Source organism: Prinia subflava, chromosome 1, assembly GCF_021018805.1.
Source record: "Prinia subflava isolate CZ2003 ecotype Zambia chromosome 1, Cam_Psub_1.2, whole genome shotgun sequence".
Classification (NCBI taxonomy): Eukaryota; Metazoa; Chordata; class Aves; order Passeriformes; family Cisticolidae; genus Prinia; species Prinia subflava.
This window is the reverse complement of record NC_086247.1, coordinates 137,312,128-137,431,856: the sequence shown is the minus strand read 5'-3', so window position 1 is coordinate 137,431,856 and position 119,729 is coordinate 137,312,128. Positions and strand designations below refer to the sequence as shown.

The window sequence follows — 119,729 nt, the reverse complement described above, 5'->3', positions numbered from 1 at the left end:
TGCCCGGTGCCGCCCGGCGCTGAGCGGAGTGGAATGGTAGTTCTCTAAGTGTTGGCGGGCGGCCGCGGTGGTCCAGCCTGGTACCTGGAGGGAAAGGTTGGGACTACGGGGAAGTGTCCTCAGTCCTTTAAGATGCAAAGCGAAGGGAAATCCCCCCACCACACCTCTCACTTTTGCCCCGGGGCACCTCCGCACGTGCGAGCAGGGCATTCCTGGGCGGCGGCGGTCCCGGGGTGGGGAATAGAGAGCCCCCGAGCCCCCGCGTCCCATCGGCCCGGCCCACAGCCACCGGCGGGCGCCCCGTCGGGCCGGGCGCAGGTGGAGGGGCCCGCACGGGCCGGGGCCCGCTGCCCCTGCTGCTCCCGGGCTGGCGGGGCCGTCCCGGCTCGTAGGGACGTGCGGGAGGAGCTTTGAGCGACGCCGCGGCTGCCCCCGCGTGTCCCTGGAGCCCCGGGGCGCTCCCGGGCGCTCCCCGCAACATTCCGAGATGGGGACCCCTCTGGAACCGCCATCCTCGCTCCAGCCCCGAGGAGGCAGAGGGCCCGGCGGCCAGACGGGAAGAGCACGAGAAAACTCTTCCCATTCCCTTCCCGACGTCTCTGAAGGCAGCCAAACCAGCCGCGTCTCAGGGGTGCCTTTCCCTGCCGCGGCTGCTTCTCCCCTGGCACAGGAGGGATTTCAAGCGCTGGCCTTGGAGGGAGGCAGCGGGGAGCACACGAGTCAGGATGTGACACTGCCGAGACCGCCGGCCACGCAGGGCCCCCACGCTGCTCGCAGCCAGGCCCTGTGCTCAGCCCGGGGCATCTCTGCTCCCTGCAGGCACCCACAGGGTTGTGAGGAGTGTCCCGCCATGAGACCTCACAGAAATGTCTCAATGCTTTAAAACACTGCCGTGGTGGGAAAGCAGAAGAAAACCAGTCCAGGCATCTCTTTGTGTGAAATTACAGCCTGTTCCAGTTGCTGCATCACACTGGCTTGCATGTAGACAATAACTCCATCTTCCCACGGCCAGAGGCTGCTCAGAGCCCTTCCCTGCCTTGCTCACTCATGTCCCAGCCCAGAGTGTTTTATCGGTTCTGGGTGTAATTCAGACACAACCAACTGTATCACTGCTTTGTACATTTTTATTTACTGTTTTAATAATACATGACAAAGCAACTTTAAAACCGATTTCACAATTTTAACAATTTAGAGCAAATTTTACATTGCAGTACATTTTAATCTGGGGCACAGCCTTGTAACTAGTTACAGATCAGGAAATGATGGTTATCTGTCTCTGGGGAGAAGGCCAAATGCGCGTGGGGAATGGACAAAACCCAGCCCCTGTGGCTGACTGCTGCCGCCCATTGTCACATTTAGGAGAGCTGAGGAACGGAGTAGGATCAGGCCTTTATGCTGGCATCATGAAATTTGCCTTCTCTTGCTTTGCAGCTGGGAACAGGCAATTATGAATCCTGAAAGGAAGCGCTGCAATTATCTGTGTGGTTTCTGTGAAATAAGGTCTTTTGAATAAGGAATCAGGGGGAAATTTGAACACTGTGGCTATTGCTTTTATTTTCATTTAATTTCTAGTGGAACTGATTAAGAATGATCATTACATTTCAGCAGCAATCAACCAGAGAGTGTATTTCTATTCCTTTCTTGGTACCCCAGAGATTAAGATTCCTAAAAATCTAATGCAAATGAGAACAAAGCAAACATGATTTAAAAGTTCATCACTTAGTCACAAAGCTCAGAGGCAGAGGAGAGGGCTGGATATACTTCCCATAAATGGACATCTCCAACATAAAGATTATACACACAATATTGACCTTTAAAACTGGCTACTAGCTTTACAGTAAAGTCAATAATGAAATAAGCTGCCATAGTATGCTATCCAATTAATCATATACGTTAATTTTCATGAGAGGGACACTTGCCACAAACAGGTCATCCCAAAATTTAGGCAATGTAAACTAAAATAAGCAGAAATTCCCCCATGGTGCTCTTGTAAATATATTTTTGCTGTGAAAGAATTTATTAGAAACAATAACTAAGCTTTTCTGAAGGTGCATATGGAAATTTGAAAGCTTAACTAGGGAACTATAAAGTAAATTATTATTTTGATTGGATGAGACTGATGAAATGGAAAAAAAAAGAAATATGCACTGAGGAAAGTAAACTAGATTTAAGCTGTTTAATAATTTTAGGATCTAGCAATGGTACATGAAAGAAAGCTGATTTTTATATTAGGGAAGAAAATGGTATGTGACTGACAGTGTCCCTTTGCAATGGTGTTGGGCTGTAAACCACAGTAATTCATATTCAGATGAACACACACACAAACTTGAAACACTGAAGATTAAAAAAAAAAAAGAAAGGAAACACATGGTATAAAATGATAAAAAAAAATTATGCTAATAAAAGCCAAATGGCAGCAGGAGCAGCAGCAGCAGCTAGAACTGCTGGATAAGGCGCCGGCGCTGTGAGGTCTTCCGCAGCAGTCGTCTGTAGTCATAGGGATTATCTTCAGCTTTGCTCTCTTCCAGGGGTCTTTCTGCAACCCTCGACCTAGGGATTAAGCACAGAAGTGTTTTAGAAATTAAAGTCAAAACATTTACCTTGGCAAACACTCCTAATCGACTGCTTAACCTCCACCCTTGTGCGGGAAAAACAAAAGGAGAGAGGAAAAAAATCAGCTGACTTTGCTAGGCCTCTTCCTGTGCTGCACAAAACAGGCACCTTGGAACAAACACATTATATGCTAGAAGCAGATGAACACAGAAGAACAACATGTTCTTCTATGAAGGGACATTATAAAGGGACATAAAAACGTTGAGAGCATGGGGATGCTTTGCAGTAGCATTTGCCCGATGGTTACTGCAACAGATTTTCAGTTGGCATAAATTTGTTTGCTCTGTATTTAACCTGCCTCTCACTGTAAGCGTCCATCTCATTTCATTTTATTTTCAGATGGCAAGATGCATTTTGGATGCCATGTCTGACAGGCTGAATAGTGATGTGGCATGAGCTGTTACACTGGAGCAAGATTAAAAATAAAAGACAGTTATTTAAAAAGTAAATGACTGAATTAATTACAAAAATTTGTAGTGTTCTACACTTAAGGTGCCCCCACCACTGGTCCTATACCAATGTCAAAGGTAAACTGCTAAATAAAAAGTACTCAATGTTTCACTTCTGTTGATTGAAATGGCTGTATAGTATTTATACCCTGGTGACCTTGTTCAAGAGACACTGAAGCGCAGAAATGTTTATTAATTGCATTCATCTGCCCTCTGAGGTAACTGTAAATTTAGAAGTTACACATATTTCATTTCACTATGGCTATTTAGGCTGCAATCAGAGCAGCAAACAGTAAAGGGTAAGAAATTCCTTTTAGTAAGCTCAGCAGCAAAACTTTCACTCACCTAAACCAGACCTCGGGGTGACAGATTTGGTGTCATAGCATTTGGTGCATTTCACCTTAGAAATGCAACATTTTCTAATGGTTGTGAACTATATGGTAATTCCCTGTTATTATTACTTTTAATTACATGTCTTTACTTTTTTAGATCCTACGTGAAAAAAGGCCAGAAATGAAATATGGAAGGTGCACAAAACATTCTACATTCTAGATGTTCTACGAACATTTTCGCTATTACTACAGATACATTTTCAAATTCAGCAGTCATCCGAGGCTTAGCATTTCCCTTAAGACTTTGACCTAGATAGTTTTCCAAGCTTTTCTTATATTTGGGAACATGCAGGAAGATACAATTATATTAAGACACGTAGATGTGTGTTTGCATGTGCAGTGTGTGTGAGAATATGAGTTTCCTTAGCCTGGCAGTGGTCACCCTCCATGAAATCCATGTGGGAAGAGAGGAGGTTGAGCAAACCCTCCCTTTGGGGTTTTTCTCCTGGCTGTCCACCTTGGCAAGGTGCATGCAGGCTACAGACACCTGTGCTGCTACAGGACAGCAGGAGAAGGAGGCAGTCAAGCTGGAGTCTTACCTGCAGAAAACATGCACACAGTCTGGGGCGTGTCCACCCTATTTAAAACCTAGCTAATCAGAAATACAGTTTTTAGGTTCTGCTTCAGTTTAATTTTATTTTAGATCAGAGATGCAGAATTTCTGCCCACCTGGTCTTCGGGAAACCAAAAACTGGCACTTAGGCTGGACATCAATCACACTGGCATTTATCCCTCTTGCATGGGGAATATTTCAGATATTCCCATTTTGAGATGGGAAATTTTAGCTATATGTTTTGCAAGATAATTTGGTAAAATTTCATATCTAAAACAATAGATTTATGTGTAATTTGAAAGTGCATTTATTTTCTTTTTATTAATATTTTGAATATGTCACCAAAGACAATATTTATTTTTTCCTATTACTACTTTGTACGAATTACCGCTCAGTAGCTCGTAAAATGGAAGTCCTGCGCTCAATTGGGTATCTCCTCCTTCTTGTGGTAGTACTGCTGTCCTTGGGGGTGGAGTCTGGAGATGAAATTTCTTGGTAGTAGATATCTATATCTAGCACTTTGCTCAGACTGTAAGTAAATACGAACACTAAGTTAACATTTTAACTTTTCAATATTATTTTCAACATACAAACCCAAGGCAACCAAACACCATTATTAGTTCTGTTTATGTGTCGAGGATCTAAGGCGAAATATATATTGGCACAAAAAAATCAGTCTCTGAAGTATGACTGCTGTACAATGAAGATATTGAGAATTTTGAAATGCTAAATACTTTTATATATTTATAAAGCAGACACAGATTACTGAAGTTGTTTGGGTTTGCCATTAGGCTCAGCAGAGAGGCATTTTTATGGTATAATTCATCTGGTCTATTTTAGATATCTCTTTGAGCAAGAGATGAATCATTTTGCTAAAGATGACTATTTTTTTTTTCTCTGAGTACAAGAAGAGAGTCTAAAGCAGCTAGTTCAGATATGGGTGTCAATAATGCAAGTATCTCTGATTTTGTTAGGTGAATGCTATCCAGGGTATTATACATACAGAAAAAAAAAATCAATCCCAAGATCCATTTTAGTTGGCTAAAGGAAGAAATAATATCTTAAAAAAGAAACTGAATAGAGAAGTTCAGAATTCAATCCTCACGTTGTTTGAAACCAGAAGTAATTAATTTATTTAACTTATTATGTTCTGTTAATACAGAGTCAGCACATGAAAGAAGATGCAGTCAGGGAACTGGTTAACTAGATTTAAAATGAGTGGAACCTAACTGAGGCCAGTGAGAGAAAACACCAGATTTTGGTGTAAACACTAGATTTTGGTGTGTTAGCTATTTTTTCCTCCTAGACGGGAGTCAACAGGTGTGAAATTTTTCTAGGATCCAAAGGACATGAGAAAAAAAGCTGAAAGAGTCCAAACATGGGGGACGTGGACATAAGGTCAATCCTCTAAGCTGTGGCATAATCAAGTGCAATTTAAATTGTGGCTGAACGAAGTTCAAAGCACATTTTATATAGATGTAATGTCATACAACATCCTCTAAGATACACATTTTAGCCACGGAGTTTGTATTCTGCAACCTCAGCTGAGGATAGTGCAGAGAGCTCGTTCATCTGGCAGCTATGAGCAGGCTGCCATCGCACACGGTGCCACAGCAGCGCCACTGAGGGGGCAGCAGAAAAGCCTCCTATAGAAACACAAATAAAATGAGGCTATGATGTATGTCAGGAGCTGTGAACCAGGTCTGCAGCACACACAAGGATCTAACATAGGGAAGGACAGAATATACCTATTGCTTCCTTCTTTTCTGCAGAGATCCATAGGAATACGTTAGCTACACTGGGAGGAAAACACTTCTGGTTCAAATTTCAACAGCTACTCTTCTTTAGCTGTTATTCATAGATATTGTTTTAATTTTTCATTACCTATTTCCAGACACTCATATATTTTTAGGAGAAAATTTTGACAGTCTTTGTATTTTTGTTGACAAAAAAACCCTGGTTGCCCATTTGCTTGGACTAGAATTTTAAGCACCTTCAATTATTTTCTGTGCCAGAACTATCTTTGATGTGGACCTTATTATAATGCCTGTGTTCCCATGGTAAAGGACCATGTTTTAGGAAAACTGAATGGCTGAAATCTATAATGGATTTTAGTCAATGAAAATTGCATTTTAACTTTGTATACATGTCCCCATGTGAATCACCAAATTACTGTTCTTTTTTCAATTCTTTATTCTCCCAGTTAAGTACAGCTAAAAACTATTCTAGAGTACTGGAATGACAATAGTGAGATAATGAAAAAAATTACCTTTCTTTTCTTGGTTTCCGTTTTTCATCTTGTATTGATTTCTAAGAAAATAAAAAGTAATTAAAAATCCTAAAAGGAAAGCTTATGCAAACGTACAATTCATTAGTGTTAGGTAGAAGAGTATTGCATATTTTTCGGTAAAAGAAATTATAGAACATGAGCAAATGTCCCAGAAAAACCTCTTTTAAGAACCTTTGAGAATGAGAATGAGATTAGCACTGTTGCTCCCAAATTTGTTGCCATACTGTGAAAAAAAAGCCAAAGTAATGATGATCAGAACAGAAAAAGGAGATCTAAAACCTTCAAATAGCTATAGCTGTTTCAATGAAGTTGATAACACTATCTCACTGAGGCAAATTTACTGTGATGCCATGAGAACTTCCATGAACAGAAGCAATGCAGTGGGAAGAAGCATAATCCTATTCTCATTAATGCCTATGTAGTCTTCACACAGGTTTAGCAGAATAAAATGGACAAAGGCTCCATTTAAAAACAGTATAATAGGTGACAAAAGAACCTTTAGGATACAAGATTTCTAAAAATGCAAAGGAGAGAAGATTCACAGGCAATGTGAATAATTTCTTATCTCTAACAGAGTTCTATCCCTACAGCCAAAACAATGCTATGTTGCAGCACCTAATGCATCATACTTCAAAGGCATACTTTTTAGTGCAGATTGTGTTCTTAATTGTGTTTCTTGCAAATGAGTGAAAGCGTATGAGAACTAGGCACTGTAAAGTCACTGAGAATCAGAAATCCTGATGGACTTCTGTATGCAGACAAATGAACATGACATACAATTCCAAAATGATAGGCTGATTTAAAGAAATATGCCCCAAAATAAAATTCTCCTGCCTTATATGAACAATGAGCTATTGTCAGGCTTCATTTATACCTGTATACCCCTTCAGGTCATCTGATATGCAAGGAGATGTGTGAGGATGTAAGATGTCTAAATAATGTCTGTAGCATGATGTGAGAGAAATATCCGATTTTGCTGAAGATAGAGACTTTTTTTTAAAAAATGCACTCATATTGTGTTTCTTCACTTTCATATGATTTGGGCTTGATAATAATCTGTGAATGCCTGAAGGTCACAGAGATTTTTAATAAGGTGGAAAATCCATAATAGCTCAGAAAGTGGACTGCCCTCTAAAGCTGACTACCATCTAAAGTTAGAGCTTAATGACTTACCCAAGGTCTAAGAATTTGACAACTAGTAGGTCTCCTTTCTAACCTTCAGTGTACAGATATTTACATTGAACCTTTCCCTGACCACTGAACTTCATGTCAGGAAGGCAGGCTTCTCTTTTTCACACTTTCTTGAAAATACAACTCATTGAAGGTAATATTGATTAATACACTGAAAAGCTGCTGCTAAAAAATTGATTAAAAATCTCCTGGCACTGCTGCAGTTTTTGTTTGCACTGATGCCATGGCTGTTTTCTGGTACAGAGCTGGCCATGTAACAAATTAGCTCTCAGGAAATACTATGTTCCTGACCCTGTAGTCTTAGTTTCCTAAACAGGCATTTACTTCAGAATTTCCCTTCTCAGAAATTTCTGAATACAGATCCTATGTCATGCCTTTCATTTCAGTTCTTTATCTCCCCAATCTTGCTTTCACAAAACAAATGTTATTCTTACATGCACATTTATTTTTAAGAACGCAATTTCTTTTCAGATTGCCACCGTTCCAAAGAAGTGTTATTTCAAACCCTCAGAATAAAACAGGGCTGTATTTGTCTGTTTTTGGTATGCCAGGCACAGCCGTCCCCACAGGCCCTGGTGACACCTTCTGTTGAAAGGAGAAGCAATTGCTACGGTTAGTTTATTAGCTGGGCTCTCACCGGCTGTTCAAATAGGTCACTAAGATACAGGCACCTCCAGCAAATCAGTTTGATTGCTTTTTTTGTCGGAAGTGCTTTCTGAGCTGCTTTTACATTTTCATTCTTTCTGCTTGCTTTCTTGCCTTTTTTCCTATATTTAAGGGCACTGAAGTCAAGAGGGGAAAGCAGCACTCGGTATCTGAACTTGGACCAAAGGCTATATATAGTGACACTCAAATCCATTAGTCTCCTGAGCTGTTGGTATTTGCCAATGCCTTCATAATCACAATCTGACACATTTGTAAAGGAAGTCACAGTATGCATACTAATACAACTTATTTTAGTATTTGCTCTCTCTGCAAGATCAAGCACTAATTTAGATACTCAAAATAGCTCCAAACAAACCTGTGCCTCTCCTGGTTCTCTCCTGTGACTTACAAAGAAATTACGGAGACGGGGCACTTGATTTGGGTATTGAAAATGCAAATGCTACTTATGCACATAACAAAAGTACATATGTTAATGTACAGAAGTAAATACTGGTCTGACATAGCTCCCCAGTCTGGGTAGCTCTGTACTTTATTTCAAGTTTCGTTTGAAATGTGAAGTTTGTTTCCTGCTTCCTTTCAGCAGGACAAAGGTTTTATGCTGCATTAGAAAAGAGTAATGGGAATTGGGCACATAGAAAGATAGTTTAGGTGGGAATTATCTGACAGCTTTAGCCCAGAAAAGCTTCTTAAACTCACATGTATTAGAGTGTAGTAGGTGGAGTCTTCTGGATTATTTAATGTCTTGGGCTTCCGTGGCCTTCTGGGGGGTCTCTGCATTGGACGAGAGTCTTCTACTTTGGCCACAACTGTAAAAAAGCAAAATACAGCAATGCTTATTTCTTCACAGAACTGGAGGCTTTTGGAAAAAGAAAAGGAGAGAATTTCACCAGAGGGAGAAAAAAAATCCACATAGCCACTTTTACTGCTTGCAGTAACTCAAGTAAGCAACTGGCTTGGACATTTTCATCAGCAGAGAATGGGCTTATCCACTTGAGTCCTGACTGCCCACAGGGACAAATGCCACATAATGAATGCCAGGCTGGAACAGCCCAAAGGTCTGCCTGGCACAGGCCTCTCCTGCTGAAAAGGGCTGGTGCTCCACATTCAGAACAGGGCTCTCAAGGGTAATGGCTACTGCCTCCTAACAGGGTTCTGTGTGGCAGGGGTGATGTTTTATTCAGACTCAAGTCAATCTTTAAGGTGCTGAATGAGGGAACTAGCATTAGGCCTCTGCTTCAGAGGTTGTCCTCTACATTATCACAGTGAAGATTTTCCTCCAGGTGTCCTGCTGAGGCTTTTCATTTCAAGCCAAATCATGTGCCACTGGGCAACACAGCATGACCATGTCCATCACATCCAATGTAGTCTATGTTAGTGTGCTCAGATTCTGGTCTCTATTTCTACAAAAACTTTCTGCAAATGTGAAAAATGCCTTCTCTCTAATAGAAATGAAATCAAGATTTTAACACAAAATGTAACTACTGTCCCCTGGCAGTCTCCCAAATCAGAGTTAGACTCTGACTTGCAGATTATATTGGCTGGCACAAAGAGAACTAGAAAAATATCTTGGGAATTTAAAAATCTATATGCAATTCAATGCTAAGATACAGGGCTGCTTGGGTTCATACGTTATCTGTCACAGAGACAGCAGAGTGCAGGGTTCCTGATGCCTAGGAAGACCACAGAACTGGCCCTGGAGGGACAAGAAACTACAAATGTACAGCTTGGTGAGCCTGGTCTCCTTCCCTTCAGCTACAGAAAAAGTTAATGGTGACATCAGTTCCTTCATGATGAAGGAGAAGGGGTTGCACAGCAGCAGAACACCAATGGCAGAGATGGGTCATAGAGACACAGATGGGGTGGTGAATGAAGTCACAGCACAGTGAACTGAGTGGCTAAGGTATCTTGCATTATCCAGTGAGGTTTGATCTTGCCCTTGTCCCATCATAGATATACTAAGGACAGTCCATGAGAAAAACCATCTCCTTATTCATAAATGAATATAGTAGTGTGAGGTTGGAATGGGGTTCTAGATCCCAGAGAATTACTAAAATGTGTTTTGCTGATATAATCCACTTCCACATGGAGTGACCTTATACCATTTTGTTCCCCTATGACCATCAGAAACCCTTTTATATGATAAAAATAAAAACTCTCCCATGTACAGAGCAGACATCTTTTTTAATTAGGCAGGTAGCACAATATTTTAAAATGAGAAACGATCAGTAATACATCAGTGTTGACTCCTGCAAAATTAGCTGTTTAAGTTTTTTGTTACGTGTGATAAATAAAGGCTTGTAAAGGTCATGGGTATACAGAGGAATCAGAATGAATAATGTTAATTTAAATTGTAGTTGGATAATGATTACATTTACCGTTTTAGTTTCTTATCTGAAATGCAGACTGCTTCTTCTGTAATGAATGAACAAGTATCTTTTTAACATTTTGCACCTAAGAGAACAATGGTTCTCTAAGCCAGGTTACAGATAATTCATGTTAAACAATGAATTTTAGATGCAATAAATTCATTTCAGTAACTTGTATTAAATATAAGTGACATTCCTTGATTTCAATAGGTACAGCAGGCTTGACTCATCTCTTAATGTGGGCTGTTGCTACCGTGCTGCATTTCAACTGGGCCACCTGGAATTATCTGACTTTCCATTTGTTTGAGAGAAGAGGCATACCTTCCCTATTTTATTTTTAAACACAACAGGAGTCCAAAGTGGAAACACTACCTTAAAAAATCCCTTTAAATTCAGTGCTGTTGAATAGAAACACCTAATGCCCTGTCTGTAGGACATTTTCAAAAATTTTGTCACAGATCATGACTGCATGAAAATCTGGAAAAAAAAATGAAGACAGTTTGGGGGGGTCTGGGAAAATCCCAGTGAAAAGGCTCTCATTATGCCTAAAGATCTTTTACTGTCCCCTAAAAATTCATCACTGTATATGCTGTTACATTATTTAATTCATCAGTGTCAAACAAATAAAGCATCATTGTATTCCAGATTACAGTTATTCCAACTGAAATTACTTGTATACCTCTTGTGTGTGTGCTCTGCAAAGATGACTGCTTTATATATGCAAAAAATATCATTTTGACAATGATAAAGATTTCAGTAAAAAAAAAAAAAGCTTTTTGTCTCAGCTTTTGTGTTGTACATATGTGTAAGCTGTGCAAAAGAACTGAGGGGAAAGTAATACCATGTTGGGGAGGCAGCCTTCTAAGCTTGGACCTTCATCACTCCTTTTTAAAACTGAATATAGGGCTGAAATTCCATTTCTGAGTTTTGCCTCCAAATTACACGCTAAGGTTTTGCTTTCTGTGTTTCACCAGAAAGTGAAGCTGTTATTTCCTTTTGCACTTAGATTTGCATGTTCACTGCTACCAAAATTCAGCAGATGGGGTAGATAGTTGTATTGGATAATACAAAGCAAAATTTGTTTTTTATTAATTTCTGATAAATACAGAAATAATTTAGTTAGTAAAATTAAAGGGCGGGGGGGGGAGGAAATTAAATACACAAGTCTGGTGTGTTTGATAAATTTGATAAATGGTGAGTTTGATGTATTTCTTTACCAGATAAGAGACTTATACCTCTCTGCAGCAGGCAATGAAGCAGAAAGGAGAAGTGAAATAATTCACTTATTAACAGGGTAATAATGTTGCTTCTGTATTCCATTACAAAGAAAAGGTTTTTATTGAAGTCCAGTCTCTCCATAGTAAAGTCTCTTGTAGCTTATTTTTATTTAAGACTTCAAGTATCTCTAGCAAGATCTGGCCATGTGCTTTCTATGTAAAAAGAAAACTGATGTTTCCCCTCTAAGAGTCATTTAAATTGATATTTTACAACACTGGTACAAATCCCATTCACACAATAGCTGTTAAAGCACTTTGGAAGTGCCAGGTTGGCACTACCATCCCTATCCCACTCAAAGGGTAAATAAGATGCACAAAGACACATGGAGACTTGCTTCAGGTTACATCCCTGTTAGTCATTAGCAGAGCTGAGGACTGGAGGGCTGTGCAGACTCCCACCTCTGCTGCCAGCCCACACCTTGCTGTTGGATCTGCCTGAGGAGGTGCTCCCAGTGCTGGGACACACCTTAGGAGCAAAGTGTAGGAGAAACTGGAAAGTTTGATGCAACGCAGACATTCCCTAAGGGGTTTACCAGGAGGAAGACAGATTGAATAACAGGTTGAAATGAGGGGATTTTCCTCCTCAGACTTCCCAAGTGTATTCACTCAGTCCTTGGTTAGTTAAAAAAAAAAAAAAGAACAGAGGTTAAACCAGTGATGATAATAAATGTTGAAGTTCTTCTCCATGAGAATAAATGAAATGCAGAGTTAAGGATGAGTTAAGGATGAGTGTGGCTGCCAGATACCATTCAAGAAGGTTTAGTAAATCTAAGAAAAATTCTTTATTCATATCAGTATCTCAGCTGGCTCATTTAGCACTACCACAAAGGTTCCTACCTAAGTTGCATACACACTCAATTCTACAACAAATGAACACTTACATACTCAGCCCTCACTGAAAGAGCCAAATACATTGAAATGTGTATTCAATATGTATGTGCATCCTGAACACCACCACAAACTCCAGGATCTGAGGAGAGCTGTGTGTGCTTGAAACATCCAAGGATGAGCAAGAAATGTTTGAATAAAGATGAGTCAGTATCAACAGCCCTTTAGGTTGAACTGTTTGTACATTCTGGCACACAATGATAAGCTTGGAAGACAGCAATCTCGAGGAATCAACATCCTTGGAGGCTAATGTAAATTAACTATGACTTACAACAGATTTTATACTGAAGACTGGAGAAAGAGTGTGGTTACAGCTGTGATAAATATCTACGGGACCAAAGGTCAATATTTATTAAGCCACCTGGAGAAACAGACAAAGCCATCTTCAGGTCATTTAAGTGAAATGTTACATGCTTGATTTAGAGCTATTCCACATCTTATGGAGACAGAAGTATAAAGCCAGGCTCAGAATTAAACAGGAAGGAAAACAAGAGGAAAAGCAGTAATTGTATAGGTTTTTTAGAGGGAGTTGAAAGGAATCAGTCAAAATGGATATACAGCAACTGGAATTCCAGGACTTGGTAATGAGAAGCTAACAGGTATTACTGCTTACAACATTTATGTGCATACCTTTCTACTGTTCTATTGTACACAACATGAGAATTTTGTAATTTGTAATTTGGACCAAGAAAAGCACTTCTCTTCAACATTCTGGTTAGTAAATTCTAGGTATTTTTAATTCATGGGATGTTTAACACAGCCAGATTTGGAAATAATGGCTGATGGCTGCAAATTCTTAGCAATCTGGAAAAAAATAGAGGGATTACTCTGGCACAGACCTAGAAGTAGAAACTGCAAGAGACTGAGAACTTTCAGATTGTGTACAGCAGAGGTTGACAGTGTTTGATCTCCCATGCTTAAGTTGCACTGCCCCGCTGAGGGAAGTAGTTTCAGTCTCTGGCTGACACTAATAGAGAACCACAGAATAATAAACATTGGAAAAGACCTCTAAGATCATCAAGTCCAGCCTTGACCCCCTTGCCAGGTAGACCATGGCATGAAGTGCCATGTCCAGCTTTTTCTTGAACACCTTCAAGGGTGGTGACTCCACCACTTCCCTGGGAAATCCATTTGAATGCTTAACAATCCTTTCAGTGAAGAAATTCCTCCCCATGTCTAGCTTGAACCTCCCCTGGTGCAGCTTGAGGCCATGTCCTCTTGTCCTATCACTGGTTTCCTGGAGAAGAGGTCAAACCCACACCTGGCTGCACCCTCCTTTCAGGCAGTTGTAGAGAGTGACAAAATCACCCCTGAGCCTCCTTTTCTCCAGGCCAAACACCCCCAGCTCCCTCAGCTGCTCCTCATCAGATTTGTACTCCAGACCCTTTGCCAGCTCCACTGCCCTTCTCTGGACTTGCTCCAGCACCTCTCATTTCTCTGAGTCTGGTGATCTGGGATTACTGCTTTTTAAGAGAGAATATTTAAGAAAAATGGACGTATTCCACTTCCACAACCTTCCAGATCTTGTGCTCTTCCATGGATCTGAGCAACTCCCAACAGATCTTCTATATCCTGGCTGTGGGGTGCCCAAAGGAGCTCTCCTGCAGCCAAGAACCACCAGCCAGCAGTGCCTGCCTACCCTGCTTTTCTCCAGTCCCACACCTCAGTGCTCCCTGGCTGACTGCTCACTTGCAGAGATGGAACTCTGGCTGGTGAATACTGCTCTGCTCACCCTGTTCTACACAAGCTCCTTCTTCCTTGCAAAGCTTGCCCATTAAATTCCTGTAAATAGTGCTTTGACAGCCTACAGCAGGAGGAATCCTGGATGAAAACCCTGATTGCCTCATTTAGTTGAAAATGTCCTCAGCTGCATCGGGGTTCCTCATACCACGTAAATTTCATTCTAAATATAGAAAATTCTCTTCCTGAGATTGTGTACTTGAACTGTCATTTAATAAGTAGAGGGATGAGCACTATGATTCATCTGGAAAAAAAAGAAAAAAATTCCTCCCATAATGATCAAATTCCCCTCACTGCAGGCTTTGATCTCAAATAACTTGACAGTAGCCATTTGTGCATCCATTCTGACACCACAGCAACCCAAGGCTCACCAGCAGTCCAAGGGTGCAGTTCTGGGGTGCAGCTATTACATCTGGCTGAAAGCATGTAAGAAGCAAATGTAATCTACTCAGAGATTCTAGCCACAGGGAATTTTGTTTATTCCAGGAACCTTGTGCAGCTTGCTTTATGCATTTAATAAATATGAAGAAACTCGTTTAAGAACAACTTAATCTTGTGGATTTAAGATTAAATTAACCTTTTGCTTAGATGTTCTTTGAACTGCAAGCTTTGCATTTTATTAAAAACAAACAAACAAATCATCAAAAAATGTGAACTTTTGTCACAGTATGTCATCAGCTGACCCTCAGTTCCTCCCCTTCTGTGGGTAGCAAATGTAATATAATATTTTATCAGAGTAAGTGCTAAGTTGTGTTACTGCACAATGGCCACCTACCCAGAGACAAAGGCAGCCAAGCTCTCCTATCTAGCTATAAAATACACTTCATGTGCCATAGCTGTAAAACAACGTATAAAACTTGTGAAACTGATGAAAAAATGTAAATAAATGTAAATGACTGATGTAATTACATATAGGTAAATACCACATGATTTAAAGAACATCTAAAGCTCAACAATCCCTGCCTTCATAAGAGTAGGACAGGAAAAGCAGCCATAGAGGGGAAGCTGCAGTAAAAGCATATCCTTCTGTAAATAAGTGTGTATAAATCCTACTGTAACACATAATGTAGGCAGGTAGACAGGAAGGTTCCTCCCTGTTAATAAGGCAGTGCATCACCTTGTCTACCTGCTTCACTTTAGCATGACCACCTGCAGGACCATACCTCAAATCCTTGGGGGTCTTGTAGATATTTTACAATATTGCATAGAGGAAGAAAATACAATAATCCAGAATGTTGGTAACTCTGTGTTTTAGACAGTACAAGTTAAATGAACTGAACAGAGGTATATTGTTACTTAAATATTCTTTGCATCTGGTCAGATCATGTTTGATATAATAAACATCTACATAAGACAATGCAGCTTTGTGATAAAGCCAGTTTCCAACTGGCTTAAAGGCAAACTGTGGAATTGCAGTGTATTGTCCTCACTGTTTTGTGCATTGGTCATAGCTGGAAAAGAAACAGTTCTCCTGTCATGTAAATTACATTCAAGTGTAGAAAAATAAGGTTCACATTCCACACCAGGAAAGGTTTTTCAGTGGACAGGTTAGCACACTTTACCACTGGAAAACTTCTGCACTGTGACAACTCAGGGTTTTACAGCAGCACAACATTTTCAGAGAAAGAGAAGTGGGTGACTGGTCACCCCTTTAGGCAGGGTTGGATTCACAGGTGACAAACCCTGGCAAGCTTTTGTCTCCTGTAAAGCTACTTAAATTAATAGCAGCATGAAGAGTAGACTTCGCTGCATTTTGCACATGGCAAGAACATACTGGTACATTTTTACCTGGTTCACTCATGCAAGTGATGAGATCTTTAATTGATAAAACAGGGATTTGTATACTCCCTTTCCCTCTATCTGCCTCTTTTCTCTAGCTTCTGTTGCAAAATGTGTTAGAACCAAGAGTATTTTCCAAAATATGCATTTTTAATTTCTCAGGTTTATCTTGGAATATTTAGCAGAGGACTCAGTACAAGACCATTAGTGACAATCACAAACTTTGCTCTGTCTTTAATGAAAAGTCATGGTGCTTAGTTTTCCATTTCCCATTTCTTTTCTTGTGCAGACTTTGGTCTTGGAAACAGGCTGAACCACACAGATTACTTACCAGCAGCCAGTTTACACTCAGAGGTGTAAACACCAAACCCTCATTTTAGCAGCTTGCCCATTTGAGAGGACTCCAAAGAGGGACTGAAGTACTTTTAAGATCTTTTCAATGCAGTAATGGGGACAGAAAAGTTTCATCACACATGACAACTGAATCCATAATGTTATAATGAAAATAGCAGAACTAGCTCTGGGCAGTGAGAGACAGTCCCAGATCTTATCCCAGCTCTCCCCCAGAGGCAGTGCAGTGAGCTCACACAAGCCCTGCCACACAAAATGGAGACACAGCCTGTTACGTGCCACATCTGCCCTCATCTTCCTCCACCTGCAGCCTTGGACATGAGCTGAGAAAACTCCCTGATACAGCTGTTCCAGCAGAAGAGGTCTGAGCAGCTCTGTCAGTTCTTTGGGGTCCTTTTGGTGGAGCACAGGTCTTCATGATCTGCATGCTCAGAACCCCATGTCCTCTTTATCCTCCCAGTACTCTTCCCCACTGCCACCAAAGCTACTCCAAGCAGGTTTGCATTTTGGGAACCTTCACTGCCCATGTTACCTGGAATATAAATAACTCTGGAGTGTGTATTTCTAGAGATCACTCCCTCTTAAGTGGGTGAGTTACATGGATGCTGAATATTAATAAAACTTTATATGCAATTTTAAGGACAATACCCACAAACATGGGTAGGAGTTACAGGTTTTCAATAACTTCAGCTACATCTGTTGATACCTAAAAATTCATTTAGCATATGTGTCATAAACTTTAGTAAATTGTTTGATGTATCACCTAAAAAACTATTTTGTTTTGAAAGCATAGTCTCATATCCTACCAATAGTACACACCTGAGTGACACCTGAGTTAACAAGAGCCAATATGGAATTTCTACCAAATACAGATATTCCTAAAGATTGTGTGTCTAGGTCTCACAAAGATTTATTCAGCAATCCTAAGCAGCACTGAAACAAAATACCAAGAAAACCAGTAAATACATAAATCCCAACCAGGTTTGGGTATTTCTCTGGAAACTGTGTTCCAGACACGTACTGATATGGGCCTTAGTACAAGAATATACAGCAAGAGTAATAGGAGCAGCTGGAACTAACTCATCCACTCGTTCCCTGACATGACCAGGAGTAGCTTCGTGTCAGTCCTGTTTACAAATGAAAATCCTGCCAACAGTAAGGTTAAACATTACCTGACTGACAAACATGGGAAGAAAGCCGGCCATTAGCTTGCTTATCTTTGGACATCATCACAGGTCTCAGCTGATGGGACAGTATCATTTCATTCAGTTTTTGCTGCAATGCTAAGTAATCTTCAGATAATTTTGATATCTGAAAAATATATTTTTACATTATTATAGAAGTAAGTACACATGTTCCAAGGTAATCAAAGGTAAAAAAGTGGACTGGAGAATTAATTTAAAAGGTATTGCTCCACCGACTGCAGTGCACACCCTACCATTTTTACCTCCTCATGTCTTGAAAAAAAATGAAAGAAATAAAATGAAATGTCTTGAAAAAAAAACACGTATGAAATTCAACACTGCAGTCCAGTCCTACAGCTACTTCTTACGGGTTCACACATGTGGGCAGATGGTGCATTGCTGATGCAAGATTGCTTCAAGAGCTGTAGGCATACTTCCCTGCACATGTGCAAGTCCCTGACATTGGCACTGCAACTTTAGTTTCATTTACAGGGACACTTCACTTCAGTACACACTAAGTGTACTGAATTAGGGACCTCGATGGGTAAACAAACATTTGAAAGATAAAGCTTCTGCATTTAACTTAAATCAGATTAACATTATTTTTGCTAGTACTCTTTGACTTTTCCTCCTTCCAGAAAAGGCTGTTTTCTCTTGCAAACCAAAATATACATTTTTATAGAACACACATTACAAAATCTCTGTTGTAGTTTAGAGAGCAAAACCTTGGTGCCATAGAAGTCAGTAAAATAACTTTGCCATTTTGTCACTGCTCAGAGTATTATGCTCCACATACATTGCTTACAAGCTTCTTACCTGTCGTGAAAAGGCTGCCAAATCACAAGCCTCTTTCTCTGCATCTCCCTTCAGTATCTTAGGGTCTTCAGCCTCTGTACTGGTGCTTTCCCTACCTTTTGTTGTTTGGGGATTATTATTTTGAACGTGTGTTGCTTCTGTTGGCTCCTTTATTGTTTTCTCTTGACTTTTGCAAGGTAGTTTCCCTTCTTTTCTGAGTTGACCCCTCCTTCTGTAACCCCGGTAATTGCTCTGTATTACCACAGCTGCCTTCTCTTTGTCTTCTGAACCTTGTTTTTCTGCCTCAGCTTGCTTCCATGAGCCTCTTCTTAGTGACTCTTTTCTTGTGATTCCTTTACCTCCTGTAGGCATCACTGCTTCATGCTTTATGTGGTTTCTTTCCACATGCCTGTCAGTCCTGGGCTGCACCACAGCAGATTCTTGATTTTGCCAGTCTGCACTGAGTGTGTCTTGATTATCTTGCTCTTGCTGGGGTCTAGGTTCAGTTGGGATTTTGACAGAAGATTTGCTGGGTAACTCTTCCAAAGAGTCCTGTTCTTCACCTTCACTAACCTCTTCTACTGCCAGGTTCTGCTTCACAGAAGCGGCCTCTCCTTCAGTAGATGTTTGCTGCTGCTCCTCTACATCCCCTGTGTCACTGTACCCAGAGCACTTGCTGTCAGTGACAGCAGCAGGTTCATCTGGAGTCTCCTCACTTGCCACTTCTTCCAGTGTGTCATTTTGAGCTGGCTGCAGTTGTGCTTCAAGGAATTCCACAGCAGATAACTCATCCTCTGCTATGGCAGCTGCTTCTTCTGTTCTAGGGAGGGCACTCTGCCCTTCAGTTGGACTTTCCTCAGGATCTTGAAGTTCTTCATCATTTTCCTTCTTGCTAATGGTTGCTGCATTTTCAATTTCTTGCTTTCTCAGTGACTCCCTGAATGGAATAGAATTTTGGGCATAAATTACAGCTGAAGGGGACGAAGAATAGAAACAACCTTACAACTACCTTTGGTGGTCTTTGTGTACTAACTGGCAATTTGATACATTGCAACATGGGAAAGATTTAGTGCATATAGCTGGAATTAAAGACCGTAATTTCTGTTGTTGTTATTATTATTATTATTTTCCCTTAAAGTGAAAAGAGATTATATTATTATCATCAACATCACCATCTCTTAAGTTAAAGGGGGCATCCCTATTAAACTTCACAGAAAATTACCAGGAAGTCAATCTAGGTTGCATGAGAGCTGATAAAACAGTAAGAAATTAATTTAAATGTTAACAAAAACATAAGGCATAAACCTTTTAGTGTCTCAAGAATGTATAAATACACACAATCCTAAAGGTATTCTGTGTTTCCTCTGTCATCACCTTTGCTTATCTCAGTGACTTAAAATGAGAACAGTTCCTTGCAGATATCTATCTCACTCTAGTCTGAACATTTTTTATTATGAGCTAATTTCAAAAAGAGACTCATCTATAGATTACATTAACATTGCAGGTAGGTACAGGTTGATCCTTCTCCTAAATGTGCCTTTATTCCTTGGGCATGAAAAGATGAGAAGATTTGCTACTGCCATTTAAAACCTTCACATAAATATTCATTACTTCTGCACACATATCTTGAATAATCCTAATTTGAGTCGCTCTTTTCTTATAATGTTGTTATTCAGTGCTGTAATTACGGGAAAGGGACACATTTGAGTGACATAAGAGAAAATAACACTACCTCCTGCTTTTGAAGACCTTCCTCTCCTTATATCCCCTGTAGTGAGACTGAATTGTTATTGCTGCTTTGTTTCTTGTTTCATTTAGTTCTTTTCTCTTCTTCCTGAGTAAGTATCCTCTGGCAACTGATACAAATTGTAATACAAAACAACCTTAGGCAACAAGCAATGGGTGTCACACATATTTCAGAAGTCAAATGCTAACAGCATTAAACAAAAGCTAATAAGGAAATACAGACCAGGGTGCCTATTATGATTATGTTTCATCTGAAATGATTCCCATAAAACCTTTTTGAGATTTCAGAAAGCTGTACCTATTCTACATGAGGATACATACAAGCTTCATATATTGTTGGAATAAAGAAAATATAGGAAGATGCAGAATAGAACAGAAGCACAGAGCTACAGAAGTGCCTCTAGAATACAGCGCTCTGAGTTTAATGGACCTGCTTTGCCTGATTCTGGCAATTGTTTTGACTCAGTCTTTCATTTCCATGGGAAATGTCTGATTATCAGCCCATAGAGATTACCAGGCTGTCAACTGGCACAGCCTTGGAATTAGCTGAACATTCAGTAGATCAGAGAGAAACTGAGAATTTTATAGCTCAGCAGTTACAGAAGACTTAGCTCATGCTCCTTCTGCAAAGACTCATTATTCAAACTGAAAAGGCTCAGCATGAAAGATGAGTAAGCTCCACAGTAACCAGGTGCACTGTGACAGAGAAACTCCCTACTTGTGCTTTGTGGGAGGCACAAGGTTAATTTTCTGGTCTGAACCAGAAACAAGGACTCAAACATGGGCCTTCCCTGAGCCATGTATGTGCTGATGGGTCACTGGGGCCTTGATGCAGTTGCCAGCACATTGGTATCTGGTGCCATCTGAAGTGCTCCAGGATAGCAAGGCATCCACATGGAGCTGGCGGAAAGAACAGGACAGATGGGACTTTCTGGACAAGAAAAGTTGGATATACCAGGTAAAAGAAAGCTGGAGGCCAGACAAGACAATTAGGGCACCTCGAATGTCACTAGATACCAGATGAGGGCAAATGAGCTGAGCATTTCTGATTTTGAATAAACTATTCAGACCCTGGGCTCTACTGACTGGAACAGCAGTTTAGACACCTAGATCACATTTAGACATCTACACTGAAGTGTCCTGGTCAGAAACTGAATTACATTCAGAATGTTGCTTCCAAAATTTTTGAACTTGCAAATAATTTCATAATGGGAACTGGCACAGTATCCACAATGTCGTGATTTGGACAAATCTGCAGTTCTAGGGATTCAGCACAAATGTGCTAATCCCTGGCAAAATAAAAAGAACATAGTGTTCTGTCAAAATATTTCTGTTAAACTCTAATTCCAAATGCAATACCAAGAGTATGGGGATAGTGGATTCAGGTGATTTAAATACCCTGTGGACATGGTAGATATGGGACTCTGTCTTCAGCTCTGCTGAGAATGTTTTGCATCACAGTGAAAACGTCAAGCTCATTTGAAAATAAGAAGGGAGTATAAGCAGTCTGTTCCAACACATTCATACAACTTTGAGCAAAGTTTTACGTGCTTTAGCATTCCCCACTCATAACTCAAACCAGCTTGGGCTCCACTAGGTGCAGTCAATCAATGTAAGAAGCACCATATAAAATGGGCATAAATTACACCTTGATAACTGGATAAAGGCTAAAGAAATAGAAATACTTATTTGAAGTAGCACAATTAGATTTTATATTCAGTTTGACAGGGTCTTAGAAAAGTGAAAATTGTAAAGCACTCGGAATACATCTTGTGTCTTTTGGATTTCTGAGCCAATTCTCTTTCCATTTTCATACAAAAGCAACTCAACAGGAGTTAGTTATTTTGAAACAAATCAAGTTATCAATGGACATGCCAATATAAGCTGAGTCTGGTCTTTTTAGACTGTTCGGGTTCACTTCTGAGGTTTTCTGAGAAGTTTGTTCTGAGATAGTTGCTTGTTGCAGCATGCTTTGGGGTAACACTTTAGTTGCTGTCTAAGCTTTGTTTTCAGACTGGAAGAGGAGATGTGCATTGCTTTAGAAACAAATGGGGAAAAATGGAGTGAGCTAAGTAAAAATGGACTTCATTTTAGTTTTGGTTTGTTTTGTATTGAAAAAGTTGAAACTGCAGACATGACAGAGAAGGTGGACAAAAAGAAATATTCAGGACATCAACAGAGTGAAGAGTGAAGAGTAAATTTATCCTTTTGCATTTGCTAAATATCCTAATATAATTGTAAAAGTTCAGATGTGTAATAATTTTTGGCACATTACTGAATTTTATGCTGGTTTTAGATTGTTTTCTACACTGAGGAAGTTCTACCAACTGCAGTGAAGTGATCTTCAGTGATCACATTGGCCCAGGGCAATTAACAGACATGTCTGACAATGATTAAAACCACCACTGGTGGTGGTATATACTCATGAAGGTGTATCTGAGGTTCTTTAAATCTAGACAACCTGGGTACTGGCAACAATAGCTTATATTTGGGTTGCCACCTTCATAATTACTGAAAATGCTGTGCAGATTTGTGCCAGCTGTTTTTACAGAATCATAAAATCATAGAATGGTTTGGGTTGGAAGTGATCCCAAAGATTATCTAATTCCAACCCTGCTGCTCTGGGCAGGGGCACCTTCCACTAGACCAGGTTACTCAGAGCCCCATCCAGCCTGGCCTTCAGTCTTGTGTCTCTCCAGCTGTCCTGCTCCTGATTTCAGAGCTGCCTAGACTGTGTCTAGCTTGGGGATGTCTCTGCAGAGACAAGGGAGACCAAAGCACAGGGAGCAAAAAGAGATGTCCCATAGCAACACCTGGGCCCAGGGTCATTGTGGCTGCAAAAGAAAAACAAAGCAATGGTGAAAAAGAAAGAGATGTGAGTAAATTTAAAGCTTGCAGTCTTCCTGAATAGAACCATTACTGATACATAAGAGACCCTGTTCCTAATGGAGCAGCACCCATACACACATGGCATGCAGACAGTGTTGTGTGGGTTTCAACAATACCCATGGCTGGGCAGCTGTGTACTTCAATATCTCAGACTAGCAGTGACAAGGTTTGCTGTGGTATTTGAGCATCCCACTTCACAGCAGTCAAAAATGCCTGAACCACTCTGAGGTTCAGGTAACAGAATACATTGACCCATTTCAACCACTGTATATAGACATATAGTAGATAAGTTATACCTCAGAACATGCAAATGAGCATAGTCAATCACTGCAGCGAGAATCATACACAACATTTTGTGTATGGACAACACATTAAAAGCCAAGAAAGCAAACAATTCTTACTTGCTTGAAATTTGGTAATATATTCTTCCACTTTTTTATTATGCTTTGCATTTTTGTATTCTTTACGAGCAACAAACCCCCTGTAAGCTGAAAAGAGATGTTAAAAACTAGGTAATTCATTAGGCACAAGAAAGAATAAAAACATTCTGGGATTACAGATCTCTATTAAAATATTCATAAATATTTTGCAGGATTTATCGATCAAAAAACATGGCAAACAAGCACAAATAGTAAATCTACACAAAAAATACATTTTCTGGTGAGTAAAGTTATTATGAAATAAATGAATATAAAACAAGATAATCAGAATGTAAAATAAGATTGTGTTTGAAAGTATTAAAAAGCAGTTGATGCTGCCATCAACAGGGTAATTGGCCTTATTATCTAGGACAGTTAATATATTTTATTTTATTATTACATTATACAACCTTGTCAGTGCATGCCAGAATATTATTAATAAGAGTATCATCTGTGCAATCACACCCTTCCATTCTTAAAATTGCCTTTTAAATGTAACACTGATAAATGTAATTTCAGTAAAGAAATTTTTTCTTCATAAGAACAGATATGACCATGTATAACATATTTTGTCAAACGTAGCAGCAGGAAAAGAGCAAAATCCACATCCAGCATGCACATTCATTTATCAACTGTACACATGCACTAGGCTTTCAGCAAAATGTTAGGTGTTTTAAAGCTATTACCTGACTGTATTTTAATAGCACTTTGTTCCCTTTGTTCCTTTATCTTTTTGTATCTCCTCGAACCCAGCCATCCTCTGACATAAGCTTGAATCAAAATAATCATATCAACTGTCTCTTTCCTCATTAAATTCAGCTGCTCCACATGATAGTATTTGAGGAATACCTTAAAACAGAAACAAACAGAAGTTTTAGTTACCTTCCCAGGCCTTTCTTCACTTGATCCATTTAACATCAACAAGAGTTACAACTTGGTTTCAAATGATGAACAGGCCCTTTAGCTGTAGTACCTAAAGGACCATTCTTAGAGAGAGCAAATTCATTGCTGGGGATATGAGTTTACCTTACTCTGTTCTTCAGCATCTTTAATCAGTCCCTGCTTATTAATTTTTTTAGGGCCAGACTTTTTAAAGTTCCAGTGCAAACCTTCAGTCTGTAACTATAAATCTGTTTTCAAAACAACAAGGCTGGCAGTTTTGTTACAAATCTAATGTACGCTACATAAACGTGATCCAAATGTGAAACCTTCCTTTTCTCCTTTCTTCCTTTTCTTCCTTTCCCAATTTTAAACCTAAAGCATTGTTTGTTCACCAAATTGCTTTTATCAAGCATGAAACTCACGTAAATCCTGAAAAATGAGTCTAGCCAACACATGCCTGGTGTATATTAAGGACTTTGCTTTTTAAAAAGAGTAGAGACCAAGAGCTACTCCAACCAAATGGGTGAGAAAACAAATTGTTAATATGCTAACAATGGCATACTGGAATAATGAAGATGCAGTATATTAAAAAATTACTTTAGTTTTTCCAAGAACCCAGTTGTCAAGGTGGGCTTTTTCCAAGATGGCAGCACAGGTCTCCGGGCTGACTGGAGGATCATCATTTGTTTTGTAACAGATGAGGTAATACCTAAAGACAAATGCATGATTCTTTATTTGATTAATGGAGGGTAATACATTTAAACCACTCTTTTGGGTAATAAAAACAATTGCATGAAAGAAAACATAGCCCTGAAAAAACCAAAACAGCATATGAAATAAAGTGCAGTTATTTATACACAGTACTAAGAAACTCAATCAAAAGTGGATGAGTGACATATTGCACACCCTGGAGGGTTTTTTAATTCTATATCAGCACCAGAAGGTTTTTAAAAAGAATTCAACCCAAGCAGAGTAGTGCACCATTTCTTTCCTGCTCAGTATATTCTGTGAAAGTGATTTCAGTGGCAATATAAAAATAAAATAAAACTATTTTAAAAGCTTTTCTTCCTAAATGATATTATTTCGTATTTAGAAATGTCACAAAATTTCCTATCTTATCTCATGTGCTAGACCATCTACCTTTGAGATACTTAATATGATCAGAGATGCATCCCAGCTCTCATTAGCTCCTTGGAATCAGTTTTGTAGATCCTTTTGGAACATGGAAGGGCCATTGTGACACATCATCTGTAAGCTTTTAATCTGGCAAACTCATTACTCAGAATTAATTCTGGCTAGGAAAATAGGTCATGATGCTCACTCATAAAAATTACCTGTGATACACCAGCTCAGCTGCTGGATAGAAAGTACTTGTTTGTTCCAGCACTTTCCAAAATGCTCTGTAACAAGATGAACCACATCTATCTTGGGTTTTTTAATTTACGAAAATTACAGGAATTATATGTGCTTCCTGACAGTACATTCTGCTTTTTTTCCTGTTATTCAGCCTTTAAACACAAAGCCTGGGTTTACCAGCTTTAAATGATGGTAACAGTTTGCTTGTGGAATAATAAGAAAAGAGACAACGTCAATTTCTTACTAATCACCTACAGTTCCTTTTTTTCTTTCTTTCTTTTTGTAAAACACAATGAATTGGCTTATTTTATTATAACCAAATAATGGTGCCATTATCTCAGGTCTACTTGTAACTCTCAACTACTAAAATAACTCAAAACCAAAAGAAGATATACATTTAATAAAAATCCTTTTTCCTTTGAGGGCCACATTCTCAGTGCCAGAGATCTGCACAGCCTCACTGTAATCAGGGCACGCTCTCTAGAGAGCTACCCCATTATGTTTACTGCTTTTATCTATTTTACCTGAACAGTTAAGTTTGAGTTTGTTTGTTTTTTTATTAAAAGCTGTCACCAAAAGCTACAGCACATCTTGTAATGATAACTATCTTTTCCCATGCTGCACTCTTCCAAACGCTGCATTCTTCCAAAACAGCAACAGTTCCAGGATTATTTTTTCAAGAAACAGGGCTACAAAAACATCCCTTTGCTGTTCCCCTCTCCTCTCATGCACCTGCAGCACTCTGCTGGTAGCTCTCTGTTTCTAGTGCACTATTTTTTTTAAGTGCCTCTGTCTGAATACATGATGCTTGCTTCTTCCCAATTTTGATCTCCAGTCCACACATCTCTGTTCTGCTTGAGAAAAATACTCAGGGTCTTTATTTGTGAGAGAGAAGTACAGATTTTTGGGGTGGAGGAAGAAGGTATTTGAAGGAATAATAAAACCACACCAAGTTAATTACTCTGCTTCTTAACAAGTGACTAATACTTGGGAATTATATTTTAAACAACACTATGCACTCAAAGAACTTTTCAGCCCTAGACTAGGAATCCCAAATTATCATCTACTCTGCACAAGCAGATGCTGCAGAGTACTGAAGGTTGGGAGCTAGAGGAACTGTGGTGTTCCTTGGATATGGTGGCTGCAAATTCTTGGCTTTAATTTGAAGTAATACATTTCTAAAACTCAAGTCCTTGAAGAAACTGGCAGAGTAAAAGCAAGTAAATTTTTACCCAAATGCTCAGAGAGCCTGAAAAATCATTCTGAGATTCATCATCTTTCCCTACCCATTGAAAACAGGTCACTAATCTTGTTCCTGAACTACTCTTAGTCATCCAGTCTATAGCCTCCTTTGTCACAGGAAATGTCTTTGTATTTTTTTTCAAAGACCATGCCAAGAACACTGCTGGTGCTTAACAAGCACTGGACAGAAATTTTAGGGGAGCAAAGAGCCTCTTCCCGTCGGTGTTACCGTTTTATGAAGTTAGCGAAGAGTATGCGGTGGGAATAGCCCTGTCTCCGAATCCGTGCTGTCTCCAGAATTCCCGTGTAGCGCAGCTGAACCAGCACCTTCTCTTTGTCAAACTTGTTTGCCTGCCGGTCGTTGTTTGGCTTGATGCATCTCACAAAATGAGGCTGGCCAACAACCATTTTGGATAACAAATCCATCAGAGAATACTGCAAAAAAAGAGATCAGAATCACGTCCAAACCCATTTACGTTTCATTAAGCTGATACTTTAAGAGTGGATTAAGTAAATGACCCAAAAACATTTCTATCTTTTCTAAGCTACTAGTATGTACTACTTGAGAGAAACACTGCATCCAAATAAATGTACCAAATTTCATCCAGGACATTCTCACAGATTTCCATGATGTCCAGCATATGACAGAACACTTACACTCACATTTATTTGCATACCGTGGAGCTTTGTTAGGTAATTACAGCCATTTTTCTTTTTATTGTTGTCACCTATTTGAAGTCTCTTGTTCACCCAGAGAGTAAATCATCCATTTATGGACAGGAAGTGGAACAACAGCAAGCCAGTAAATATTTCAATTCCTTCCTTAGACTGGAGGAAGCTAAGGCTGTCCCAGAGGAAGGGCTGGTTGAAATGCTCTGGTCTTGGCCTGTTCTGTTCATTGTATAGGCTGATGGTGATATGACAGCTGCCCTGCCAAGAGGAAACTTCCGAGGAGGGCAAAGCTAGAAGATCACAATTCCAAAGTTGCATTTTTCCCACCTCACCAGAGTACCAGGCTAGCAGAGGGGATACAGCCTGTAGCTCCCCACACCAGCTGAGGGGAATCTGACTGTAAACAACCTTGACTGGTGTTTTGCAAAATTGCTTCATGGGAAGATATTATTAAAACACAAATGAAGAGGTTCATTCCTCAAGATTCAACCTGACTCAACAGAAAGAGGCAGCCAGGAGGTAATGCAGCTCAGCAGTAGGTTGGTTACATGAAACCAGTGCAGGACGTCAAGAGCCATATGTTTACTATTAAAATGTGCAATTCCATTCTGGACAGAAGCTGCACCATGCAGCAAAGTGCTTAATTAGCTCCATCACCAGTGTGCCAACTGAACACAAACAAGTAGGACAGACACACTAATGGATATCTTTTTTTCATGCAGTCTGAGGTGGCATATGCTTTTCCCAGTCACCCATAGATTTCTGTGTATGAGTTAAGCAGTGGGGCTGAAGGTGAATTTTCATTTAAGAGCATTAGCTATTATGAGCTGACCAAGGATTTCCACTACAGAAAATAGTATTAGAAAAGTGTAAATATAATTAACTCATTTGCTGCTTCTGCTGCTGGAAGTGTTGAATGCAGTGAATCACAGACATTAATTTGAATGAGATTTAATATTTTTTTCCATCTACAAATTCAAACAGTATATAGCTTTGGACCACCTTGATACCTAAACTGAAATTATTCTTCACAGTCCACAAAACTGTGCAACTGTATTTAAAAAAGAGATCTGGCTCCTCATTGTTCTAACATAGATGTAAACGAACTCCTATGGGTTATAAAATCATAGGATATATTGACTCAGAAGGAACTCATCAGGATAATCAAGTCCAACTCCTGGCCCTGCACAGGACACCCCAAGAATCACACCATGTGCCTGAGATTGTTGTTTAAATGCTCCTGGAACTCTGTCAGGCAGAGTGCTGTGACCATTTCCTTGGACAGCCAGTCCCAGGGCCCAGCCACCCTCTGGGTGAACAAACTTTTCCTGATATCCAGCATAAATCTCCCCTGATTCAGCTTTGTGCCTTTCCCTCATGTCCTGCCACTGATCACAAGAGTGAGGAGATCAGTGCCTGACCCTCTGCTTCCCCTCGTGAAGATGTTGAAGGTCACAATGAGGTCTCCCCTCAGTCTCCTCCAGGCTGAACAGACCAATGATTTCAGTTGCTTCTCATATGGCTTCTCTCCAGACCCTTCACCATCCTCACGGCCCTCCTTTGGACACTCCAACAGTTTAAGGTCTTTTTGATATTGTGGCACCCAGAACTGCCCCCAGCACTCGAGGTGAGGCTGCCCCAGTGCAGAGCAGAGCAGAACAATCCCCTCCCTTGCCTGGCTGTGCCTGATGTCCCCAGGACAGGGTTGGCCCTCCTGGCTGCCAGGGCACTGCTGGCTCAGGTTCAGCTTGCCATGGACAGGAGCCCCAGGTCCCTTTCTGTGGCACAGCTCTCCAGCCTCTCATTGCCCAGTCTCTACACACAACCAGTGTTGCCCTATCCCAGGTGCAGAATTTGGCCACTATCCTTCTGAAATGTCATATGGTTGGTGATTGCCCAGCCCTCTGATTTGTTGAGGTCTCTCTGCAGGGCCTCTCTGCCCTCAAGGGAGTTGACAGCTCCTCTCAGTTTAGCGTTATCAGCAAACTTACTTGGTGTTCCTTTGAGCTGTGCTGAGCTGATGTCCAATTCATCATGAACATCCCCTCAGCCACTTTATGCTTTGCTAGGAGAGATGACTAAACAAGAGTTGGAAATCCAGAGCAGAACTAACTCTGTGTGCCACTTCAGAGGAGAGCTCTCTTCGCTGCTATTTTCTGTTTTAGGACCAGCAACACAGCCAGTGCTTGGGAAAAGCTCTGCTGAAGGAGCCACAAGGATGAACTCTGGGCAGCCTCTGTGCAGTGACCATCAAGAACTTTCTCTAGAGCTCCTGCTTCCAATTAACTTTGCCCTCTTTCTTAAACTCTTAAAGAAATTCTATACCACTAATGTCCAATCTCTTTTTATCTTCCTTGGTGGAAAAACAAGCAAGTGAAAGATTAATATTGATCATCATACATCATCATGACAGCAATGTGGCTGTGCAATCAAGTACAGTTAAAGATGAAACATCACAATCTCCTCGAGATATTTGCACTGCATAGACTGCTGCACCATGTATGCAGTTCACAGACTCTAAATGGATCACCACTGACTCTAACTCAACAGGTGCATTTCAAAAAGTAAAAGAATAAACATTTGTTGTACTCTAGAAATATTTATTAAAAGATCTAGTATCTTACTCTAAAATAAGAAGCAACTGTCTGTGTTTTCATGCTGGTTGTTTCTCTTGGATGATGCCCAGTATCTCCTGCTTCATTCTAGAAGGATGAAGAAAAAGAATTATACTTTTTATCTCTAGTTGGCCTGTAGTACCCTTTCCAATGCCCCAAGAAAGCACCCCTCAGAGAACATAAATAATTTTAAAAAGTATTCTAAACAGCAAAAGTTACAGCATGTTCACTAGCACAAATCAATTACACCAATATTTTGCTACACAATACACAAACATTCACACACACAAAGGGCACAAGTCGGTAACAGAGCATCTAATGACTGCCACAAATAACCAGACAATGTCTGCGGTCCTCCTGTTATTTCATCATCACTGTTAATTTGATAGTTCTCTAAAGAACATGGCTATACTCCACACCAATATTTTAATTTCTCTTTTTGCTACAATACAGCTGGGAAATAGTATTTTTTTCCCCTGGAAGTTGTTATAAAACTATAGCCAGAAAGAAGGGAAATGTTAGGTTTTTACCTCACGGAAGGAATATGAATTGCACAACACAAAGATATCCAGCTAAACAGAAAAGAAAATAGGAGAGGGAGAAAAACCAGGAAGGGGTTACTTGCTTACTTTCAATACCAAAACAACTACTGCCTATCTAGTTCAAATCAGGCTTCAATGCAGAATCACAAAATCAGTTTTCTTACCTTTGTATGACTGATTGATTTTTGGGAAGTCCACATTTGATAGCTGATTGTAGTTTTGCTTTTGGTGTGTGCCAGGTTACCTATGGGAAGATGAAAGAAAGCAACCTACCAAAGTGCTTACATCTCATCTAAACTAAGAACGATCCCAAACCACCTTATTAATGCCCTCAGAGCAACCATATGATTATAAAGGTTATTGACTTTTTCAGAGCATGTCCTCATTTCCCCTTTAACCCTTGGGATGGAATGAGCTCTGAAGAAGTTGCAGGAACACAGAACATGATTTTTTCTCCTTCAGCTCATACATCATCTACTAGACAACAAAATAAACAATCAGACTGCTGTGGAAGGTAAGATAGTTAAATCTTAGAGCATCCATGTTGCTTTACCCTAAGAATGTTATTGTACTATTCTAGTTCTAATGTTCCATATTAGTTATAAGAAAAATGTGCTAATACCCTTCTCTAGCCCTGAGGAAAAGTGACATGGGATGACTCAAGACTATACACCTAAACTCTACTCTTCACTACTCTTTCAACCCCTTGGTAAATATAAGGTTATATCTTTCCACAGAGCTTGCTGGAAACCATCACTACCCTGTCCTTTCTCTGAAGTGTGGCTGGGTATTCCTGGGAGGCTATCAGCTGACATGGACCAGAACTGACCCAGGGAGGCATTCTAACCATTAATCAGAATGAGCAGCCCTGTGGGAATGTTTCAGCTACTCTTCACTGGCTCTGTTTGGTTTACTAGCACAGACAAAGTCTTAAGGCTCTAACTCTGGAATTCTAAGTCAAGCAATACCTTCATTATGATGACTTTGAAGGACGAGGTGCATTGGCATGCTTTACACAATTTACAAGGAATAATGACAATTCTGCTGAGCTTTCCATCACGTCCCTCTGTGTTGATAAACTCTAGCCATTGCTGCATGCCGCCACTGCATCTGCTAATAACATAACACCTCTGGGATCTCCCTCTCCACTGGGAGAGCCTGTATCTCTCTGTGCTCAGCTACTATCAGGAAGAGGTGGATAAGAGTTGGAATAACAGCTGCAAATATGTGTCATGGTGCTGCATCTGGTATTATGTAATGATATCAAGGCCTAAACCTCCCTGGGGTTCAGCTGAATATCACAGGGTGGGAAGGAAAAGGTTTACCCACTGCTGACTTTAGCTATCTGAAAGTGAGGTGTCCACAGGATCCCTGCTGTATTCAGTGGAGAGAGAAACCTTCAGAGGTGATTTTTCCCATCCCAAGAGAAACACCCGAGATAGGAAAGATGGGCTGGACTTTGGGTAAACATCTACAGTGACTCTGATTCTAGATGAATAACAGGGATCAGAAACCTAATTTTTAGTTGGCTGTAGCTGGATGGTTTGAGTCAGTTTTGAAATGCTACATGCAGCGTTTCACAATATTTAACAGGAGGGCTAAAGCAGCCTTCAGAGTCTGTTTTAGTCCTTCAGTACCTTGCAAAACATTAAGACTTGGGATCAGTCCTTTGAACCACTTGGATGCTTACTTGGACTCTATGGAAATTATAATTTAGTATATTAGCAAATATTAGCAAGTCAAAAAGTTCAGGCAAGGGCATTGAGCTCTGTGCTTTCACAGGAACACTCAAATAAAATTCCAACCAAGACCAAATTTTGCATTCTATTAGCAAAGCTCCCTTTGTAAAGAACAGAAGCCTTGCCAAAAACCTCAGCTTCTGTAAGTTATGATAACATTTTCATTTCCATAGGCTCTTCCAATTTAGTTTTTCTGTTCTGCTAGAAATATGTCTCCCATGTAGTTGTACAAGGAAGTAATGTTGTAAAGTACTTACTGTATGGCATCAATGCCATCACACAGGGAGTACTACAACACAACAACAAACTAGTAAGGAGACTTACCCATCATCCTGCAGTGGAAGGTAGGACACTTTGCAAGGACATAGCTCAAATAAGGTGCAATTTAGGAGTAATTTCTGTAGAGCTTTTTTCCTCCACCTCTACTTATGGATTTCTTGAGGAAGAGCTTACTACAAGGACCACATCAATTACCTATTGTAAAGAACTCTAAGACTGAAAATAGAGGCGTCTTCTCAGTCTGCAGCAGATTTTAGGAGTCCCAACCTTTGTTCTCTACCACTTAGAGATAAATTGCACTGAGGCAATTTATATATGTCCTGTCCAGAATAGGACAGTGACTTACCTCATCCTTCCTGTTCAATCCTCAACTCAAGAGATGCACTCCACTCCTGCCTTGATCCCCTACCCTGAAGACAGGACCCTGAAAGAAGTCTCTGCCACTTCCTTGGCACTTGACCAGACCGGTCCCTCCTCTGCAGCTTGCGATGGCTGCAGCTCCATTCAGTATAGATTCCATGGTTGGAAAGTGAAGCCACAAAATGTATAAAGTCATCAATGAGTCACATTGATGACATGAAACCTGGAAGTGGTCATCATGAAGGCTGGAGAAAACTAAGAAGATCACCCCAAGAGCAATACCTGTTTTTGTGAGAGGGTGAGTTACCAGCTGTCGCGTCAGGTTGTTTTCAGATGACCTCAGTAGCAGCACAATATCAGCTGGAAGAGTATCTCTGTTTTTGGCTAGGAATCCACTTGCATTATACAGAACCTGTTTAAAAAGTGCATTTATACATCTTCTTGGGGTTTGAAAAGTAATTGTAAGTTTAAGCTTTCTGGAATAGGACTTTTACTATATCAAGATACACAATTTTTCAGCCATCAGGCTCACTCTCACTTGTAGTCTTTTTTTTTATCACTGAAAGTTCTATCTTTTTAATACTGAGATATGCTGCAAATCACTAAAAGCAAATCTATCATTCCAAAGTAGCTTGAGACATTTATTTTTCCTAATGCAGGTAGTAGTTTTAACCTGTGTGGATTTATCACCAGGACCAGTGTACTGCAGTCCTCCTTTACAGCTGTACATGTGGTAATGCACAATTAACAATGCACTTGATTTCAACCACATCACACAGGATTACCCACATGATTGTACAATCTTTCTGTGCTATTCATATTATGCTGTACTGGACCCAGGACTCAACACTCTTCTTCCTAGGGATCTTGGTATTAATTGTAGAGGAAGTTCGCAGAATTACAAACTGCATACTGGCAATTGAAATCAACCCAAAAATTCCAAGAATGGTGTAGCTAATTCAGAATGTAAATTCAGGGTTCTATCTCGATGTCTAAGGGATTCACAAGAAAACTTGACTTGTCAAAAAGGATAGAAGATACTGGGGTACATAATTTAGAAAAAGCCATCACAATACAATTCAGCAACAGTCTTAAATGATGAAAAAGACTTGTAAAGGAAGAGGAAATAAATTGTTCTCAATTTCCACAGTAAACTGCACTAGGGGTAATGAATTTACATGGCAACAATGGAGACACAAGTTAAACAGCAGAAGAAACTTCTAGTGAAAGAGTTCTTTGAACACTGATGGGACACTAGTGTAATTCCCCATCTTCAGTGGCTGGTACCAGGAATGGTAGAGGGAGACCTGGCTTTCCACTCCTTGCAGTGAGTTATGCTATGCTGGTGAGGTGCAACTCAGCTGGAGACGAGGTTCAGAGGAGTTACAAGAGGCTCTTTGTAGCTGGCTGTCTTACATAAGGGGTAAGGCATTTTCCATCAGCTGATGGGCAGTATTTGTCCCTTCCCAGGCTGCTCCAGCACTGCACAGACCCAACGTGGATTCCCATGTGAGACATCAGTGCTCACTCTGTACCCTTTAAGAGAGCTGAGAAGGAGGTGGGAGCTCCTGCTTTCCCACAGCAAGGTTCAGGTGACCAGAGTCACCCTGCTGCAGTGTGGCAGCAGCTCGTCCTGTGCTTGCAGGGCACAGTCACCCGGCATGGGAAGGAAGGATGCTGCTCACTGAATGAAGCAGGGCCTGCACTCTCTGTCTGGCTGATGGCAAAGTACAGACCTTAGAAAGGCTGATGGTGTGTAGGAGGTAGTAGAAAGAATGGAGCTGGGTCCTGGTTAGAAATAGTGGGAATGAGCATGGTGCAGGACTTTGAGGAACTAAGGGGAAGAGCACTGAGTTGCATTACATATCAATTATGTTTTGGGTCTTCTATACTACAGTCAGTTCATTTACCTGGTGGCATTTAAGAAAAATACACTCCTGCTATTGCCTTTTTTTTTTTTTTTTAAAGGGATAATAACATTTTAATTTACTTTTTATATGTAAGGCACTGCCAGCATTCCCATGTCTGGACTGAAGAGACAACTGCTGAGAACCAACCCAGGTGACCTCTTCTACCTCCTTCCAGCACTAACATTCCACAATCCCCAGCTAACACCATCAGGTATCTTACCTTTCCTGCATAATGATAAATTCCAAAGGTTAGATCCACTCTTTTGGGTCGCCAAAAATATTTTGATTTCAAATTATCTTCAAATTTTTCTGAAAGTGAACACATAGCTTATCTTACTGGAGTTGCTGTATAATCATTTTCTTCTGAAGCTGTATCCCTCCAAGGATATTTCCTGACTTCTCAGCCAATGCAGAGGCACAAAACAGACACTGATGCTTTCAAGGACAGAGATACCATCATGGTCTTGTAACAAAAGACACTGGAGAGAGAATATGGGAGGTCTTGGACAAGTCACTTACTTTGTTCCAATTTTTTAAAGTGTGACCTCAGAAAATCATGGAATCATAGAATCATTAAGGTGGGAAAAGATGTCTAAGATCTTGAGTCCAACCCTTAACCCAAGACCACTGTTCACCACTAAGCCATGTCCCCAGGTGCCACATCCATATGTGTTTTGAACACTTCCAGGGCTTGTCTTTACAAGATTTTGATCTAAATACATGCAACAATGCAGAAATCTTTCCTAAGGATTCCTTGAGGAGTTGTGAGGAAACATTTACTGATTGATTTAGTGCTTCTGTACTGTAGACTAAAAAGCATGAAGATAAAAGAACAACAAGCTCATATAGCTGCTTTAACATGGGCATTGTTACTGGATGTTATTAGGTTTTCTGATTGGCTAAAACTCTAATCTGACACTTTGCACATTCAAAAATGAGTAAACCCAGGATCCATCTGCACAGAAATACCACTGAAATAATGAAGTCAATGGTAATTGCAGCTATTCAGCACTGAAATATTCAGGATCTGAATCACAATGACTTTAGGTGTTTTAATTTTAATTTGTGAATAGAAAACACTCAGAAAGCATAATTTGCTGAAAGGCACCGAAGCCTGTTTGCAGTCATGACTCTTAAAAAGTATTAAACCTCTTGCTTAGGTACTGCTCATCAAAAATCTCAGAGCTGAACACGACTGAACTATGCAAACAGTGTTTTTGGTCTATGAACCTAAAGTTTTAATTCAGTTTGATCTTTATTTTTCAAGCTCTGCAGCGAAAAAAAAACAAAACAAAAACCTGAAGGTGGGAAAACTTGAAACCTGGATCAGCAGCTTAGGTTCATTTGTACTCTTGACATTTCTCTACGAACTTGAAGGACACAACCATCCCAGCATGGATGTCTCCCTCAAACACACTGTGACACTGAAATGGGGGCTCACTAAAAGCATAACTAGCATGTAGCCTGAACTGCACATGCCAAACAGAAATTGAACAGAAGACAAGCTGTAAAACTGTGAAATGAACCACATACTTACCCACAAGTGTCTGATCTGTTGCCTGTGGGAATCGACTTTCCTCATCCAGCAAAGACAATAAACCCATTGGTTTCTGCAGGAACATATCCAGGAGGGGCCTGTTGTCCTCGTATTCTATAACTCTTGCATCAACACCTTCGTAAAGGTATTCATTCTGCAGCAAGAAACAGAAGGCATGCTTTGTCTGTACACAGAACCACTACAGAAAATAATTCACAAGCTGTCAATTGCAGCAAATTAAAACTACATTGAGAAAGTATGCCTCAGGGCTAAAGACATCAAGGTTTTGCAGAAACAAATGTCAGCTGGGATTTTGGTTTTGAATATGTAAGTTCAATACTCCTATGGAATATTTGTTAAAGTAAGATACTTTACAGGAATAGCAAGAATTAAAGAAACAGAGTTTCTTTAGATAAAGTATGTTGTTTGCATATAGAGACCTCAGGGCCTATTTATTTCCCTGGTCTGAAATGTAGGAAATTTCTTAATCATTTAGAGCTATATTTACATTCCCAATTCATTGCTCAGATCTAAGTGATGGCAAAGATTTACAGCAGTGACTACAGGTTCCAGTGGCTTTACTTGTTTGATCACCCTCCTCAAACACCTGGAAAAATTCTTACGTGGAGAAGAAAGATGCACACACTTTCTAAAAATTAAAGGATTGTGTACTTGCTTCCTAAGAATTAAATGAATTGCCTCAGATTTGCTTCTAACATATTTTCACTCTTTGTAGGGAACTAGGGAAAGGTATTCCCCAAAATTTAAAAACAACAGAAAAGCTGCTGGGATGGACTATTTTTTTTGCTTTTTTGTTTGGTTTGGCCTGGCTGGTTTTCTCCTGAAGACTGCAAATATCTCTGGATTCCTCCCAGACCAAGAAAAAACAAATAACAAATGTTTCCACAGTGTGTTGCGATATTTTTATCTTGAATATAATTTAGATTATAGCTGGAGAACATAAGAATGACCTTCCTTAATCCTTTAGCAAGGCAGAAGACAGCTGCAGATTTACCAAGAGAAGGTTGCTCTAGGGACTGCCACCCCCCATTATTTTTGCTTATTTTTGCTTGCATTAGGCAAAGCAGTAGCAGTTATCTACCACACAATGCTCCTGTTTGTGCCAGGGCTGCCCTCAGCCCTGTGCAGGCTGTACTGTGAAACACAGAGCTTTTGATCTACTTTAAAAATCACCCCTCTGCCACAGGATGGGACTTTGTAACTGTTGTGTTCTTGTATGGTGTTAATATCACAGTTTTGCTGTCCTGAGTTCATTGTGAGAAGAGTGTCACAAAAATGAATGATGGCTAATATTAATGAGTTCAAAGACCTCTAACCTTGGAAGACCTCTCCTTATCTGTCATTCACTTGAGTCTGAATGAGTGAAGAAGGCAACACATGGGGCATTTAAAAAAGAAGTTCACTTTCCTATACAACAGAAAAGCACCTGTTTCATACCTCTTAATCTCAGAGAAACAGCAAAAAGCATAAAATCAGTAAGACTGGTCTAAAAATACAGGCATAAATAAAAATATGCTGATCCATTTGAAAAAGGGCACAAAATATATACCTAAACCCTTCCTGTATCCAGATTGACGTAATTTCCCAGGACACTCTTCACTCTAATGATAGGTTATAATTCAGTTTATACACCATACAAGTGTGTAATCAGTAAGAATCTCGCCTACAGCCCCACAAGGGCTCCTCATTTGAGACACATAACATTAACCTCATTCATGTCTCCCCTGAAGCAGTGGACAGGTGGAGTTTTGCTTTTTATTTTAATCAACGACCTGAGCAGCAGGACAGGACAGGAGAGTAATAAATGTATCACTGATATAGGTGAGAAGTTAATTATATACCTGTAGGAGCTAGTGGCAGGAAGGGAATGTGTCTGTGTTATCTCCCAGAGATAACATGGGTGTAGGGGCAGTTTAACTGAGGGCTACAGCTGCTCTGACACACAGATGTTCCTGGAGCCAGCTGTTACTGCTCAGGATTATCCAGAGTACCCTGATCAAGGGGGCAAGGGGAAGAGGCTGCTCCGGATTGATCTGTCAGAGGAGAGTGTTTCTGTGGCACCCAGACATCCTCAAACAAGCTCTCACAACCAACCTGTCGAATCATAAACATTTTCCAACTTCAACTGCTTGTGAGAGAGGCTGGTTTAGAGAGCTGATGAAAGTGTTCTCCTTGGAAAAGGAAGGAACTCTTAGTAGCTGTACTACTGTGCTATAACAGCCACATGTGGTCCCCTCCCTGCCCAGGCAGCACACAGGCCTGACCTCCAGCCTGCAGTGTATGTGACAACGCAGTTTGTCCCCTTTGTGCCTTGACAGCTGAAGGAGTGTCAGCCCTGACAGTTTTGGCAATGCTGCCATCTGCCCAGCAGGATTTGAAGGAGCTCCCTCCATCACTTCCCAGGGGCTCCTGAAGGACAGCTGATGACCAAGCCAGGCACCAGTGTGACAGATGACTCAGAAATGATTCTGTACTACCTTTCCTGATGCAGTGCTGGTTTCAATCACACCATTAGGATACAAGTAGCAAGTATAAAAGCTTTAACGATGGACATCATAAAACTGTAATGAAACCCTTGCATATTTGAATTAATAAGATGAATCAGCTACGGGATTTTGTAATCTCCTGTGATGTTTTGTGACATCAAAGCTCTGCAAAATAGCTACTTTAGGAAATTCTAAAGCATAATCCATTAGAAGGTATTCCTGTGGATGGGATGTCAAAAGGAATAATTGAGGTACACTATGAATTGGGCTGCCATCTCATCTTAGTATTACATGGTATCTTTCCTGTGATCAAAATGATGCAACATTAGCTTGTACCACCTGGTTTCAATGGTAACAAAAAATATTAAATGCATTAGGAAATGGTCTTCATGTTTAATAAAGTAGTGCCATTTTGCTGAGAATATTTTTATGATGACACTTTGGTTTAAATGAGGACACCAGAGACTTACTCAGAAGGAACCTTTGCAGCTGAAAGGAGAAGATTAAATTGTCATGAGAAGGTAAAATAAACATTGCACACATTTGATGCAAAAAGTATCATCTGTCCAACTGACAGCAAACTTACTACTTTCCAAAATGTTTTAGCTATCTGCCATTATACCTTTTACTTCTTATGGGGGAATGACAAATGAGAAAGGAATGGGAGGGCTGTCTTGCTGGACGATGTGACTTGCAGATCACAGAGCTGACAGAAATTAACTCACATCAGTATCTAATATGTAAGGGGATCACCTCGAAGGACAGGACCGAAGGTCCAAAAGTTCTGCTTTGCTTTATATTAACCAAAAACCCCCCTTCTGCTAGCAAAACTAAAAGCAGTGACTTAGTTGAGAGGCCACATCCCCTCCTCAGTCAGTAGAGAGAGGGATATATCTATTTGTCTCCATTGACTACTGGGAATCTACACTACCTTTGTCTTAAACTGTATATCCACTTCAGTCTCTCTGTTAAATTAGTGAAAGGAGACTGCATTCAGACCTAAAAACCTTCATTCTCAAATGCAAACATTAAGTCACCAATAAAGAATAAACTATCATAATTTTGACCTGAGTTCTCCATATTGACCCACAGACACTCCACTGTAGCTGACACCCTGAGCCTTAGGTTGTGATAGTACCAGTGCTCCTTTTTTCTACCCCTGTCACTACTGTGGCCTACTTTTTTTTTTTTTTTTTTTTTTTTTTTTTTTTTTTTTTTTTGTAGGCCACACTTCCAAGGAAAGCAAAACAGTGAACACTTTTCAGATTCGGATACAGAAAAGAGACCACTGACAAGGGTAAAACAATGTCACCCGCAACACTGAAAGTACAATTCAGCCTTATGAGTGTATTTACTACTTGGCTTCATTGGTCAAGTTGCCAAAACATGATCCCTCTTTTCTGATGACATAATCACTGCTTACTAGGTGAACACGGGTTAATGACAAACTAAACTATAATCAACTGATTTAGGCCTCAACTTTCCACCAGATATGTCAATTTTCATCAAATTGCATGTGATATGATATTGAACAGGGGAAAATAGGGAGAGGAATGAAAAAAACAATGTATCTGTCCATTTTATTTCTCTTGAGGGAAGTGTAAAAGGATTTAAATTCTTCAGTCTTTCTTGTGTAGATCTACAGGGTTCGATGCAGTGTTGTGTTACAGATTTCTGAGGCAGCACAGGGCTACCTGACAGTGTCAGGCACTGCACAGGGCTGTGAAGAGACACTGGCCTGGGTCCCCAGTGACAGCACAGCTCCAGCAGCACAACAGTCAGGCCTAATGGAAAGTCTAAACACAAAGGTCTTGGTGACTTCTGCCATCAGTCTTCTCATAAACATAACTTCTGTCTTTTAGAGCATAAGACACAAACCCTTGCATATGAAGTAATTTGTAAAGTCAGGCAGATACTTCAGCAAAGGGCAGAGGTCATCCTATTGTTTGTTTTTTACGTCACTGATATTTTTCATTTTAATTTACAATTAAAGTACAATACTGATGTCAACACAGGAGAGTTCTTACAGTGAACAGAAAAGATTCTGAAGCCACCTGCTTTCTCAAAGGCTGTTTTTGTGATGCAAAACTGGGACAACCATGTAATAAAGTAAGTGAAAAGTGATGTCTTATAATGACTATGAATCATACCACAAATCATTCTGTGCCGTTGGGTTGTAATGCAGAGTAACACATTTCTCATTTTCCATCTCTGAAAGGGGGAGATTTACACCCACACTTGCACAAACTTAATCTATATAGCTCCTTCTGCACTGCTGTAGTAATATCTTTGTAGACTGCTACTAGGTAATTACAAGGAAGTTTGATATAATCTCATGTAGTGGTTTGATGTAAATTAAGGCAGACAGTCACTTGGTTGGTATTACAGACTGGATGTGAACACTTGTAATAGAAATATTAGGACTGGTATAAATGAAATATGAATGGGAATGTGCACATAACCATAAAAATAGTGTTATAAGAATAGCTATGTGATAGCCTGTGATTTGAATGAAGAACTCTTGTTCCTAACAATAAAATTGATCAAAGAGTTCCTTACATCAAGAACAGAAGGCCTTCACTTACATAAAAACACAGTGCAGAGAGTTACTGAGTGGAACACCCCCTAAACCTGACAGCAGGAGAGTGACTGTGAGGCTTTAGCACATCACACATGATTTTCTTACGAGCCCACCAAGGAAATGGACTGTAGGCATAAAAATGTATATATTCCAGACAAGCCAGATAATGACCTTGCCTAAAGATTATGGACGCTGAAGTAAAAAAGGGTTTGGGGCAAAGAACGATTGCTAAAGGCTGTAAAAGATATGCCCAAAAGCTATTTCAGCAAGAAGAACCTAACAGACATGATAACTTGCCAGCTGGTGTCCATTTTTCCATACATCACTCACAAATTTTCTTGGCCAGACCATTTGCACACACACCCCCACACATGCCATGGTGCATTCTGTGTATCTGTCAGTCAATGAAGTCTATGAGGGAATGAATGAAAATGGGTAAAACTGATGTACTTAGAGACTCTGTAAATAAAGACTACCTTCCCCTTCCACAGAGTCTGTAGTTGTACTAATTTCCTACAGGGAAAAATGGGCAAACTATATATTGTCAAAATAGGAAGTTATTTTTTCTACTCATCTGCTGAGTAGCAGAATAACCACCCTGACCATGGTGCAGCAAGGCACATGCCAGAGAGCAAACTGCTCCCACTACATGGTGACACCACAAATCCCTGCATTAATATAGGTCTTGCCAATAAAGTTCTGTAACAGGATACCTAGAAACAAGTCAAGGCAGATTACACTGAACTTGACTCTAATTAAAAAAGAGAAGGAACATTAAGACAGTATTTGGGTGTACAGGAATAGGGCTAGGAAAGCCAAGGCCAGTCCCTCATCAACAAAAGGCAATTAGGGAGAATGTGGTCCTGCTGCTGAACAAGTTTGTGGATGATGTGGAAAAGGCTGAGATATTCAGCTGCTTCTCTGCATCAGTCCTGACTGGGAATCCCAGGTCCTTGAGACCAGGGGAAAGGTCTGGAGCAAGGAAGACTTAAACTTAGCATGGGAGGATCAAGTTAGGGAACATTTAAGCAAAGTGGACATATGCAAATCCATGGGAACTGGTCAGTGCCTGGGTTTGACAGGAATAAATATTGTTGCTGCAGTCTGTGCTATTTCCATATCCTAGCTGTTAGAAACAGCAATAGCCAAGTGCCCTTCTCTTGAGAACTTGTGTACTTTGGAAAGAAGATGCCTAATTAATTACAGTAGATCTAGTTAAATTTTCTCTGGCTTTTAGATTACATTAAAAACAAGGAAACACTTGTGTCAATAGTCTTGCACATAAATCTATAAAAACAACTACAAGATACAAGACTGCAACACAATATTTCCTGAAATAATCAGGAAGAGGATAAAACATTGAGCCATAAAAAAGAATTTTCATAATACATATAAATATATACACCTCTAGACTGACACATGCATGTATATCCTTGTACACATCTGCATACATGGACACATTCCAAACTGGTGTCTATCCAATCCTTAAAACAAACAGTGATCAACACTGACAAATACTGTTCCTATTAACAATTAAAATTACAATTTAGGGGAATTTTCATCCATGTATTATAAACACCAATAATTTCAGTAAAACAGCAAAAGTATAGTTTCACCTATGGTATGAATTCTGACTGTTCTGCCATAGAGAATTCTGAAATATTTCAAGTTTCAGCAAGATCATTTTTCCCCCTGAACATGTTATTTCTTCAAATAACAATAATGACTAACAATTTAGAGGTGGTTAATTTAATTCTTCTGGAATTATTGACAAAGCTGAGATGATTTTTTGAGGTTTTTCCCTCTCCTCTTCAAATTCATAAACTTTTTTCTCTGCTCTACAATAAATTATTTAAATTAAATCCATCATTATTTAGCTGAGATGATCTAGTTTCTCAAGAAAAACAAAAAAATTGTGACATTTGCAGTTTTCAGTAATGGAATTTCAGTGTTCATTATGCTTATTAGTAAACTATTATGAACACCGCACTTTTAAAATTTTGTTACCACTCATTTACTTTTTTACTAGAGAATCACATGTTATAATATTCATTATTCCTCAAGAAAACAACATTGCATTTGCATCTATCAGATTATCACAGTGTTATGTTGCTTAGTTACTGTAAATTTCAAGTTTAAAGCATTTTATGTCGGCATTTTACTTGCAAATAGCAAGCATTGCTTCATGGAAAACATACTTAGATTTTTTTTTTATAATCTGCTATTTACAAGCTATTATGGAGAAGGAACAATGTAGTTTCTTGAGACAAGGTTTTATATGTTCAGTAATACCAAAGCTTCATCAAAATAACCAACACATACCTGTTCCCAGGCAAAGACATGTTGATTGAAGTAGAACTGAATTTGTTCATTGGCAATGTTGATACACAGTTGTTCAAAGGAATTTTTTTTGAAATTCTCAAAGCCAAAGATGTCAAGAATTCCAATATTCAAGCCATCATCGTTTTCACTGCAAAGATGAAATATACTTTTCAATGTTGTATCTTTATTTTACAGTAACTACCTTCAGTACTATATCACAAAAGGAAATCATGGGCCAAATCTGTACACCAGTTACACAGGATAAGTTTTGCTGAACTAGTTATCTCTTAAAATGACAATAATTGTTAGCTTGAAATACATAAATGCAGATCAATTCAAAGTTTACTGCAATGCAGACCAGATATACTGAATCACACAGCAACCAAGTCAACTGAGAAATGAATAGGGGATTTACAATTTTATTTTTACACTAATATTTGCAAGTAATTATTCTGAAAAGCTGACTACGGTACAGAAAGAACATGCAATTCTTTTTGTTTCTCTTGGTAGTAACACAGGCTTTACTCACCACCATCCTGAAATTAAAGACTGTTGTCATTAAGTATTATTTCTTCATATTATTTACTCATAACAATTGAATTGCTTAGTTTAACATTAAAGTAAAAAAGAATTACTAGCTAGACCTTTTATGCAGCTAAATAACTGCTTTATGCACTGGGGTGTGGTATGAATTTAAATTACCAATTAAATTCCAGAGAAGCACTGGAAAAACTTTGACTTGATATTTTAAGTAGGGCATACTGAAGATACGTGATCACTTCTGCAGCTGGACAAAAGCTCTAATATTTATTTGCTGAAGCAAAAAATTATGAGGATATAATTTTATAACAAAGTGAGGCTGACATTGCGTCTTTTCTAGGCAAGTAAAATATAAATCACATTCTCTCTATAAAACCTCTTTGAGGGGCTATCCAACACCGTTTTTGTTTTAGGAAATTTAGGAAATCAAAATTAAGAATCAGCCTCAACACATTCATGAATAGTACTTAAACCTCTTAGTGAAGTCCATCTCAGAAAAGGAAGCATTTTACTGCAGAGGGATCTGAATTTGGTGACTATTTCATCTGTCTCAAAATTACATTTTTGATGAATACACTGCTAAAATTTATCTGCCCCATTCCTTTTTCAGAGTCAATTATATAAAACCAGAAAATGCAAATTATGTTACTACCACAAAATCAAGCAAAAGTTGTGTGGGGTTTTTTCACAGTGAGCACTTCAGGTTGAATTTTCTCCCTTCTCACCAGCATAATAAGTAAGTATTCAGTTTTTAAAGGGCTCTGTAACAGACAAGTGAGAGAGCACACAGGCTGCCCCATCTATCATGGATTTTATCCTATCACTTACTGATTAAAGTTCTGTTTATCATTGCTCTGCTGTAACAAAATACTTAAAAGTTTAGAAAATTTTAGGATTGCAACCTTGGCTCTCCTCTGATGTTTAAGAAGAAAATATCCAGGAAATTCAAATCTGCAAACTAAAGCTACTTGTTACTGACGTGTTGTTTAAAATGTCACCTTGTAAGTGCAAAATGGACAATACCTTCAGTAAATGTGTTTGAAAACTATTCCCACACATATATAAAACCATGCTCATAACAAAAGTGACAAAAGCAACAGCATCAGTGGAAATAAGAGCAGAATTTGACCTATGTAATCAACATGATGAATATCAAAAGTTTACTCAGAAAAAAATACAAAAGAAAACGGTTAAAGTTAAAAGGGTTACAAATACAAAAGAAAAAGACAGGGTTATATTAGTAAAGATCAACAGGAAAACACCAGATGTTTTTGCCAACCATATCTACTGTATTTTCACTATATACTAGGAACAGGACAAAGCATTTTTGAGATGGTGGGATCATAATCAAAAAAGTATCAGAGAAAAAGAACTTCACTAAATGCTCTCATGTAAGACAATATTATTCCCACTGAAAAATATCTCTTTATTCTGCAAAGTCTCCTTTTACCTTAAGTGCTTGTCAGGTTTGAGTAGAGTGTTGATGCGATTGACTATCCAGCTGAAGAGGCGCCCGTACAGGGCTTTGGCCATGGCATCTCTGACATCAGTGGCTTTTTCCACAGTGTTTGGACGAATAATTGTTTCTCCTCGAGTCACTACACAGTGGGAGGTGAGGGCCTCTTGCAGTTCATCTGCCTGAATACACAGCAGGGATGCACCTGGGAAGGAATGTCAGAGGCACAGCTCAGAGACAGTTTGGGAGGTGACTATGTACGAAGTACCCAAGCTGTGAGGTGTGAATACCTCTCTCCGTTATAGCCCACTCATACAAGTCACTGCTGTTCTCCTTTTGCTCCGAAAAAGGGGTGCTTCTTTCCCAGTTACATTTACAGTAATAATTTTCTATGGCAAAACATACAAGAAGATAGCATGGAGACTTCATTATCTCCCCCAGTGTAATTACTGAGAAAGTGTAGCAAATATCTGGAGAATCTTTGCCCCTTTGCCTCCTCTACCTCCCAGCAGCTTATAATGTAAGGCATCCCTTCCAAAGAATTAGTCAGCCGTGTTTCCACAGGCACATGGGAAACAAGTAATGAGCAGCTGAGAAAGAAACTGGGAAAAAACTATTCAATGTGTTAATCAGATTCTCCATCAAATGTTCATATAACCTTGGAAAAATTCCAAAGATTTTTTCAAGCATCTGCAGTATTAGTCATGTTTCCTGTACGCCAGTGAACTTGTTAGTCGAATAAGATGCGTAACATGGAAATATTTTCTTTTTTACATTTGAATTCAGGTGGGCTTAGAATTAATCTACCTTCAGTTTTTAATTATTCTTGCAAAGTTCCCATGTGAATACAGTTTTCATTCATACCTCTCTTACAATAAAATGAGTTTGCTATGAAAACACTAAAGAAAAACAATGTTAAATCAAGAAAAAACCACTCACAGTTCTCAAGGGCTACTGGATTGGAAATGTTGCTCTTGTCAATCATATGTTCAGATACTACTGCAGAAAATTCGATGTTGCCCACATTTAAAATGGCAGCCAGGACACTGTACACACTTCCAAGTTCCTGAAAAGTATATTTTAAAAAAACGCAATACTCAATAGGCAGGTAATCTGCCTTCGTGGTTTGTGTGACGGGTGTGTGTGAGTTTTGCTTCCAGCTGTGCCCACATGTCACTACTTTTAGGAGCCCTGTTCTCAGCCATGATTCCTATTCTGTACTTAGCAAAGTCTCTCAAGAGTAAGGCACTCACAGAGAGCAAGACAAACCAGAGCCCAACCTCTCTTCCCTGCTTGTTGACCAGACAGGATGGACATGAAGTAGGGAAAGCAAAACCAGTGGTGTGCATACCCTCTTACACAGAAGGAGTTCAGAGGTTATTTATATCTACCCTTCACTGTGTCTGCAGGTGCAAACATGTCTACAGATTTAATACCTAGATCAACAAAAGTATAAAAAATCTGCATTGATGTTTCTTGCATTATGGAAACAAAGGTACTCCAAATAATAGGTCTGTATCATCTCTCACCAATGTCATCAGAAAAAGTTTCACTGGGAGAAGAGTGAGGCCTCACATCTCTGATTTGGCAAAGCACTTCACCATTCAAAATGTCAGTTAGTAACTCACCAAAGCATCTTAATATGGACTTTGCTTAAACAAATTTAGATTTCAAATTATTTAGGAGGTTCTGCCATGGTTTAGTTGATAAGGTGGTGTTAGGTTATGGGTTGGACTTGATGATCTCAAAAGTCTTTTCCAACCTAATTAATTAAGTGATTCTGTGAAAAGGGACTCTGTCTTGAAAAAGGCTGTTACTGCTCTGGACAGTGATGTGATATATACAGTAAATTAAGTACCTATGCATGAATACATAAATTTTAAGTAATATTTGGAGTTAGGAAAGTAATGTTGTCATTGCAGGTTGGACTTAGATCTAACTGCAAATTTTCATCTAAATGGTGAATGTTTATCATTATACCTCATGATCTGAGTACTTTTTACTCAGAAAATGCTAGGTGTACCTGTAAAGCATACTAGGAGTCTGTGACACTGTATTTTTTGAGCCATACAGTAATAGTGTGTTTTATAAATAGCAGGTTGAAAACTTTTGTAGTAGTTTCATAAGAAGCAGTTTTTCAAATCTGATTGGTATTTTATAACAATGAACTTTTTATAATTGCACAGCATTTTATCTGTATTATTCAATAGTTTGCTGGTACCATGTCAGGCATCATTTACTCAGATAAAATCTCTAATTGCTCTAGAATACTTGAACTTGTTTTCAACACTTTCAGAAGTTAATCTAGCAGTTAATAAATAGTGATTCCAGTGACAGCAAGACAAACTGGTTAAGCTCACTCTAAAAAATTATGCTGAGGATAATTGGCACACCGTTTACTTAGGATTAAAGACTCATTTTTATTTTAAGCTTAGGGACACAGTTGAAATGCAAAGAAATGGATAGCTTAACTTCTGCCATCGTGCTGTACAATATGTATAGCTGCTGACATTTTTCTGCCCTTTTCCAGTGTGTTTGAAATCTGGCTTGATCTGTCTCATACAGCATAATTATTGTTCCCCTCAGGCAGTCCTTTCTTACTAATTTTGCCGTGCAGCCTGAAATAAAACAGTGTAATTTTAAGACAGGGAGTACTGACAGTAGTTACTTTTAAAGCCTGTCAGTCAGTTAAAAGCAAATTTTAAAGAAATAAAGCTTTGTTTAGGTCTCAATTTTAACTGAAGACTTTTTTCTGTCCATGGCTTTCTGCTAATAAAACACTGAACATACATAAAAATTCCTCTGTGCACAGGGATGAATGTCAAAGCTTAAGGCTGCATTACTAAAAAGTGAACTTAGGAAAGGAATTCAATGTCCCATGGGATTTTTTTTCACTGAAAAATAATTGTCTTTGCACATGTATCCGATATCAGAACCTCAGTGGGGGAAGAGACTCCTCCTTCACTCCTGCAAGCACAGCCTCAGATAGGCAAATTCCCCCTGAGGAGGAGGCAAGGCAGGCTGACCTGGCTGGGGCTCACAAGCAGCCAAGAGGAGATTGCCCGTGGCACTCAGCCTGCTTCTGAAACTGTGGGGCTCTACAGGTACATAATTCTTCACAGATTCAGCTCCTGGTGGCTTGCTGAGTTAATCAAGTGAAGATCCATGATGGAGCTGCACAATGCAGCCAGTGACCTGGTTCTAACTGCATCTTCAATGGGTATGGAAGGCCCCTTTTGGATGATCAGGATTATTGTTTCCACCCGTCCAAGTGAACAAAAGACCTGGAAACAAAAGCAGGCTTGCTGCTTTTCATGCTTTAAATTAGGACTTATCAAGGTCTCTGGTGCTGTGACAAACTGCTATCAGTGCTGAACCATGAATGTCCTTTCATGCTGCTTCTGGAAAGGTGAAAGCACAAGTGAAAGGATGTGATAGTACAGGTGTGATATTACTAAATGCAGTTGTGAATAACATGTAGAGGAGAAAGAGACTGTGAATGCCACTGCTACTACAACCTAATGTAAAGTGACTATGGAGGAACAAAATTGGTGAATAAATCTGTTCTGCTACCTATTTCAAATATTTACATTGAGGGAAGACAGAGTCAACTGAATTGAGCAGTTTTCTCTGAAAAGCTCCTTACCACACACAGTTTTGTCAGAGAAATTAAAACATTCATCCATTCTGCAGGTCTAGTGCTATATTTCACAGATACTGTATGGATCATACCTCTACCATTCATACTGTTTATAAATAAATCAGAGATAACTTACACCTGTGATGCACCACTTCTCCTAAGGTGAAACTAGGTCATAGGATGGATTTCTTTTCTTTATAAATCCACTCCTTTTTTAATTTTAATTCTACCAAAGACAGACTGAGAAGATAGGTTTAACAGCTAGCTGAGCAAGGATATGAGATCATAAAGAAAGAATGGGTTCAGCTAATGTTTTGTGATGAGGTTCATCTCCAAAGGGATTTAAGAACTTCATTCAAATTTGGAGTTGGGAAAATGATTGAGTTTATCAATACTCAGATCAACTCAATGAATTTTTAGAACTATTACCATGGACTTCCTCTTAAAACTGAGATGAGGCTCATATTCACAGGCCTAGAATTATTGGCTAATAAACTGTTACAACATAATTTGCTATGCAGTAAATTTTTAAAAATCTCTCCCCCATCCAATTATTCAGCTGTGCTGTGTTCACTGATTTGAAAGTCTTGTTGACTAACCATTTTATTGGTTTATCAACGCATTGAAACTTTAAAAAATTAAATGTTACTATACAACAGTAAGTTGACCGTGCAAGATCCTAAAACATAAACGCAATACTGCTAAAGGAAGAAAATAACAAGAGAGATTTGAATGCTTTATAATATGTTCTTCCTGAGGTAGTTGGTAAAGTTCACAAAGGAAAAGGGTTATCAGCACTCACCTCCAGTGTAAAACCTATGACTTTGAAGCATTGTTCTATTAATTCAAACTGAGACTTATAAAAGCTATTGTTCATGAAATCTTGCACTATTCTGAAATGATCATTTTGCAGATATCTGAAAGAGTTGATGGATACAGAGTTAGAATGTCAATGAGGCTGAGAATTCAATACTGTGTTTCTTAGTAATCAATTTATGCAAAAATAAACTGCATTACCTGGGAGGTCTATATTCTGGCAGTTTATAGTGTGCCAGTTTTTTCTTTTCTGCGAGACCAGCATAAATATAATAAAAAATATGGAAATTTTTCTCTCCTCTGAAACAACAGAAACAACAAACTGATTTAGTAATATAACCATGCTACACTTACTGATGACACACATTCTATTACTAAATGTTATTTTAATAAGAGGCAAGTCTCACACAAACTGACAGAGGACTCTGAAAAAAGCCTTGTGACAGAACTTCCTGTGAACACTGTTTTCATGCCGTTGTGTGTTTGTCCTGACACTGCCAGGGTGGCTGCTCGGTGCTAAAGCAGCTCAGTGCTGCTCTGCCCCTGATGCAGTTGGTAGATGCTGTGTGAGATCTTGCACATTGCTCAGCCACTCACACTGACTGGGCTGCTTATCTCAGTTATTTTAAAAAATCTTCTGGCTGTGGGAGAGGTATACACTCTCGGTTCACTGAATGCAGTGGGTCTGCTGTGTCCTTTAGCCCTGAACCAAGAAGCAGACACTCAGCAAAAGGTTCTTATGACTTGTCATGCTTTGCCTAGAAGCTAGATGCCCAAACCTAGGACAGGTTTATTACAATTCAGAGTTCCTGTGCTCCTTATGAGAAAGAGCTAAGTGAAAATTTGCAGCCACGACTGAGCCCTGAGACGCCCAAGTCAGTCACCACTGAATGGCAAAAAAGGAACTGTGTTCAAACCCCTGCTGTGTGCATGAGCTTAGGTGTATGTCTCAGGGGCATCACTAGAACCACAGAATGTCTTGGGTTGGGAGGAACCTTAAGGATCATCTATTTATAAGATTTGTTTAAATAACCCAGGGGGCAAAGAAAAAGAAAATCTGAAGTATTTTTCAGCTACCTCGCAGATTTATAAGCTATTCATGTACAACTTTTAAGAAAAAAAATCCAGGTACATTATTCATCTTTGTGTTTTGAACCAAAGTGATTTCCTGCATCATAGGCCCACTTTGTAAACCCGAAATGAGGTAAAATACAGTTTTCATACTTACACTGCCTGGTGGACAACTCTGGATTTTTCAAGGAGGTACTCTGAAATCTGAGCTCCTACTACAGTGCCACCACAAGTGAATTTCATTTCCAAATATTTTCCAAATCTGCTTGAGTTATCATTGATGATGGTGCCTGCATTTCCAAATGCTTCTACAAGGTTGTTCACCTGGAGAATCTTCTCCTGCAAAGTCCTATTATTAGCCTGGATATGAAAAAGATATTGCTTCAGATTATGAGTAATTATTCAAATACATACATTTTTAGGTGTTTCTTTAATCTTCCCATTGGTGTTGTGAAGTGTGACATAATCAGGGCAGTCATTCCCATGGGGATTATATGGAGGGAAAGGCATATATATACATATACATATATATGTATGTGATGAGATCTGACAGAATATAGCAGTGCTCAGAACTAAGGCTGTCCGGAAGAGATAATGATAACAACACTACCAATGAATTTCTGTGGTTTCTGTGGTTTCTGTGGTTCTGAGATGGCCAATCCGCTTTTAGGATCCTTGTTAGCACCTGGTTTCTGCTCCACTGCACCCTACCAAGCCATTAGTTCGCTTTTATCTCTCCTGGGGCATGCAAAAAATTGCATTTTATTTAGACAGCTATGGTGGCCACTTCCCAGAATGACTATGCCCCACTGACAGCAATCTGGTTGTGGAAGGATGAGAAGCTAGAAGAGGATTTTGTTTGGTACTGTTTGGGTGACTTCAAGGCACTCAATTAAACAGGGATCTGACTGAGTCACAGCCCTGACTGCAGTGCGTACTTTTCCTTGTGGAAACCCCAGCATATTTTCAAGTGACCCTAGTTCAGGAGGGAGGAAGGAGCAGATAGATCAGCATCCCATTCCAGTGTTCTTTGGAGAACGTGTAGCAGTCTCACCCCACCACCAAAGCCCTGTCCATAGGTTCAGCCCTTTAGGCCCAGGAGGGCAAAGCCTTCCAGGGAAATCCCCTCTGGCACTCACCTTGCCCAGGACAGTGAGCTGCTGAACCAGCAGGTGGGCACTCTGCGTCTTGCCAGCTCCACTTTCTCCAGAAATAACAATACACTGCAGAGAACAGAGCAAGAGTGAGCTCATCACACACCTCTCACCTGGCAGAGGATGTAAGTAGGCACCCATCTGTACCTGATCAGAGTTGTATGTCACCATGGACTGATAGCCTATGTCAGCAACAGCAAAAATGTGAGGAGGGTTGGCAGTCCGTTTGGCTCCAATGTACAGTTTGGAATGCTAAGTGCAAGAAAAATGAAAACATTGTCACTGTCCTTGAAAAACCTTTTTTTTGTTTGTTTGTTTTTTTTAATTGAAGTTTGGCCTTATGTTTAGATTAGTGTACAGCATGCTGAGGTTTCCAGCAGTGATGTTTTCTGAGGGAGCTGTTACTGCACTCACTATACCAGGAATCTGTATATACTTAGGACTATAAGAACTGCTAAAGAAATGAAGTGCAATTTTCTATAATTTTAGCCCTGATTACACTATGAAACTCAATTTATTAGGAGAAAATTTATTGTTGTCAGACATCACAGTTTCAACTTATTTAAATTTATTTGTGCTTCCCTATTAGTATCTCTGCATGATACTGATGTTAAAACTTGAGATCTTTTCTGTACCTGTAGTATCTGATAATTAATAACCCCAAATTATTGTATGATCTGACTTTAATATCTTTCCCCTTTTGCATAACAGGGAGACAAATTCCCTTTTGTATAATGAGGAGACAGATTCACAGAAGTTAACATTTTACAGGATTGCTTTGCATGATCTACACTGTACACAGACATTAGAAATTAATTCTTTTGGAGTTTCTCATTTCTGTGCTGAAATTCAGCAAGCATTAAGAATGTGTGTCAATATGCACTTGAAAGAATATCTCTACTGGTAATTCTGTTTTTCAGAGTATGCTAAAATGAATCTCAAGAATGGTCTTACTTTATACTTAACACAAATATTTATATTTTAGTAGAAATTGGTGCTAGTTTAAAATAACAAAACCTAAATTTTCACACCTGTGAAGAATAAATATCTATGTTCCGAAATGGGTTGACAGCGATGAGAATGTCCCCAACATATGTGTAGATCTGATCCTTGGCATAACCCTTCTGCAACTGTTCTGTTACTGTATTCTGATGGAGAAGGAACAGGAACAATGAATCACATGGGGGAAAAAAGAATATCAGGAAAATGTATAAAATATTTATATAGTTTCAATGAATGAGGATGGGAAGGGAAGGTATTTATAGTGAGGAGTACAATGGATCATGATCAAAAGTAAGCAATATTTTCAAACACATTGGCATTTCTAATTTTTTGCGTCCAAACTCACGTTGAACAATATATACTTACAGATCCTCAGGTGGCTGTAGAAAAAGGAGTTAGTAAGTACTGCTTTCATTCAGTTCATCAGATGTCTCCATGAGACAGTCTTGTCTACATTTCTACTACTATAGTTTCATGTAACTTATCAAGCAAGAGCCATTTGATTGAGTCCATATCTGCCATTTCACTCCTCTAACATTACTCTCAGTTATGACACAACACAGATGGTTTAACTGTTTGGTTCCCATTAATGTAAACAAAGAGGCATCTTTCCCTGTTAACAAGCACTCTCTGCTGTGATAGTTCTTTGCTGTTGCAGAGCCAATTCTCCCTGAACCAAGAAAAAAGAAAGGCCCATTAGTGGCATTCAAATTTCTTGATGTAATTTCCCTCAGCTTCTTCTGCATACACAGCTGTGTATATAAAGTGCCTGCTTAGGTTTCCAATCAAAACAGGCCACAGAGCTGAATGAAGAAATTCAAACCAGCCTTGAGACTAATCTGAGGTACATGTGAAAATATTTAGGCCCCATACCCACTGGAACAGACCAAGTGGCAGCAGAGGGCTACAGAAGGAATTGCTTTCCTTCCTCATCTATCTATTCACAGTGTTGTACACTGTGTCCTGTTTAATACACTTAAAAGCTGAATTCTCAACAGCTGTAGAAGCTATATTTCCTTCATGATATAAGGAGACATGACATAAGGAGAAAATCTGGGTTTTCCATTGCCTTGATAAACCTTTTGGTTTTAAATGCTTTCTTTCACTTTGGCCATAACCAGATTCACATTACAAAATTATTTTAGAGGAACTTCTGCCCTTCTTGAAATTAATTCTTGCACCAATAGAAGGTCTCTTGTCTTGTTCTGATGATGGGGCTATCTAAACCAGAAGAAAAATTTGAGTGGAAGAAAGAATACAGTTCTGAGAAGCTGCCATTCATATGTGAAAGTGGTTTTAAATTGGATTTAATTTAGTAACACCACACAGTCAAAAATGCATTTAGACAGAGGCTTCCTGAACATTTCTATGAGAATGCTCCACCTCTGAGGAGATGGGATATATTCCACTTTTTCTGGTTTTTTGTTCAATAAAATCTCTTTAGCTTGGATTGTTCACATGTATCGTTGTAAAAGATAACAAAACCCCCACAATACTGAAAAAAAAGCTTAAACCTGAACTTTTTCCAGTAGATGAAGTTGGGTTAGCTCAATGACAATTAGCTAAAAATCAAGCTACTATAACAAAGCTCTTGGGAAGATATTCTGTGAGCTGTCAGCATTATACAATTTACCAGCTCAAGTGCCACAATGAGTCCTCTGGACTGACAAAGATACAATATACCAGAGAAGTTTTACAGATAAGAGAATGTGAATTATAGTCTATGCACAGCCCAGCAGATGAAGAATGACAGTTTGTTTACAGCCACTGATGGCCTCCAAGACCTGCAGATAATGTGCTGCAGAGTCTGATTCTTCTGGTTCTGAAGCTCAAAGCACAAACACAGCAGACTTCCTCCCTCCCTCCCTTATACCATGTTTCCCTGCACCTAGTGGACTAATTTTTGACCTTTGAAAAACCAGTGGTATTTGTATCAGTAATACCAGTAATCAACGGTTCACCAGCAGGCACTGACAGACTGAGTCTCACTGAGAGGCTCAGCTGACATAAATTGATCCTCACACATTTCCACACCAAAGTCAGCAAGAACCCAGTCTAGGAGAATACTGTGAGCTAATTTAAGACAATTATTGGTGTTCAAGAAATAGGGATAGAAGGTCTTGGACCTAGACCAATTTCAGGTTAACATACCATTGCAAACTGGATACTTAGCTGTAATAAAATCCAGTGATATAAATCCTGTTTGGTCAATAGTGTTACAATACTGTTTGTTCTACAGCTGTAACTCCAGAGATTGTTTTAGCTTTGAGTTGGAACCCTTCTGACACGGTAAATCCTATTCAAAACATTTGGCATAAAGTGGTGAAAAGTCATTGTACACTTACAATACTGAAATGTAACAATCCAGTTGAATTTGAAAATCAACAGCACACCATTGCAATTTAACATGTGATTACTCCTCTTCAGGAAAACATGAAAAAAGAGGTTCTTACCTCATCCAGTACCTCCAAAGTAGCTAAATCATCTACCTCTTCTTGGTTTGAAATTAGTGACTTACTGTAGTTGCCTTTCTTTGTGTGAATACGTTCAAATCTAGAAAAGAAAGCGATACAATCTCCTGGCGTAAGGACACACAAAACAGATCTTGCATCTGCAACCATCTTGTAGGCCAAAACATTCCAGCTCTCCATTGTTCTGAATTTAGACACAAAAATGCTTGAATAGCAGGACAGGAGTCAACTTCTTGGCACAGCACACCAGTACCTGACAGTTCAAGAGCTATGATTTGATCCCAGAACATGAAGAACTTCATCACTCTACAGATCCCTGCTTAGATCACACCCCTACATCAGCTGCAAGACTGGAGCTTGACAATACATGTAGAAAAAAAACCCAAAAAAAACCAAAACAAAACAACACCATATTTAAAAAGCATGTAAGAGGTAAGAGTGAAACTCTGGCACCAACATGCAAAAAGATCCTGTTAAAAGTTATGTATAGGACAAAACTAGGACAAAATCAGGGGTGTATGATGAAATAGTGTGGCAGATGATGCAGACAAAGCACTCAGGGTAGAAACATTTCTAGCTTACTAATGACAGTGTTCTACAGTGTGGCTGAGTTGACCACACTATAGAGCAAAGTGCTACAGAACCACTGGGGTAAGTGAAATACATCTTGACCAAATTTTCTTGGACTCTCTAGAAAAAAAAAAGTCATACCTGAGAGGGAAACAAAATTTCAAATATCTTTCTTATCAGAGTTAAACTTCAAGTTTAACTTTAAATTTGTCTTAAAGTTAGATTTCTTTTCCCCTTCAATCAAACCATAAATCAAACTTTATGCAGCCTTATTTTAATTAGCAAGAAAATTCCCAGAGACTTGGATCATTCTTTATCCAAGAGTAAAGGCATTGCTAAATAGAGCAAACACAGCAGAGAATGCAAAGTTTACAATTCATATTAGTTATACTTGTTCTATGAGATGAGGGAAAATAAGGGAAAGGGAAACTGAATAAGTAACAGCAGAGTTCACAACCTAAATCAAGCTCAGATGTGTAATAAGGCACAAGCACAGAAAAACTATTAAGTAAAAATGATATCCTGGAATGACCTCACTCCCTTTGATGCCACTGGTGGAAAGGCACCTCTCAAATAAAAGGAACATTACCTTGGTAAACTGAGACAGCCAGGGAACTGTTGTGTGAGGCACTCACTCTTTACCTTGATGCCAGACAAGACCAGGGATATTCTTTATTTAATTTTGATATTTGGATATATGGCACAGGTAAAAGCAGACAGGTGTTTTCTACACAGATAAGAATTTTGACATACAGTGACCAGATGACAGCACAAAGAGTGCAGTCACACCAAGATGGAAAGTTAGAGTGAGTAAACATCAGAGTGATGAGGAAGGCTGAACACCCACTGATTTACTTATATTTAATATTTAGCATATTTAATGGGCTGTACCTGTTCCATGAATATCCCCCAGCTCATGAGGGCTGCTTCAGGTCATGCTGGCCATGCACTGATGAGGGATGTAGGTGCAGAAACTCAAGCAGGCTTGGTGCAATAACTCACTGCCAGGACTGAAAAGGGACTGGAAGAAATGGGCAAATGATGCCCTCCCAAACTGTAAGTGCAATCACAATCTGGATGATGGACATGCAGACAGGAGTGCACTTCATCTATCACTCCTTTCAATTTCTCTTGTCTCTAACAATCACTCCCTGAGGATGACAGAATGGCCTGGCCTCATCCTGGTGCCAGTTTCTTCCTCCTTTACACAGCTGCCAGCTACCACTAGAGTTTTTAATCGTCCACAATGAAAAGGCGAGAGCTTCACACCCATAGCTGAGTAATTCTGCAACTTTAATATCAAGACATAAACGTGTAAGACTTCCTTGCACAAGCTACCACAGTTTCACAGTTTCTCTGCCAAAATTGCAGCACAGTATCCAGCGAGGAGGCTAAGTGACCAGGAAGTACAATGAACCAAAGGATTGACAGGATCTACATTATCCTAGGTTTGACCTATTCTTTCCTTTCTTTTGGAATTCAGTTTTACCACAAGAGCTGTCCTGATAGTACTGTCCTTACAATAACAGTATGAGACAATTTTTGGTAGCATGTACCCCCAGGTTTTATTAAAGAGGATGTGGTAACATTAAGGTTTAAATGAACTCCTCAGCCTTGCATAATCTGCTGCTGTTTGATTTGCATTTAGAAGCTAAAGGACATTACTGAATCTAAAGTCAGAGGTGCAGACAATATCCTACCCCCTCAACAGAAATCCATCCCCTCTGTAATTCACACTCCTATTTATACCTCTTTTTAAAAGCTTAATTTGAAAATATTTAAATTTGGACAGCTGAAACTATTTCTCCTTTGTACCTGTAAGAAGGTCATTTTGTGTCCAGAGGATGCATCTAATAACAGTGTGTCTTTGAGAGAGAGCTATCAATATGTACACCAGGGAAAGATGTGGAAATTGCAGGACTATGTCAAGCTCTAGGGTTCTATTTTTTCCATTGCTGAAGAAAGACCCCCAAGACAAAGCATCTGTCAAGCTTTTCTCTCCATTTCTGGTGGAACTGTTAAACATTGAACATTTTTTTTATTATGTTAGATCCTTAAATGTCACTGTTCATCAGTGAGAGTGGTATTTTCAAGGATTAGTTTCAATTACCATTTTGTATTTAATGTTGAAAACTAACAATTGCCTTGCCAGAAGGGAGGAGAATGCTCCAGTCATGACCGCTTTTCTTTTTCTTTTTTTTTTTTTAAGGAAACAGATCTCTATGTATGCCAGGGAAGTTTAATTACATAAAATCGATCCTCCTGTAATCCTCTTCATCTGATATTATGAGAACACTAGTGCTTGCTGGACTAGATTATATTCTGCATTCTCCAGAGTACGTAAGAGTGGCAGATTTGCAGAACACAATATTTTTCCACTTTGCTGTCAAAGGGCACAGACCCCTCAAGGGCAGTTATACTCCTTCACTCCAGCCACTTAAAAATACCCACATCAGTGCTGTTGACATCAGTGCTGAAGTTTCATTAAGATCATGCACATAGACATTGTGAACTGAAATAACCACGTATCTCTGTTCTGCTCAAAAATATATTGGAAGCATTGGATTTTACAAGCATGCCCGACAAGCAATTCAGGCAGCTAAAGGCCAGGAACTTCAATGCAGTAAGGACAAGAAAATGAGTCAAGGCAGCATTGTTTCTGTGCATTCTCTTTCACGCCAGTGCTCCCCTCCCCACACTTATCTTTCAAGATTCAGTTAAATCAAAATGAGGCAACCGCAGCTTTTCTTCTTCAAATTGTCAGAATGTATTTAAAAGAATTTCTGCTAGTTCCAAAAATACCATGAAAAGGAAAGTGTGACTCATGATGCCCTGCTGAACTCTCTGCCTAAACTGGTTGGAGAATCATCTACAGACTAAGAAGTGACAGGAAAAGGGCTGCCCTTAGTCCGAGTGTAAAGAAGAAACTAAAAATAATGGGGTTTTTGTAAGGTGAAGGTGGAAATGGCTGTACACCTCCCAGCAGTTACAAACAGCAGTAAATGACAAAGAAACAACAAAGAGAAACCTCTACAGGACCTGTCACTGCTGGTGATTCTGTTTCTCTGGAGGTGATTGCACAGAGCAGTATTAATTCACACTTAAAATCAAAATTTTTTCTTCACAGATATATCATGGGAAATCTGTTTAAATAAAACTACAGTCTGCTATCTATGAAAAATCTGTAACTGACTTTAGAAAATGTAAGACTTCAGTGATAAGCCTCCAGCTGCATCTGCACAATGCTCTGCAGACAAACCTGTGTTCCCCTCTGTATTTAAATGATTGACAGCACTGAGACTACAGGCTGCAGTCTCAGGGAGCTGTGCTGCAGCTTATGCAATGTTTCTGAGAGCACACTGTTGCCCTGCAGAGCTAAGGGGCTTTTGATTCAGAGGTGGCCTGTGCCCAGTTCTGTACAATCTGTTTGACAAAGCTTGTGCTGCTTTTCCTGTAAACAAAGCAGATTGTTATTCCTTCACAATAGCCTCAAGAAACAGCTGTATCCCTGACAAATTTCAGGGGAAAGTATGTGTTCTTAACTGAGCAAATAGAAGATCTCTGAAAGGACTCTTTGGGATTAGTTCCTCCTGAGTCAGGCCCACACACTGTGCTCACAGCCACATTGAGATGATAAAGGAGAAGCTCCATGGGTACAAAATGCCTGCTGAAGTGTCCCACCTTCAGGAGAAATGAGTGCTGAGCAAGTGGACTGGCACAACAATAAAGTACCACTTGCAGAGCATTTCTCCTGAGGAGTTCTGAATGCAGGAGGAACATCTTCCTCCTCTTTTCTTCAGAAGGTAAACTATTCTTCATTCAGGCATTGCTGTTGTCCGTTCTGTTATATAGAAGAACATTGTTCAGATACAGAGATGTGTATTAGCTATGGGACTGGAGATCTGCTTATTCTAATCCATTTTTGTTCCCAGAACTCCCTACTGCTTCTACAGCCTGAGAGAAGTCTGCAGCACAGCCATCCTACGTAGCAGTGTCCTCAATGCAGGAGCACACAGCTCTTGGTAAAACGAAGCCCACACTGAGTTCAGGAGGGGAAGAACTGGCCTAAAGGAATCCAAGATTGATTTGGAACTCCAAAACTTCCCATTTAAGGCACTGCTCCCATCCAGATGTCATCTGGAGACCTTGGCCAAGACAGCACTGGACTCTGTGTGTACTATCTTGTACTTCTCCTCACACTCTCTTTGTCAAGCAGGGTGATCTCCCACCCTGTCCCACTGCCTGCCCTGCAGAGCTGAGCCTGAAGGATTGCTCTCAGCTGCTTTCCACTGGCAGGATGAGTCCGAGAGACAGGGACAGAGTGAACACCCATTCCAGAGAATGGGTGACACGAGTCTGTGCAATCAGGGAAAGTCACAAAAGGAAACTGTATGGTACTCCCTGCTTTTAATAGGGGTCAATAAATTGACAACCCCTTTTTTGCATGTTGTACATGAGCTTCTATGAAATTATCTCCCTGGTCTTTCCAAACTGTTAAATAGAACAACTGTTTTGTGTTGTGTTACTGATTTCAGTGCCAACCCTATATGGCCAATACAGGAGGACAAACTCCTAAGAAAATAACTCAGCTCACCCAAAACTTTGCAGCATTTTGCAGTAGAATAGGTCTCTTTCCCATAATTACTCAGAGAGTATATAAAGATGACTCTTAATCTGGGGACCAGAGTCATCTGCTGAAATCTAGGTGCACTGAATATCCCTCATATGTACAGCTCATTCTGGAATGACTCACAATTCCTGGGAAATACACAATGTACTAATCATTGCACATTTCTACAGAGATTATTGTAAAGGCAGTCAAGAAGAAGACAGCCAAACAATTCAAGATAAAAGTCTTACAAGCCTGACTGTCAGGTGTAGATGCGACAGTTCTGAAGGTTGTTTCAAAGACAGCTATTTCTGTTGCAGAGTAAAATTCTTTACAATGCAGGGATTTTTTCCCTCTTTTGGCCTAGCAAGAAGTGTATTTTTAGAACTGTTTTGGGGTATATGCTGCAGTGCTCATTTTGAATAACTATTTTCATCACTAATTATAAATTTTAACAGCTATACTGCTATACGGAAAGCCTTTGTCAAGCTCAGGGCCTCTGTCCTGAAAATGACTCTGCTCACAAAAAAACACCACAATTAACTGCACTTAGTATGCAACTTTGCCTGCTTCACCTCTTCTCTAACCTGAATTTATCCTATATAGTATATTTCATATAGCATATTTGATATATAGCTCATATATCATTCACAGAAGCAGATTTTAAAGAGTTACAGTCAGGATGCTATGGGAAAATGTTAATGTATCAAGGGATACATTGTCATTTCAGCCTGAGTTCTGAGCTAAGGAAAGGTTAAGTTGCAAATAGGTATTTTTAGCATAAAAAATGATGATTTTAGAGAAAAATGTACTGAGTTTGCTCAAAGTAAAAAAGTGGAGTTTTTAATGAAGCTCATTGCTAGTATTCATGCTTTTTTGAGTCTTGAGTAGCACAAGATATTCTAATACTAGAACACTGCTCAAAGGCCACTGGAAAACCACTATCTTCTTTTATTTGATTAAATCTGGAGCCAGGCTGTGACACATTGCCATTTAAAGTTTTACCAGTGTTAACTGAGATTTTTCTGGTTAGTCAAGTGGTTCGTGGGCTCTCTTCCTCTTGTTGTTTCTCTTGTTTCCATCTCTTGAGAGGACGCAGTATAATGCAGAACCTAAACCTTGGTTCCCCTTCACTAGAACAGCAACACTGGGAAGGTTCTGAGGGCCCTCATGACTCAGTGACTCCTCAGTGTTAGAAAATTAAAACCTCAGGAACAAATGTGCCAATGGAGAGACCTCAGGATGGCTCCACTCTGTGCCTAGAGATTACACATCCTCCTGAGCACACACAGTGCACAAAGGTGGGATCTGAGGGTAAGGCCCTCCACAAAAAACCCCTGAGAATGTGACATAATGTTATGAGCTTTTCTTTTTGAGCTGTATCAACTGCACTTTCAGCAAACAGCAGGATAAGATCACCAGCACATTAAGAGACTACTGCTGGAGAAAGCACTCAGAACCGAATCACGCCTCAGCCCAGTGAGCTAGGAAGGTGACTTGATTTTGAGTGAAAACAGAAATAGTGCACACAATAAAACCCAGTGGCTAGACCTCAGCTATTAATCTTTTTCCTTTGAAATACAAAACTGCAATTAATGAAGTAAAATTTGATGAGGAGAGTAAACGGATACAGCGGAAATAACTGGATTTCTAACTTTCAGCTTTAACTCAACATTACTAAATTTACTGACTTTATATTCCAATGCCCATTTATACAACACAATACAGGTAGCAGGATTTCTTCCCTCAGTGGAAGGAAAAGATCTTTAATCCCTTAAACTACCTGCCTTCCACTGTCACTCTCATTGTCAAGAAGGAGGAGAGGCCTTCAAATTAGGGACTGAGAGAGTGTGAGCTCAAGATCAGGAAGAAGTTTTACAAGGAAAGCTGTCTGCAACTGGTGAAAGTTCAGAAATTTCACAGTAGGACCCTAATACATGAGTGTAAAAACAGTGCCAGAATAGCAGAAAACAGCAGCTCTTCCAGAGGACTTGTCACTATATAGCCTATGTCTTGACTCTAAATCAGATTTACATGGTATTTCTGCACAGACACTGCTTTTAACATCATTTGCTTTGTGCAGATTAAAGGTCAGAAGATACATATGATTAGTAATAAAAGACTTTTGAAAAGCATAACACTGAATTTAAAGATCTTTGTATAATCTCTTATCATTCACAGCAGAAAAAACCACAAATACTGTTCTGTAGTCAGTCTTACAGTGTATTTCACAAAACTACACAATCATGGAATCATTTCGGTTGGAAATACTACTTGTTAGTATTTTAAACTCCTAAACTGAAATATGGGCTCTGCTCAGTTTAACCATGCCATTTAAATTACACTCTGAATTAAATAAGTACAATTTTTGCATGGACTCAGATAAGAAATAATAATAATAATTTTTTAAAGAGAAAATTCTGTTTTCCTTTGGGAAATTTGATGTAAAACTTACACTTGATCAATTATAAAAGCATAGGTAACTTCATCACATAGAAGAAACTTCATTGTGAATATATTTCCTTAAATCCTAGTTCTCATGAAGAGCCATCAGCTTACAAAACACAGTCTAAACAGGACAGAGAAAATACCAGTAGATCATCCTGTTCTTGTGCCACTTGAGTGCTCTATGCACATGCAAACTGGGCCACTTTCTTTATGTTTGTATTGTACAGAAAACAAAAAGAGTTCATGTAGTTTGCTTTATACAGCATTTACATGAAAAAAATAAAGGACTTGGGAAAAAAAAAAATGAAAACAAAAGTGAATTCTCTCAAATGGGTTAAAAAAGTCACAATATCTTATTGACTGGAAGCTTGATTTTCTTCAAAATTATTTATGTTTTAAAAGGACTAATATCACAAGTGTTAACAAGATTTCAATTCACATAACCTAGTGGTTTGGACTTCTTTCATCTCGTATCATTTCCCTGTGTTTTATAAATAAATGCTATTTAAAGTCTGGATTATGTTGCTGGTTAAGTGCTCAGCACTGACATCCGATAAGCTTATTTGAATTCAAGAATCTTTCTGGATTAAGCAAATGTCAAGTCTGCAATATATAGAGCATATAAATCCAGGCTGAAGCTTAAATTTAAGCCAAATACATAGTTTTATACTGAGATGTCATAAAAGGAAAGCGCTACTCCTTCCATATCCAGTTAAAGTTGAAAAAACTTCAATATCATAATTATTTAGAAATATATTTTTACTATTCTCTTCAAACATAAAGTAAATAGAAAATTCTCCAGAACTATAACTGAAGACTGCTGTATATATTATTACTATAAATGTGTGAAAGGAAACATGGCAGATTTTAACAAGTTTTTCCCATATAGATGATAGTGCCAAAATGTCTTCTAAATTTCATGTTCCATCAAAAAAAAAAAAATTAAAAAAAGGAAAAAGCATCATGCTTTTCCTTGAAGCAGGAGCAGTTACATCAGTAGTACTTCAATACTAATTTACAACATTTCACGTTTGATACATGAGTGTACTGTATGGAATTTTTTCAATTGTAAAACTGAGCCAAGACATTTTTAAGTATTTTAAATAAAAGCCATCAGGTGTTAATTGATTTGTTCAGAGTTGATATCACTTAGATACTAGTGGAAGAAAGAAAGTATCTATTCTAGAAAACATAAGATTTGAAGCTTGCAAAGCATGGTCTGCTAGGACTATCACTTATTTCAGTCAGAAACATCCAATTCCTGCAGGAATCTGACTAGCTGTTTTTAGCATACTTGCTCAAACTAAACATTACCTGACCATACAATTGTAAGAAAAGGCCAAACATTAGTTTCACCTCACCTTAGCTTTCTAAATTCACTTGAGGTGAAATTAAGACTATAAGACTATATCTTGAGTCACAGAAGAAAGGGGAGGCACTTCTAAAGATTGTTTCATCCTGCATGTGAATCATGATGCCTCTCCCCTTCAGTGGTTGTACAGGGAACCCTAAATATTAAGCATTCCAATTTTTTTTGCCAGCTAAAGTTATAAGGGTTGAACCTTTCTCTGAGTGCTAGTCATTCTGAAAAGTGGAAGTATCAAGACTGATGAGCTTGTCTACTCTTTAGCTACTTTTACCTTGCCTTTTCAGTGACTCCCATTTGTTGATGAACATCAATAAATTCCATGAGTTGCCTTTGTAGCACGTTTTCTTTTCCTTCAATTTGCTTAATAAAATCATGCTGCAGAAGAGTAGATACTGTTGGACGCTTCTCATAATCTTTAGTCAAGCACCTGTGCTGGCAGAAAGAAAATATGATCATCAAGGGTTCACAGCTGAGTTTTGAAATGCTTGTCTGGAGTTCATTCATGCCTCCATAATAAATACATCCATCTTAATCAAAACAGCTCTGCACTGAAAACTGATACGACTTCACAGAATTGATGAGTCCAAAAAGTTAAATTATTGCATTTTAAAATGAAATATTCTTTAGCTTAAAAATGTCAAGGGTGTTGAAATGTTTTAAATACAAAGCCTCACTTGGAAGTCAAACTGGACTTACAAACTCCCTTCTTTTAAGGAAGAGTATTATTTGCAACAGATTTCTACAAAATATATTTTGCACATGACATTTACACATGTTCCATATTCAGCCGGAGTGGTCTCAGTTGTTACTCACTTGTTAATGAAGTCATTGAATTCAGGTGACCACAGCTCAGGCTGCTGCAGCGTTGGAGGAGGATTCCTGCAAAGGTCAGTGTGGTGATAAGTTAATAAGCTCCTCACTTGACAAAAACAATGTGTGAAAGCAGGCTGAGTAATGAGCTTTAGAAGGCCACTGAAAAAAGATATTGATTTCCACTGGTAAAAGGAGCATGGGTGGATGATGCAATGCCTCATTAGTTCTCCTACTTTACATAACTAATAAGGAGACATAGCATCGAGATGATCTGCCAAGTGTAGCTAAGAATCACTGTGATTTCTTTCAATCAAATCAATAGAAGGAAATTAAACAAACAACCCATTTATCACTATTCTCTTGTAGTGGCAAGTTCCTTTTTTCAAGCCTGAAACAATGTACTTTCTTAGGAGAAATTTTAAAAATAAATCCTATTTTAAGTTTTCTCAGAAGGACTGAATTAATCAACTTTCTGAGTAAAGTGTCCAAAGAAATTGGTTCTTTATTAATTTTTCCTCATTCATCAGAAGATAATCAGAAATGAAGGTCTAAATACAGATCTACTCTAAATGGATATACTGCTTTCTTTTCTATTGTTAGAGCTGTTTACTGTAGGTGTTAATTTAGTTGAAATGGTCTTGACAGTTTCCTTCCATTTAGAGATGCCATTGTCACTGAGTATGGTCATGAAGACAAAAGGGATGACCAGCCAATAGGCAAGGTGACTTGCTGTCTTTTCAATCAACCATAACTGCTTTTCTTGAAGTGCTGCTTAATGTTTACTCTATCACTCTCAGCTTTTATTTAACAGAATGAAAGGGTGCTGATCTTACATTTGCTCCAGGGCAGAAAGGTGCCCAGTACTTGTAAGACCATAAACCAGAAGCTTTTTGAAGTCCTAGCTGTAGTGACTGACCACAATAGTTTGCAATTGCTTTTTCCATAGCAAGCAAAGGTAGGAAGAGCATTCACACTCTGCTTCAGTGCCAAGTCAGCCAAGATTTCTTAAACCTAAAGGTAATTTAAACTATTTTGGGCATCTTGGCTGAAAAGGACTCTAAGCACTTACAAATGCTATGTGTGCTCAGCTGTACTGCTCCTGTTCTTTAGGTAAAATCCACAAACTACCACTGTATGATCATTACCTACAGATTTGGAGATTGATGGTCTTTCAAAAGCTATAAGTGGCACTTTGGGTACTTATATTTTCAGCTTCAAAGCAAAAAAACCACAAAAGAAGCTGCTATTTGCACTGCACAAGGACACCAACACTGGAACTGCCAGAAGCAGAACAAGCTAATAAAAAGCTGAAGCCTAAATGTATGTGAGTGGGGGAACAACCTTTGCTTCAAAGGACAGAAGACAACTCCTGAAGACAAATATGGGACCTGTTCACCACAGTGGCATATTCAGACTCTGTATTCCTATCACATGTCATTCTTTGTAACAGAATATACAAGACTCAAGTAAGTCCTATGTTCATGTGGCAGCAGCTCAGTCAGGAGAAGGCCCTATGACTTTATCTCACATGTAGATACAGTCAGCTCTGAACTCCTCAATGTGCAAACAGGGTTAAAGCAGAGCCTGCAGAAAATACAGGGCAAAGAATTTTTAATCTACCTCCTAGTGTATGTAGGGCTGACATTGGTCTGAATTTAGGCTTCAGGCTCTGACTGTATGTGTGAAAGGTAGGCGAGCAATTTTCTCATGTTAGCCTGAGAAATCTCGAGGAATTCAAACAAACCTTGAGAAGTGGAAAACCATCAGCAGGTGGTGTTTTTTCCAACATGTTTACTGGCAAAAGAAATGTTTACAAAAAGTGTAGATGCTGAATAACCAATCATGTTCTTTGTACTGAACTACTCTATAAAAGTAGAATTTAGAAGAATAAAGTTTGCTCTCATCTTTACCATCATGGAGAGTCATATTGTTATTCCTGTGCCATCCGAAAATCATAACAACAAAGTATAAATAATATAAAGTCCTCAAACTTACATGGTCTAAGTTTGAAGAAAGCAACATTTAAGGAAAAGGTTCAGTCTAACCCGTCAACAAACACACCAGGATATTACCTTGGTATTTTGAAGAGTGCCCTCATGGGGTGCAAATCAGCAAGGGGTGGATCTCCGTCTCCCAGCTCTATTGCAGTAATACCCAGTGACCATGCATCACATCTAGCATCATAGGAGCTATCTAGCTGCTGCTCACAGGCAATCACCTGTTGAAATAAAAGCCTGGAATGCTTAAATGTCCACATTTAAGAGCACACCCACAGTTGGAGGAATCTCTTATAGAATATTCAGTGAAATAAACAGATATGCACACACTCAGAAAGCTAAAGCATCCATCCAATTGCCAAAACCCTCCCAAAGTTTAAACTAGAGAAAGCAGGTGTCCATGAACACTACAGTCTCTGGCCAGATGTTCTCTGATTTGAAGAAAGACTGCAAATCCATGGCTTTTTCAGCTGAAGGTGATAAACTGCATCCCACAACAGAAGAAGCAGAAGAAAACTCAGCAACCCTGTAGAGCTGATATGGATTTATAGGGATATATAGTCTTTATATGGATTATTCTTGCTAAGTAATTTTTGTATCTATACTGCTCTCTCTCTGAAGTGAAACAGTCTGGAAAGCAAAAGCTGAATTCACTGTCTCTTACTGAGTCCAACAAAAACTGGTATTCAACAAAATCAGTCAATTCAGATCAAGTGGATCTGGACAAAGTCCATTAGATCATAGCAAAGTATTCATATTCATATTCATTTCAGCTCATCCATAATGCTAGACGAATCTTGAATTTGTCATCCCATTAGCTGCAGATCTAAACCAACATATATGCCATTAGTTGTATGGCTAGACCTATGTGTATGAACAGTGTCTCTTGATAAAAATAAATATGTATAAACAAAGTAGTTTCATATGCTATAAACAGATGTACTTGCAAGTGTTTGTGCGCACACAAATACTCTAAGTAGATAAGCTTATTTATAAGGAAATATTTTTTCTGTCTCAGCTTAAAATATATCTTTGTATGCTTCAATTTCAGTCTGGAAAAGCCTCCACAGAATCATAGTGCATCTTCTTCATTCATACTAACCTTTTCCATTTCTTGCTGCAGCAAGTATGGATATATAGTATTAAAAACTCTCCAGGTGTAGAAGTCAAAAAATAGAAGCTATAATGTGTCACAGTACCAATCTGGGCTCCTTCCACCCATGGGCAGATATCTATAGTTTCAGAGCTTGAAAGGCTGGACAGTATCAATAGGTGATTTCATATATTCTATACTCTTCAACATTTTAGTAAGCATTTCAGTGTCTTGCTCCCTGTCTCTAATCTTCTAATTTCAAAAATAAACCTTATTTTAACTTAATTCTTGCAAACATGTAAGACAGAAAGTTTTAAAACACTTTTAAAAGGATGTCACTGTTTCGTCTGGTGAAAGGACTAAGAAGAAAAACAAAGAGCAGAAATGCAGGAAAGAGCAGAAATGCAGAATAGAGCAGCTCGAGTACCAGTGACAAAATGTTTTGAAACCAGACCTCTGGAGCCATCCAGAATGGGGTGCCCACGGAGGTGTTCCGACGGAGACGAGTGCTGGTCAGCTGAGCAGACACACCTGGAAGAACGAGAGGGGGCTAGCATCAGAGGCTGTTTCCATCCAAGACAGACCTTCTGAAGGGTGACATCCTCCTCTTGTCGTGCTATAACTCCCTGTGCAGGTGAATCTCAAACACATCTTTCCAGTTCTCTGGAAACAGAGGCCCAGTCCTGAATGGTTCTCCACATCCTTGTTTCCAGTGGCTTCACAGGACAGGGACTTAGTCCCAAATGAGCATTTGATTAGTAATCTGACTCCATATATTTTGACTGGTTAATTAAAGTTTTTCTATATCCCATTTCAAGAGAGCAGTAAAATATCTTAGGGAGGATGGAAAAATACTGTACCTTCCACAGCTTCTAATGCTCAGCACTGACACTAACCCTCTGTTTCATTTTATATATATATATACATATCTATGTATGCACATATATATATATTTCATGTTAGCACTGTAAAAGATACCTATTCTCATCTGTTAACTGCTCTGCCATTGAAAAGAAACAACAAAACAATGAAAGCTCAAAAATTCTTACAAAAGCAGTAGTCTCTCCATGCTCAAAGCACATTCTCAAAGCAACAATCCTGTAAATCAGCTTTGCAATCTGAGCTGTAGTTTACGGAATTAACTATTTCAGGCCAAGTGTTGGAAAGTGAACTCTGAAGATCAAAGATTCCTTGCAGTTTTGAGTTAGAAGACAATGAAATATTTGAAATTTGAGTCGGTTACAGAACAATTCTGAGCAGCCTGCCACCAATTTCCTTCCTTAAAAAACAAGGATGTACCAGTTGGAAATAGCTCTAGTGCATGCATAGGGGACAGTACAACACATGGAAAAAACCAGCCCCTCAGCCAGCATGCCCTAAACTATTATGGATTTATGAGTCACAAATAAGGGTGAAGTCCACACATGGAGAAAAACAGCCCTTCAGCTAGTAAGTCCTAACCTATTATGGATCTGAGTAACAGCTAACACTGAGGTCCACCAGAGGCATATTCTGAACAGCTGATGCCATGGATGGCCAGAAAGGCCCTGTGCTCTACATATACATGCTCCAGCCTTGGTCTGACTGACACTGGAGCTCTCTAATTTTGCCTCCATACATACATCTGCTTTTTCTTTAAAATGTAAAACGACTCCGTTTCACTCTGTGAGCTCCATTTCATTGTTCTGAAACACATGAAGCTCCAGTGAGCACCACTGTCCACTTTCAACTGGACAGACCATGTACTGTCTGGTCGGAAAATTGACCTTTTCTTCCTGAAAAGCCTGCAGACATTTCATAACAAGAGCAATTCACATTAACTATCCAATGGAAATGTTAACTAAACTTCTGTCTGGATAGAGTTTGATTGTTTGGGGTTTCTTTCACTGTAGGTAATAAACCATAGAAAGCTTGATCTGTTTTTTCATTCTAAAGCTACGTGTTCAGGTTTGATTCACTAAATATCTGCATATGGCTCTCACAGAAATCCATGCCACATCTGAAAATCAAGCCTGCAAGGAACACCCTGCCTGTTCCTTTGAGATAAATGAACCACTGTGGCTGCCTCTCTCTAGTCTAAACCAGCCTTGAGAAAGCTCGATCTTTTTCTCTCTTTATGACTGCACAAAGTCCAACACACAGTGTTATGCATCATGGAAAGCAGGACAATGTAAGTCTTAGCACAAAGTCCATCAATCCTACTTCAACTCAGCCAAGCCAGGGCTTTGTTTTTGCCATCTCAAGGAGTTGTCGGAGGTCCAGCTTCCGGCTCACGGAGTCTGAGGCTGTTCTGAGCTCTCAGAAAAACATGACATGTAGTGACCACACATCACCTCAGCTCTGAAACCACTGCAGGGGTGCCAACAGACATTCTTATGTGAGATCCCTGATTTCAGAGGGAGCTGAGGCTACTCTCCCTTCCCCCATGTTGTGGGAGTCCCCTGAGCAAAGCTCTTTTTTTGCAGTCTTGGACAAGGAAATGAGATTCAGATCTGCAGGCAAAGAAAGGCACTGACTATGTTTTTATGATTCCAATGTCAGATTTTATAAATAATCATAACTTTCTGTAGAGATAAGGAACAAAATATAGAAAGTACATTAATGTGTTCAATCTTCTCTGTCTATGCATACTTGGGTTTTTTCCTTCTTCAAACTGTAATTATTAAATGAACTTCAGATTTTTTCCTCCTCACTCTTATTTCAGTAGAAAACTGATTTAATTTGAATTGTTCACCACTTTCTTTAGGCTCTTGGGGGTTTTGTGTGCTTTTTGTTTGGTTGGTTTTTTTTAATCCTTTCGCTCTCAGCATTAAAATGGCATTTTAGATTATGCAGTGTAGGTCTTATGACAAATGATATTTCCTTGGGCTTTTTCTGTCTATAGAGGAAAGATGATGTAATTCCACACTTAGTAACATTTCTTCCAGCATTTCAGTAACCAATCAAGCATATAGCTGGCCACTTTTTTTAACTCACATATTTTCAAACAAAACCATCTTGCTCCTCCCCTCCCCATTTACTACCGCTTTGTTGCAAAATGAGCCAAATATTATCCTGAGAAAATCTAAGATATGTCATAAAATGGTATTTCATTACATATGAATTATTTTCTCTTACGAAAGTTAAGAGCTTTATAAATATGTGCATTAATAGTACCAAAGCGCACCAAAAAGAAAATATTATAGCTACATTTCTTCTTATTTGTCCAGGCATCATTTTACTAATAATAACTGAAAATCAGGACATTTACACTATGAGTATTATTCAATGTTTTCATTGTGAAAACAGGCATATTGAAATTACCTTGCAAGTAAAGCCATCTACTTCTGACCTTAGCTCTCAATAAAAGAAAAACAAGGTAGAAATTAGTTCCCTATTATTAGGAAAGACTTGTCTCATAGTGCCCAGTCTGAGCAGACAACATTCTGACCTAAACTGGGAGGCTGTACAACATCCCTTTAGGATGATGTCCTGTGACAGAAGAATGCCTGTTTTGGTGGCTGATGTTAGCGAGGGAATGGTGAGCCCTAGTAAATTGTACTATTCTCAAGCCTGACACACAGCAGGGAGACTGGAATCATCCATAACAACCTTGACCTTACCCCCAGGGGCTTACACTCCTTCAGCTATTTTTTCCTTCTATATTTGTGCCTTCAGTGTACCCTTCACTACCAAAGCATCCTCATTGTGACTTCTGTAGATTAAAAAAATTTAACTCCATCATTCCTCAAGGTAGTGTCTGGACTGAAAATGGCTCACACTGTTAATCCTGCAGATCTAAACAGGCCAAAACACTTTGAATTATTTACCAATCTTTTTTTAATCTCCTAGGGAAAGAGATATAAAACAGCAACAGTGTTTCACACTGCATTCCCCTTAACCTCTCTGGCAGGTATATTTTGCAATTCTTGTTCCATGCTGTATGATGCAAAAAGTGGCCTCTCCTTCCTCATCTCTTTGCCCAAAGGTGTGAAGTCAGTTTTTTGTAAATTACCCAATTCCACCTTTTTTAGTAGATCTGGAGGCAACAGGTCCTAATGGTCCCAGATTTTCCTTCAGCACCTTAAGCTTCACTGGGAAGAAGCCATTATTCCTGTCAGGATGCAGAAAGGGAAGCAGCTACTTCCCTCACAACAGTGGTGGAGCTATAACTCAATTCCTCTGTAATTGCTGATACCCTTGATACTGATTTCTTTGTTCACTTATTTCAGGTTGTATTGGTGTAATTATACATATCCAGACAGAACATTTCAGACAGCTCAGCTGAAATGCATACAAAATCCTAAGAAAAACCTCAGTCATGCAATTCCTTCATACTACAAAATGACAAAAGACAACAGGGAAAGAACAATATTAAACCAAGGCAATTCTGGTACTCCAAATGGCAAACATCACAACACACCAGATATGTAACTACACGCAACCATGTATAGTGACATCCCCACTAAGACTGTAAAAGGAGATCAAAGAGCTTCTCCCAGGTTTAATTACTTATCATGAATAGAAAGGATAAAGACATGTAATAGAAAATGTTAGTAACAGACCATAAGGACACAAATGGTTGGTTTGATGACTCTACAAGAAATGTTTCAGAACCTTTTTGAAACAATGTCAATATTCAAAATTCCTTATGGATTATAAACGGACCCCAAAAGTAAACTTTTAAATGAAAAGAGCACAGAGGCTATACAGTTTTCTTGCATGAGCTGTTGTGAGAACAGCCTGCTTGAGAAGTTCTGCTCAGTGATAAGGGCCAAAATTAAGTCGAGAACCAAAAATCAGGTTCTGACCTATAAGATGGAAATAAAGAAATAGGAAACAAAGTTGAAATGATGAGTCAAAAAATATTAGCATTTTCAGCAGCATTTTATGTTGAAAGGTGTTACGTTATGAGGAAGCATGACTTGCTTTTCATAAATCCATGCTATCTCCTCCCAGTCACTTTCTTGTCTGCCATATGTTTAGAAATTATTTCCAGGTTTATTGGCTCCATCACCTTCTGTGATGGAGATCATATGTGGGTCTCACCAGACTGTAGTTCTCTGAAACCTCCTTCCTGACTTTCTTGGGAGACTGGAATGCAAATAATTTTCTTCTATGCTTCAGGAATCTTCTCCAAGATGTTTCAAAGATTATTGGCAGTGATCTTGCAATGACATCAGCCAGTTCCCTCAGCACTCTTGGGTGCATCCCAACAGGCCCCACAACTTGTGTCCACCAATTCTTCTAAATGCCCGCTAACCTGATCCCCCTTTACTGAAGGTACATTTGCCTTGCTCCAGACTTCCCCAATGGTCTTAGGGATCTGGGGGTCAAGATCTACAACTCAAGACAAAGTGGCAAAGAAAAGACTCAGTGCCTCTACCTTTTCCACATCCTTTATCCACATTCTCCATCTTTCTGAATTATTTTGGTCTACATAGTGTTTTAGTGTTGAAAACTACAGTTTCCCAAACCCTCAGGAAAACATACACTGTGGATGCAAATTTTTAACTGAAACAGACATATCCAAAAGATAACCAAAAGGCCCCAAAAGATCAAAAGCTTAGTATCCAAGAAGACCATATTTATAAACTGCCTGGGAGATGAAAAATCCATGGCCATTTACTACAAAACCAAGAGCCATGGAGTAAAAGGGGATAAAAAAGTTAATCTATACTATCAAATACAGAGTGTATTAAATATAAATAGATGTTAAAGAAATGAAAGTCCAGTGGCTTTCATGGTAAACTCACCACGAGGCATCAAGACAAAGGAAATATATTTTTAAACATACAAGGAAAAAATTAAAATCCTAAATCTAATACAGAATCATTAAAAGGTATATACTGATAATAAAATTACAAACAGTGCCCTAAGAAAAAAAGGCAGAACGTTCACTACCTTTGCGAGGTATATAATCTTTTTTTAAATAAAAGGGTTTAATAGAACTTCTTTCTTTACTAAATGCAAGATCTTCCATTTTCCAGGCTGGGCCTCCAGTAGAATGGGTGGCCACAGACTCCCCTCCCCATGCTCCTGCCAGTTCAGTGCATCACACCACCAGTGATTCTAATCAAATCTCATGCTTCGGGGCTTCAGCTGGTTCCTGAAAGGGATGCACAGGAACATTTGCTGTCCTGCTGCACAATTGGCCAGCTGTACTTGGATAGGAGAACTACTCTTCTCTAGAGCCTCAGGGTCTTGTACAGCTACAGACAATCTGGTGCAGTACGATGGTGAAGAAATTCCTGCTTCTCAGATGCTGCCTTCCTTATATGTTAGATTTCAAACTGACAGCTGCTTTGACACCCAAAAAGGATGACTTTTCCGCCTGTATAACTGGCAAAACTCTGGAGATTTTTCTCATTGTTCTATGACACGGTTTTCCTGTTATGATAATCTGTTATGATAATGCTGGCAACACCTATGCTGATGGAACAGAATATTTAAAATACCTTGGGACTGGAATACTCCAGTATAAATAAGTCACTGGGGTCAATTTTCAGGTTAAAAAATGAATGGGGTTTAGCATACACAGAGGAGACCAGAGAGTTTCTAATAACCTCAAGAGATGACTGTTTTGTGACGCATGACAAAACTAAGTGGAAGTTTGCTGGCCATAAAGGGCTGTTTTCTCACTTCATGTGTCTCTGGCATATGACACCAGCTTTCAGTGTCAAGCTTCTTTAATGCTTAAGCCACCAGTGACATCTTTATGTGAATTAATAGAAGAAAATATTTGAAAGACCAAGTGAACAGCTTATCCTGGATATAGCATTTGGCCACATGATTTCTGTTTTTTGTTACTGGACAGTACAAAGGTTTTCATTCAGACATGGCTCCTCCCAAAAATTTTCAGAACTAAGCCTTCAACAAAGACTTAAACATTCAACAATGAAAAAGCTCCACAGATCAAGTCAGTGCAATCCATCTTATCCCTGCTAACTCTGGGTTGAAAAATTTGGAATTATTACTTTGATTGGGTTCAAAGCAGTTTGACAAGCTGCTCATGAAGAAAGCTTTCTTCAAAGTCTTTTATTGGCTTCTGCCATGTCTCCCCATGGATGCATTTTAGCAGCAACATATGAATGTCATGCTAGATGGTATGCAGAAATGACAACACAATAACAGCCTGGTTTTGATCTGAACCAGTGAAGCAGATAGCTTTATTATGGATGCATGCTAGAATGACTAAGACAAATACAAGTCTTGCTATGACTCATTGCTTAAAGTAAGCTAAGGGCAGAACGAAAAGTATTTTATTTTTGAATACTTTCAAATTAAATTATTTTAATTAATTGTTTCATTTTTGCAGAATGATTCAGACAGCATTAATAGCTAATGCAGGGCAAGCACAAAAGGACACACCAGGATATGCTAACTACTCCAGAATACATAATCTACAAAAATTTGGAACACTAGTCAAGGTCATGCTGAGCTCCTCTCCAATGTCAGCAGGACATGAAAAGCTGGGGATGATGATATATATTAAAAGGGACAGAGACTGAAATGCACCAACATTCAAACTTCACAACTGACTTCTCAACCTATTCTCTGAGCACCAGGTGGCTCTAGACTCCCTCCGCTGCAGCCCGACCTGTGCCACGTGGAACCTAAGCACAGTCCTTGGGAGCCCTCTTGGCCCCTGCAATGCCACATGGCCCAGACTCTCACCAGCCTGAGCTGTGATCAGCCAACAAACTGCAGCTAACAAGGCTAATTGTGGCCATTTAGGTCATGCCAGGAATGGCCAAAGCACTGTGTCACAGCAAGACAACACAAGAGGTGGTGAAGTGTCACAGTAAAAGGGAGACGCCCAGCCCCGTGGTTCCCTGCCCAACCTCTGACCAGAGATTTCAGTTGCTTTTTTCCCCACAAGACCAGCAGAAAGCTCCCTCATGCATCAGAAAACCAGGAGAGGTGAACAATTAAAGAGATGGAATTATCACGATGCAGTTGTACCACAGACTCATTATTCCATGGAGACCATCCCCATTATTTTGGACATGCTGTACAGTGTAACTGACTTTACTTCTCCTCCTTTGGCATTACAGCAGCTGCTGGCTCAGATACACTTCAAAAACTCAACCTGTTTAGCACATCCACAGAATTTTAAACATTTTGGCCTGTATTTCTGTGTCAGAATAGGCATAAATATCATGGAACAATGGAACAAAAACACCTGTGCATTCTACCTCATGTTGATCAATTGTTATTGATCATTAGTAGTGGTAAAGCACTACTAAATAATCCATAATTTGTAAGGAAGAGTGGTACACCACTACTGAGACACAAGAGAGAAAGTTGGCAGAATTACTCTTTCTAGAGAAAAAAACCCCAATAAATTTATTTTTATAACTCAATTGAATTATGAAATTAATACTTGCATTTAGTATTGCCCAAATGAAATTATGTATACATTTTAAAGTAAACACAGAATGAATTTATAAATATGCTATGAAAACAGTGTCTTGCCATTGACTAGTTTCACCAAATTGCAATTTTGAATAATAATAATAAGACTATCTAGTGATGCCAGTATTAAGATTTCTTTTCTTCTTAGCTTTGAAAGACTTCAAACGGTTTTAAAGGAAGAATGATCATTCTCTTCATAGCAAAATAACAACCCAATTTCACTCCAAACACAAAAGCTGACCTCTGTCTATCTGCAGTTTCCAAATGACATAGCAGCAATAGTTCAAGCATTAAATAAAGCAATATCAGTATGTCTAAAGAGAGCAATACATATTCCCTTCCCCAGTCAATTTTTTCCCCAATGAGTTGTACTCAGGTTAAATCTCTAGCTGACCCTGGCTACTGTCCAAGATAAAACTGTGTTAGCTATATGCAAAGTGGGATATCTGAAACTGCATTTGAAATGCCAAGAAAATACTCACACACAACTTTTACATCCAACACTGACACACAAGCAGAAAAATGCAAATTAAGCATAAAGTACAAAAATCACCCTACCTTCACTATGTATTCCATTAATATTACAGTATGTATTTTAATTATGCAACCTATTTATCCTCAGTGTGAAAGGAACACTTTAAGCCATTATTCTATTTACTGCAGTAACACAGCTTGTATTTTTCCACCGTCTGCCAGCAGCAGTGAGATTGCATTACCTTTTTTCCATGTTTTCCACTGGAAGCTGCTTTACGTTTAAAAAACACAGATCTTTCCTATGTATTGCTTATCCAGAGCCTCTACTGGCAGAGTTTTAGGTACTATTAGCAAAACACCTAAGAAGCATCTGAAAATGGGCAGTGCCAACACTTTCCAATACCCCCTTCCCCACAGTTACATTATTGGGCAAACTATGAGAGATCATGGGATCTCTTGTAGCTAGAAGTAGGCTTGAATTCTAAAGATTTAATGAGTCCCCCCACATTTTATTTTCCTTATGGGTACTTGAATATTTCTAATATCCATCTAAATGTCTGACTTTTTCCCCAATGACCTTTCCTGGTAATAACAGCAAAAGTCTAATTACATGTGGTATGAAAATATACTTGATCCATAGACAGGCATGGCCTTCAAAAAGCAACAGTGCTGCTGGAAAAATATGCATTTTTTAAGTGGGGGAGTATAATTTATATTTCTTTCTGGACATTTCCAAGGCAACAGCTACTCATCCTGAGATATTTCCAGTCTGGGAGAGCAGGTTTCAATAGTCCTGAAGAAGTATGAGCTACCTGTGCTCTTGGTAAAGACTATCAGCCTAAAGGTCAACTCTCAAAAATACAGCTAAAGATAAATTTTCCATCAGCATTACAGTCTCCTCCTTTTAGCTAAAAGAATCACTTTGCCACGTGACCCTAGCTGTTTCAAAGCTTTTAGTGGGAAAATGGTTCTTTCATCCATGGCTTCTGAGACTCCCTATCAGCAAACTTGTCTAGTTTGCTGATAGGGAGTTGTGTCCTCTAGGATCCTCTTTGAGAAAAAAAAAAAAAAAAGCAAAAAAGCTCTGACTTTCAAGCTCCCAGATGCACTGAAATGGCAGGGGATTTCAGAAATAATTTCAAATCTTTCACAATGCAATGTCACGTGGACTTTTTCAGACCAAAGCTAAAGTAATAACAACAACAATAATAATAAAGCTAAATTTCTTTTCTCCCATTTTGAAACAGCACATTATAGAAATGTGTCTTAGATTGATATTAATACATGAAAGGTGCTGTGCAGCATCCTGATTTCAAGAAAAGAAACTGAATTGAGGGACTATTCAATGAAGCAAATATTTGTCAGCAGAAGCAGATGTTACACCCCCAGTATCCCATGAAATTGATTGCACGTTATAAGATGCAGATGAATATATGAATTTTTGCTACAGATGAGGTGTGCTATGTGTTCAAGTGGCTTCAGGCCAGTTCTTAACTGATGAAAAAAGATCAGACACTGATAGATATTTAGGGAGCAAAGGCTGCAGATAAATTTGTCACATGACTTTCTAAAGGTATCTGGCATTAAATTAATTTCTTTAAATTTCATTACATTAATTTTCTGCACCTTTAGAGGCTAAAATTTCATTTGAAATCTGTCTTTTTAACATCAATCCATTGTGTGCAACCAGAGTTCTAAAACAGATGTAAAAGACTTTCTTCACAGAACAGTAATAAGAAACTGCGAATATAATTAGGAATATTTATCAAACAGGAATTTAATTCACACCTAATTTGCCTCCTGTTCTTTTTATACAACAGATTACATAGCAGTCACCCTTTAAATTGCTACAGGGGATTTAATGAAAATGTATATTTTTCTATCAAATCTGTATCTTACACTGAAAACATAGCAGCTATATGTGAATATAATGCAACTATATGATGTGGTAGAGGACATTCCTTGCTTGGAGCCTAATTGCTGCAATTCTAGGCAGAACATCCTGCCCCAAAGCTTTTCTATCAGAACAGCTTAGCAGCTAATTCCCACAAATGTTCAGGTAGTGAAACTGCTGTCAGCCTTCTTCCCTTACAAGGAAAATATGTACTATTAACATATTTAGAAGTTCGATGACTTTATAGACTGAATCTGTGATCAGGGGACATTCTCAGAGTAGATTCCTTTGGCTGCTACTCATCATCTGTAGAAAATAAAGATTATTTTGCTTATTTCTGATGCTCTAAATTATCATACTGGATGGATGCAAGGCCAGAGGATGCATCCCTGGTAACAGTATTTCAAAATTTTCGTGGCTTGGACAGTTTAAACTAAAACTTTATCTGACAGCTTGTTGATAAGCAATTGAGCTCCAGAAGCATTGCTGTGGGATCTTACAGAATCATAGAATGGCCTGGGGTGCAAGGACCTTAAAGATCATCTAGTTCAAACTCATCTGCCGAGGGCAGGGACGTTGGTCACTAGACCAGGTTTCTCAGAGGCTCATCCAACCTGGCCCTGAACATTTCCAGGGATGTGGCATCCACAACTTCTTTGGGCAAACTGCTCTAGAGCCTCACCACCCTCACTGCAAAGATTTTTTTTTCTAATACCTACTCTAAACTTACTCTTTTTCAGCTTGAAGCCATTCTTCCTTGTCCTGTCCCCACATGCTCTTGCAAAGAGCTTCTCTCCAAATTTCTTCTAGGTATTTGATCTGATTTAATCATAGATCTATATTGGGATTGGGTGTTTCTTAGACATGAGAATATTACTGGATTGATTAAGTGATATTACAGCAGAAATTTGAGGGAAAGCAAAAATTTCACTCTTCAAAGCAATCTGAGTGAGGCATGGCTGTGGGGCTGTGGTATTCTTTCAAAGTCTGTCTTTAACTGTCAGTACCTCTAGAAAGGCAAACAGTTCAGAGAGTTAGCCTGGATTTTGGAAGAGCTTTTCCCTACATTATCTGTGTCAACTCAAGCAACTCAGTCTCTCAAAGTTTCAGATACCCAGCTGTTAACTGAGAATTAAAGTAATTTACTCCTCCATAAGGGTGTTGTGAAGGTTGTCCATTACAGACTGCAGTGTTCAGAAACCATGGTCCCAACATACATAAATACCTGTGATACAATGACCACAAAGCAACGTGTATAAACTGGGTTACAAAATGAAGCTTCTGAGAAGTTTGTACTGCTGTGCAAGGAAGGACTCACCATGGCAGAACACTATACACCAAGTTAAAAGAGTACAAAAGCAATGAAGGGAAAAAAAAGCCATTTTCAAACGTGATTTAATTCACTAGAAGTTAACTGTTTTTTCACTTATGACTCTTAAAATGTTCCTAAGTGTACTTTAAAAAAGGACAAAAAAAGCACAAGTGAAATGATTGCACAACATATGCAGACTGAGAAGAGGTCTTTTTCTAGTTTTGTGTTCCATAAGGCATGTCATAACCCCATCTTTCAGACACAGGGTTTATGTTTAGAAGAAAACCACCACAAATAGTACTGGGGGAAGACAGCAAAGGCTTCTTCAGGAACATCTCATCAGCATCCAGCATGCAGGAGGATGGTGCAGATCAAGCTATCTTGGGAAGGGCTCACTTCCTTGGTCATGTGTGTTTGGTGGCTGAAGGAGTCCTTGGTTCCCTGCCTCTGTTCCCTCTCCACACAGAAAAGCTGTGTGCATGCTAGAAAGGGTGATGTGATTATTTGGGCTGGGATTTTCTGCAGTTTTTTTGGCCCCATGTAATAATTGGTTCAGCCTAAACCAAAAAAAATTTGCTTCCTCTGAGTATTTACTGGGTGAAAAGGACACTGTACCTCCATGTCTATCTTACTCTGAAGCCTGTCAATTTTAGAGGCTTGTATAATAAAAGATGGCTGAATTTAAGTCCCTGATCCAATAAATGTTTATGTACAACGGTCTGTAGCAAAGCCAACATGAGAGATTTTCATCAACTCACATTCCTGGCTAAAAAATCATCTTGGAATCTGATTAATGTGGGATTAAATCCCCTTAAGTAGAAGACACAAATCCTACAAATCCAGCTGAATACCTTAAGCAGCAGCCTGAATGGTGAATGGCACATCTTCCATGATGATTTTATGAAGACTATAAATTTGTTCCATCTGAAGCTATTCATTATTGGCTTCAGATTGTTTTTCTTCCTGGGGAGGTGGGGGGAAGCCAGGGAAAATATCAATCTATTCCTAAGTCAAAGTGCCATTCGTATATTCCTCTGAGAGGACAGACTGCAGCTATGACAGGCCCCTTTTGAGCCCACAAAACTGTGTGTGTATATTTGTTTATTGTGCATGTTCTAACCTGTATTTTGGCATCACAATTTTCCCACAAGAATTTAAGATTATTTTTCAATTATAGCCTTATCAGGATATTGCAGTAACTGGGGAATAAAGAATTCAAGTCTTCATCCCTACAGCTTGTAAGTTTTGATATCTGCATAAATGATTCAATTTTCAGAAGCATTGATCCTCTAATTGCCTTCAGCACCTTAAATTTTTTTTGCACAACAAATTAAAAGCTTGTGGGCAAAAATGCTATTTTGGCCTCACAATAAACTTCCACACTATCAGAAAATACTAGTAAGCATATTGCAGATGATTTAGATTAAAGAAATGCAGATTGCATGAAGATTTTTCAATGGAAGATTTAATCTGAGGAATATAAAACAAATACATGACATTTCAGAAGAATTGCTAATCCTAACAGCTGTTGGGAATTTCTGTGTGAAATCATGAGAGTTCCATAAATACAATCTACTGGCCAGAAGATACTATACTAAAGAGAGTTAAAATCCCATGACTAGTTTAAACAATTGTTATGTGTCAATTGAATCAGTTAAATCATTAACAAAGCAGGAGGGCAAAGGAAAAACAAAGATCTTCTACCTGCTGAATTACATTTATTTACAGTTGTCTGCTCTACTGTGAAATAGTGACCAATAAATTCACTTTTAACATAAGAAGGCAGTGTTCTACTCCAAGATAATTGTTCATAACAAGAAGCACTGCAAGTTTTTATACCCCTCATATGAAACAAGAGTCAATAACCTTTCAGGCAAATGACCTTTAGGCAAAAGTTTTTATACCCCTCATATGAAACAAGAGTCAATAACCTCTTAGGTAAATGACTGTGGTAAGGTTGATAAATAACAGGCTGCATCCACTCACCCATGTCTCTCCTCTTCTCTTTCAGTGGTGACACCAAGGATGGGAGCATTCAAGAATCCTTTTAGGCCCAACAGGCTTCAATTGACCCTTTTAATGCCAATTCTTAGATTTATATTTGCCAAAATCTGTCTTCCCAAACTTTAGAAAGTGGGGATTGCCTATATAATATTTCCCCCTCTACTGCCTTCAAGTATCTCTTGTTTTGTTTTAAATCAAATAAAGGAAGTATATGCATCTGAGGTGGAGCTCTCCCACTCTTTACAACATCTAGTAAGTTTTAAATGCTCTCATATAAAACAAGAAGCTTTTTCCTATCAGGTCCTAATTTCACTGAACCAGTGTATGGTTCCTGGAGGAATGAAACACCAACCTTATTTTGGATCCTATTTACTCACTTTGCCATTTCACTTACTCTGTGCCTCAAAGCATTTGGCACTTGCCACCACCATATTATAATTTCAGGTTTTTATCTATGCTACTGAAATAGCAGTACTAAAATTCCTAATGTTTCTATCAAGTTAAAAAGAGTAACTTTGGTTATCCAAGTAATTTTTAATGAAGAACCCAAAAACATAACAAAAAAATGAACACACTTAATATTTACTCTATTCTATTTTCCATACTTCAGGTGTAAAACATTGTATATATAAGTAAGTAAACATAACATACCAAAATCCACAAGCTTGACTCCTCCTTCAGTGGTCAAAAGGATATTATTTCCCTTAATATCACGGTGGATAGTTTTGTTTTCGTGCAAGTGCTGAAGTCCCTGGAAGGTGAGATGTAAACATGAACTTTTAACAACAGCTCTGTCCTCTGTATTACATTTTCAGAAAAAACAAGGTAGTGGAACACTTTTTTCTTTAATCCAAAACCATCAGGATGTCATTCTTACCACAAAACCACTTGCCATATAACATGGAAAAATATTCTTTAATTGCCCCACTTTATGACAAATCGAAATTTTAAGATGAAAGCAGAAAAATATCACTATAAAACCACATATAATACCTTTAGAGCATAAACTCAAAGAAAACTACTAAAACCTAAATTCTACTGGAGAAGGTAAAATTTCAGTCATAAGAAAATGATAAATAAAGACACTTGATCCTAATGAGCAAAACAAAGTTCTTTTAGCAGGGTTTGAATTTGCCAGATATGTGGATAACTTTACTATAAAAATGATTTGGATCCAGACATAGGAAGCTGAACAGTATTTTAATGCTATTTCTGCTAAAAGAAAAGGGTGAACTGTAGTTAATAGGAAAACTGATCAATGTTCAGAAATCAATTTTCATTCTCTTAACAGTGAAATGAACAGATTAACTGCTATTTACCCTGCTTGCTTAAACAGAACCATCCTAATTACACATTGCCTTGATTTCATTAAACATTGCTATAATACAAGATAGTGAGCTGTGTTAGTGGAGACACGATCTTCATTCATTTAAAGAAAAAAGTATGAGCAGAATATTGACTGTCCTTTCATTGAAAGCTTATCTTACCATCAGAGCTTCACGTAAAATGTAAGCAATTATCAGTTCATTCATCCTTTCACCTCTCTTCAGAAATCCTTTCACAAGATCAGTCACAGATCCACCATTGCACAGCTACAAAACAGAAGGGGAATATAAAAAGGAATTAAGGAGTGTTGGAGTAGCCCCCTGGTTTTCATTTTCAGTATTTTTTTGTATCTGTAGAGACAAAAGAGACAACTGACAAAACCACAAATTTGTCCTTCAGTCTACCATTTATACAAACAACATACACAGCAATTTTTGCCAGTTATTTTTTACTACTTTCTGCATTTAAATCTTCTTGTCCAAACACAAGTATAGTAGTGTATCTCTTTGTTTTCCTATATCCATGATTGCTTTTCACTGAAACAGAAGTGGATTACAGTGCAATAAATTAGCTGTGAAGGCATGTTTTGTGGGGCATACTAATTGCTTCTCATATTTATCATGTGGAACTCACCACCAATGCAGATTATTACAACATCAATTCTCAGGTACAAAAGCTATGTACAGTAAAAAATGGATTTAAGGCACCAGAAGAGAGGCAGCAGAGAAATTTCCCACACATGAAACCTACCAAGGGTAAAGCTGCCCTTTTTGCCAAGCAGCACGTAATTCCTAGCATAGGGAGCTGTGATACAGAAGACATTGTGGAATATGATGATAGCACTATGGAAAGAAAGGGCTCCCACTGAAACAAGGTGTGCTGTGGGTGTAAGACTAATTATAGCCCTTCTTGCATCAACCCTGTCAGCTCCTTGTTCCAGATGCAGAGCTGCAATTTTTCTGCTGGAAGAAGCAAGACTGTAACTTTAGTGAGTACCTACTACTGTAGGAGTTACTTGTCTGCAAAGATGAAATCGACCCTTAAGCCCTTAAACTATCCATAATGCACCTGACAATACTCATTGATTGAAAAGCCATTTGCCTCTGTAAAGGAGTAGCTGCTTCCAATAAAACATTAAAATAAACTTTAATTCTTATACAGTATCATCATCCAGTAGCTTTTCACAAGAAACTAAATATCCATGTAAGATATTTTAACAATGCAGCACAAAGCAATAATTCCCTTGCACTACATTTGAAGTATGTTCAAATCAAGGGCATCATTTACCAGTAAAACCTTTCAACTGCAGAATTTTCTTTTGTATATGTATATTTTTCACCTGTTCTTCTACACCCCTACATTTTTTTTCTGTGCTGCAATTAAAAAAAAGACTTGCACTTTACAGTAAAAAGCATTTTTTACCCCTTTGTAGCCAAACACGACAATAATTCTCTGAGTACCTTTGAAAACCCTAGGGTGCACTACCCTTGCACCACACGAACACCCACAGAAATGCCATTGGAAATGTAACTCTGGTTGCAAGATGTGTCCCCCCTCAGGTCAGCAAGGGCTCTGTGACAGGGCTGAGCTCTGTGGCAGCAGTCTTGGAACTCACTTAACCTCACCCTTACCTAAGTGGACAATATGCATGCTTAAAGAGGGAAGAACTCATATGCTTAAATGATGGGATTAAATGCTTTGCTGGATAAGGATCAGATTCCCAAGCAGGATTTCATTTACTGTCGTTAGCCATGCTGCTCTGCCTTCTACACTGACTTCTTATAATTATTTTTTTTTTACAATGACATTTTATTTTCAGGGTTTCTATCATTTTAACTTTGTCACATCACCGACGTATTTAATCAGACCAAATGGATTATTACAAGTCTGATTAATTTAATGCTCTTGAACTCAGGGCACTGAAATTATCTGACCAGTAACAAACCAGTTATGAAATGCGTTACATGTATGATAGTCTTATATTCTTCAAACTATTTTTCTTCATTACCTCATATTATATTTTGCTTCTTACAGATGGATCTTATTTCTTTACAGAGCTGTATACACATTCAATGTGAAGAAAACCAATGCAGAAAGGAATATATTCTTTTTGTAGGCAGAAGAAGGGAGAAACTGCACTTCAGAAACCACCCTCTTTATTGGCAGTAATGCCAATACAGGATTTATTTGCATGGGTCATTAATGTTAATTTTCACTTTCTTTAACATGTTGCTCTAACTAATTTTTCTACTACTCTCATAAGATATAAATCCTTATTATGAAATAAATATCTGCATTGTAAGATAAAACTTACTTAAAATATCAGGTAATGTAAGATATTAAAACTGTGATTATTTTAGACCAAACAAAAACTGAGCCTGGGTATGTAAAAGGTCAGCTAAAGAGGTCTTGAGATAAAGAACCCAGAAATCAGCCCTGCCACCATGGAAACCCTCCACCAACTCCCCAGGCAGGGTGGCTGCTCAGACAGAGTTCAGCTGAGGATGTTATAGACACAGGTTCTTGCACACACACAGGACAACATTTTTTGCAACTTCTGTGTCAAAGACCTGTGCTAACATTAGACAATAATTTCTGAGACCACCAGCATAGGAGGAAGAGGGGAAAAAGGCTGGGTATTAGAATGCAAGCAGCTATAAGGAGGAAAAGGGATTATTGGAATACAACCACAATTAGAAAAGGAGATTATGGCAGACACTGCATGTGTGTGCTCTGCACTGCGTGGGTGGGAGGGGGACGATGACGACAACGATGACACAGGTTAGTATTAACATTGTTCTATTTTTACCATCATGGTAAAATGTTGTATCTGCTCTAATTTCCTGTCTCTACTGTTCATTTTTTGGAGGTGAAGCTGCCACATGTCCCTAAAATCTGCACATAACGAAAGTTGAAATGATGATTCTTTCTCCTGGCTCAGGTTATCGAGCTGCATGTGTACTCAATCCAGAGGTATCATACACACCTCAAAAAGTCTCTCTCCTAATGAGTCAGGCTCTTCTGTCTCAAAACAAGAAGCTAGAGAGGGTTACAATACTCCTGCCCAATACAGTGCTGGACCATGCTGGCTTGTGAATTTGATTAGAAAGGAAATAAACTATCCTTGGGGATGTTGATGAAGATCTAGTCCATAGAAACTTAGAGGATTAAAAAACCCTAAATCATAAAAAAAAAAATCACATAACCTTGATTTATACAATCCTTTAATGAGAGATTATGGGATAAATGTTATTTAGCAGTACTGCTAGACAGAAAGTTTCCTGGGGTGTTGTTAAATATTGCGGCTTATAATTATGATATCTGTTGTTTTGTAGTAGCATGCTGTCCACAGTAAAAACACTGTGCAGCCTCTTAGCAAAGCTGCTTAGCTCAAATTAAGCCAACTGAAATGCTTGGATGACAAGAAATCATAAAGGCAACAGAGAAATTTTTTTTAAAAGATCTTTCTAGTTTCCAGTGAGGCATCTAGAGAAGGGAAGTGCTGGTAGATATTTCTTTGCTGCAAACATTGTGAACTCACATGACCAAACAGCTGATCAGTCTGTGTCCTTTGCTCCACAGCATTTGGTAAAATCTCCTCAGAACACCCTGACAACAGGCACTATGAGCAGAGAACAACAAATGCACAGAGAACTTGGGACAGCCATGGAGCAGGAGCTGTGTCTGTGTGAGCTCTGCCCCAGGGCTGCTCCTCACCCTGAAGCTCAAAGCAAATCACCAACCCAAGTGACCTTTCACCTGCCATGAGACATGACCTCTCCTGGGAGGAGAGGATCAGAACTCTATTTTGTCTCCCACACTACAACCCCCCACATATTCACACACATTCTCTTGCACACACAGAATATTTCTTGTGGTTTGCATCAGGTGGAAGGCCCCAATCAGCTTTGAATATATTCAGCTTCAAGGGACAGACTTTTGGAATGTCCAGCTGGTGAGACACAGGAAGGGAAGATATTTGTGATTGTCCCACAGGGCAGTAATTTAGAAATGTCAGAACTTTGCACACGGACAATTTTCATCAAATTAATATTAGTCACTTCTACTGTCCCCTTGTGATTTAGAGGTATTTTCCTTACTGGCAGTTTTTTCAGTGCCTGCACTGATAGAATGCAAATATTATCTACAAAACCAAGCAACTAAAAGGAGGGTAAACTGAAGCCTTAAGGCTACCTAAAATGGGGTGGAGAAGACAGAGACAGAATCCTCTTAGTCTCACACAGCAAAGGATGAAAGGCAAAACCCCCCCACGGTAAGGCAGGAGATTCTTACTGGACATAAGTGAGAAATTTTCCCACTCAGTTAAGCACTGGGAGAGATTACATAGTGAGTCTTTGTTACATCTATCCTTGGAGATATTCAAACTTGAATTGAAAAGACAAATCTGTGACATTTCAGTTAATAGTCTTTGAGCAAGGGGCTGGACCAAATAACTTCCAAAGGTCCCCTCCATGCTGTACTTTCATATGATTCAGAATATATTAATTTTACAATATTCAGTTGCTAGTCTGGATTTCAGACAGCACAAAGAGAGGGGAAGAATGTAGGAAATCTTGCATACCTAAACCAATGGAAAAAAAAAATTAATAGAAAGCTTGATTAACATAAAAATCTGCCTTAAAGAGCTGTAGCTCTTATGGCCATGCATAGCTGTATCAAAAGAGGTGCTCGGGAATCTTCTGCAGCAGTAGAAAAGGGCTCCTCCCTTGTGATTTTCTGGCACTCCAAAAGGCAAAGACTCATACTGGGATGACATGCAGCTCTCCACCCACCCATCTGCCACAACCATGTGCTACTGTAATTGAGCTGTTAGTATGCTAAGCTATCTTCAGCAAAAAAATTATAGAAAAGCATGATCCTAACACATGAAATGTCACTTAAAATTGCCATCACATCACAGTCATGCTGATGTTCTTTTTAGGCCTTAGTCACTCTTCACCTGACCCAGTTAGACATTTCTCCTCTTCAGCTCTTCTCGATTCTGATGTCCACTGAAGGTTCAGTATCATCTCCCCTTTTAAGAAAACTATCAGTTTTACTTTTGCTAGGGCCATTAAAGCCTTTAGTCATCCAACTGCTCCTGACTTATGCATCTGTACTAAGCTGTCAGGTACTGTTTGCTTGCATCCTGCAGTTGTCAAGGTGCTTTCATCTTACTTCAGTAGCTTGGATGCAAACAATGGGACAACTACAATTGTGTCCTTCCCTATGTTCACAGGCTGCTCAGACATAAATGACTGGGCAGCACATCACATATGCGCAGTTTATGTCATGCATGAATTATCCTTATGAAAAAGTCCAAACTTGCTTTAATGTTATCACACATAGGAATGTTAAAAGCATCACAGGCACTAATCCCTATTTTTTTCCCTGTTCTTAGAATTTCAAGATCAGTATCTTGAAACAGATCAATAATCTGACCAGCTCTCCTAAGGAGCACTGCCAGTCTCTGAGCTGACTGCACCTTCCTTTCAAGACTGACTGCTGTAAGAACAGAAGATTTTTAGTTGTTGCTGTTGGAGTAAAAGGGATCTCAAAAAATCATTTAGTCCACCACACATGCACTGTGTAGAAACCTGGTACTTTCAGATACGACAGATATATGTCTAACTTGCTCCTAAAAATCTCCCACTGAGGAAGTTTTCAGTCTTTCTAAGTAGTCTGTTTCTGTGTTTCTTTAGCCTGATAGAGCATTTTCCCTGCTATCCAACCTGAATCCTTTTTGCTTGCAACAAAACTGCATTACTTTTGCCCTTCCTTTTAGCAGTATCTGATAACAAATTATTATTTTCTCTTTCCATCTCTGTCAGACTACTGTTGTGATATGCCATTTTTTGGTTTTAGGCTGTACAACATTAATTGTTTTAACCTTTTGAAATACTCCACATTTTCTCAACCTGGACTGCCTTCAATTTGCCACTGGTGGTTGTCTCACATTTTGCCCCAAACTGCATACAGAATACCTTTAGAAATCTTGTCTTAGCTGGGAAAAGTTGAACAGGACACAATCATCTCCCCTTTACAGAGAATGCCTTTCTGCAGAACCACAGCCTGGTCAGGCATGTCCCATTTTTTCTTCCTATGGATAGGAGTACTTTGCAGGAATCTCTCTTCTGTGATTCAAAAATATTTCTCTGGTATTCATAACTGTGAATCTGATGGGATTCCCCAGTGTGCCTGTAATTCAACTAGGTTTCTACCTCAACTTTTTATAAGGGCTTTTTTTCATCACTCAAGTTATTACTGAACAGAAACAGACCAAAAGCAGATGCCCACTTGAGATTCTCCCATCCTAAAAGTGAACTAAGTTCAGTTTTGTGAAAAAAAGGTAATTCGTTTTATTGTTTTTGTGAAATTTCTGTATTTCCACATTTTCCTCAGAAGCATGTCACATGGGACCATATCAAATCCTTACAAAAGACACATTATCCTGTTAAAAGATGACATTGTACTAATGTAACTTGTTTTGGTCCAGTCCAAATTGACCACTTATAATGTTACTGGGTTCTGCATGTTTTATAGTGGTTTCTATTAATTTGTTCTGGAACTCTTGTGGGAATTAAAGTTAAGAAGATTGCTCTGTATTTCTCTAGGACATTATTTTTCCTCACTTTGTAAAGACATATCCTAAGTATTCCTGTATCTCATTTCTTGAGTAACCTTGTCTTTACCACTCACCACATTAGACCCTCTGAACTTTAGCTGAGCATTTTTGTTTCTCCTAGTTGAAGGCATTCTGCCAGCTACCGTGGTATTTTTTTGTATTTTTACTTTTTTTTCCCTAAGTACAGGTACCCACCAGTTCCTGAAGCCAGCTTAACCATTCTCTCCCTAAGCCCATTATCTTTACCTTGATGTCATCTTTACCATCCTTTCTTTTCTTAGGTGAGTGAAAGCAAATATTTTGGGCCCTTTTTCACTAAAACTTCCTTCCATCTCTTTTGAAAAGAGATCTTCTCTATTAGAATAGAACAGAACCTACCTGATACAGACATTTCCAGAGTCACTTTCTTTGCCTTCTCTCTCCAAACAGGAACTCCAGGGGCTGTCCATCTCACAGTTCAGCTGTGACCAGATAACTCTTACTCTCTGCTCACAGCTTGACACGTTTTCATAATTATTACTACCAAAATGCACATCCCACTGACAGCACTTAACATCTACCATCCATACTTGAAGGTTCTTGTGAAAACTTACAGGAAACTAAATGAGTTTCTTCAATTGGCCAAGTGCTTCAGTACACAGCTCCTGTCTGTGCAGCAGTTTTAATTTTATCTTAAATGAAATGTGAAGAAAGATGTGCACTGTAGCTCCTATTTTTCCTAACTACTGGACAACCCATAACCAAAAGAAACTACAGCAATGGTTTCTCCATGCTTCTAGATAAAGTTGATTGCTTTCAATTTAGCGTGAACAAAAATGTATCACTGAAACAGGCATCTTTCCTGAATTATTTTGTTTCAGTAATCAAAATCCATGGGGTATTTATGATTTTGCTATCTTATATCATCTAGCACCTCTAGGGCTATGTTAGTCACAGCCTCACGGGTGTTTGTTGCTTCTGATTCCTTTCAGTTTGGTTTTTAACTTCTCATTTTCTTTGCCATGCACATGCACTGACAAGACAGACAGCCAGAGGAAAAGTTTGCCTGTTTCATCTTATGCAATGCTGGCCTTCACTAACTCTTGTATTTCTCAGTCAGATAATAGATATTTTCATATCATGGACAAAATGGAAAAGCCTCAACTATGCAATTATTGCCTAAATTTCTTCTTTCAAACTCAGCATAATTGAATGAAGCCAAGCAGACTTCACACAAACAAGAAAAAAAAAACCCCAAAAACCCTAATCCCCAAAAGGAGGATTTTTCTGTTCTAAAACATTTGTAATATTGTGGAAAAAAAGCAAGAAGGTGACAGTGCTGTTTCAAAGGTTTAATGGACAGTGCCCCGCTCAATTCCCCTTGTAGCTCATCCCAATGCAAACTTTACATTGCACCATCCCATATTTCACAATCTTTATGTTTTAATACATTTACATCCCCGTCAAGTTGCTGATGAAGAGATCAATGTATCACCTGTCCACATCTTCTCAAAAGATTATAAAGCTGAAGTGGTACCAAGTTATTATTTCAAATAGTTCTCTGTAAAGCAAATGGGAGTGAAATATATTTAAAACAGAAATTCTAAAGGAGCTTCAACCATAGCTTCATGGCCTGGCAATATCATAGCACAGCTGGAATTTTTTAATAATCAAATAAGTGGAAGGGTCATTTTGCAAAATAAGAGCTAACCTAACTACAAAACTGAGAGGCATTGGTCAGTAAAGACCAAAGGACTTTCTGAGTGAATACAAGAGGCAGCTTACCAAGAAAGAAGATTTTGATAGAGCAAACTTAGTGCAATTCATCATTTTATCATACACAAGGAGCAGTGGTAAAAATAACATTTAGAGGGCAAAACCATTCCCTTGGCTAGGGAGAAAAAACAGGGACTAGCTTTGGGATCCATAATGGCAGAAATATTTCTACTGACTGATGCAAACCTTAGCTGAGGCTCCAGAAAACACACAGAAACCCATAAGCAAATATGGCAGCCTGTGGTAACATCAGGCACTTCACAGCTTTTATTTTCTGCTCAGAACTGCATTAGTTTTGTTCACTCTTCACAAGTTAAGAAACATTTCAAAGAACTTCCTTTTCTGTAGCATCATTTCTATATTATTTAGGCTTCAGACAGTAGTTCCAAGTACTGCCATGTCCACACTACTCATAATCCATTTTATGTGTGTGTTTCTACACAAAGACAGTAATTTAGTCTAATTCACTGTAATTTAAATGACTGCAATAGAAATTTTCCCTATTGAGTTTGAAATCATGGCTGGGGAAGCACGATCCAAACAATGGGACTTGTCTAAAGGCCGCTTTTACAAAAGGAGAGAAGATGAAACCCACTCATCCCTAAGGACATTTGTCTCCTCATGGGAGTGTGTGGGGACAGGAAGGAGCTATAGGACTCTGTCACAGGACCCTACTAAGCAAGAACATCTGAAGGCCTTTCTTAAAGATAATTTTATAAGAACAAAATGATGCTAAACTCAAAAGCCATATTTTTCTTCTCCTTTTTTTCTTATTTTAATGAACTACTGGAATGATTAACTTGGAGAGACTAGAGTGGACAGAACTGAAATTAAAGTGTTTTGTAAACCAATCTCTCTCTGCTCACTGTGTGTGTATAAGGCAGTTCCCTGCTTCCAGGGTTTGATTTCAGCAAAGTCAGCTGCTTTCTGAATTGCAACAAATGCTGGCATTACTTCTGGAGCCCAGGAAACCTTTCATCACCACTGACACCTGCCTGTTTCTGTACCCCCCAGCTCCTTGTTCCTTGCTACAGTACTTTTCTCCTTTAGCCAGAAGCTTTCAGCCACCTCTGCCCAACAAAGAATGAGGAGGAGACCCCTCTCCCTACCACTGGAGTGCCTTCAGTCACTACTATAAGGAGACGTGAACTGAGCACAAAAGCAGCAAAATCGATTCAAGTCTATCACACTTGAATTTAAGTGCTAAACTCTCAAGTGTCAGAGAGCAAACCCTCCTGCAAGGAGCAAACAAGTCTTAGTCTAAGCATTCTTTCAATGAATGATGCAATTCCCTATCACAGCTAAGAGTTATCTTGGATCTAATCAAAAACGACACAAATGTGGGTTTTGGTGTGTTGTTTTATTTTGTTTTTAAATTACCTTATATCTTTGGTAAAATTATGATCAAAAATAAAATGCACAGAAAGCAAAGTGATGTTAAACATTAGAATGTGTGAGGCATCTTATTCATATGCTACTGAATTAAATAGTGGTAGAGTAAAACTATTTTCTGGGCTTCTGCTTTACTGCATGGTGGCTTCTGCTTTACTGCATGGTGGCAAAAATTGTTAGAGAACCAGGTTTTTGCATGTGAATATTCTCCAGCAAGGTAGGAGAAGACCAATTTTAAACCAGTTGTTTAAAAGATGGAAACTGTGCAAACCCCAATGTAATATGAAATATTCATTATGCAGAGAAATTATGAGTATTTAGTAAAAGATTGAAGTATCAAATGATAGTTGTAGCCACATATCTTTGGTCTTGAGAAAATAGGATATGATCCAAGAATGAAAAATTGCTATAATTGGGAAGCAAAGAGGGACACATTAGAAGTGGAGAAATCAAGTCCAATTCAGGCATGTAATGGATCAAAACATTCAGTGTTGGTCTGAATGGAGCAATTATAACCAAAGACATTTCTGAAAAATGACCTGTGTTAAGAAATATGAAAAAGCAATTTTCAGTTGTTTAATTTTTCTGCTATATATGCCATTTGAAAACAGCTAATAATATTTAGGCAAATGACAGCTTCCTGCCCCCTCACTCAGCCTTTTATGAAACCTAAATGAACTTGTTATTTTCCACTATACTAATTTCCTGAAACATTACTGTTTTACAGCAAATATCACATACCAGAGAAAGCTATATATCTGCTTTCTTATTATAACTCTTATTATATATTCCATTAAACAGCACATTCAAAGCTTTTTTTGAACTCCATAAACTTGCCTTTTTTCCCATAGATGGAAACACATCTGCATATAGTAACTCCTGTATCTAACAAAAGCATACTGTAAACATGCCAAAGGAAAATCCTAAATAAATTATTAAAATGTCCATACCACAGGCTTCTCTATTTCATGCAAAAGAGAAGTAACTGATACAGTGATGTCTCTAGTTTATCTCAGGTAGGCTCATCTTTTTAAAAGCCAAAGTGAGACTGTTGGGTCTTGCTTCAATACACCTCCACAAATTCCTTTGGGGCTCACTCCAGCCAGTGCTCATTACTCAGAGAGGCCTCACAAAAAGAATCATGTGACTGAATTTGGATTTTCCCACTCTTGCTAAAACTGTCACAGTAATAAAAACGACTCCAGTATCCATACTTCTACTCATTCCTTATAGAATCATAGGATATTCTGAGTTGGAAGGGACCCACTGGGATCATTGAGACCAACTCCTGGCCCTGCACAGGACAACCCCAAGACTCACATCATGTGTCTCAGAGTGTTGCCCAAATGCTTCTTCATTCATTATAATAGTAGGATTTTTTAAAGACAAAATCTTCAATCAAATGGAATTCAACAACTGAAGTCCTAACAGCTTCAATGACATGAATTTGTTTGCTGAACTTTTGCATGATCAGCCACCTCCCTGTGCTCTTTGCTTTCCTTGCAGGCTGCAGAACCTGAGGCTGCAGATATTTTCAGGCAAATATCTTTGCACATCTAGAACAAGAATTAGTTGCTTTACAACGCTGACAGCCACTCCTCTCTTCCTCTTCCAGGCACAGAGAGGTGCCATGAAGAGTGACACCACCATTAGCTAAAAAAGCAAAAAGGTCAAGCTAATGGAGAGAAAATGCTTTGCTGCATCAGGACTCTTACACAGCACTGGAAACCTCAGCAAGAGAGAAGGGCAAACTACTCATCCTGCTCTGAGCTTTGCTTTTCTGTGCCCAGCCTGCTTGGGCATAAACAGCCCCCTGAAGGAGCAGCCTGAGCCTGGAAAAGGAGCAGGGGATGGATGTGGTTCTGGCAGGGAGAGTGTGCCCACATGGCCAACATACCAACACCATTCACAAGCCACTGCTCCAAACATGTTACAGGACTCTCTGCCCTTTCAGACTGGGATATGGGAATGAGGAGAAAGCATCACAGGCTTTGTCAAGGAAGATTATCTAGACAAACAGATTTTAAAAAAGTATTGATCTATGTACCTAGCACACAGAAGTTATCAGTCTCCCTACATAGCTTAGAAAATCAAAACCAATGTGTTAAAATTAAATGAGTAAATGTATTGTCAACTATTGAAATATTGAGATAATTGTAAAAGTTAAAGAATTTGTCGTGATTGGTTTGGGTTTGTTTTGGTTTACTGGGGTTTTTTTGGGGGAGTGTGGGGAGCAGAGTGGTATTTGGTTTTTTACAGTTTCTTGTCTTTCTTTATATTTTACACCACCCAGACTCACCCACCTCATTCAAGTTGAGGTACACAACAGTGCTGAAATAGTTCAGCTTTTTCAGCCTTTTTTTTTTTTTAAGAAAAAATACCAATAACTGGATCTTTGGACAGTTGTTGCTCCTCTTTTGTAGAAACCACATTGCAACCAAAAATTGCACTATTAACATCTCAGCTCTGAAGTAGGAGAAAAAAAATCCCATCCTCTGAGCAACTGGACTTGCTGAGACTATTCTTTTGTTACATGAGCATACTCCACAGATAGGACATTATATAACAAAACACAGGATTGCTGTTGTTGTTTAAATAAGGATGCACTTCTGTGAGTTTCCCCATCTATTAGAATCACAAGCAATGTTTAAAAGGCAACATGAACAGAAACTCTTTCACATATAGCAGGTCAGTGAAAGATCCAAGACAATTAACCGCACAAAATTTGGGCATTAATTATGCTAATTTTTCTCTGACACACATATAAATTGTGCAGTCATTGTTCATTTATGAATCTGTGAGGAAAGTTTATAAATATTCCATGAACTCTAAGGCTGTCTTTGTGACCACAGTTAGATTTGCAGACATCTGGAAGCATCTGATTTGCTAAATTTCTCTCTCCAAAGAGCAGATACAGCAGTGCAACAGCACAGCAGCCTCACTCCAGGCCAGATGCAGCAGTGTCCATGTATTGTTCAGCATTCTTAATTTTACATTGCAACACCTTCTTCTCTAGGCTTTAGTGAGTACCTATCCCTAACCAGCCATCTCCAATCATGCCATTATTCCTCTGAACCCTCACACTGGCTTCCCCTTCTCAAGCACATCACACATGAGCTGGATGCTTTTACTGTCAAAGCCCACAGCAGTTCTAATACTATTTCTTATACAACAAGAGATCTACTTCTATCCTTGATCAGCTCACAGTGCTGACATTCATTACTGGGTATCTGTAGGTATAACATGTTTTCCATTCTGCATTGAAGGAGCAGCTAAAACAAACCAGAAACCATAGCACCCTCCTTCTTCAAATTCTTCTTAATAACTCTCCTGTACTACACTGCTGACAAATGCTTACTGCTGACTGGGTTCACAGCTGACTTCTATTATCCATTGTGTTCTCCTTTTCCAAAGCCATTTGTTCTGTTGGCTTAAACCTCCAAAGAAAGCTCTCTGCTATGATGAGCCACTTTTCTGACAGGAGAGGAGTGAATAATTGATACTCTACACATTGTGCTGGGTTCTCCATCTCTAGGCAAACTCAAGAATGGTAGCTCTTCTAAAGGATGTCTGTAAAACCAGAAAGGAGCTCTATCAGGGATCTCAGCTTGTTACATTCTCATTTAATTTAAATTAAGTTTAATTTAAAGTTGTCTCACCAAAAACAACTGCCCTTGTGACTGGTAACTGGGCAGGAACTGCAGTGGTGGGCTACTCTGCACCCATAACACAGCAACAGTCTGTTGGCTGGTGCTCTCCCAGCTCATACCCTGTTACAAGCTTTTTGGCAAGCTACTGGAAGTAAACTAGTAGTAATGGACTGACATAACCCTGGCATAGCAGGCTGGCAGTTCGATATACTGGCATTTTATTCCTTTTTTTCTATATGGTGCTGCCTTTACAATTGTTACAATGCCTATACTCTGATTAACCCTGGGTTTACACTTTGTCTATGTTTGCAGAAAGAGTGACAGGTGAAATGATGCACTGGTTTTTTGTATTCTAGTTTAATTCAAACTCCTGAGAGCTTCTGCTTACTGGGTTTAAGATTTTGTTCTCCTTTCTGAAGAAAACTCCATCACAAATAAAAGCATCCCAAGGACTGAAAAAGAGAATATAGATATTTGTACATTCCACTTTTTTTCCTCTTAACTTTACATGATCAAAGGTAAGCAAAAAATCTGAATCACTTCAGGAAAATTTTAAATCAGCAAACATAGCTGCCAACTGGATCCCAATAATCCACCATGACTGTATTTCTATAAGTCTTTTGAGTTATCAATGTCTGGTTAGCAGGTTCAACTAACATAATGAAAAACATTTAGAAGATTAAACTCAAAGTATACTTTGCCTGAAAAATCTGGAATTACACAAATTATCAATTTATTTAATGATTTTTCCCATGTTAAAGGCTTAGAGAAAGGCTAAAGTTACGCCACTTCAGAGAAGCAGATTCCAAACATAAGCTACTCTACACTCCCACATGACTTCTCTGGTGAAGATTACACTAGGTCAAGAAAAGGTTCCATATGAGAACAAAAATGAATCAGGTTCACTCAGTCTGGACTGTGCATAACCAGCATCTGTACAAATTGCATCAACTACTCCGCAAATACTTTTTAACAACAGAGTTGGTTAGAAAATGGAGCCTGCAATCCACTGGAAACCGTAATACATTCCTCCTTCTCAAATGAGCAGGAGTCTAAATTTCTTTACACTGAAACAGAATTAGATTTAGAAACACTTCCACAATGTTGAAAACATTATATTCTACTATGTGGAATACTATACAAATAGAAATCTGCATATAATAGTGATGCAAAAATTCAACTTGTATGCTTGTGAGGGGAGACTGTAGAGCATGCATGTATCATCATCAGGTTTAGTGTGCTCATAAATTGATACCAGATGAAATAGTCTGGTACATCTGTAATTCAGCAATCACAGCTGCTGGAAAGCATGAAGGAAATGGACTGCAAAAACTGGACAAGTGACTCTTCCTAAATAGCACCTTCTAGTGCCACCACAGTACACAGGAAGCTGAGCTACAAGGACCATTGGCCAAACTCAGCAGGAGTTCCTGTTTGTTTGTTGAGCAAATGTTCTTGAAATGTTCACATACACACTTCAGGAAAAACAAAACAAAACAAAACAAAAACAAAAAACGAACAAAAGCAAAACACCTAAAAAGAATATTTTGTCAGTCTTCTTGACATTCAGCAGAGTGAAAGTTTCTGTAACACTTCTTGGCAATTCCCTTTACCGCTCCAGAAATGAGAGGTTTCTACAATATGCTTTGATATTACAAAAACATATTTTTGGGTGCAAAGTCATTCCTTCCAAAATTTTTCCCCTACTAAGATAACTTTTAACTCATTAAGTAAGTTTTTTTTACTGCAAAAATAATGCAGATTCCCTCTGTTTCCTATAAAAATATATTCATGGCTATAAAATACACTAGCCTACTTATGAGACTGTCAAAGCCAAATTCATCTCATATAGAGTATGCATAACTTTGCATCTTTTGAAAATGGACTGAGATGCTTCTTAAAGCTCTATCTGATCTCTGAAGGAAGTGAACTATAGAAATATGTTGCATTATGGTTCTGGTTTACAGCAGCGAGTAAAAGCTGTGTAATACTTACCATTTACCTTGCTGTGGCTTTTCAGCTTCCACTCTTTTTTGCCTAGGTTGTTCTGTGCACCAGGCAAGGCCTGTGCCATTTGTTCTCCCCACCTGTCCCAGACCTACATGCTCACCTATAGGGTGATACAATTCCTCTTTGCTCCACCTTCTATCACATGATTTCCAGCTATCTCAGATATTTTCCCTTCTGAACTAAACTCCAGAGCAGAAAGAAATGGGCTACAGCACACTGTGCCCAGCTGTGACATCATGCTGTGTGTGCTGACATCAAACTGCTAGGCTGATTCATCCCAAGGATGGGATTTCTTTCCAACACTGACTCGGTGGGACAGTTTCTCCTGCCTGTGTCTCCGGACACACATGGCAAAGCTTAATGCACCTGGCGGGAATCCTCCCTCCTGCAACATTCTGTATTATAAACAAGATTACAACAACATCCAAGGAGGAGCAGATGTTCAGCTTATCTGAGTGCAGCCTACAGAGAGAAAGGCATTTCTGAACTGAGAGTCAAGAGTACTGTCATTCTGTACAGATGTTTTCTTGTTTCACTTTCATTCCCATAGGCAGTTTCCTTAAAAATACATTGCATGGGACACATCTTAAAAAGCTGTAGATCTTTTCCTCTAGGAAAAAAAAAAACCCAAACCCAAACATCTAAACATATGGATTCAAACACTCCAGTGAATAACCTGGTAACCTTGGTAACCTGCAGTGGTGATTCTAAATGCATTACTAAATGCTGAGTTTTACCATCTTTCACAAACCATTCCTAGTGGAATTTGAGAAACTTTCTCTCCAAATCGTCCTGCCCATGGATCCCATCAAAGAACACAAAGTGGAGATGATGAAAAGATATTCATTCTTATAAACTGCAGGACACCTTAACAGCTGCAGTGAAAAGCAAACTGCAACAGCCCTGTAAGGCTGCACACAAGCTGATAAGGGGGTGCCACTTGAACAGAGGAATCTGTTTTATGACAGTTTTCTTTCACATACACTATTATTAATAGGAAAGCTTCACCAAAGTCAATACTGAAATTTATTTTCCTACTTATGCATGTCTACACATACCAGCTGAAATCCATTGCATTCATAGATCTACATGTGCAGTGACAGAAAGCATCCAAGACTGTTCCACACACTCCATACTTGCACATGTACAGCTTGGCATTAAAAGAGTAAATATAAAACATACCCCACACATAGGCTTGTGTTTTTCACATAGAGAACATCATTCCACGTGAAATATAAAAGTAAAATTATAAACACTTGACTGTTTCCTCCCAGTCTGTTTCAGCCCGGCTGTTTGGCATCCATCCTTTACAGGCCAGAAGTTTCACAGATGGGAGTTTCCAATGGCCAGCAGACACAATAGAAGCTGGATTTTCCAAGATGCTCACTTCACAAAGACCTGATACCTTCTGATGTCAGTCTAACCTAATAATTTGTTATGATTCGCAATGCAAACCATTCTTAAAAACATCTTCCAGCAGAACACGGGAACAGATCTTTTTAGATCTTACGCATTACTGACAGCTTGTTTCTAGAATTTGAAACCATTGGATCATTGAGATATTTGGTAGGAGATTTGTATTTACTTAGCTGACAAGTTATAAAATACAAACAATTCTTCAATCTCAACCTTATCAAACCCTGATCAAATTACAGTAAAATCTTGATTATTAGGAAAAGCACATGATTCCTGTCAGAGATATTCCTCATTTTGCTCTGGATACAAGAGGAAATTTTTACAGAACAGGCTGTGAATCTATAGAAACTGTAATGATCAAGCTCTTTATTCACAAATTACTCAAAACTAAAGAAAAACACACCTTGCTCTATCACTGCGAGCCTAGCTAGATAAGGACACTCAGGAGACAGAGGTCTGGGTTCATGAGAGCAGCAGGGCAGGAGAGCTGCCTTTGTTTATTCTTCCTATTAAATACCTCTAGCAAGGTGACCATGGATTGGAGAGTGGGCATCCCCACCTCTTACCCACATTGGTCAAGGAGGCTGTCATTCAACCTCCTCTTCTCTTGGAGAAGTAATTCATAACAATAGCAATATTTACAAAACATGGTCTACTGTTTACATTAAGGAGCGTGAGAAGCTGCACACTTCTACTTTACTATGAATGCTCAGCAAACTAGGAAATCTCAGGGCAACATTGCTCTGAACTTAATTTGATGAATCCTGCTGCTGTCAACAGCATTTGGGCAGTAGCTGCCTTTATCAGCTTATTTATCTATTTGCATATTTACCTCTCACAGAAAAGAAGGAATTCAGTTAATTAATTTCTATAATTTCATTTGGAAAAATATCACCATACTGCATTCATTAACTGCTCCATCATATGTTAGTGCTATTTAAAGAAATGCTACTACAAGAAGATTCCCATGGCAAGCCTTTCACCAAAGAAAGATTTTAGGTAGAAAATCCTATGAGTTTATTAGAATTTATATCCTAATTCTGAAGACACAGGTCTATCAGTGTAATATCAAGATAATTTAACTATTGAACAGTTGTTCTGAATCTGAACAACTTAATCAGAACAGTAAAAAGACTAAACAACAGCATTTATCACTTTGTATGCAACCACTCTTAACAAAAAAATTACACAAATGACATACATGCCATTCATTGAGTTTATACCCAACAATGCAATAACAACTGGAATAAACCTCCTATTTTTCTGTATTGTTTACCTCAAGAACTAGCCAAAGCTGGTCTCCATTTTTCACATCTTTCTTGTAGTACATGCCGTAGAATTTGACTACATTGGGATGATCAGAGAGAGCTTTCAAAATGTTGTACTCAGCTTCAATTTCTTCATCAATATCCTAGTGTCAAAAATGAGAAATACATAGCAGTTAGCAAATTAATAATGATAGCCATTAAAAAAAATAAACCACAAAATATTTTCTGTCAATTCAAATGTAGTTGGAAACAATACAAAGAAAAAAACCAATAGAACATGAATATACCATTTAGAGAATTACAAAACCTGGTTCTGCTTAGTGAATACAAAACAATTATTTTTTAAAATTTTATTTTGTCTTTATCAATTTCAACTAATGAATACATGGAGTATGACAGAGCAACCCTCAGGACACTAGGGAAGGAGCAAGAGTCCTAGAGGAAAACAGTCAGTCCATGAGCCATCAGTGTGCCCTAGGGTCCAAGAAGGCCGATGGGATCCTTGGCTGTATTAGGAAAAGCATTGCCAGCAGGTTGAGGGAGGTGATCCTGCCCCTCTGCTCACCCCTGAGTAGAGGCCACAGGAGGAGTGCTGTGTCCAGTTCTGGGCTCCTCAGTACAAGAAAGAGATGGAGCTAATGGAGTGGGTCCAGAGGAGAGCTACAAAGATGATGAAGGGGCTGGAGCACGTCTCTTAGGAGGAAAACCTTGAGGGAGCTGGGCCTGTTCAGCTTTGAGAAGAGAAAACTGAGAGGGGACCTCAACAATACCTACAAGTGTCTGAAGGGAGGGTGTGAAGAAAATGGATTCAGGCACTTCTCAGTGGTGCCAAGCAAAGGATGAGAGGCAACAGGCAGAAACTGATGCACAGGAAGTTCCATATGAATACAAGGAAAAAAATCTTTACTGCATGGGTGACAGAATGGTGGAACAGGTTGCCCAGAGAGGTTGTGGAGTGTCCTGCTCTGCAGAGATTCAAGAACTCTCCAGATATAATCTTGTGCAACATGCTCTAGAAAGTCTCTGCTTGAGCAGGGAGGTTAGATCATATGACCCCACCACTGGTCCCTTCCAACCTCAACCATTCTGTGATGTCAAGGCAAAGCCAGTGCAAGCCACATGTAGGTAGGTATGCAGATGCCTTGGGAATTATCTGTTTCTGCCTTAGTCTTAATGGTAACCCCAGCTAGAAATGGTGAAGCTGGAACTACCTCTCTATCTCTCTGTGCATGAACATGTATGACTGCAGCCATATCTTATTCATTTGACCTCCTACTTTCTAGAATTATCTGGGAATTCTTCTCATTTTCTACTGTCATAGAAGCTGCTGACATCCGTGGTCTGTCTGGGTTCTGCTACTGAACTATAAGAACTGTGGCTTTTTGTCACTCTCATTACAGACCTTGGGTTTCTTAGACAGTGAGGGAAATCCTTTTGGAGGTGAGATATGAGGACCAGTTTTGCCAACAGATGCACTGGGAGCTGGACAAATCCCTTCAGACCAAAAATGGACACAGGTATTGGCAGGCTTTGGCAGGCATTGGATGACTCAGGCAAACCTTTCCCACCTGTGCCCTGGAATTGCTCATTGAGGGATGATGATTACACTGCATTTGAGTCATGCTGACAAAATGCTCAATCCCTTCTGACAACAGATAAAGGCAAAATATCTGCTGCCATTTTCCTCTCATTGTGTAGATCTCAAAAAAAAAAAAAGTTAACATACTCGTTTCAGATTTAAAACATTTTTTAATACAATTTGCTATTTACAACTACCCAAAAATAAATGAAAAATTCATTCTAGAAGAAGGTTCCCTTATGAACTGCACTATGCATATGAATGGATTTCATATCACTGAAAAGCATCTACTCAGTGCTAAAAACCTGTCTCAGCAAAGCCAAATAGAAGTGACCATGGCAGAGAAAGGGGATGGTTTGTATTCCCAATGAATGATGCTCCTTCTCATTCTGTTCAACACACCTACCCCAAGAGCACCTTCCTCACTTCTTTCTTATACAGGTCTCTCCAATATCCTATTTGAGTTCCTCACACAAGCCTTTTGTCTTGAGACCAGCTTGCCTGGTCTCCAAGAACTTCCCCTGTCACCACTATCTTCACGAATCAGGCCATTAAACTTTGATATTAAGATTACCAGGATAAGTGTTTTCACAAGAAAGGATTTTAGAGATCTTGTTATTGGAACAACTGAAAAACAGCAGGAATTTTTCTCTTTCTAAAAAGGAGGAACTTGCTTTAATGTAATTTTCCCATAAGCACAACACAGAATACAGAAAAAATACAAGGAAGGAAGAAAGAAACAAACTACTGAAGGTGGCAGAGAATTGAAAGAAAAAGAGCAGAAGCAGGGATGAAGACAGAAAATGCATCTGCCAAAAATAAAAAAAAAAGAAAGAAATACCATCAAAAGCCAAGAAAGTAAAAACAAAGCATACAATAATTCTGACTGCCTTGGGGAAATTGGAAGAGAATTAGCCCACTGTCCTACTGTGACTTAATAGAGGTTTCTGTCTCCTGAGGGGTACTCAGGTTTTATGAGATTTTTACAATTACAAGGAGAAATTAAATGAACAGAATATTCATTCTGTGCCTAGTAAAAAGAAAAGTATTCCTCAGTATTTTATGAAGAAAAAAAACTTGAAATATTTGGTTGAATTTAGCATATTTACCTTCAGAAAAGAACTGCATTAGAAATGGCAGACTGAAAATTATCATCCTATATATAGGATAATTTGGCTAAGGGTTCTAAAGTACAGTGATATTTATTTGTAGTCCTAAGGACAAGACTAAGCCTTGTCAGTTCCATCTTCATATATTCTCATTTCAACACCTTTGCTTTCCTGTTTCAGTTTCAAAAAGCTGAGCTGTTATCCAGCAAAAAGACTGCTGCTCTAAAGGATTAAACATTAAATGCTTATTTCAATCTTATATCACCCATGATAATGTAGGTTCCCAGTTTAATTTTGAAATATCAGTTAAACCAAACACATTTCTTCTGCTTTGTTTCCAGTCTACCTCTCAAGAGGCAGAATTCTAAAACAATCTCCAAAGCAAAAGAATTGTAAAATGTAAAGAAGAAAATATATAAAGCATCTTTTTCTTCATTGCAATGGCTCCCTCTGCAGCCATTAATAATACTTTCAGTTTAAATAAAAAGAACTCATTTATTGCTTTCACTTTCTTTCCAATACAGGACTGTCATTTTAGCAGTAACACGGAGGTACAGCAGCTACTCCAGACACCCTGTAAATAGAAGAGGACAAAGAAGAACAGTGTTCTTAGAAGAAAAAGGGTAAAATATTTAGTTAGGAGTCAAGTCTTGGAAGAAAGATGTTGACTGCATTACTGTCATTTTTTTCATTAAAATAAGGAATCTGTTTTCATAAGTTATACATTTCCCCATCTTCAATTTCTTATATTGCATCTTTATCCATTCTATTTCTGCCATCTCCTTTACATTCTATTCCTTTCTCCTACTTAATTTATTTCTCTTTTCTCTTGCAACAGCTTTGCTATTTCTTTTTTCTTTCTATCATCATCCTTTAATCTTTTTCTGCAACCTCCAAAGTGTACAGAACATTGAAAGCTTCACTGATCATTCCTTCAGGAATTCCTACCATAGCCAGCTGCCACTTAAGAATCACTCCTGAACACGGAAGCATAGGAAAGCAAAAGCATTTCCTGCCAAAAAGGTATTTAGATGAACACCAATGGCAAGGAAGTCATGCCTATTTATTGTAAGCACAAGAACCTTGTTTACAGAAAGCAACAGAGTAAAAAATATTTTCCAGTACATTTGAACTCATCAGGATGCTTATAACTTGGCAAGTTTACTTTGGAAGAGGTTGTGGTATTGAATTGAGATGAGCACCCTTTTGTTGCTTTGAAAGCACACTGAAATAAAAAGCAGATCAGCAAGAAACACAGCAAAGATAATGGAAGACACTATGTTTTTACCAACATATTTCATAGATTTTTGTGTGGGGGCTCATAATCTGACACTGTGTGATGTGCAGAGGTAGAAGAGTCCTGTGTGGCTGTGCAGCTCCAGACCTGTAGGGTCCACACAGCGTGGCATGCCTGCCCATTCCTGCCCAGAGGTCATGCCACGGACGCACACACCTCACAAACCTCCACTGGGAGTGCAGAAGAGGAACTTAAAAGAGCCTCTGAAATAGGAACAGCTGCTTTCCCGTGTTCTGTTCTCAAGAAAAGTCCCAAGCCATGTTCAGCATCACTGAAGGCAGTGGGGTGTGCCTTTACAAACCAGACTATTGTTCTTCCTTACTCTTTGAGCATCAATCTGCCACCCAACAAATGTGACTTACTGAGAACAAAACCATGCTCTTCAGCTTCATAACTGCACCTCCCAGTTGCATGTTGCTCTGTGTGTAGACCTAATCCCTTTGCATTTTCCATTTGAAAAGATTAATTCCTCTATATATTTTGGCACATTCTGAAAACTCAGAATGAACAATAACAATAAAGTATGCTATTTTATTTTTGAAGTAACACTCATAGCGTGTAACTCAGCTACAAGCATGTATTCAGATGCTTGAAGGTAGAGCTTAAGTGCTTAGAAGTACATAACTTCCTTACTGGCCAGCTTGTCAAAAACTTGAAAAAACAAAAGAGAACAGCAGTCAAAATAGAATAAGCTAGGACGCCTGAAGAATAAGAATAAGCTGGAAAGGAAAATAATCTGAATAATAGTTCTGAAAACAAGAGAAAAGGGGTAACAAAGCAAAAGTAACAAAGTTTAGGTATATTTCTGACTTCTACCATAAGCAATCACTTCCAAGATCACTTATGATAAGAAAAATGCATCGATAGCTAGCCTGATACGTAGGAGGCTGAAATAGTTTATTTCATTGTCACTTCTAATACAAATTATCTACAAAGATTAGATGAAAAAAAAGACTACATGAACTCACAATTAACCAAGTAATTTAAGTAACTTACGTGAACAGGATCCAAAATTTTGACTGCTGCTTTGCTGCCATTTTTCTTATTTAACACCTTGAAAACTTTTCCATAAGTTCCTTTGCCAATAGTCTCAATTATTTCCCAGGTATCTGAAGGATCAGGAAAGCTATCAAATATTATGGTTTTCCCAGTCAACGGAAGCATCTCAAATGATGGCTCCTACGAAAAAGAGATGTCAGTCAACAAATGGTTAATGGCAACTTGTTTCCTAAAAATGGGAAGAGAAATACACATTCCAGCCTCAAATACTAGAAATGTTTCTGCATATAGTATGCATGCACAGACAGCACAATGAACAAGAACTGCTGCACTTGAACTTCCCTTCATTTCATATTGTGTTGACTGCACAATATCAAATAAAGGTAGGTGCAGTCAACACACGATCAAATGAAGGGAAATTCAAACAATAATTTGAGACAAATTCAAGTTTGAGTGAAGCCAATGGAAGCTTTCCCATGCACTTCAATTAATATATATTGTCAGTCTGGGATCTTTGGAGGGACAGGGGAATGAGAGTCAAGTTCATAAAATCCCAAAGAATTTAGGTCCATTACCAAGAATCAAGCAAGAAGTGGAAAGAAACCCACACACAACATCTTAAATAGTAGACTTTGTTTCATTCAAACTCTTAGAGCAAACAATCATTTTTACAAGCCTACTCTTAGGATTTGAATTATGACATAGATCTCAAAAGGCCAAGGAGATCAAAGTGACAGATCTTTTCACAATGCTATGGTCTTCTGACACTCAAGCACTCTCAATCATGGAAAACGTGCTTACCAATGTACATCCTTTAACAACTGGTTTAAATCCTGTAAAGGAAACAGCTTTTACAATGATTGAATTGTATCCATCACGGACCAGGTTACACCAACACTCTGGTCCACGATGGATACAAGTCACCAGGAATCTGCAGCAGTCTGTTGTGTACTCAGTACTGCAGCCAGCACTGGCCCACCTCCGTGATTCCAAATACTGTGGGAACAAAATGACCCAATTTTACCTGATACAATGAAACCTCCCTTAACACTGTTTAAAGATCAAGATCCAGAGACATCAGCTGTAGTAAGTATATCCTCAGTTTTCCATTCCAGATTTAAAATTTGCTTCTTTCTTCTGTCCCACAGGATTCACAAAGACAACTCAGCCAGGACACTGACTCTTCCTAAGGCATCACCTTATGCCTACTCTTTATCCATGCCTTGGGAACTTCACCATATCCAGGCAAAGTCATTTCTTCCCCCCCAAAAAGAACACTAATGAGCCACAACTTTCTTTTTCTTTGCCTTTAAAGTAGTGCTCAAATATAATAATTCTGTTGGGTTTTTTAATCACTTCATATATAAATACTTTGTAATTAGCTTCTGTACTTTGCTGTAATTAGGGGACTACATGAAACAATAACTAAATTTGGAGTGATAAAGGGATGAGGATTGGTAATCTCAAACCCTTGCTTTGAGGGTTTCAATAATCATTAAATTTCAAATTTTCTCTATCTGAGCTTTAGTTTTTTAAATTGAGGCTAACTATTTGTTTAAGGTCTTACTGGATACTAAACCTGTAACTGGTGAAATTTTTTTTGTAAGAGGAAAAAAATTAAAAAGGTATCAGTGGTTGCCTTCATAAGAACTGAGGCATCCAAACCATATTGAAGCCTGTCTACATACAGACTATTTTCTACAGAAGATGTAATTGTCCATTGAAATCTAGAGCCTGCTATGTCTCACATTACAAGAAAACACAGGAGCTTCTGACCCAGGCAGGAGGAGATATGCAGCACTGAAGAAAGGAAGATTTAACTCCTCCCTTTCCAAGATGAGCACTTCTGACACAGGAACTAAAAGAACAGCTTTACAAATTTACACTGTGCCAGAGCCAAGCAGGGAACTCTGATACCTTGAATCTCCAAATAAGCAAAGATCCACCCTGCTGCAGGGATGTTTTAAATGAAGCAGAACACTCAGAGCAGTCACGTTCCAAGCTGGTGCCTCAGACAGCCTCCCAGGCTTCATTAACTCCCCATACATTGACAGAATGAAGCTGAAATTCATTGACTTCCAGTATCAATTGCTTATTTGTCTGCAGAGACTGGTACAATGAGAACTGTTAAAGGGCTAAGGAAACATGATCCTGCAGGTGCTATTTGGCTACCAGAGGAAAAGTGATAGAGAAATTGCCACATGCTTTTGTTTTCTTTTGAAAATCACACCAGCTGCACATCACCTAGTATTAAGAAAAGTCACCATGTTAAAAAATAAGCATTCAGTAGCTGTCATACTTAGTTCAATAATTTAAGAGTGCTATTCCAGAAAAATTTACTCACCCTAATTCTTTCTTCTGATTTACAGCTTCAAAATCATAACTTGAATAGATTATATAAAAAGCATGTTTCGTCACTTTCACCAAGTTTAAGAGCAAGTCTCTGCAGACAAATTGTTTAGTTTCCACTTCTATTATTAAAATGTATTAAATAGAATTATTTCAAGTGTTCTAATCTGGATGATGGATAATGTTTTATTACATCTTGGTGAAGTTTTGAAAGCTGATAATGATTTAACCTCATATTTCAGCAACAAATTGCACTGCTCCTGGAATATGTCTGGATGTCCAACCAACTAGATAATTTATCATATCCTTCACCATTAAAAATTTACTCAAAAGCCAACACAATTTATTACTTGATCCAAAGAAAAGAACTTTTTAGAATACTTCTGGTGTGTTCAGTGTGACAGTTCACTCAGCTGCTGCTCAGATTTTGGCCAACCTGCAGGTGAGACCTGGGCACAGTGCCAGTAAGTCAGAGCAAGAGCACCAAGCAGGCAGACAGGTGGCCTGAAAGGGCTCAGGAGCCATTCCGAGCATTACGCGCCATCATCGCCAGCAAATCTCTGTCTCCTGTCATCTTCCCTGCTGCAGTTTCCCAGAATCTGTGCACTTACAAAAAATGGAATAAGCCAAACCTCCAAGCTGGAAGATATAAAATACCAGCTTACCCAAAAAGCTTTAGAAGCAAATCTAGCAGGAGCTGGACTGCTGAGGCCTTCCTGCTGCTTGGTGTGACAAAGGGAACACTTGCACTGTCACAGAGGAGAAGGGATAAGCAGTCTCTTACCCCAGTTACATTTTATTTTTTTGGTTTTGCTGGGATGGGCACAAATTAAGAGTTATAGGTTATAAATTATGAAACTGTATGGCTTGAATGGTGAATAAATGAATTCACATGACAGACTGACCAAGACAAAAGGGGATTGAGCCCCTCTTTGTCGTGTTTGTTATAGTTCTTAATGAGCTCATGAAACAAAGTTTAAATCGCAGAGTACATTGTCCTGTAAGTTTGAGAGAGACAAACAGATCAACACAGCAATTAAATTCAGGATATTCAAGGCAAGGAAAAAATAGATTTGGAATTCCAAGGTTTGAGTTTTTTTTGGTTGGTTGGTGGTTTTTTATCTGAGAGGGGGATTTGGTGCCAGTTATAAGAACAAACTGGGTGAGAATTCTTATGAGTCATTCCTGGGACGTTTTGCTTCACATCAAACATTTGCACCCTACATGGCGGATTTCAGGCCAAAGATTAGAGATACCCAGAGGTGCCCTGCTCAGCAGCTGTGCTGGCAGACCACTGCATTCTCCATCATTTTCAGGATCTAGTCAGTTTGGAGAGGGAAGGGGAAGCCTGCTGAAGAACAAAGTATATCTCTTCTGGACTATCTTACTGTTGCCAAGGCAGCTCAGTGAAGTACATTTATCACACCCAAAGCTTCAGACACAAACCAATTGCCCTCTGGAGGGCTTTTTAGTGAGAGCCACAGAGCAGTAGAGACAACACAGTCACGTGGAAACACACAATTGGTTTTGGTTCTGCCAACTGGGTTGAAAGCACATTGGAGCCTGAATTTCACATAGAATATTATATGTTAATCCAATATTTTCACCACTGTTTCATACCACCTAATTGTGCAACTTTCTTAACCTTCCCCTCCAATAGTTTCTGAATGGACCTTCATCTCACTTGGGTGAAAACATACCCATTTCCTCCATAAAGAGCAAATAAAATGACAGCCCCTTGCCTCATGTCATTCATCTTCCTCCACACAGGGACCCTACAGGATTAGCAAAGGAGACACATTTAACTACATTTAACTACTATTCACATTTAACTACAATGAATGCAGCCTTGGGGTTCCCATCAGAATCCACAACTTTCTGTTCTTGAAAACTGGAACCAGGATCTCATTGGTTCAGTTCAAAACACACCTGCTGAGGTTGTCTTCTGTTCTGTTTGTCCACATCACTCTCTCCTCCACACTGAAAACATTATTTACGTTTAACCAGACAGGTTCTGCACACATCCTACCCTAAAATGTGCCAGACATCTTCCTGTATGTCATGACTGGCAGATGTCAGGTGCCAATAACACTGGCACACGTGGCATATCAGGTCTGTTACCTCTCTGAAGGTGACACAATGCATTCCTTCAGATTGTGAAACTTAAAACTTCTTGCCTAATGAAAGCCAGAAAAAGTACCACCCTGTTTGGTAAACAAACCAAACAAAAATAGACAGCTTGTTTATGTAAAATAAACTCTATCTCACCTCACTCTTTCAACCCTTTCATTGCTTTATTCAGTATCTAATTTGGAAGTTCTTTGGCCTGCCACTGATCACAAGGCACACTGGGGCCTTCAAATACTTAATACAATGCCACAATCAAATCCCAAACCACACTTCTTCTTATTTCATGAGTTATGCCACACTGACAAGTACTTAATAAGAAAGTTAAAGGCTGCCACATGGAATTCTCAAAACAAGCCAAAAAGCATGAGGCTCCAATGTGCCCTTCATTGTACTAGCACCTAGCAATTTCTGGATAAATGTCCAAATAATTTGATTATTCAACTAAGAGCATGGACTGCAGCTCAGATTCAGAGCTACAGCTATAATGACTCATTTATGCAGTATATTATCCTAGCCATCATTCAAAGAGTAAGTTTTGCTCTGGAAATTCAAATATAACCTCCATTCAATTCTGGGGGAATATCTGGCCTCTGATTTTGATGGTGATGCAACCTATATTTGAACGGGAGCTATACTCAAATCTAAGCTCTGTGTGAGCAGATTATCGAGTTTGGCCATTAGTTAAAGACAAGTGTTGGTAGGTTTGCAGGCTGGTTTGTTTTTCTTTTTTTTACTTCACTTGTCAAAGCTGAATGCACTTAGCATTATAATTTCACTCTAAAACAACAACAAATTTGCATAATTACATAATTTTTGTACGCTCCATATGTCTAGACAAATTATTCTTTTCAACTGCACATCAATTTGCTTAGTACTTTCTACTCTATATATTCCCCATTGCTTTCAATTGTCCTTCCTGTCTGCAAGAAACCTTCCACAGGGAAAAAAAGATCTCTTTAGCCCCAGCTATGGTAGATAAAGAATAAAAATCAACAGCCTTCTCCAACAGTCAGTCCATGTCTTTCACTGTTGTGTGCTTACACGAGTAAGAAAGAAACAAGACATCAGTTTAGGTAGGATTCACCCAAGCTGATGTGTAGAATACACCTACTGGAACCTAAGTTAGATGCTATAATTCCATTTCGGTCAAAGCAATAAAAAATTGATTCACTTCACCTGGTTAGCATTTATCTTAGCATAAGACACTTAGTCTCCAGACACTGTTGATTGTACTGGCTAAGTTTCCATTGCCTACAACAGGAGCCCAGTTACACTGCTTCAGATACAGACATGCTAAGGTAAATTAATTCCACCTACTTAAATGCTGGAAATAAAGAGTTCTAGCTTGACAACTGACAAAATGAGTATCAGCTCCATACTACAGCCAGGAAAACTGGCACCAAATTCCCCTCTCAGATAAAAAAGCCAGCCACATCTCATCACCTGAAAGCTGTCAGGCAACTTGGACATTGTCTGATGATGCACAAACAAGGCAAGAACCATGCAATGATACTGCCAAGCAAACCCTAAATTAATGTAAATGCAGGAATAAATGGTTATGTAAAGCATTTGTAGGCAAGGAGTGGTGATCAGTTTAGGAAAGTATCAGACAACATATCTCCTGGGCACAATTCAAAGTACATACATCAATCTTAGGGCTGTTCAGAGAAGAAACTGATCTGATTTTGAGGCCACTTTTTAGTGTTTACTCTCTCAAAGGCTGAGTAACTGCTTCTGTCTCTAAAAACACTTTTTTCCTTCAGTGACTGATCCAGTGACAACTTTCCCAACAAAGCAAGACAGCTTTCAGGGACATTTGATGCCTCTTGACTCCTTGACCTTTGTAAAACTTCTACACGCAGTAGAGAAGCAGTACTGTGTGGTATCAGTACCTGATCTCCTGCTATTGATAAATGCATATTGGGTGTCCACTCTGACATTTCAGCTGGGGATTTTTATTCAGCTGATCTTGACATTTTGACTTGCAGCAGACTGAGCTGGCCAGCCCTGCCCATGGCAGGCTCCAGCTCTTCACTCTCTGAATGTTCTCAGAGGGCACAGATGCAAGGGATCTACTCCAGTGCTAGGTTCCACCTTGGTTTGCATCCATTCCCTGCCATGCCCCACAACAGTCAAAGTCACACTGCATGCTGAGGTTTACAGTTCTAAGGTAACTCCAGCCAAGGAGGGGAATTTTTAAGCAACAGGTTAAAGAATCAACAAAGGCTATAAGCATTCAATCTATTCTCATGCATAGGGGCTACCCACTAGATTGAATCCTTCAGAGTTTAAACATGATACCAGTATAGAACCCAAACCTCTTTTAAAGCCAATCTTTAGTTAAAGAAAGAGGGTATGAAAAGAACAAGGAAACAAAATGCTAAATTTAATTAATGTTGTCAATTTTTAAAGCTCTGATGTTTTGAAAACAAATGATAGCTAAAGATTTTTGTGGCAATTGCTGTCCAACAGATAATATTTATGCCGGGGCATCATGAAACAAGATTAATAACGGAAAGGGGAATGGTTCATTATCAAATTGTATTTGGACTTTGTGCCACCAGAAGTAATGAACTGACATTAGCAATCCATGAACTGAATTATATCCAGCTAATTTTGTGGCTCCCAGAAGAGAGGCACTGCAAGTGATGAGAATAATTTTTCAATGACTAAACACTAGATCAATATATTAGCAAATAACTTGGTTTTCAAAGCTAAAGCATCACTCAATTTTCCTATTTTAACACAGTAAAACTTCATAAAGCCATAAAAATCTATATGGTGTGACGTCACTCACTCCGCATTTATCAGAACTTCTAACAACAGAAAAGTGGCCGCTACAAATTAATTTAGCTACTGTATCAATGAGCTTTGTCAGGGCTTGGAATGAAGGCGATACAGTAACTCGATAGCAAGATAAGGAAGGCATGGCAGACAAGAAGCAAACTTGCTAGCACTTAGCATTAGGCGACAAGAAGTTACGGGGTGCGAGTGTGCAGTGGGCACGGTCCGACCGCACCCGCGTCCTGGCACGGCCACACCGCGGGGCCGCGCGTGTCCGGCGGGCGGGGAGCGCTCTGCCCTGCCCGGCCCTGCCCGGCCCTGCCCGGCCCTGCCCTGCCCTGCCTGCCCGGAGCGCCCCGCTCGCCGCCTCGCCGCGGGCACCGCACCTCTCCCGACTGCTCCGCACGCGTTTCTTAGCCAGAAACTCACTCACAAGAGAAAAGGGAAAAAAAAAAAAGGGGGGGGGGGGGGGGGAGAGGGAAAAAAAGTACAAAAAAGCAGGATTCATCTGCAGGAGAGACCGCAAGAGCCAACCCGCACACGCCCCGGCTCGGCACACCCCTCTCCTCCCCGCCGCTGCCGGGCGCGCCCGTCCCGTCCCGTCGGGACCGGGGCTGCAGCGGGAGGCACCGGCCCGGCCCGGCCCGCGCCACCCCCGGGGGGCCGGGCCACCCTCCCGGGGGCCGCCCCGGAGCCCCTCGGCGAGGCGTGGCCGCCGGGCAGCGCAGCTCCCCCCGCGCAGGCACCGGCGCCGGGGCTCGCCCCGGTGCCCTGCCCGCCGCTCCCGGCCGGGGATTACCCGCAGCGGAGCCTCCGGTCCCCGCAGTGCCAGCCCCGCCGAGGGGGCAGGGGCCGCGCCACCTCCGGCCACCGTGCCTCGGCTTCGCCCTCCTCCTGCGGACGGCCCCGGCCCGGCTGCGCTCCCGCCTCGGGGTCAGCGGCGGATGAGCGCTTTGCCCCGCTAATCCCCCGCAGGCGCCGGCAAAGCCGGGAGGGCTCGGCCCGCCCCGGGCAGGGCGCGGCGGGGGCGCCGCAGCGGCCCGGGCTCCCTCCCGGCGGGACAGCGGCGGCCGCTGAGCGCAGCCGGGCCCGCCGCGGCCCCGCGATCCCGGGCCGGCCGCCCGCAGAGCCGGGTCACAGCCCTGCCCTGATCCGCCCCGCGGGGATTACACGGCGCCGGGCGAGGCTGCCGGCCTGGCCTGGCACGGGAGAGCTGCGCCTCGTGGCCCTGGGGTTGCCCATGGCTGCGCTGCCCTGAGGAAGCCTAATGGACCTACCCGGCCCTCTAAAAATGATTCACGTCTGGCGCACGCCCCGAGCTCACGTTAGTACCTGTTGCAGAGGTGACTATACGGCAACAACACAAGTGTTATGTAATAGCAGGGTGAAGTTGCAAGACAGAGTACTCAAAAGTTGGAAATGGATGCATTTTGTAAGTACAGTTGCTATGTGGTACATGAGCCAGGCTTTAATTATGCTGGTTAGGTTTTCTTTGCAAGGCCCCTGACAAATGCACTGCAAAGAAGCAACCAAACTCCATCAGCACTGTGGACCATGTACCTCCATCAGAGAATTTGTCTGTTGGGATGAGTTTGTCTCCTTTCATTTTTCTGATAATATTTGAACCTGGGTTTTATTTTCAGACATGTCTGACATGAGCTATCTACATTCTAACACCTTTCTTAAAAGCAGAGTAGACACCAGGTAGTTCATGGATGGCCTCTCTACGGGAATATATCTGTAACAGGTATGGCTGCATATCCCATCCCAGCTATCAAAATAATAACACAGACAAGAAACCTCATGTAATTCCTCCCTGTGGGAAAATCATCAACAGAAACTTCTGAAACCCCAAAGCTAAACAGCCATGAGCCAGATATGTATAAGGACAAGAGGCCTCTTTGATTTCCTTCTATACTACTTTATTGTATAAAAGTTGTTGCCAGTTTTAGGTTGTCCACTGCATTATGCATGTAGAAATTTATGAGGGATAGTTTAACATCTCATATAGACTTTATTAACTCCTTTTGTTGCTGCTGCTCTGTCCCTTCATAACAGTCCCTCTTTCCCTGGCTGAGACCCTATAAAAATACAAAATGAGCTTCCTAGTTTTATGATCCCATTTTACTAATTACAATTGGAAGTACTAGCATAATAGGGCCTCAGTTGTAAAAATATCCATATCTTTTGGGCTGAAATCACTACAGGAGCAACACTCAGTGAAAGGTTCCCCCTCTCTGAGCAAAGCTCCCGTTGCATTCGGTTGTGCTTGCGAGTGCCACCCAGCACTCTGCCTTTTGGCTGTGTGTCTAGTGGATGGCAAGTCACGTGCAGAAGCATGACAGTCTAATCCTCTGATCATGCAGAAGCTTGGCCAGAGTGCACCATCAGAACAAGGCTGGGAGCCTCTCAGTGGAAATTCAGGTGCAAAACGTGTGATGGGTGCTCACAGCTCTTCTCCCAGGAAGAGCTTGCGTGCATCCAAGACCTGGAGCAAGGCGCTGAGAAGTATTTAGACACACTCACGGGAACCAGAAAAGACAGTAACATCAGTGGTAGGCTGATATGTTCCTTTCCACTTCTAGCAGTGCTCTCATAAAACCACTGCTGCCCATCTCATCTAACTCACTGTGTGCCGACGTTACCATCCCTTAGCTCTGAAGACCTAAAATTCTCTATGAGCGCTCCCTCTGTCAAAGGGGCCTCGAAGGCAAAACCCCGTGATAGGGCTCAGATACTCAGATGTGGAGTATTGAACACACTTATGTCTTCTGCATGAATTAATTTTTCAGGTGAGCTGGTCTGTGAAACACCCAAAAACTCATGCTTGTTTAATTTAGGTAATCGTCAACAAAATATGGCAGCCTGTTGCTGCAGAAAGGGTCCTAGTCTGAACTGGTGAAAGTCATAACCAGTGTCCAAGGCCTATTGGGCTAGGCACTGTGCAAAAAACCAGAATTTATGCCCTTAGGAAATGACAATCTTTGTGTCAAATGGACACTGTGCTGGAAAATTTAGTCATGAAATGATAACATGACATTCAGTGTCATGCAGCCTAGCCACATTTCTCTTTTGCTTTTATTTTCACACCTTCATATTCTTTTTCCATCTCAACCTGTCTTAGCTGTTGTCCATCATTTTCCCAAAAACTTACTGCTTTGCTTTTATTTAGAAAGCCTTTCAGATGAGGTTTCAAAGTTCTAGAGTAAATATGGGTGTATGCTTTCTCTGCCCCAAAATAAATTTGGAAAAAGGAAGGACAAATGTTATGTATTGACAATATCCATATAGATATATATAAAAAAAGATAAATGAAGTGTGATCATCTCCAGCTGTACTTGGTATGAGGTTAAGTTGTGCTTAATGCCACAAGACAGCATCTATACTACACTATCTTTTTAACAGATTGGGATTAGATTAGTTTTAGACTTTCTCCTTGCCTTTCAACACAGTTTTTACCTTTGTTAGAAACAGCGTGCATGCAAGTCTGAAAACTGTTTTTAAATTACTATGTGACAAGTATGAAAGCAGTATGAACAGACAACCTTTCAAAGCATCCTCAACATTAGATCACATTAGGTAGTTGCTTTTAGAATGTCTTACTCTTCATTTTTAAATGTGATGGACCCAAAACACACATAATTAGAATCGACCTCTTTTACTCCAGAACTGATACATTCAGACTTCTACATTCTTAGAAGCTTCTCATAACAAAAAGGAGCGGGGTTAGGGTTAGGGAGGATGGGAAAGATGCCCTTGTTATTAAGGCACCAAATTAAGGCTGTAATTTACTTAAAACAATCTTTTCTATTGTGAAAGATCATACTACATCCAAATGAAGTCAGAATGCAGATAGGCAGGACACAGTGGACCCTCCCTACAAAAGGAGGTCCTTGGCTGCTAGGCTCCAAATCCTGGATAGAGCTCAGCCTTAGAGAGTTCGTGGGACCTGAGGCATACATTACTGCTTTTTATCTATTTTTCTCTTTGTAATTGATCTTTTAATAGTATTCTACTCAACAGGAGTTGTTTTGATGGCTAATGAGATACATATGCAAATAACAATTGACACACAAAAAGATCAGGAGATATATAAATGATAACTTAAGAAAATAAACAAGCATGCTTAGCTCTAAGAAGACCACCACTATAAGAGTTAAAGAACTTACCTCTCCGGGGAAGTGCTTTTTGACCTCTCTGGCTGCTTAGCTGAGCACAGCCTGTAGCAAATATAAGGAACTCCTCCCCTTTGGTGTTTATTACAGAGAAGCAGTACTTCCTGCAACACCTGAGTAAATATCCTCTAGGAAAACCACCACCGAGTTTGTCTGCATCTACTTTAGTATTCTTTTGATCATAAATACCATCTACCATAATGAATTATCAAGGATGTCCAAAAGCATAGGCTATTTATTGAATGCATAGTTTTCTCTAAAGCAACCCTGAGCTTTGCCAGATATTTTCTGTAGTTGATCAAAAGAGCTCCGTAACCCCTTTTGAAGGTCTTAGATGCGTGATCCTTGTAATCACATTTAAGGGGCTGGTTAGCTCAGGAGATTGTTAATAGGATACAAAACCTTTAACATCCAACCCAGATCATTGCAGATGAAAAGCTGTGACTATTCATCTTTTTTATGTCCCATGACCTAACTTAGTTCCTAAAGGAGAAATGTTTGTATTCCTTCAAATTTACAGAATGTGCTTTTCAGACTTCTATAACTGCACATGTAATACAAAACCTTTGACAAACAAGAAAATAATTTAAAAATTCAGTGGTA

The 119,729-nt window shown here is 39.3% G+C and overlaps 1 protein-coding gene across 2 annotated transcripts; it reads right to left on the bottom strand.

The window, feature by feature from the left end:
- Nucleotides 1-1,120: 1,120 nt before the first annotated feature.
- Nucleotides 1,121-115,871, bottom strand: MYO3A (myosin IIIA). Of its 2 annotated transcripts, XM_063414037.1 has the most exons (35): nt 115,751-115,871; nt 107,686-107,868; nt 102,713-102,847; nt 84,750-84,854; nt 83,914-84,013; nt 69,636-69,712; nt 68,164-68,309; nt 66,092-66,157; nt 65,550-65,705; nt 56,265-56,364; nt 53,841-53,957; nt 52,957-53,061; nt 52,795-52,878; nt 51,813-52,015; nt 50,786-50,884; nt 50,571-50,685; nt 47,068-47,194; nt 46,123-46,333; nt 44,133-44,280; nt 36,723-36,876; nt 35,406-35,494; nt 33,558-33,687; nt 31,062-31,141; nt 30,365-30,442; nt 27,298-27,503; nt 25,068-25,179; nt 24,275-24,437; nt 23,571-23,657; nt 20,267-20,390; nt 18,556-19,471; nt 17,728-17,866; nt 8,851-8,960; nt 6,277-6,317; nt 4,396-4,536; nt 1,121-2,550 (listed from the first exon to the last, which is right to left on the bottom strand). In XM_063414037.1, exons 2-35 carry the CDS (start codon nt 107,851-107,853, stop codon nt 2,436-2,438), a joined length of 4,947 nt encoding a protein of 1,648 aa, XP_063270107.1. In that variant the 5' UTR covers nt 107,854-107,868; nt 115,751-115,871; the 3' UTR covers nt 1,121-2,435. The 2 variants fall into 2 exon arrangements, with proteins under 2 accessions (XP_063270107.1, XP_063270097.1); XM_063414027.1 differs by having other exon boundaries at nt 52,795-53,061.
- Between the last annotated feature and the right edge of the window lie 3,858 nt (nt 115,872-119,729).

What these genes read in the sequence shown, in the direction of transcription:
- MYO3A (XM_063414027.1), bottom strand. Translation starts at nt 107,853, where the DNA reads ATGCTTCCGTTGACTGGGAAAACCATAATATTTGATAGCTTTCCTGAT. An exon ending in CATTCTGGATGGCTCCAGAG is followed by an intron (nt 68,310 to 69,635) that starts GTCTGGTTTCAA and finishes TTATTTCAACAG; the next exon opens with GTGATTGCCTGTGAGCAGCA. An exon ending in TTCGCTAACTTCATAAAACG is followed by an intron (nt 25,180 to 27,297) that starts GTAACACCGACG and finishes ATTTGTCTTTAG; the next exon opens with GTATTACCTCATCTGTTACA.